The following is a 137473-nucleotide window of genomic DNA, read 5'->3' as shown; positions in this document are numbered from 1 at the left end:
GGAAAAATCAAGCAGCTGCTGTTTTTCTTCAGGGATATTAACCCAGATGGAGAGGGGCAATATGTCTGTGTGTGTATATGTGTGTGTGTGTGTGTGTGTGTGAGAGAGAGAGAGAGAGAGAGAGAGAGAGACAGAAGTGGCAGTAGTTTGCCAAAGTCCACAGAGGCAAAAGTGTTAGAGAAGCAGTATGGTCTAGTGGATAAAGCACGGGCTTTGGAGTTAGAAGATCTGGGTTCCAATGCCTACTCCGCCACTTGTCTGCTGTGTGACCATGGGCAACTTCTCTGTGCCTCAGTTACCTCGTCTCTAAGTCAGGATTAATACTAATAATGATAATAATGACGATGGTATTTGTTAAGTGCTTACTTTGTGCCAGGCACTATACTAAGTGCTGGAGTGCATACAAGCAAGTCGAGTTGGACACTGTCCACGGTCCCATATGGACTCATAGTCTCAATCCCCATTTTACAGATGAAGTAACTGAGGCCCAGAGAAGTGAAGTGACTTGCCCACGGTCACCCAGCAGACAAGTGGCGGAGCTGGGATTAGAACCCATGACCTTCTAACTCCCAGGCCCGAAATCTATCCATTGGCGCCATGCTGCTTCTTAAGACTGTGAGCCCTGTGTGGGACATGGACTGTGGTGCAACCTGATTATCTTGCATCTACCCCTGTGTCTAGTACAGTGCCTGGAATATAGTAAGCACTTAGCCATTAAGAAAAAAAAAGAGAGAGACAGATAATCAAAAGGACATTGATTCAGACTCAGCCCATGAGCAGCTTACAAAATAAAAGGGATCAAAGAATGTGTGGGCACACGGGAAGGGTCCACAATTAAAGGGAGTCAGAATAGGAGGAAATAATAGATTTAACTATTCAGTTATCTTGCTACAGTTGGCTTAGTGGAAAGAGCACAGGCTTGGGAGTCAGAGGATGTGGGTTCTAATCCTGCCTCTGCCGCTTGTCTGCTGTGTGACCTTGGGCAAGCCACCTAACTTCTCTGTGCCTCAGCTACCTCATCTGTAAAATGGGGAATTAAGACTTTGAACCCCACGTGGGACAACCTGATTACCTTGTACCTACCCAAGTGCTTAGAACAGCGCTTGGCACATAGTAAGCACTTAACAAATACCATTATTATGATTATTATTACTCTTTTTGCTCTTAAAATCATTTTTTACTGTACAATCCTCGGGCATCTCAAAGCTCCAGGTGACCAACCCTGTGTGAGGGAAAAGAACATTACAGCCTTCATCATGTTCCAAACATTGGGAAACTAAGCCTCTTCCCAAAGTAGCTCTGGGGTCCAAAGGAGGGATGGGAGTTGCCTTGGTCTTTGGGCAGAACCCCAGAACTCCAATTCTGGGGGAGCCATAGGCTTCATGGTACCCACTTCGGCTGGCCTTCCTCTCTAAATTCTGAATTTAAATTAGGAAATGAAAAAGGACAATTCAAACCTTGAGTCGTGACAAGGAATGAAGGAAAAGAAGATATGCAAATGAAATTATGATAAAAGTCATTTTATGATCTAAGGGAATTGGCTGCTCAAGTTAAGCATTTGGAATTCATTTTGAAACATCAAGGACAATTAGGGAAGACATCACAAGTCTCAGATGAATGAAGCTGAAGTAAGGATGACTGGTTAAAATGTTTGAATCTGGAAATCATTTTCTGCTAACTTAATATTTGCACTGCATATAGTGTAGCCAAACAGAGGAAATCCATAAACCCCTAGGTTCTGATCATGAGTAATAACTTGGCTTGAGTTACTTAAGAGTAAATTACATGTGACAGCCATTATGGCCTTTAGAAAGGACACTTACAAAAATCAAAGCCGGCAGCACCGTGTTGGGTTTTTTTTTGTTATTGTTGTACTTAGTAAAGTTGTTGGATAAACACCCACTGATGGGGTAGACCTGATGAGAGACCACAAATAATAAATATAAATATTAATTCAGCCAGCTGAAGTGACTAGGTGTTGGTAATCCACTCAGCTTTAGTTAGCAGTCTATGAGAGAGCGCGAGTTGCTCTTCAATAAAATTTCCCAAAGGCACGCAATTGGTTGGGGTGCCTCATGCTAGTGGGTAGAAGGAAAATAGAAAGTTAAAGGTGGTGGCAAAATTGGCCAGGGGGTGGGGGGGAATCCCAAATGAGCCTGAGCCTCTTCTGCTTATAACCCATAAAGTCTCATAAAAAGCTATCAAAGGAAACTGGAAGGAGAGACAAAGAGCCCTTGCACTTTAACTGCTACTTGCTCAATTTTCTTTGAACCGAATCCGGCTTCCTTTACTCTGTGTACAGAGGCCTAGCCTCAGCTCTCAATCCAACAATGGCATTTATTGAGCACTTCCTTTGTGCAGAGCACTGTACTTAATCATCAGTCGTATCGCTTACTATGTGCAGAGCACTGTACTAAGCGCTTGGGAAGTACAAATTGGCAACATATAGAGACAGTCCCTACCCAACAGTGGGCTCACAGTCTAAAAGATATCTGGGGGAGTACAGTAGAATAAGTAGGTATGATCCCTGCCCTCAAAGAGCTTACAATCCAGTGCTTAATAGTATAGTAAGTGCTTGATAGCTACTACTGATTAATTAGTTCCCATATACACAATACCCGTTCTATCTCCCCAACAATCTGTAGGTGATTGGATTCCCCCAAAGCTTTCGGAAGAAGTTGTTAACTTCATATTTCCCCTAGAAAGAGTTCTGTTCTTTCATCTATCTTACTCTGGATTTCAATGCTGATGTTTTGTTTCTGCTGTTATTGTGTGTGTGTGTGTGTATGTGTATATATGTGCACTCGCCTGTCTGTGTTTTCTTAGATATCTGGCCATTGTCCACCCACTGAAGCCTAGGATGAATTACCAGACAGCCAGTCTCCTGATTGCATCGGTCTGGTTGGTGTCCATCCTCATCGCCATCCCGTCAGCGTATTTTGCCACCGAGACGGTCCTCTTTATCGTCAAAAGTCAGGAGAAGATTTTCTGTGGCCAGATCTGGCCAGTGGACCAGCAGATGTACTACAGGTCATACTTCCTCTTCATCTTCGGGATCGAGTTTGTGGGCCCCGTCCTCGCCATGACCCTGTGTTATGCCCGGATCTCCCAAGAGCTCTGGTTCAAGGCGGTGCCCGGCTTCCAGACGGAGCAGATCCGGAAGCGGCTGCGGTGCCGCAGGAAGACCGTCCTGGTCCTCATGGGCATCCTCACGGCCTACGTGGTCTGCTGGGCCCCGTTCTACGGGTTCACCATCGTGCGGGACTTTTTCCCCACCGTGTTTGTGAAGGAGAAGCACTACCTCACGGCCTTCTACATCGTCGAGTGCATCGCCATGAGCAACAGTATGATCAACACCCTGTGCTTCGTGACTGTGAAAAACAACACCATGAAGTACTTCAAGAAGATCCTGCTGCTCCGGTGGAGATCCTCCTATAACGGGAGCAAAACCAGCGCCGACGTCGATCTCAAAACCAGCGGGGTGCCCGCCACCGAGGAGGTGGACTGCATCCGGTTAAAATAACCGATCTGATTTTTGGACAGCGCGCACAGCGTACATATGGCAGATGTTTCCGTGCTGTAATCCTCTAGACTGTAAGCTCCTTGTAGGCAGAGACCGAATCGACCAATTCTGTTCTTTTTTATGGTCTGTGTTAAGTGCTTACTATGTGTCAAGCACTGGGGTAAGATACAATTTAATCAGGTCAGGCCCAGTCCCTGTCCCACATGGGACTCACAGTCCAAGTAGGAGGGAGAACAGGGATTGAATCCCCATTTTACATGAGAGAAAATTGAGGCACAGAGTTGTCAAGTCACTTGCTCAAGGTCACATTGCAAGCAAGGGGCAGAGCTGGGACTAGAACCCAGGTCCTCTGACCTCCAAGCCCGTGTTTTTTCCCGCTGGACCGCTCTGCTTCCACTCTACCATACTTGCTGAAGAGCTTAGTACAATGCTCTGCACATAGTAAATGTTCAGTAAATGCCATTGTTTGATGGATTGATTGTGCATACAGCTTTAATTCTATTTGTTCTGACGATTTTGACACCTGTCTACATGTTTTGTTTTGTTGTCCGTCTCCCCCTTCTAGACTGTGAGCCCGTTGTTGGGTAGGGACCGTCCCTATATGTTGCCGACTTGTACTTCCCAAGCGCTTAGTAACAGTGATATATATATGATTGAATGAATGAATGAATATATATGAATGAATGAAACGATATATGATTGAATGAATGAATGGATTGATTGATCTACTTCACTAGCTCTCCAGTGGTACTTGCCAGACCTTAGTGTGGGAGCTGTTCTCAGTCCTGAGCCAGAAAATTCCCGACCCTCTCTCTTCCCAGAGAAATGGCTACAAGACTTTCCCCTTCACTTCTTTTCTGGCATTCCCTGAGTCAGGCAGTCAGAGCAGGAGGGGCGGCACCATTCCCAGCTTCCCCTATTGACCCCAGGCTTTCCGGTGGGCTCTAGACCAGATCCTCCCCATCCTCAAGAATGGTCCGTTAATCCCTCCCGGCTTCTTATAAAGAGGAAAATCCCTCCACTTTGGCTTACAGAATTCAGGATTCCCTCTCTGTTTTTCTATGTGCTGAAGATAACTCTCCTTCACTTGCTTATCCCCCAGTGTTGTGGATGTGAAGCGCTAGTCTCCATTGCAATCAGGAACAGAAAGTTGTACCTCTTGGGTTGCAGTTTGCCCAGATAATTGATTCAAACCTGCAGAACTCTAATGCCTCATTCAATCGGTTCCTAAAATGCTTATTGTGTTGGTCTCCAATGCTGTTTTTCTTATTTCCCATTTGTGTAGCTCCAAGGAAATATGTGGCTTTCACTTTGTTCATGAGTAACAGTGAAGTGCAGTTCACCTTAGCCACACAAGTTGCAGCGCGTGATTCTTCTTTTTTCTTTTTCACAATTCCAAGTCAAGGCTTTTATCTCCTGCTACAATTCCCTTCCATCCCTTGCAACCTGAAATGTGCAGCCTTGCCAATTCTGACAGGTAAAGTGTTTCTAAATACTCTGGCTCTTTGTGATTTTGGTGTTCCTTTGTAAAATAATAAATTTGATGGTTTGACCTCTGTATTCATCGGTGGTGCGGTTGCGTTATTTTTTCTTACATGTTTTAGTCTAAATTATTCTTCTAGAATCTGCTTCATTTGAAAAGGTGGTAGAGAAAACAGTGTTGACAACCTCATTCACTCCTGCACGTTAACATTCATCTTTCAATTAGAATCCAACCAGAAATTTATCGAAATAATAATTTGCTTATTTATACATTTTTCTTACAAAGTCGAATATTTCAAAGGCTTATTTAGCTTTAAGTGCATCTCATCATTTGACAGTGCATTTGAGAAGCAGTGTGGCCTAGTGGAAAGAGTTAAAAACTGGGAGCTAGGAGACTTGGATTCAAATCCTGACTCTGCCACCTGCTTGCTGGGTGACCTTGGCAACTCACTTAACTTTTCTGTATCTCCGGTTTACTAATTTTTAAAATGGCGATGAAATACCTGCTCACCCTCCCTCTTAGGCTGTAAGCCCCATGTGTGACAGGGAATGCATCCCAACTGATTATCTCATATCTACCCCAATGCCTAGTACAGTGTTCAGCATAAATGGTCTAACAAATGTGATTATTTGTACTCTTATCACCTTATCTGCATTCTACAGCATTGGCGTATTGGAGGAACAATCCTGATTTTACAAGGCAGATAGTGAAAATTCACTAGCCAACACAAAGCCAGAAGACTAGTTTTGTGATCAGATTGTTCAAAAAACTCTCACTGCTGTTTACAGATTTGAAAAGGGTTTTAAAATTGAAGAAGCTGCTAATGCAACTACCTCAGCAACCTCATCTGTGTGGAGGGAAATGCTGCCTATCCTGGGATTGTTAGAAAACTGTGGCAATGTCTTCTACTTCTGGTAGGAAAATTTGAGCTGTTTTAAAACGTAAACAGAATATGAAGAACGTACTGTTTAGTTTTCTCTAGTAAGTAGTTATTTTTCCCCAGTGTATTTTTTACTGTAGATATGTAATGAATATAATTACTACTACTCCAGGAAGAAAAGGAGATGGTCAAGGGGCTCAATTAATTCTTTAGTATGGATTTTACTGAGGAAAATGAGTGATTTCTGTAGCAAACGGGAATGAGGACTAACATTTCCAAATGCTTTCTAAGCACTGGGGTCAGTACAACGAGTTAATCAGGTTGGACACAGTACCTGTCCCACATGGGGTTCACAGCTTAAGTAGGAGGGAGAACAGATATTGAATCCCCATTTTACAATTGAGGAAACTGAGGCACAGAGAAGTGAAGCGACTTGCCACCCAGCAGGGAAGTGGTGGAGCTGGGATTAGAACTAAGGTTCTCTAACTCCCAGGGGCTCTTTCCACTAGGCCACACTGCTAAGGTGAGTTTTGTTCAGCTCAACAACACTCAGTTGTTGCTGCTGCAGCTTTATCCTTCAGAGGAAATGAAGAAGAATGATGACTGATCCCAAACCTTACTCTTTGTGTTGTCATTGTCAAGAGGGGCACTGCTTTTTTTCTCTAAAGCCCTTCACTTCTTTTCTGATTTTGTCTCCTGATATGGAGAGGTAACCAAGTGTGCTTCTCTTCTCTTGCTCAGATGTAAAGCCCAAACACAGAATCAAACCTATGAATGGAATTACTTAGAGATTTTAAAAAAAACCACAAAGCAACTAGCTTTGTCGGTTTCCTTATATAGGTGTGTTAGGGAATGATGGAAAAAGCAACTAAGATCTCACAGAGCCAGTTCTCTAAAGAGTAGTTATTATGGACATAATACCATAGCAGTTTTATCAACAGTCAGAAAAATCTAGAGCAATTTTTGGTTTTAGGAATGACATATATGTGGATTTTTTTTTTTAAAAAAAGAAGCAGTAAATCCTAACGTAAAGAGCAAGGCATGGGAGTCAATCAGTCAATCAATCAGTGGTATTTATTGAGCTCTTACGTTGTGCAGAGAAATGTCCCAGGCACTTGGGATTAATCCTGGCTCTGTCACCTGCCTGCTGGGTGATCTTGGACAGATCACTTAAGTTCTCTGTGTCTCAGTTTGTTCACCTGTAAATAAGGGTAAAATGCTTGTTCCCCCTTCTTTTTAGTCTTTGAATCCCCTATAGGGCAGGGTCTGCCTCTGACCTTATTGTCTTGTATCTTGTATCTTTTAGACTGTGAGCCCACTGTTGGGTAGGGACTGTCTCTATATGTTGCCAACTTGTACTTCCCAAGCGCTTAGTACAGTGTTCTGCACACAGTAAGCGCTCAATAAATACGACTGATTGATTGATTGTATCAACCCCAGGGCTGAACTCAATGTTTGGCCTATAGTAAATGCTTAACAAACACCACAGTTATTATTGCTACTACTCTTTTTTAAGAGACCAACCCTAGGGATCAGGCATGACCGCAGATACTCATTTAATGCTTTTTCAGAATTCGTGTCAGTTATTTTGTTAGTATGTTTGGTTTTGTTCTCTGTCTCCCCCTTTTAGACTGTGAGCCCAATTTTGGGTAGGGACTGTCTCTATATGTTGCCAATTTGTACTTCCCAAGCGCTTAGTACTGTGCTCTGCACATAGTCAGCGCTCAATAAATACGATTGATGATGATGATGATGATTTAGAGAGAAGAGACTAACTTTTGGAAAAGAGCACACACCAAAACTGTCCTTTTAAAACTTCCATTAAAGAGTGAAATCGAAAGGAGGTGAGCAAACATCTGTTATTACTGATACTACTCCCTGGAGTGAATAACTTTTTCTTACTCCCATCACTTCTTATCTTTATTGGCCTTTTAATTTCCCATCATCAGATTTATTCTTCAATAGGGACAAACTCCTCAATCAGATAACTATGAGTGGTAATGGGATAAGTCATCGGCCCAGAACGCCTCACTGACATCCCAGCATCCCAAAACATCCCGGAATGAAGCAGTTCTTCCCAAGAAGCAGCTGACTCACAGCACCTTGCCATCAGCTGAGGCCTCGGTGCAATATATAACATGTTTCTTTTTTCAATTTCCCTCACAGCTGCTATCCAAGATACCTGATCTGTGTTTTAGAAGCTGCTCCATGCCCCTCAGGGACCACAAGAACCAATAAAAAAAGTTGCAGAGCACAGATCTGGGTGTCAGGAGAGCTGTGTTCCAGTCCCAACTCTGCCACTGTTCTGCTCTGTGATCTCAGGCAATTCACTCAACCTCTCTGGGCCTGTTTCCTCCTAGGAAAATGGGGATAATGGTCCTTTCCTCTCAGGACCCATGTGGAGACAAAAGAGATAAATGACTTTAAAGCACTTGGGAAAAAAAGAAAAGAGAATTGTACAAATTCCAGATTTTATATCAAGGAGTCATCTGGGGGTAATCCCATCTGTAATTTAATGTCTGTCTCTCCTGTTAAATTGTAAGTTATTATTAATAATAATAATGGCATTTATTAAGCACTTACTAGGTGCAAAGCACTGTTCTAAGCTCTGGGGAGGTTACAAGGTGATCAGGTTGTCCCTCGTGGGGCTCACAGTCTTAATCCCCATTTTACAGATGAGGTGACTGAGGCACAGAGAAGTTAAGTGACTTGCCCAAAGTCACACAGCTGACAAGTGGCGGGGCCGGGATTCAAACCCATGACCTCTGACTCCAAAGCCCATGCTCTTTCCACTGAGCCACGCTGCTTCTTTGGATAAGGATAATGTCTATCTGTTGCACTTTCCCGAGCGCTTAGTACAGTGCTCTGCACATAGTAAGAGGTCAATAAATACTAGTGATTGATTCACACCCATGTCTCTCTAATCTGCCATGGGATAGGACAAAGACCTTTAGGCAGAAATCCAGCTCCAAGAAGAGCCACACAATGTTTCTGGTCATAAATGGAGCCAAATCCTTTCTGAGCCACAGACCAGTCAGTAGGTTTAAAAAAGGGCAGTAAGGTTAATGATCTCATGATTGCCCTCTCCCTCTTTCTTCTCCACCTCCCAAACGGGCAGCTGCCTCGACTCTGAGCCTCTCCATCTCTGCTGTCAATAACAATAATAATCGTGGTATTTGTTAAATGCTTACTATGTGCCAGGCACTGTACTAAGCGCTGGGGTAGATACAAGCAAATTGGGTTGGACATAGTCCCAGTCCCATGTGGGGCTCAGAGTCTCAATCCCCGTTTTGCAGATGAGGTGACTGAGGCACAGAGAAATGAAGTGACTTACCCAAGGCCACACGGCAGGGAAGTGGCCGAGTCGGGATTAGAACCCACAACCTTTTGACTACTGGGCCCGTGCTCTATCCACTAAGCCATAGCCTCATATAACTAGGAGAAAAGAGTAGGTCAGTAATACAGGCCGGATGGTCTCCTTCAAACCCAAATGTGGCTTTTTTTTCCTTTCCGGGACCATCTAGCACCCACTGCAGCGGAGAATGAAGGCCATCAAAGGAAGGGTTGAAAACAGCAAGTTTGTGGCTCTGCACGAAGATCTTGGGGACTGCCATAAACAAGATAAAAAGCAATCTTCCTCCTGCAAGTAAGCATATTTTAAAATAAATCAGGTGGGTCTTAGAAAATATGGCAGAGCCCATCTCTAGTCTTTTCAATTAGCTTCCTGGCTTCCTTTTTACTTTTCTTTGACTTCTGGCCAGCCCTTGACCCTCAATCAATCAATCAATCAATCGTATTTATTGAGCGCTTACTGTGTACAGAGCACTGACATAAGCGCTTGGGAAGTACAAGTCGGCAACACATAGCATAACTCTTTATTTATTTATTTATTTTACTTGTACATATCTATTCTATTTATTTTATTTTGTTAGTATGTTTGGTCTTGTTCTCTGTCTCCCCCTTTTAGACTGTGAGCCCGCTGTTGGGTAGGGACTATCTCTCTATGTTGCCAACTTGTACTTCCCAAGTGCTTAGTACAGTGCTCTGCACACAGTAAGCGCTCAATAAATACGATTGATTGATTGATTGATTGATTAGAGACAGTCCCTACCCAACAGCGGGCTCACAGTCTAGAAGGGGGAGACAGAGAATAAAACCAAACATACTAACAAAATAAAATAAATAGAATAGATATGTACAAGTAAGATAAATAGAGTAATAAATATATACCAACATATATACAGGTGCTGTGGGGAAGGGAAGGAGGTAAGATGGGGGGGATGGAGAAGGGGACGAGGGGGAGAGGAAGGAAGGGGATCAGCCTGGGAAGGCCTCCTGGAGGAGGTGAGCTCTCAGTAAGGCCTTGAAGGGACCCACCTTATCTTTCTCTTCATGCCCCTTATTCCTCCACTCCTTAACTACACCACTTAATAAGCCTCAGTAACTATTCCACAGTCTCTTTTTTCCCAACTCTTTTCTGTTCACTTTTTGGTAATCCAAACCCGGTGGGGTATCAAGATTTTCCCATTTTGACCCACCAGGCCTAGCTTCTGCTCTGAGAAATTGATGATCGGGGCAATCACTATGCACTGATTCCAACGGGCAGGACTAGGAGGTTCTTCGTATTGGTTAAGGTTTTCTCTACAATCGGCATGTTTTTCGCAAACATCTCAACATCCCAGGCCAATTTCCCAGGACGAAGGGTCCCAGGGTGAATTACCTTTGCAGTAACACCCTTATGCCAGCAGATGGCGCGAGGTGCTTCGGAGTTAAGAACCAATTCATTCATTCATTCAATCATCATCATCAGCAATCGTATTTATTGAGCGCTTACTATGTGCAGAGCACTGTACTAAGCGCTTGGGAAGTACAAATTGGCAACATATAGAGACAGTCCCTACCCAACATTGGGCTCACAGTCTAAAAGGGGGAGACAGAGAACAAAACCAAACATACTAACAAAATAAAATAAATAGAATAAATATGTACAAGTAAAATAAATAAATAAATAAATAAATAGAGTAGTAAATATGTACAAACATATATACAGGTGCTGTGGGGAAGGGAAGGAGGTAAGATGCAATCGTATTTATTGAGCGCTTACTGTGTGCAGAACACTATACTAAGCGCTTAGAAAGTACAATTTCTCAACAGAGACAATCCCTACTGCACAACGGGCTCATAGTCCAGAACCGATCTCACTTGGGACAAAATCAGGGCCGTCTTGTGACCTAACATCATTTGGGTCACTTCTCAACTATTTTTTTCCTCATTGTCTTGGTTTTTCAGCTGCCCAACTTCTCATCCCGTGGATAATTAGCTCTCTACTACTTATTTAATTCCTAGCACCCAACGGGTTAGTAGGCTTGAGTTTGTAGCTTGAACATTACCAATGCTCAGGGAGGGGGGATCAATGGAACCATTCGTTCAATCGTATTTATTGAGCACTTACTGTGATCAGAACACTATACTAAACGCCTGGAAAGTACAATTTAGCAACAGATAGAGACAATCCCTACCCCACAACGGGCTCATAGTCTAGAACCGATCTCACTTGGGACAAAATCAGGGCCGTCTTGTGACCTAACATCATTTGGGTCACTTCTCAACTATTTTTTTCCTCATCGTCTTGGTTTTTCAGCTGCCCAACTTCCCATCCCGTGGATAATTAGCTCTCTACCACTTTTTTAATTCCTAGCACCCGACGGGTTAATAGGCTTGAGTTTGTAGCTTGAACATTACCAATGCTCAGGGAGGGGAGATCAATGCAACCATTCATTCAATCGTATTTATTGAGCACTTACTGTGTGCAGAGCACTATACTAAGCGCTTGAAAAGTACAATTTAGCAACAAATAGAGAAAATCCCTACCCCACAACGGGCTCATAGTCTAGAACCGATCTCACTTGGGACAAAATCAGGGCCGTCTGTGACCTAACATCATTTGGGTCACTTCTCAACTATTATTTTCCTCATCGTCTTGGTTTTTCAGCTGCCCAACTTCTCATCCCGTGGATAATTAGCTCTCTACTACTTATTTAATTCCTAGCACCCAACGGGTTAATAGGCTTGAGTTTGTAGCTTGAACACTACCAATGCTCAGGGAGGGGAAATCAATGGAACCATTCACTCAATCCTGTTTATAGAGCGCTTACTACGAGCAGGGCACTGTACTAAGCGCTTGGGAAAGTACCACACAACAATAAACAGTGACATTCCCTGCCCACAATGATTTATTGAGTGCCTACTATGTGCAGAGTACTCTACTGGGAGTTTGGGAGAGCACAATATAGCAGAGTTGGTAGACATGGGATTCCGTATTTTAACCACAAGACATTTCCAAGCCTGCAAAATTAGTCTGACCCAATAGCGACTTTTCCATCCTCATTGGCTTGTGGAAATTTGTGGCATTTAAAAAGCTTGGCAGAAGCTAGGCTAGTGCCAGAAATTAGTGCTTGTGTATAGTACGCAGTGTGGATTTTGTTTATTTGCAAGGACACAACAAAAGATTTGGGGAGTTGCCGGCTGGTAACAATGGGTGATGCTCTGCACATAGTAAGCGCTCAATAAATACGATTGATGATGATTTGTGCTCAGTTGCCTGTGTAAGGTTTCACCTCACACTAAAAACACGCCTTTGAGTCTGGAACAGCTCATGTTGCCAGGAGAAAAGTTAAGGGAGGATCTTGAGATGAGGATATTTGGGATTTTAAATGTCAGAATCAAAAAAAAATTCATCATCCTCATCACCAGCAGGATTTATGAAACTCCTACTGTGTGCAAGGCACTATATTTAAGGGCTCGAAAATGAACTAGGAAAGAGCTCAGGCCTGGGAATCAGGAAGTCAGAGTTCCAATTCCAGCTCTGCCACTTGTCTGCTGCGTGGCCTTGGGTAAGTCATTTCACTTCTCTGTGCCTCAGTTACCACATCTGCAAATTGGGGATTGAGTCTGTGAGGTCCAAATGGAACCGGGGCTCTGTCCAACTCGATTTGCTTGTATTCGCCCCAGCAGTTAGTACAGTGCCTGGCACATAGTAAGCGCTTACCAAATACTATTATCAAAATACATTAAAAATTTACATGATGGTTGAAACAGCATGACCTAGTGGAAAGAGCAAGGGCCAGGGAAGTAGAGGTCCTGGGTTCCAATCCCAACTCCACCACTTGCCTCCTGGATGACCTTGGGTAAGTCACTTAACTTCCCTCTGACTCAGTTTCCTCATCTGTAAAATGGGGATTCAATACCTGTTCTCTCTCCAGTGTAGACTGTGAGCACCCAGGAGGAGAGAGACTGTGTCCAACCTGATTATCTTGTATCTGCTCTAGCATATAGTATAGTGTTTGGCACATAGTAAACATTTAATAAATACCAAAACTATTATGATTAACTGATTACATTTTCCTCCACCCTGTCAACTGCTGAACTGGTCCCTCTGTCACCCCAACCTCTGACCTCTACCTCTCAGTTTCCTAGCAGAAAGAGCAAGGGACTGGGAGTCGGAGAACCTGGATTCTAATCCCTGCTCTGCCATATGTCTGCTGTGTGACCTTGGGCAAGTCACTTCACGTCTCTGGGCCTTAGTTACCTCCTCTGTAAAATGGGTATTAAGACTACAAGACCCCTGTGGGTTAGGGACTGTGTTCAACCCGATTTGCTTGGAACCACCCCGGCACTTAGTAAGCGCTTAATAATAACAATAATAATAATAATGGTATTTGTTAAGTGCTTACTATGTGCAAAGCACTGTTCTAAGTGCTGAGGAGGTTACAAGGTGATCAGGTTGTCCCATGGGGGGCTCACAGTTTTAATCCCCATTTTACAGATGAGGGAGCTGAGGCCCAGAGAAGTTAAGTGACTTGCCCAAAGTCACACAGCTGTCGGTTGGCGGAGCAGGGATTTGAACCCATAACCTCTGACTCCAAAGCCCGGACTCTTTCCACTGAGCAACGCTGCTTAATAATGATAATAATAATAATAATAATGATGGCATTTATTAAGTGCTTACTATGTGCAGAGCACTGTTCTAAGCACTGGGGAGGTTACAAGGAGATCAGATTGTTCCAAAGGGGGCTCACAGTTTTAATCCCCATTTTACAGATGAGGTAACTGGGGCACAGAGAAGTTAAGTGATTTGCCCAAAGTCACACAGCTGACAATTGGAGGAGACAGGATTTGAACCCTTGACCTCTGACTCCAAAGCCCATGCTTAACAGATACCACAGTCATTATCCTAACCAAGAGAAAGCTGAACCTACAGGGCCTCTGACTACTGACAGAGTAAGCAACACCCACAATTAGCATTTGATAATTGTTCTTGCAGCCTGCTTCCTGCTCCTCCATGACCCACATGGTGTCCTGTTAAGGAAAGAAGTTCAGATTCAGCCTCTGTGCCACCACCATTCTGGTGAGGTAACTTTTCATTTTCAATCTTTGGACTTCACACACAGTCATCGCTTAAGTTCTCTGAGTTATTAGGACAGCATTCTGAGTCATTCGGAGGAACAGATCTAGAAAAATATGAAGCTCTCATTCACTTTAGCAGTTGATCTGTTTTGAGGCTCAGCTTATAGAATCTTCAAGGTTTAATAGACTGGAGCCACCTAGTTCAAACTTTCAGAGATCAAGTCTTCAAGCTTAATTTCTCCAAGTCCTCACACCATTTGTTCATTCAATCGTATTTATTGGGCACTTACTGTGTGCAGAGCACTGTACTAAGCGCTTGGGAAGTACAAGCCGGCAACATATAGAGACGGTCCCTACCCAACAACGGGCTCCCAGTCTAGAAGGGGGGAGACAGACAGCAAAACAAAACATGTAGACGGGTATCAACATCGTCAGAACAAATAGAATTAAAGCCATATCCAGTGACAAAATTCCCTCCCCTGGTTAGTCTATGGCACACAGACAAAGGTTCAAAGGAAGAAAAATCACAAGATCAAATACAAAGACCAGTGTGTTAATACTTTCATTAGGGCAGCATCTGGTCTTCCAAAGGTAATTCCCTGAAACTTCCTGATGGGAGAGTAGAGGGAAAAACCTGTGGAAAACTCAATTTTGCCATTATTGCTCTCCATGAGACTGTTTCCTTTCCCTTGCAGGAAGGAGTGTTTGCAAACTGATGAGTTTCAGGTGTTCAGAGAATACATGCTCTTTCCCTCGCTCTCTGGCGGTCCTGCTGCTCTGCCTTGTTTTTATCTGGGTTGAAGCTTGCACCTTAGCACTCTTTACAAAATCCACTTAAAGGATTAATTCCACACTGCAGCAGCAATCAATTTGGATTATCAGGAAATTAAAATCATGGTTGTACTGGATTTTTTTTAATTTATAGGAGTTTAGGAGATCAGTGGTTTAGTCCCTTGGCTCTAAATTTCAAGAGGTAGACTTTGAGTGGCTCCAGCCCAGCTTCCAGGACTTTGGGAAACTTTGCCAATGCACTGCAATAAAGTATCCCAAGCAGACATCAGGTTTCCAGAATTCAGAAGTCAGCTCAGCTGTCAGCAATATTTATTGAACCTGCATGAGGTGCAGGGCCCTTTACTGGGTTAGTGAGGCCAGACCCTGGAAGAACAAGACATTCCTATTCCCAAGTGGGCTTCTATCTAGGAAAGGCAGCAAACTGAGTCAGTGGCAGGTGTCTCCTTAGGCTTAGGCTTGGTGAAGAATTTGTGGGGAGTGGCAACTTCAAACGTAAATCAAAGAAGATGGAGGGGGAGGGCAGAAGCTGAGAGTTAAGCTATAAATCTCAGGATTCTCTCCTGCTCTTTGGGTGGGCCTGGCAGAGCACTGTACTAAGTGCTTGGGAAGTACAAGGCACTTCTCCCTGACCCACTAATACTGGATGGAAGAACTTCTGAAGCAGGCTGGGAGGAAGCCTGCATTACCTACACTTCTGCCTTGGGAAGATGATGACTGTTGAAGTTCTTGGAGTCCTGCCCGGAACCTGGGAAAGCCCGCGGACCGGATCCCCCAGCAGTCAGGTATGACATTTCTGGATACTTTCAATGTGGGATGAACATTTTTACAGTAAATGACAATGGCCTATTTCATGTAAAATTTGTGAATTAAAACACCAAGGTGCAGTGATGAGCTCAGGGTTGAGAAGCAGCAAAATGACCACCAACTTTAGCAGAGCCCTACATGGTCTTCTGATCAGTGCCCAGGCTGGAGTTAAGGACTAGGTATAGGGTTTGGGGAAGGCTAAGAGGCAGGGAGAGGAAAGCTCTCAGTGTTTGGGCACCAGATGGTAAGCTCAGTGTGGGCAGGGAATGTGTCTGTTATATCGTACTCTCCCAAGTGCTTAGTACAATGCTCTGCACACCTTAAGCCCTCAATAAATACAATTGACTGGCTACCATTCCAGTCCCCTGAACTTAAGGGCAAGCTTCAAATCCCCTCACCTTCCCCCTCCTCCCCCCAACAATGTTTTCAAACCCAGAAACACTTTCAACACCTTGGTGCTTATAAACACTTGAGTGACCAGTGCTGTATCAGGATAATTGTTTCAGAAGCTTGATGAATCACAAATGAAATCAAACCCATTAATGTAAAGGTCAGAAGTTGCTTTCCTAATTAGCAAGATTCAAGCATCTCAAATCCCAATGCCTGAGGAGGGGGAGCCACTACATACACCGCAGCTCATTCTTCAGGCTCCCCTCGCCCTTCCTTCTACCAGTAAAAGTGGTACTCATTAAGCACTGGCTATGTACCAAGTACTGTGCTAAGACCTGTCCTTAAGTAGAAGAAGTAGTAGAATGGGCCCCATAGGCCTGGAAGCATTCAACAACCCAAAGCACGTTGGCCCAGGAGTTTTGGATGGAAAAGGCATGGCCTAAGAGGAAAAAGTACGGCATATCTAGTCCTGATTCCGCCACTTTCCTGCTTTGTGACCTAGGACAAATCACTTTACTTCTCTGTGCCTCACTTTCCTCATCTACAAAATGGGGATTTTAAAAAGCCTGTTCTCCCTCCCTCTTATGCTATGAGCCCCATGTGGGAAAGGGACTGTGCCTGATCTGAATATCTTCTACCTACTCCAGTGGTTGGTACATAGAAAATGCTTAATAAATACCACCATTAGGAAGCGTGATCCCTGGCTGGAAGCAGCAAATCCATCTCAGTATTCTCAGGATTATTTTTTAAGGCATTCGTTGAGCATTTACTTTGTGCCAGTCACTGTATTAAGCGCTGGGTTAGGTATAGGCTAATCATATTGGAGACGGTACTTGTCCCACATGGGACTTACATTCTTAATCCCCATTTTACAGATGCAGTAACTCAGGCACAGAGAAATCAAGTGACTTGCCTAAAGTCACACTGCATACAAGTGGAGGAGGAGCTGGGATTAGAAAGCAGTTCCTCTGGCTCCCAGCTCTGTAGGTTTTGTGTGTTTTTTTTTTCTTTATGGTATTTGTTAAGCACTTAGTACCAGGCACTGTAATAAGCGCTGGGTTAGGTAAAAACTAATCATAAACTCTACAGAGCCTTTCCCCATGAGAGATGAAAAAGATGACTGTATTGCATTAAGGTGCATTATACTTGTAAATGGCCAGAAACAAGACAGGTACTAGAGGAGCTTGAACTGCTTTAGAGAAAAGGCTTTGAAGAAATAAGTATTATTATCACCCAAGTGCTTAGTACAGTGCTCTACAAGTATTAAGTGCTCAATAAATAGCACTAATTGATTTTAAAACAGTGGGGTCTTAGCAACACTGAAGAGTCAATAAGTGGTGGAAAAGAGAGCTAAAAATGGAGCCTTGATAGAAGAATGCAGATTCCTATTGTGACTCCTTCAAAGCTTCATTCTTTTCACGCCTTCCAAGATGAATTGAGCAAAAATCATCAACTTTAGCTAGCTGAGGCATCGTTAATGCCAAATGAACTTGTGAGATTTTTTTTCAATTTGCCTTGAGATGTAGTCCAAGTCCGTGCAAGATGTGAGAACATTTGAAATTGGAACTGGGGTCCTACAGATACGTATGGACCTGGGGGGTCCACAGTAGCTTCCAGGGGAATGGCGGTCTTCAGTAGTGAGTGACAGAAGGTGGAACCCCATTCCCAAGATAAAAGCAGATTTCTCAGATAGAAACAGGGGTAATTGCTCCCTACTATGTTTCCTTCCCTCCAACGTTATTCCATCCAAGGAAGCCCAGAGCTGAGCCCGGGATGCTCAATCGGTGGTATCTATTGGCAAGGTCCAAAGATACTTTGACTTCTAGGCTCAAGGCTTGGAGCAGGTTCGTTGGTAGCTGCCTCTTACACAAGATTCAAATGCACATGTTCCAACCCCCAAACTTCAAGTCCCAAGTGGCTCTGGGACTTAAACCTCCACCCCCATGTCTTTCACCCTAATCATGATCATGATACTGTGGTGAGAGGAGCCCTGATCCAGGACTTGGCTCCAAAGCCTTAGATGGGCTGTCCTCCTGCTCTGGAAAGTTTATCCCTCATCTCATCACTATTTAGTGACCATTTTCCCTCTGTGAAACAGAATTATTGGTGAGTGGGAGGATGGTTTCAAGGAAGCTATTGAAAATACTAAAACATTATTTTCTGTCTCATGAGTCATGTTGGGTCAAACTACAGTTCTCCGAATTCTCTGATGGACGTCTAAGTACATGAGTTCTGTTGCTCATGGGCTGGAGTAATTGGAGCAGTGAGTGGAGTAATGAATGATCCCATTTGCAGTATCAGGCTAATGAGTGGTATGCTTGGGAGATGAATCCATTAAGAACTGTCTATATCTGAAATCCATAAGCTTCTGGGAAGCCGCACAAACCATGAAGTCAGAGCCGCAGGCAGAGAGACGTTCTTTATTTTGATATGGTTGGATTGGTGGAGGTTTTTTTTTCCGTCTAAGCGCATTCAACAAGAAAATGAACTAAGCTACAGAGAGGGCTGTGGGCCCTCGAGTTTCCATTTGATGCAGAGTTGCAGCACTGATCTTTTGTCTGCCCCTCAAAGCTCATCTCATAAGAGATAGAATGAAAACACCTGTGTCTGTATTGTGCAGTTGCGCTTGTGAATGAAAATGTGCAAATGATATTCAAATTTTTGCTCTGTGGCCTGGATGAGAACTACCGTCATTACCATGAACACAATTTTCTCACCCTGTTATTTGCTTGAAAAGCAGAGAGTAAGGAAACTAGGATAATTGGAACTAATGCAGCAAAGAAGCCCCCGACTTTATCAGCTTCTAGAGAACGAAACTTTCTTAAAAATCAATCAATCAATCGTATTTATTGAGCTCTTACTGTGTGCAGAGCACTGTATTAAGCACTTGGGAAGTACAAGTTGGCAACATGTAGAGACAGTCCCTACCCAACAGTGGGCTCACAGTCTAAAAGGGGGAGACAGAGAACAAAACCAAACATACTAACAAAATAAAATGAATAGATATGTACAAGTAAAATAAATAGAGTAATAAATATGTACAAACATATATACATATATACAGGTGCTGTGGGGAAGGGAAGGAGGTAAGATGGGGGGATGGAGAGGGGGACGAGGGCGAGAGAAAGGAAGGGGCTCAGTCTGGGAAGGCCTCCTGGAGGAGGTGAGCTCTCAGTAGGGCCTTGAAGGGAGGAAGAGAGCTAGCTTGGCGGATGGGCAGAGGGAGGGTATTCCAGGCCCGGGGGATGACGTGGGCCGGGGGTCGATGGCGGGACAGGTGAGAACGAGGTACGGTGAGGAGATTAGCGGCAGAGGAGCGGAGGGTGCAGGGTGGGCTGTAGAAGGAGAGAAGGGAGGTGAGGTAGGAGGGGGCCAGGGGATGGACAGCCTTGAAGCCCAGGGTGAGGAGTTTCTGCCTGATGCGCAGATTGATTGGTAGCCACTGGAGATTTTTGAGGAGGGGAGTAACATGCCCAGAGCGTTTCTGGACAAAGACAATCCGGGCAGTGGCGTGAAGTATGGATTGAAGTGGGGAGAGACACGAGGATGGGAGATCAGAGAGAAGGCTGATGCAGTAGTCCAGACGGGATCAGATGAGAGCTTGAACGAGCAGGGTAGCGGTTTGGATGGAGAGGAAAGGGCGGATCTTGGCAATGTTGCGGAGCTGAGACTGGCAGGTTTTGGTGACGGCTTGGATGTGAGGGGTGAATGAGAGAGCGGAGTCGAGGATGACACCAAGGTTGCGGGCTTGTGAGACGGGAAGGATGGTAGTGCCGTCAACAGAGATGGGAAAGTCAGGGAGAGGGCAGGGTTTGGGAGGTAAGACAAGGAGGTCAGTCTTGGACATAAAAGACCTTCCAGGCCTAAGATGACAGATCTAGAAGGGGAGAAACAGTTTATAGGGATAGAGAGACAAAGACATTTCTTCCATTTTTTTTCCAGCACAGAGATAAAGAAATACAGAGACAGGAGAGACAGATAGAGACAAAGAGAGTTCTTCCACTTTTTTTCCAGCACAGAGATAGATGAAGAAATACAGGGAGACAGAAGAACGGATATGTACACTTTCTTGCCTTATTTGTAGTCTTGACTTTTTTTCCTCAAGGTAATCTTAGAGGAATCCATCTGATAATTTATCTCCCCAAATTGAGCAGTCAATATTCAACAGAAAAAATACCAAGGTTTCTGTTTATGATTGAATTTTCATCCTTAAATAATGATTGTAATTTATTTCCTTTTAGCACTGTTCATCCAAGAACCCCAAGACCCCACTAGGTCACGCTGCTTCCCCTAAGTGCTAAGCATAGAGCTCTATAGTAGGTGCTCAATAAATACAATTGATCGATTTGTTTGATAGATGGAGGAAGAAGCACAGAGAGGTGAAATTACTTGCTCAGATTCACATAGAAAGTTGGTGGCAGAGGGTTTTCTCCAGCAATGCCAAATCCTGGTCAAAGATTCTTATCAATGATTATCTTCTGGATCTTGGGTGAAGTGTTTTTTGTCATGGTATATATCATTCTGCTATCTTTGAGGTTGATGGCAACTGTGTAAATATGACATCAGCGTTTTAAAATATTGCTAGTTAATTTGGATTTTGTGATCGTTATTGATGAAATGGATTTATTATTGTAGAAGATAAATCTTTTAGACATTCATCTTATATTTCTGATTAAATTTCAATCAACACACTTCCAGTCCTCTAATGCAAAACAGTCACTCCCAACTGCCAAATTAAAGCTACGATTTAGTCATCCAATTAGGGAGAACCAAAACTCCAAATCATTTTCCTTTGCCCCTTTGCAGAACACAGAATGGTTTGAAGGTAAAGCAAGATTATTTAAATAATTTCAAAGAACCCTTGGCCAAAACACTAAACCATTTTGGCTTAATTGCGTGGCTCAGTGGAAAGAGCACGGGCTTTGGAGTCCGAGGTCTTGGGTTCAAATCCCGGCTCCACCACTTGTCAGCTGTGTGATTTTGGGCAAGTCGCTTAACTTCTCTGTGCCTCAGTTACCTCATCTGTAAAATGGGAATTAAGACTGTGAGCCCCCCGTGGGACAACCTGATCACCTTGTAAACTCCCCAGCACTTAGAACAGGGCTTTGCACAGAGTATGCGCTTAATAAATGCCATTATTATTATTAATTGGAATTTAATTAAAGCTGATGTATTAATCCCACGGGTGACTGCTTCATTACAGGGCACGAGGCATACTTTGGGGATTTTCTAAAACAAAGTAGTCTTTAGAATCTCCCTGATTTGTTCTTCCAGAGTCTCCGGGGCTCCTGTATTCTTACCCTGGGCAATTTTCACTAGGCCTCGCTGCTTCTCAATGCAGGAAGGAGTACTGATAGGTCATCTCATCCATTACCCTGCCCTCAAGCAGGTGAATGACAAAACCCTACCGGACAGATAATTGTTAATTCAGGCCTGGGAATATGGGTGCTTTTTTAATATTGCTATTGAGACTCTGATGTGTAAAAGCCTGTGAGATCAGATGCTTAGTAATGAAGTTGGTAGATTTGTCTGTTTCGTGCCCCCCACCCCCCGAACATTTCTATTGATTCCGCATGTGGGCTTCTGGGAAGGAGCAGGCTGACACCCACTGAGGCTGATGCCCTGGTGACGAGTTCAGTGAGCGGGATTATCATTCGGGTCAGCCTTTGCCAAATGCAGAGGGAAAATGTGCTGCTGCGGGCCTTCACTCAGATGCACTGGTGGAAAAATCTGCTTCTCGGCCCGGCATCTGAGTAGATTATGGGCCTTTTGTGCGCACACAGGGGGTTGGTGGGATAAGCTTTTACCCACTGTGTGACCCATTACCGGGGATCTTAAAATGCAGGACCAAGTTGGTTCGCCCGTGTCAGAGCCAAGGCCAGATGTGTCGGGGAAGGCATTAGCCTCCTACTGGGGGCCTCGTTACAACTCCATCAGGAAGAATAGAAGCACATATTTCTGGCCAGAGATGGAAATCAGCCTGGGCTCTGGAGAGCGCAACCGATAATCCTAGTAATCTTAGCCTCATCAATGTCAATTCCCCCAAATTTCTTTGTTCTTCCCAAATGACAAAGTGTGCGGTATGGAACCTAAAGTGTTCATGACCTAATGACCAAACAAAAATACCCCAGCACAAATTGGTTGTGAAATTCATTGGAAACAGAGAACTCTCTCTTCTGATTTGACCAGAATCTTGAGATGTACTTAGGTATCCCTGGATCTGTATCTGGACTGTATTTACTAGTTCTTCCTCATGGTTTCACCCTTTCTCCCATTCTAACCTACCCAACACTAATCTTTCTTAAGCCTCCCCCAGACAACTAGTCCACAGACAGCCCTGCCACCAGCCTAACCCCTAGTCCCCTCTTCCCCTGCTCCAATAATAGTAATGTTGGTATTTGTTAATAATAATTAATAATAATAATGATGATGATGGTATTTAAATGCTTACTATGTGCCAAGCACTGTTTAAAGCGTGGAGTACGTACAAGGTTGGATGGAGTCCCTGTCCCACACAGGGCTCACAGTCTTAATCCCCATTTTACAGATGAGGGAACCGAGTCATAGAGAAGTGAAATGACTTGCCCAAGGTCACACAGCAGACAAGTGGCAGAGAGGGGATTAGAACCCACGCCCTTCTGGTTCTCAGGCCCGTGCTCTGTCCACTACATCACACTGCTTCTTGCTCTCTGAGTGGCGGCAAAGTGGATTCAGGCCCTGAGGTAGTGTAAGACAGACCCATGGGCTGTCAGAATTCACTTAAGGCAGAAAACTCAAATCTAGATTAGCTTCAGTCCAACTGAAACTCACTCCCTACCGAGAGCTGATGTAAGTACATGAGATTTAACCCAAGTGGTTCAAATTCCTCAGAAAGATGAGACTCAAGTGAGGAGAGTTTTTTACCTGAAGCAAATTTTAAACGGAGTCATCGATTGACCAGACCATCACAGTCATGGTCCACGGCTTCTGGCCTCGGCTTCTCACTTGCTGGATAGCCTCTTGGCAACATCTCTGTTCCTCTGCTTCGTTTGTTAAGCCTGATGAAAATAGCCTCACAGCTCTGAGATGGGAATGAATGAAAAGCACTGTAAAGCCCTTTCTAAACTGCACATTGCATTAAGCAGCTGCAAGCAGGTGGAGTTTCAGGAGGCAAGGAATGTGTCACTTCATTATTTTGATTTCTCAAATGCCTAGTACAGTGCACCACACCAAGTGGGTGCTCGATAAAGCAACTGCTGCAACAATGTGAATTAAGGTGAGAGGAACTATTATGTTCCAGCCAAATTCACTACCACCTTGAGATACTGGTTCTGTAGCAATAATTACCAAACAGAAACATTTCCTAAGGTAAATGTCTCCCAGGAGAGTTAATGGCCTCCAGAAGAGCTGAGGGCTATAATAATAATAATAATGGTATTTGTTAAGCACTTACTATGTACCAAGCACTGTTCTAAGTGCTGGGAGGGTACAAGGTGATCAGGCTGTCCCACATGGGGCTCACAGTCTTAATCCCCATTTTACAGATGAGGTAACTGGGGCACAGAGAAGTTAAGCGACTTGCCCAAAGTCGCACAGCTGACAAGTGGTGGAGCCGGGATTAGAACCCATGACCTCTGACTCCAAAGCCGGGGCTCTTTCCACTGAGCCACGCTGCTTATCCAAACTGGTCATCCATCCTAGAAAAATGTCCTCCTACAAGGACTCAGACATAATCTTATGTATCAGGTCTCTTGATTTCTTTTATTGAGGGCAGTGCCAGATTTAATGGGTTAGCTATAGAGAATGAAAGATCTACATGTCAAATTATTGATACCTGAGTCATTTCTCAAAATTGATTTTAGAAAGCTAAATTAACTTAAGACAAAGAATTGCCTTGGGAAAAAAAAACACAAAGGCAAGAGGAAATGTTATTTTGGACTTGAAGGACTCTTTTTTTCCTCTGTACACAGGCACAATACAGCAATGTGTATATATGTAAAAATAGCAAATGTAGAAAATGAGATCACACTGACAGAGGTCCCAAAGTTTTTAATGGTAATTCTCTAATAATTTGCAATCCAGTGGACCCAAACCTGTTACACTAAAAAGCAATATATATATAACCAGGTAGTGATTCATGGTTTAATAATAACAATTACATGATTTGTTAAAGCGTCATTTAAGAAATTCCTGAAATGCAACATCAACTGAAAATTAGATTGTTTCCTGAACTATTTTAAATACGTATGTATCATCCTTAAAAATGAATATGTGCCCCAAAAGTTGAGGCTCTGCATTCAAATACATAATTATATTAATAAAGCTGTGGTCTTTGGACACTCATGTTTTGTTTGAAAGCACTACACTGGGCAATCTAACTAGCAAGAAGTGCCTGTATTCAAAGATTTGACTTTTGAATTTTGAAACCACGTACAAAATCTAGTAAAAGCAACACTTGGTTTTTTTCCCCAAAGAAAAGAGCAGCAGCAAGCATCCACCAAATTGGAAAACGGATGAGGGCACCAGCTCAGATGAAGGAAGCTCAGAATGCTAGTGCGTAAAATATTAATATGTGGTGACATTTAGTCAGTAGCTGCAGGGTTAGCTGAGCAAAGTAGAATTCTGGACCATACTGAAGGATGAGAAATGCTATTTCAATTGATTTTGGCTGGCATTGAATTAACTTTAATGTAGAACATAGGGTATATACCGTGGAATTACAAATGACAAAGTCTTAGAAAATTCAACCAGGGCACCTGTAACAGACCCTGAAAATTTAAGCACTGTGCTCCCTTTTTATTTTTAATGGTATTTGTTAAGCACTTTCTGTGTGTTAGGCACTGTACTAAGCACTGGGGTAGATACAATCTAATCGTGGTGGACACAGTCCACATCCCTCATAGGGCCTCACCGTCTTCATCCCCATTTTACACATGAAGTAACTGAGGCACTGAGAAGTTAAGGAATAATAATTTCGGTATCTGTTAAGCGCTTACTATGTGCAAAGCACTGTTCTAAGCACTGGGGAGGATACAGGGTGATCTGGTTGTCCCATGTGGGGCTCACGATCTTAATCCCCATTTTGCAGATGAGGTAACTGAGGCAGAGAAGTGAAGTGACTTGCCCAAAGTCACACAGCTAACAAGTGGCGGAGTCGGGATTAGAACCCATGACCTGACTCCCAAGCCCGGGCTCTTTCCATTGAGCCACGCTGCTTCTCTACAAGTACCTTGCCTAAGGTCACGCAGCAAAGTGGCGGAACTGGAATTAGAACCCAGGTCCTTCCGACTCCCAGCCCCATTCTCTACCCACTAGGCCATGCTGTCTCACTACCAAACCCATCTGCTCCCTTCTCTCCCCGCCAAGAGGCCAGCTAATATATTATATATTAATAGCATTTATTAAGCACTTACTATGTGCACAGCACTGTTCTAAGCGCTGGGGAGGTTACAAGGTGATGAGGTTGTCCCATTGGGGGCTCACAGTCTTAATCTCCATTTTACAGATGAGGTAACTGAGGCACAGAGAAGTTAAGTGACTTGCCCAAAGTCACACAGCTGACAAGTGGTGGAGTCGGGATTTGAACCCATGACCTCTGACTCCAAAGCCCGGGCTCTTTCCACTGAGCCATGCTGCTTCTCTAATAGCTAATAGATCAGTATGAGCCCAACCAGGGTCACCACTTTAGCAGAAGTGGGGTGCTTGAGAAAGACCCCAGAGTCTGGATTTGTCAGACTCAAGGAGAAGTAAAACTGGCAGGGTTAAGGTCACTGCCACAGAGATACCTTCCCATTTTTAAAACTCTGCTTAAGGAAAGGCTACAGAACCAGCCCAAGAAGTTTTCTCTTTCTTTTTCCGATTTCACAGCTAGCTCAAATTATCATCATCATCAATCGTATTTATTGAGCGCTTACTATGTGCAGAGCACATAGTCAATTATCCAGAACATACAGGCCCATCCAAGGCCGGATAGAAATCAGGGCAGGTCTAAAGGAAATCAGGCAGCTGGCCAAATGTACTTACCTCTTTTTCAAACCCCTTTCTATTGAGTTTGCTTGGGAATCTCCGCTTGCGAAAGAATCATTGAGTGGCATGTCTTCATGTTTTCTTAGGCTGACATTGGGGGAGCAGAAGAGGGGATGGGGGTGATTTAAGAGAAGGCGGCACCATTTCTTCAGTGTGGGCAGAACCAATGCAAAATTTTCAAAGGCAATGGAATTCCTGCTAATCTAGGCACTTTTTAAAAACTACTTGTAAAACCTTTCAAAAATTTGGTAGGTTAGCATTTACCTTCTCTAGGTAAAACAGGCCAAAGGCCAAGTCCAATTGCAGACCCAACACAGACTGAGGTAGTCGGGGAAAGAGAGAATTATAAGGACATTCTTCAGAATTACTTTGTCCACAACCACTATTTGTCTTTATTGCCATTGTTTTTGCCCTCAGGTCCATCAGTTTATCTTCTACTTTCAATTACGTACACTCAGTTCTTCCACAGTACATTTTCCCTGCACCTTTTGGGAGGTTTTGTTTTGTTGTCTGTCTCCCCCTTCTAGACTGCGAGCCCGTTGTTGGGTAGGAACCGTCTCTATATGTTGCCGACTTGTACTTCCCAAGCGCTTAGTACAGTGCTCTGCACACAGTAAGTGCTCAATAAATACGGCTGAATGAATGAAAGCTACTAGGAAATTAGGGAACAATTTTTGAACACTATGCGTGTCTTGCTGGATAGAACGCTAAGTGAGGTTGGAAGAATCAGTTGCGAGCATGTTATATAATGTGCATTTCCCATAAAACAAGGTTTGTCAGGGACGTAGGTTTGTCAAGGTTTGTTTTTGGGAGAATTGAGTATAGTCAGACACCGGTAGCACCGCCTCCCTGACAAGACTCAGACACACTGGACACCAAAATCTGATAGAATAACAACCGTCTGTCAGGCCTCCAGAGTAGATTAGTTTTCCATTACACTCTAGGGTTGGACAAAGACCCTGTCCCATACAGTGCTCAATCTCAATCCCCATTTTACAGATGAGATTACTGTGCCACAGAGAAGGGAAGTGATTTGTCCGGGGTCACCCAGCTGACAAGTGGAGGAGTTGGGACTAGAATCAGATCCTCTGATTCCCAGGCCTGTGCTCTTTCCACTAAACCACACTGCAGTTTGTTAGGCTCAGAGTTCGTGGGATGAGAAGCACTTAGTACAGTGCTCTGCACACAGTAAGTGCTCAATAAATATGATTGAATGAATGACAAGCAGCATAGTGTAATGGATAGAGCACAGGCTTAAGAGTCAGAGGTCGTGGGTTCTAATCCTAACTCCACCACTTGACTGCTGTGTGACCTTGGGTAAGTCACTTCACTTCTCTGGGCCTCAGTTCCCTCATCTGTAAAATGGGGATTAAGATTGTGAACCCCCTGTGGGACAACCTGATCACCTTGTATCCCCCCTCAGTTCTTAGAACAGTGCTTGGCACATAGAAAGCGCTTAACAAAGGCCATCATTATTGTTATTATTATAAATGGCTTGTAAACACACTCAAGGAGGCGGGAAACAAAGGCAGCACAGGCCTGGGTTCCTACTCTCCCCCTGCCACCCTCCCCTCCACCATTCTGCAATTTAAACCATCCTTTCAGCCCTTTAGACGGACACTCCTGCCATCATTATTATTATTATTATTTCCCCACACCTCCTCCTATGATCCTGGAATACTACTTAACTACCCAACTTAACCCTTCTCAGGGTCACACCTGGGGAGTTTCCAGTTGCCCAGTCATTCAATCGTATTTATTGAGCGCTGTGTGCAGATCACTGTACTAAGTGCTTATCAGTCACGACTACAGGAGGGAGAGTCAAGCAGAGGCTTACCCATTCCATTCCTAGCTTGGGCAGTGGCTAGTGAGTGGAAGGCAATCTGCTACAAGTCAAAACTCTGCTGTGCTGGGCAGCGGCGGCACGGGAGAGAGTTCATTCATTCATTCAGTCGTACTTATTGAGCGCTGTGTGCAGAGCACTGTACTAAGCGCTTATGAGGGCAGAGACTCGTTTATTGTGCGGAAGGCAGCAATGGTAAACCACTTCTGTATTTTTACCAAGAAAACTCTGTGGATACGCTACCAAAACGACTGCAGATGGAAGTGGGGTGTTCCCGGAGAGTTGTGTCACTATGAGTTGGACACGACTTGACGGCATAAGACGACAACAACAACCCTACTTAAGCCCCAGCAAAAACACCTGTGTCCTAATAACTAACTTAAGCAATTCTACTGATATAAACTTACGTTTCCTATTACTTCAAGCACTCGGCTACACATTTACTTTTCCTTTTTCTTCTTATTTGTTTTATTGTCTGTCTCACCAGCTACACTGTGCACTTTTTTAGGGTTGGTATCGAGTCTCTTGTTCTCTCCCAAGAACTCCAAGAAAGACTCAGGATGTCAAGCTGATCGATCCAACCGGGCCTTTCATCTCTTTTCTTCTTCTCTCCTTCCTAGCTGAATTAGTTCATTCATTCAATCGTATTTATTGAGCACTTACTGTGTGCAGAGCGCTGTACTAAGCACTTAGTTCTAATGCAACAAATGTTTTGACTAAAACTACTGATCACCTACTCCTTTCTGAAAAACAACTTTAGGCAAAAAAGGACAAGGCTGAAGATCAGCACTTCATGAACCTCTATTGGCAGTTCTAATCAATCGATCATTTACTGAGCACCTACTGAGTGCATAGTACCGTATTAAAACACTCGTCTGCTGTGTGACCTTAGGCAAGTCACGTAACATCCCTGGGGCTCAGTTCCCTCACCTGTAAAGTGGGGATTCCATACCTGTTCTCCCTCTTTCTTAGACTGGGAGCTCCAGGTGGGACCTGGTTATCTTGTATCTATTCCAACGCTTAATACAGTGCTTACTACATAGTGCTTAACAAATACTGCAATTATTATAAGTGTAAAACTTCCTTGGAAACTAAGGGGACCTATACATTTTGCTGCTGGGCTCCAACCAGGAAAAGGGTGCTGTACATTTATAGCACATGGTTCTAGTAGCTATTTTCTGTCTTAATCATTAATGCTCATTGTGTGCAGAACACTGTAATGAGTGACTTTCAGCTCCTTGTGAGCAAGGAATCTGTCTACCCTAAGTTCTTGGGGAGTGCTAATTGACATTGTTTTGGGGGGCTGCAGCAGACCAGAAGCTGAAAAAGAGTTCAATGCAGGGAAAGCAGAGAAGTACCATTATTTTATTTTATATAAAAACCACCAACAAACCTCAATCCTTGCATTATATGAGAACTCGGGGACTCGGGGTAATACCAAGCCAATTACCCCCCAGGTCTCCTATAATATGAGGCTGCATTCTTGTAAAACTCCCAAAGGTAAACTTGCATCGTGATACTCACTCTAATGCCAGAAAAACACAAACCATTTATTCCAACACTGCAGCCTTCTGCACTCAAGCAGGCTTGTCTTCTCTGATACTCTTTCCCTAATTCTCTAATAGCGATCTGACCAAAACACATGTTATGGCCAAATTGAGTGCTCACTATTTCACTTAGGAGCAGGGAAATATTGGACAGTGAGTTTAGCCATAATGTGCATTTTATCTGAGTACTTCCTGTATACTGAGAGCTAAAAATGTTTTTTGAAGCTTCAGTGGCCTGCACACAGTAAGTGCTCTAAGGAAGCTATCCTTGACATTGCTTGAGTCTTTCTACACTGAAATGCAAAATATACGGTAGCTGTAGAGTATAAAATGGCATTCCCTGCTTGGTGAACATTTCTATACCGATTCAATTCCTTTCAGTAACATGTTTTGGACTGATTTCTGTCCAGGTTCCAGGAGTTGAAGTTCCTTATGTAATCACACTGTTCGCATTGAACCTACTGAAAAAATATGCCAGGGATTTTATGAAGGTACTCATTTTTACAAATCCCGACTGTTTTAAAAATTATCTGTGGACGCCATTGAAGAAACACAGTTACAATTCCTTATTAAAGACATAATCCAGACAGGACACAAATTGCACAATATATTTATTCTTTTTAAATACAAAGTCTATTTTTCATTAAGCAGAAATCTGCATAAAATCAAGTGTTTTGTTGATTTTGTTCCCTAACTTGCACTTTTTATAAACACAGAGAAAGAATGGGGAAGAAGAGTCACTTGCTTCTCTTCAGCTCCTCAGTAGAAAGGATAGAAAAATATCCCAGTGCAACTACATTATGTGTAATATTAAACTATGTAAACAATAACTAAGTGACAGTTCCCCCACTTTGAAGGCCACCCATAAAGATATCAGCTACGGAAATGCGCGGTTAAAGATCAAGCCTATCAAGAAGTTGGAAAGAAAGAATTATGCCACTGTAATCCCTGGATGCGTTTCTACAAGAAAGCCTGTACTTCATACTGAATATTTTCAGGCAAAGTTATTTTTTTCTTTTCATAAACTTCTTTGCTTCCTTCAAGAGCCCTTCAACATCTTCGCTCTCTTTGACTGGTGTTTCTGGTTCCCAATCAGAATCTTCATCTGTAGGTTCATACTCATCTTCTTCCTCATCATCATCTAGAAAGCTGTCATTTAGGTCGTACTCATTGGGTTCACTGCCGTTGTCACTGTCATCATCAAGTACACTTTTGCCTGCATCAACATCAGATTAAGAATTCCCGAGGCTTCAATTACTACAGAGACCTTGAATTGGTATAGTTCTTTTAATCTTCCAAAATGCTTTCATAGCAGTGATCTCATTTTAGGATATTTGGCTGTCCAGGAAATGAACTGCCATGGTACGCTTTCAGGAGAAGGTTATGATTAGGAAAGCTGACTATTATCGGGGCAGCCCTGAAGGTGGGGAGAGCTGTAGTCTAATGGATTTGGTGGGGAAAGGAGTTCTACACAGGGTTCTGTGGCCAGAGCAAGGAGTGGGAGGCGGGAGGCACGAGAGCACAGTACAGATCGAAGGTGAGAAGATGTGATCTGGAGAGAAATGGGTGAAGAGTAACAACAGGAAAGATGGAGGAAAGCTAATGCGGACTGAAAACAGGGAGATAAGGAAAGTTGTTTAGCCTTGACAGTAAAACTCACGTTCGCTGACATTAACAGTACAGGGGAAATTCTTGGCCAAAAAAACCCCAAACCAATTTTGTTTGTTTTGATTACTGCTAATGTACTTCCTTATAGATGCTCATCCGTTAATATTTTTTAGTCCATGCCCAAGCTTATCAAAACCCACCATTTAAAATCGTGGGCTTCTATGCTACAATCCTACAAACGGTTATAAGATTTCTCTCGTTCTGGGTTTACAACTTGCAAACTCTGACAAGTAGCATTAAATGTCACGCAATCCAAATGTCACTCTCTTTGCTGCTCTTTTAAGAAGGCTAATCCTATACAAATAGCATCTGTTGGGGCAACAAACATGGGATTTGTGAGATGTTTGAATCCCTTTCTTTCGGAGACATATTTCCTTTGCCAAATTATTCTTGGGATTCCTGCGATTTTCTTTTTACAGAAGACCGTGCCGCTAACAAAAGCACAACCAAACTGCATATAATTCAGTCTGCTTTCAGAGAGAGCTTCAAATGAATCGGAAATGAATGTCTCAAAATGGCAGCTTGGTTAGAGGACAAAGTGATAGGCTGTGAGAAGAACAAAGCCAAGAATTCCATCCCCAGGTGTTTTGCTAGTGATGTCTCAGAGAAAGCCCCAAACACTTACCTCCAAACGGATCTTTCAGGCATTACATTAATGCTTTTAATAATTAAATATGTCAAACGGCATCAGTGGAAGTTAGTTGTTGGCTGAGTAGAGATATGTTTTTAGGGAAATGTCAGCTGGGCTCTTGGCCGCCGTTGTGCCCAGCAGCTTGAGAAAAAGGTTAATGGAGCTCTCTCTGCCCAAACGATATATTACATGGAGCTCAGTCAACTGCTTCAAATAGGAACTTGCTGAACCTTTCACCAGCTTTCCTGAACTTTGGCAATAGCCGCAGGAAGCAGTATTTTTCATTATTCTGTTTGGAGGGGCAAGGGGCTCATTCATTCAATTGTATTTATTGAGCGCTTACTGTATGCAGAGCACTGTACTAAGCCCTTGGGAAGTACAAGTTGGCAACATTCATTGAGGAGCAGCGTGGCTCAGTGGAAAGAGCACGGGCTTTGGAATCAGAGGTCATGGGTTCAAATCCCAGCTCCGCCAATTGTCAGCTGTGTGACTTTGGGCAAGTCACTTAACTTCTCTGTGTCTGTTATCTCATCTGTAAAATGGGGATTAAGACTGTGAGCTCCCTGTGGGACAACTTGATCACCTTGTAACCTCCCCAGCGCTTAGAACAGTGCTTTGCACATACTAAGTGTTAATAAATGCCATTATTATTATTATTCGTATTTCTGTCATTATAATTTTTAAAGTAGTTAAGAAATGAGCCGCCATGCTCGCACATGAGGAAACACATTCCCATTGGAATAGAAGTCTCCCCTTACCTATTTGTAGCATCTTCTGGACAGGGACCATCCCTAGTCTTTGCATTCACTTTTATGCCTTTCGCGGTGTCGTACACACGAAAGTATTAATGGGTGATATTTAAAAATCCAGCAGCAAGAAGAGACTGGCGAAAAGAAGGCTGGTTTTCTACCCCTAATCAAAATGCCCTTCTACTGTTAAGGCTTTGCTAATGGAAGGTTTTGCCTTGCCTACAGGTCAGGAAAAGCTTCCTTTTAAAGCCTTTAGGCTTCCAGCACTGGAGTTCCAAAACAATTAACTGGCTCCTAAGAGATGCCAACTCCACTGAGGAAATGGGGACAGAGACTTGCTCAGTCCAGGACTCCAGCAAAACCTAAAGAGATTTATAAATGGTGTTGAAATCAGATGAGTTTCTGAGCAGGGAGAGGGTGGCCATCCAAACCCCTTTAGTCCCACTGTCCCCTCCTGAAATCACTGGCCCCTTTGCCCTCCCCACTCCCCACCCTCACTCGATCAGACTGTAAATGCCAATAGAAAGAAGACAACTCAAAGTGGAAAGAGATAGTCATGATGTCGTAACCAGTCAACTCGCTTTAAACTTCTGCCTTTTCCACCTTTCTCTATGGAACGTGCAGATCATCATCATCATCATCATCAATCGTATTTATTGAGCGCTTACTAGGTGCAGAGCACTGTACTAAGCGCTTGGGAAGTACAAATTGGCAACATATAGAGACAGTCCCTACCCAACAGTGGGCCCACAGTCTAAAAGGGGGAGACAGAGAACAAAACCAAACATACCAACAAAATAAAATAAATAGAATAGATATGTACAAATAAAATAAATAAATAAATAGAGTAATAAATATGTACAAACATATATACATATATACAGGTGCTGTGGGGAAGGGAAGGAGGTAAGATGGGGGGATGGAGAGGGGGACGAGGGGGAGAGGAAGGAAGGGGCTCAGTCTGGGAAGGCCTCCTGGAGGAGGTGAGCTCTCAGCAGGGCCCTGAAGGGAGGAAGAGAGCTAGCTTGGCGGATGGGCAGAGGGATTGGGGGCATTCCAGGCCCGGGGGATGACGTGGGCCGGGGGTCGATGGCGGGACAGGCGAGAGCGAGGTACGGTGAGGAGATTAGCGGCAGAGGAGCGGAGGGTGCAGGCTGGGCTGTAGAAGGAGAGAAGGGAGGTGAGGTAGGAGGGGGCGAGGTGATGGAGAGCCTTGAAGCCCAGGGGGAGGAGTTTCTGCCTGATGCACAGATTGATTGGTAGCCACTGGAGATTTTTGAGGAGGGGAGTAACATGCCCAGAGCGTTTCTGGACAAAGATAATCCGGGCAGCAGCATGAAGTATGGATTGAAGTGGAGAGAGACACGAGGATGGGAGATCAGAGAGAAGGCTGATGCAGTAGTCCAGACGGGATAGGATGAGAGCTTGAATGAGCAGGGTAGCGGTTGGGATGGAGAGGAAAGGGCGGATCTTGGCAATGTTGTGGAGCTGAGACCGGCAGGTTTTGGTCACGGCTTGGATGTGAGGGGTGAATGAGAGAGTGGAGTCGAGGATTGGGGCAGACAACTTGGTTGTCTGAAAATGACATGAAAGGGGTGCTGTCAGCTGAAAAATAAAATGAACAGACGTCACAGAACAAGTATGGCAGTGTCCTGGGACAAAGGATGACATTGATAACAAGGATTTAACATAGAATAACGGAAATTTTAAGATAGTGGTGTACATCAAAGTTTCTCAACACATGGACATTCTCGCTGTTCTTGTTCACACATTCTGCAAAGCCAAAATTAAGGCACTTTCAAATCTGCTTCAGGGTTTCTTTAGAATTTATTCTAAATTTAGAAATTATTCTGGTGAATATATTTCTACGGCTACTGGAGAACAGTTTGGGTAGAATGCACTAGTGAACAGACACTTTTAGACATTGCTCATTTGAGCAATCTTCTCCAACTGGTTTGCAACCTAGGTTTTCAATTGAGGTTTAAGTTCAGCAAATGGTATAAAGCAGGGGATCAATTTATTGTAGTTAATATTTCCATTTTTTAAATGCAAGCAGCCTCTCCAAAAAGTTAGTCCAATTTGCATGCATGAAGTTTGGTGAGAAGAAACAGAATATTGTATTGGCTCAAATGCAAAATGTGCTGCAACAGGGCATAATTTGAACTCCTCTTGTCACTGATGAATACTCAATAATACCTGGTATGGCTCATTATTTTTTTTGGGGGGGTAACTTTTGGTACTTTATAAAAACTCAGTTCTCTTCTATTCTCCTAATTTCATTTGTTCTTCTGATTTAGAAAATACTCAGAGCAAGTAATGATCACCTAATCATTACTAATTATTAATTACTAATCACCTAATGATTTCTTCACTAATTCTGTAGGTGACATTATGTACGGGACTACGACAGTTTTTCTTTCTTGTGTAACCTAGTTATGAGCCAGGAATGTGTCTGCTAATTAATGATGGTATTTGTTAAGCGCTTACTATGTGCCAAGCACTGTCTATTGTATAGTATTCTCCCAAGCAATTAGTACAGTGCTCGGCACATAGTAAGTGCCCATTAAATATGGCTGATTATTTTCTCATGATGCAGTAATCCATCTTTGGATTTCATTCAAAAAGTATTATTTACCAACCTGCCTTAGTAGCTGCCCTTCGAGATCTCTTGACTTTAGTCTCTGTAGAAAGAAAAAAATGTATATTTACATATTTATGTATCTATATATAGAGACTGAAATATGATTCAGCACAAATCTTTAAATCTTTTTTAATATCATAGAAAATACTTTCAATTATTAGTCATAATTACTGTGAATATAAAATAGAATCCAAATTTATTCACAATGGGAAATTCACATCAGTCTATCTGGCCCTTCCTTCCAACCCCCACCAGCCACACAAACCAAGGAGCAGACAGGCATGCAGAATAAGAACTCTGTGACGGGGCACAAAAATACTAAACAATTCAACTGTGAAACATGGAAGAAAAAAACACTAAGAGACCAGGTCATAAATACAATGGAAAGTAGGAAAAGTCATGTTTTAGGAGGAATAAAATAGTTTACCTGGGGATTCAGGATGCTTGTATTCTAACTTGTGCTGGGGATTTTTTCTGGGAAAACAGAGAAGCTCAAGTTTACAGCAACTACTCAAAAGTATATACTGTATAGATAAAATTGGACCCAAATTTCATTTTGTTGTAAAGGAATTATTTTCATCTTAAACTACACTTATATCTGGGGTCCTTACTGCATATGAGAGACCAAAATCATATGTCAATATTACCTATAATATGTACCTATATACCTAATAAGTACCTATTATATTACCTATAATATAATATACCTATGTCTCTATTACCTAGAGAAGGAGTGTGGCTCAGTGGAAAAGAGCACGGGCTTTGGAGTCAGAGGTCATGGGTTCAAATCCCGGCTCTGCCAATTGTCGGCTGTGTGACTTTGGGCAAGTTACTTAACTTCTCTGTGCCTCAGTTACCTCATCTGGAAAATGGGGATGAAGACTGTGAGCCCCCCGTGGGACAACCTGATCACCTTGTAGCCTCCCCAGCGCTTAGAACAGTGCTTTGCACATAGTAAGCGCTTAATAAATGCCATCATTATAAGATTCAGACTTAGTCTTTCACTCAGCCATCAATCTTATTTATTGAGCCCTCACTATGTTCAGAGCACTGTACAAGTGATACAAAATCCATACTTCTAATACTTTTCGAATGCTACTAAACATTTAACCTTGGGCACAGTCCCTGACCTCTCACAGTACCCTTGATGGCTCTTATTCCCATTTTACAGATGAGGACACTGAGGCCTAGAAAGGTTAATGAGCTTAATGAAGGCCACACATCAGGCTAGTGGCAGATGGGACTAGAACCCAAGTCTGCTGACTCCTGTGCCTAAGCTCTTTCCACTTCTGTGCAGTATTAACTTTGGAAGAAAAGTGGGAGGAGGAGGGAAGGGAGAGGGAATAACTCTGATAAGGCTCTTTGCAGGAGCTCCAATAAATCATTCAAATCAATCAAAGGAATTTGAGTGCTTACCACGTGCAGGGTACTGTACTAAGCGCTTGGGAAAGTATAATAAAACAGAGTTGGTAGACCTGTTCCCTGACTGCAAAGAGCTTATACTCCTGGCTCTTGTTCGAGTCAGAGGCATGTGTAACTAACTGCCCGGCTCCTTTTGAGCCTTGTCTTTCCAGACTCCAGTCTTATTTGGTCACTTTAGCCTCAAACGATCAGGGTCTCATTCCCCGTCGTTGAACATTTACCATAAGCACAGCTTCAACAGCTCCTCTCTAAACTGTAAGTTCCTTGCGGGCAGGGATCGTGTCTATCACATCGGTTACACTGTACTCTCCCAAGCACTGAATACAGTGCTCTGCTCAACGTAAGTGCTCAATAAATTCCACTGATGACCTGAGTGATTCAGAAGTGCCAAGGAAGAGGCAAAGAGACGGGCGGTCTTATTTGCCATTAACAGCCTCCAGTGGAAATTGAATATACCTTCATCTGGAGCCTTAGCATGCTTCTGAAGCAGCTTGGCTTAGTGGATAGAGCACGGGCCCGGGAGCCGGACGGACCTGGGATTTTAAGCCCCTCTCCGCCAATGTCTGCTATGTGACCTTGGGCAAGTCACTTAACTCCCCTGGGCCTCAGTTACTTCATCTGTAAAAAGGAGATTAAGAGTGAGCCCCATTTGGGATGGACTGTGTCCAACCTGATTAACTGTATCTACCCCAGCGATTAGAACAGTGCTTGGCACTTTGAAAGCACTTTACAAGCACTATAATTATTATTATCATTATTATTACTCTGCTGACTTGGCACTCATGCTCATTTATATTCTTGTCAACATATATTCTGGAAAAACAGAGGGGTATAGTAAGCTTTGCCCTGGTGTTCTAATTCAGAGAAAGGATTGTTACCCAAACAAATGAATCAATTCTGGGAACCTCTAAATGTCAGAAGAAGCGAACTAACTATATCTGAGTGGCTTATTTTTACTTTCAATAAGTAAATACAGTTCTGAAATCGTCTACACACTCTTCAGTCTATCAAACATTAGACCCCTTGATTCGGCTTGCCACGGTCGTATCAAACTCTGCCTTGGGGAGATGTTTTAAAAGTAGACTATTTTGAAACATCTTTTAGAATCAGAAATATTCAAGTCAGTATCTAATGTTTTCATGATATGGCAGGGTCTAATTTTTATGTTATCTTGTTCCAAATCAAGCAGCAATTCTCTGAAGACATCATAGACTTTTTACTGCTGAGAACTTCCAACCTCTTGAGTCTTTTCTGATAAAAGCAATTATTTCTAGGCATTTTCAACATTTTCTCTGTCCATAACTGCAACTTCCTAAAGCTGGTGCAGAGGGAATTTGGGTCAGGAATATTCAAAAACTGTACATGTAATTTAGAAGGCCCACCTATACTTCTGTTCTTATTAATGGAAGCTTTATCACCCTCATAAATTGTTCTTGCTCTGCAGCGTGTCTTGACAATTCAATGTTCCATTTAGTCCGCATCTGTATAGGACACACGCACTCCCACTATGTGGGTTGTTTTTAAATAAACTTACTCTAGTAATTTTTCAAAACATCTTGAAATTTAGAAAAAACATAGTCATCTTTGGAAACAAACTAGAGAGGTTTAATCTTTTCCAAAGATGGTTTTCACATGCAATTTTCCTTATTTGTAATGTCTGAAATGAAAGGGCACTTGAACCTATTTCAACACACACTCTCTCTCTCACACACACACACACACACACACACACACACACACACACACACACACACACACCCCCCACACACACAAAAATTTTTAAAAGGAAGGTTCTGTTGGAATACTCCCTTTATAAGCCAAATCCTCGCAGGGTCAATTTAAATCCCAAGATGGCTTTGGCATGGACTGTCCTGGACACCAGATTCCCATTTATGGGGCCACTAGTCTACTACTTTCACCCAGGCCCTCCCCCAGGAACCCTGACAACTTCCCATCCAATTCTGTCCCTCCTCCCAACCCACTGCAATCCTGGTGTGGGTTATGGGATTCCCCACAATCCAGCAAGCTTGGGAGGAGGGTGACAAGGCCAGCAAGAGTCACAAGGGACCTGGGGCAACAACTGTCAGTTGGGCAAATCCAGGAAAAATCAGGAGCCACTAAGGAAGACATATCCTTCTGTGGAGAAAAAAAAAAAAGCCCTCTCGTCCTAAAATTCCCTAGTGCTTTTCAGTTCTTTCAGCTAATCAGCTTTCTATCAATTAAAGGCTAATGAGGCAGGTTCAGCAAACTAATTTCAACCTGTTTGTTTTGCTCCCTGAGATAACCTATGACATAACAAGTCATCATAACCTAGCTGGGACCATTTGAAAAATGATTTAAAGCACAATGTGTATTTAGTTCTGGAACATGAGCAAGGACACCATGACTCACAATGGAACCAGTTCCTAATTGAAGATGTGTTTGATTACTGAAATCCAAATGTTGACGGTTTGAATTTTCCATTCAAAGCGTAGGGCTAGCCAGGATTCTTGTACTAATATGAATACATGATCCTTGAACACTTTCTGAGACTGACGTCCCTACCCACATACTGGCTGTCCTCAAATAAACCTAGGTTTGATCCAATGTAGCTTGTGCTTTGTATGGCTTCAAGATGATTTTTAAAACATATTACTTCAAGCCATAACACTTTAACATTTTATAAGATTATGTCCGTTTTTGTAAATTGAGGGTAGAAAAATGACCCAAATAATCCAAGATCGAACATCCCTATTAACCTTTAGAACATGTCATAATTTGCAACTCAAAATTCTTAAAAATGATGGTTGTGAATACTATAACTGGTTTTTTTGCGGGGGGCGGCAGGGGGGAGATTACTTTAAATGCAAAGAAATACATTCAACCTTACAAGCTACTACTCACTTGGTTAAAGTTTTCAACACCTTAAAAAAAAGTTTTATTATTGAATTCCTTCTAGTAATCATGAAGTCCCTCTGAGAATGCGGAGAGATTTTTTTGTTTACACATTTAAAAAATCTTTTCCTTAGAGTGCAGTCCCATTGATCTCATGCAGATACTTCTCTTCCACCTCTTGTCTGTCTCTCTGCTAGTAGTCAAGCATGCAGTCATTGAACAAGAGGAGGTGGATGTTTTTTCTTTTACCTTTAAACTGCTCCAATCTATGAACTATTCTAGGTTACGTTCAACCCAAGCCCTACAACAGAGTTACTAGGCCAGCTGGAGTAGTGAAATGGCAGCATCCACTTAATGAAAAGTATCATTATCTCGGCTACAACTACAATATCAGAGAGGGAGTTCGGGAAGAATTAAGGTGTTTTGTTTGAGAAACAGCTCTTTCATACTGAGCTTATCCTTCTCCCAGTGATCGTCATAAAGACTCTCGTTACTATAACTTTCTAGCGAAATGTCATTTATCAGAGTGAATTTCACCAAAAAAAAAAAAAAAAAACCTGCGGTAACTTAAAATTTCTCTACTGTAGTGGAAAGGATCTCTTAAATCCCCCTCCCTACTACGATCATAAGTTATGTCCACCCAGTTGTTAAGGTGATAAGATTTCCTGAATTGGATGGAGGGCTTCATTCTGCCTCCATAAGGGCCTAAAGCGGGATCCATTAGAGTTCCCAGCTGACAACAGGGTGTCAGGTTGGGATATAATGTGGTGGCCAGGGCACAGCAATGGAGTGGGAGAAGAGGAGGAGGAGAAAGAGAAGAGAAGGGGGTTCCTACTTGGGAACAGTTCCTGTTCCCAAAATGACCCATATTCAGCCTTTTCTTGGAGTCTCAGGTGTAGGACAGGGACACCGCACCCAGCCACACCAGAAAACCCAGCTTTGGTGGGGTTGGGAGGTGGTGGAACTATTGGCAACCGTGAAAGAGGAGGTTAATGGCAGCAGCAATGATGAACCAGGGTCTTTCTCCTTAACTCTTCTAGTAGTATTAGCAGTAATAGCATTTACTAAGTGGTGGGAAATAATACATAGGTTGGAATTAGGTACGATCCCTATCACTCAGAGCACTCCCTACCTAAGAATCTCCTCTCCCCCTTTCTTTCCCTCTCTACCGTTCTCGCTCTTTCCCTATGCTTTCTCCTTTTAGCCATCCCCTCCTTCTCTGCCTGTCCAACTTTTGTGTGTGTCTCTCTCTTTCTCTTTTCTTCCATTCCTTTTCAGCCCTATCCCATCTTGAACCCTGGAGAATCTGGACACTTTATTTTATATCTCATTTGGGATGATCCTTCAATAGTCGTCTTTGGCAGCAAATAAAATGACTAAGGACCACATTTCCAGAACTCAATTTCCTCTATTGCAGTTTGCTTCCTGAGGGAAAGAAGTGAGAAAGTGGTAGCAAGAAGGAGAACAGGAATATTTATCCATTTCTATTGGACAAGTGGGTAAATGGTCCCTATAAGGGTGTAGAACACGAGTTGCAAACTGCATTGGCTAATTGTCCTTTATTCAGTAGCTGCAGGGGTCTACTTAGTGTTTAAAGGGGGCTTCTTGAAAAATCAGCCCCTTTGTAAAAAAAAAAAAATACCATCTGTATCCAACAGTCAAATTAATATCTGTCTTCCTTTTAATTTTCATGCAAAATAACTTTCATGCAAATGAAATCAGAACTGAAACAAACATTTCATCATTTTAATTCATTAAGTTCTCATGAAGGCATATAGAAATAAACCTAATTAACTCCTGCAAATCAAATTCAGATGCAAAGGAGTGAACCGCTTGTAAATCCCTAAAACAAATTTCAGTTTTGCCTAGAAAGCAGTACAAAATATGAATCAATCAGTAACACATTTTTTGTTTGATAACATTAAAAAAGGATAATAATGGGGCTAAGAGTATTTCCCCTTATTTTCTTCCTTCCTCCTCAATCATGCCTTTCCAATTTTCTTTTCTTGCTGCCCTTCCTCTACATCCTCTTTATTTATGGGTATTCAAATCAGGCTCAGTTCTGGGTCCTACGCTCTTCTTGCTCTACATATATTTGCTTGGGAGGTTCATTAGGTAACTTGCCTTCAGCAGTCACCGCTATGCAACAGAATCCCAAATGTGTATCTCTAACCTGACCTCTCGTGCCCTTTACAACCTCCTCTCTCCTCCTCCTCTGGGACATCTTCACCTACAGCATCATTATCACTGTCAACAATATTTACTGAGCACCTATGGGGCCCAGGATACTGTACTAATTAATTAATGATGGCATTTATTAAAGCGCTTACTATGTGCGAAGCACTGTTCTAAGTGCTGGGGAGGTTACAAGGTGATCAGGTCATCCCACATAGGGCTCACAGTCTTAATCCCCATTTTACGGATGAAGTAACTGAGGCACAGAGAAGTGAAGTGACTTGCCTGAAGTCACACGGCTGACAAGTGGCGGAGCCGGAATTTGAACCCATGACCTCTGACTCCCAAGCCCGAGCTCTTTCCACTGAGCCACGCTGCTTCTCTAGGCAGTTAGAGCATACAAAAAAAGTAGAAGACATGATTTCTGCCTTTTAAGGAGCTGGTATATAACCTGCTGTCACCTTCGACTCAGAACTCAATCTGCTTTCTGGGCGGGTCCAAACAGAAGAAGAAAACCACTGAATATTTACGGTAATCAGGGGTCATTTCCCTCACCTATAACAGGAAGCTCCATAAGGACATTCTGGTCTATCATCACCACCATCTTGACTTGCCTCGTCTGCATCTTCATAATCGCTATCTCCAGGATGGCTGAACTGACGGAAATGGACAGGATTTTTTCTGTGAAGTAAGCAGGAGCACAGGAAATATTTTAGAGGATCTTTAGAGCCGCTAAAACGCGGCTTCCAGCAAAATGTCCCGATCTACCGTACTAGATGTTTGTGTCGTTCTGTTGAACTAGTAATTTTATTAACAACTCGTCAGTTCACAACTCTTTGGTTTAGATTGGCACAGGATAGCTTTAGGATGGGTAAAGGACTTCAGGGATCTCTTTGCAAACACCATTTTATAGGCTGTTAAATGCTGAACAAGCATACGAGGCTTTGTAAAGCTAAAAACTTGAAACTACGGCTAATATGCCTGAGTTTCTGGAAACTAATAAGAAGTACTTCAGCATCCACCCAGTTTCTAGGAATATTTGACCACGATACACTCATTTGCGGTAATACAAAATGACAGTTTTTCCAAAAACAACTGAAGATAAGCACTGCGATGGACTAAAATTTAATCCTAAGTTGGAAATTCTGACTAGCCCAGAGACTTTAGGATAATCAACAATTATGCCCGCCCTGATCAAAACAATGAATCAAGAGACCACCAAGAATATATGCAGTTCTATTTTACCTGTAGCAAGTCTTCCCATACATGCAAGGTATTCTGCAATGCTTCTTTTCCTGAGCACTTTGAGTAACAGTTGTGTTTGGAGCTGAACTAGAAGCAACAGGGTCTGGACTTAATAACTCAGGATCGAGGTCTTGGGTCTCAATCTGAGAAGCTTGTGACTGGGATGACTTGTTTTCATGACACTCAGGATTTCCAGAATGTCCCCTTGGGTCTTTACGGTCACTTCTGTCCACCTTACTTGCTTCTGTGCAGGGCTTGCCTCTAGAAGCTCGTCTGTGTTTGGCATCATCACCGTTGGGCTCCCAGTCAAGTCTTGCCAAAGGACTTTCACTTCTTGGTGATTCAGCCTCAGCAGTATTCACCTTGGCTTTATTTACTGTCCCTGCAACTGGTCTAATTACTTCCTTTGTGGGGGGGGAAAAAATGCAAGGCCAATCCTCATCAAGTGCATTTATTAAATTATATTTAACCAGTAATTAATGTGCACACTGAACTGTATGAGATGCTTGGGGAACCTGCAGATGAAGAATAAAATGCAATCCCTGTCCTTGAGAAGCTTGGAGTCTAGCGGAAAAGAGATAAATCGACCAAACCACAATTAAAAGAGGGTGAGACTAGATGATATAAAAGCAAATGAATAAATAAATAACACAAGACCTAATAAATAATTGAGGTCCAACTGGAGATTTTCTTCAAGGAGGGATACGCACTCTTAATGGTGTTTTAGAAAAATGCTATGAACAGCTGTATGTACAGTAGACTAAAGAGGGAAGAGGATGGGAGTGGGCAGGACAGTAAGCCATCATATCATATCCTGTCTGGATTACTGCATCAGCCTCCTTGCTGATCTCCCAGAAATCTGTCTCTCCCCAGTCCATACTTCACTCTGCTGCCCAGATCATTTTTCTACAAAAACAGGGCATGTTTCCCCACTCCTCAAGAAACTCCAGTGGTTGTCCACCTGCCTCCGCATCAAACAAAAACTCCTCACCATTGGCTTTAATCACCTTGTCCCCTCTACCTCATTCACCACTCTCCTACTACAATCCAATCCATACACTTCACTCCTCTAATGCTAGCCTTCTCAATGTGCCTCTATCTCATCCATCTCACCGCTGACCCGTCACCTATGTCCTGACTTTGGCCAGGAACACCCTCCCTCCTCAAATCCAACAAGACAATTACTCTCCTCCCCTTCAAAGCCTTATTGAAGGCCACATTTCCAAGAGGCCTTCCCTGACTAAGCCCCCCTTTCCTCTTCTCCCACTCCCTTCTACATTGCCCTGACTTGCTCCCTCTGTTCATCCTCCCTCTTGGCCCCACAACACTTATGTAAATATCTGTGATATAGTTATATTAATGTCTGTCTCTCCTGCACTAGACTTTAAGCTCGTTGTGGGCAGGGAATGTGTCTGTTTATTGTTGTGTAGTACTATCCCAAGCGCTTAGTACAGTGCTCTGCACACAGTAAGCACTAAATACGAATGAATGAAGGTTGAAGTGAAATTAATGCAGAGATGCATGGAGTGAAGCAAGAAAACTGAGCACAGAAAAAAAAAAAAAGGACATGCAATATGATTTCAAACACCCAAATGGGCCAAAATTCAGCAGTTGTCAAGAGTTCTTTTTGCTTTGTGGTTAAGTATGCTTGGCTATAATTTCCAATGTTCGTTTCAATTTTATCACATTTATAGTGTATACATTCAATTATGCCCCAATTAACCGAACTCCTGGCCAATTGTAATTATCCCCAAGAGGATACCTGAGAAAGGAAAAAAAAAATTACCTCTGTTGAACTGAGACTTCCTTCGAGTTCCTGTTCAACCACTCTTAATTTCTTCCCCTGATCGCTTTCATTTTCTTGAGCATCTTCTAAATCTGATAAAGGCAATCGCTTTCTCCCCTGCAGTTGAGAGACTGGAACATTTCTTCCTTTTCCTTTCTCTTTAGTTACTCCAGTACCTTCCAAAAATAGAAAAAGAGAAATAATCATGAAATGGAGTAATATATATTGTATTAGTTCCTCATTTTTGTTATCTCTACATTATTTATAAAGCTTGTCAAATATTACTGCAGTTTTTAATAGCAAGAGGAAAGAATTTAAAGTTCAGATTGGTCTAAAAATAGATCTACAGTGTGATCACTTTACAATTGAAAAGATCTTAATCCAATAACTAAAATGCACTTCATAATCATTAAGATCCCCATCCCTTAGGCATTAAGATACAATATTTTGTCTGTAGATTAAGACCTAAATGGGACAAGTAACTTCCATATATCGCATCAGTTAAGGAATTCAGTAAGACACGTGACGTGGCTCAGTGGAAAGAGCACGGGCTTTGGAGTCCGAGGTCATGGGTTCAAATCCCTACTCTGCCACTAGTCAGCTGTGAGACTTTGGGAAAGTTACTTAACTTCTCTGGGCCTCAGTTACTTCATCTGTAAAATGGGGATGAAGACTGTGAGCCCCCCCGTGGTCCAACCTGATCGCCTTGTAACCTCCGCAGTGCTCAGAACAGTGCTTTGCACATAGTAAGCGCTTCATAAATCTCATTATTATTATTATTATCATTATTACTATTGTATCATACAATCAGCTCAGACACAATCCCTGTCCTACATAGGGATTGAGGTCTAAGCAGGAGGGAGAACGGTATTTAATCCCCATTTTACAGACGAGGAAACTGAGAAGCTAAGTGCAACTGGTGAAACTGGGATTAGAACCCAGGTCTCCTGAGTGCCAGTCCTATTTTTCTTCCATCAGGCCACATTAATTAACAAGCACACAGAAGGTAATACTAGTAGTAGTAATAGTAGTATTTATTAAGTGCTTACTGCAAGAGTCCTAGCCAGTTTACACATCTCCCAAAGGGTTTAATTTAAACTAAAGTAATAGCTTGCTCAGGATCTTGTCCTGAGCAAATATAATTCAAATATAATTCAAAGCAACACTAAATGTTAACTGTTCTAATAAATCAACATTAATAGTAGGCACTGTTCCTGTCCACCCATCTGAGCTCAGATAGGGGGGCTGTGGAGGACAGTCATGGCACTGGAGAGAAACTTGTAGAGAGGATGAGGAAGCAGTTCTGCACGCTGATCTCCATTTAGCCTTTGCTGTTTGGCTTCCATGGCAGTGCTATTAAGGAAGAGCCAGGGCCACAGAAAATGAGGGAGAGATGGCAGAGAAGAACAGGTGTGAGGTAAGGCAGAGGGGACCTGGAGAACTAGACCACAAATGTACTCTTTCCAATAGACTAATACAGGCCTCTGTCTTTACTTATCTTAAAAAATAAGGCACTTTCTATAGAAAAAGGGAAAGGGGCATAGAAAAGGCTACAAAAAAGGGGGTAAAGGAAGCTAAATGAATAAAGCAAAATGGGGTGCTGATTCCAAATTTCTCCAGAGCTAACTTGACTCTGATCTTAAGATTCAATTGTATTTACTGAGCGCTTACTGTGTGCACAGCACTGTACTATGCGCTTGGGAAGTACAAGATGAGTACCTAAACCTTATGTCAGAATGGAAAAAAAAAAAGAATTATACCACTCTTCCTTTCTAACAGAGTGTGTGTGTGTATATGTGCGTCCGTCCGTCCTTCCATCTGTCCCTTTTGGCCTGTTCTCTCTAGTGAGATTATTTCTGGTCCTCCTTACCCACATCTTAAAGAAAAGTCAAGTGTAGAAACGGAAAGAATGATTTTTCTATATGCCTATTTCTCATGCACCTCCAGGAGGTTTATTTTCTTTTTATTTTGTTTGCCTGGCGGTGCAGAAAGGAGGAGGAGGAATGTCTGGGAAGGCACAGTAATTCTAAAGGCCCCTGGGGATGTCTCGGTGATGAATGGATATTGATTTTTAATACTGTTAGGACAATAAAGATCAGTCCCCGGGAACAGTTAAGAAACTCCATAGGATTTATGATTACATGGTGATGTGCGGTATTCTCCCTTGAAAACTATTAAGAATTTCAGCAAAGGCACCTCAATTCACAAGGAGGAAGGGTAATACATTTTTTGCCATGTAGGTGAGACAGTGTAACTCAACTATGGCTTAACTTCTCCCGGCTGGCTAATTCTGTTTTAAAGAAAAGCGGGTGGTAACCCTCAATTTAAAAAATATTAGAACCTCAGTGTATATTAAGCACTCGCATGCACACATATACACGAAGCTCAACATATTCCAGTCAGTGATTGAGAAAGCAACCTCCCTCTGCCTTCCCCTAGTATCCTCTAGAAGCAGGTTTATGTTTGCTTCAGACAGAAAAATGATTCGGTCCAACCTGCTTTGTGCTGCCATCCTCTCCCCAGCTCCGTCCTTGAGTGCCCCTCAGCAGTGAGCTATGGAGAAATCGGAGCGGGAGCAAAGGGAGTCTCCCCTAGGTGTATCCCGGCTACACCACTTGTCAGCTGTGTGACTTTGGGCAAGTCACTTAACTTCTCTGTGCCTCAGTTACCTCATCTGTAAAATAGGGATGAAGACTGTGAGGCCCCCGTGGGACAACCTGATCACCCTGTAACCTCCCCAGCACTTAGAACAGTGCTTTGCACATACTAAGCACTTAACAAATACCATTATTATTATTATTATTATTATTATTATTATTATGTGGGCCGGGACCAGCTCTGTTCTACCAACCCGGGAAGCAGAGTTGGGCTCACTACAGAGATCAAGCGCTTAGGTCAGACAGGATTAAATACTCTTTTGGGAGAGAGGGAGGAGAAGCCCGTTGTCTTTCGTGAATTATGTTTCTAAGCTGGTAATGCTCCTTAATGAGATTTAATTATGCACACAAGCTGGTGGGTAAAGTTAAAAACTTAATTACCTTGGGCTAAAAGTGGCCCACTTCATTTAAAATGCTCTTACTAGACATATGGTAAAACTTCTGACAAAAAACAACCTAGTACCTAATGTTCAAAATTAAGGGCAAATATTAGCTGAAAATCAAATTAGCTCTTATCCTATCGGCAGCTCTTTATTTTTGTCTTTTCTGAGTGGTAGTTTGCTCTGAAAGGTTTATTAATTTTGGTTCTACATCATTACATTGAACATATGACAGTTTGAATACATTTTCTTCCTCGTGACAACCAGCTATCACCCAGTAGCTATCACCGTCTACTTGTCAGAAGTGCTGATGGAAAATGGCACTTTTTCTTGCGGGGGGTTGTGGGACAGAAATTCGATAATGATCTGGACAGAGATAGTAATGTAAAGCAAGTCATCCTTAAATGCAGCGTGGCATAGTTCCACTGAACTAACTGCAAGCCCATCACCAAATCTCTCTCTAGTCCTAAATCTCCTCTGATCTCCACTCCTGCATCTTCTCTTGCCTCCGAGACATCTCCAATTCGATGGCCTACCAGCATCTCAAATTCAGTATTTCTAAGCCAGAAAGCAACTTTTCCACCTCCGTCAAAAACACCACAGTTCCTCCTATCCCGGAAGCCCATAACCTCTGTGCCATCCTAGACTTTTTGATATCTTTCCACTCTCACATTGTCTACTGTCAAATCCTGTCAGTTTTTCTTACTCACCATCTCCCAGTTCCACCCCTTCCTCTTCACCCAAACTTGTACCATCTTGGTACAAGTTCATAAGAAGTCGTATCAATCAGTCAATGGCATTTATTGAGGTTTACTGTGTGAAGCCCTGTACTAAATGAATGGGAATGTATAACACAACAGAGTTGGTAGGATGCGATTCCCTGCTTACAAGGAGCTTACAGTCAACATGGCTAGAGTATTCACAGCCTCCTCGCTGGTCTCCCAGTTGCCAAGGTTTCTGTGCCTCCACTCTACACTTCTTGTTGCTTCACAGATTATTTTCCTGAAGCGTTGCTCATTCCACATCTCTCCTGCCTTCAAAACCCTCCACTGGCTTTCTGTGTCCCTCTGCATAAAGCAAAATTCCTCACAAAATGCTTCAAACTTCTTCTCTAACTCATCCTATGCCCAGGTGCTCTGAGTAAGTGCACTGGAAAGATCAATAACATACCTGCTCCAGTTAGAGGTATTTACATTTACAGACTACACATTAAAACTCACATATCTATAAGAGAAAGCATGAGATATTGCCTCAAAATTGTAAATAGAAAGATATGATAAAAGGTGGAAACTAATGGATTCCTTTCAACTACTCTAGAGAAGCAGCATGGCTCAATGGAAAGAGCCCAGGCTTTGGAGTCAGAGGTCATGGGTTCAAATCCCGCTCTGCCAGTTGTCAGCTGTATGACTTTGGGCAAGTCACTTGACTTCTCTGTGCCTCAATCAATCAATCAATCGTATTTATTGAGCGCTTACTGTGTGCACAGCACTTTACTAAGTGCTTGGGAAGTACAAGTTGGCAACGTATAGAGACAGTCCCTACCCAACAGTGGGCCTCTGTTACCTCATCTGTAAAATGGGGATTAGACTGTGAGCCCCTCATGGGACAACCTGATGATCTTGTAACCTCCCCAGCACTTAGAACAGTACATAGTAAGCACCTAATAAATGCCATCATTATTATTATTACTCTACAAATTTCTTGGCAGTGGATAAAAACTGCAGTTCACACTTGCACTGTACACTTTGTACTAGCAGAACGGGGGTTGTTTTTGTTCGTTTTTTCAGAAAATGACAAAGCAAGTATTTATTTAAAGATGAGGGAGGGCACAAACTCACCTGTGTTGGTTGGTGTAGTTGAGGGGTTTGGGGTGTTTAGATCTTCCTGCAGCATCCAAGCCGGAAGGATCCGTTTCCTCTGGACAGGGTTTGGCTTAACATTGCTGATTCCCACAAGAGACTGAAGAAGCATCCTTGATTAATACCACAATATCAGTAATGTATCCTTCCCCTTTCCCCTCAAATTCAAACCCATATATTTTAAAAAGCATTATTAGAAAAAAAATCTATCCTCAGCTGATCGGCATTTGCTAAATGTATGCCTGTAGCATCAAGGAATTTCAAAATAACTGTATCTAATGGTACTGGACTCTCTGACTCTTGTCCTTGGAACTTTTAAAAAGACTCATATAAAGCAAGCAGAAGCAGTTCAGTGATAGCAAACACTACTCCTGCAGGGATTTAAGGAGTTAATGGGGGGCAACTGGGATAACCAGGCTTGATATGCGGGTTCCAGATGATGGGGGTGGGGGGGGGGGGGGAAACGGAGCGAACACAGGCTGATCAGCAGAAAGCCCACATAGGCCTAGCTGGGTTACTAATATTTCTACTACTAATAATTGCGTATTAATGAAGCACTTACTAACTGCCAAGCACTATACTAAGCGCTGGAGTAAATACAAGACAATCAGGGTGGACGCAACCCTGTTCCAAATGGGGCTCAGATTCTAAGAGGGAGAACAGGAATTTAGTCCCCATTTTACAGATGAGGAGATTGAGGCACAGCGAAGCTAAGCTGACTTGCCCAAGGTCACACAGCAGGCAAGGTGCAGAGCCAAGATTAGAAGCCAAGTCTCCTGTGCTCTATTATACCACACTGCTTTTCCAGATCTCAATCTACCCATCAATCACTAGTATTTACTGAGAGCAGTTCACACTTGCGTTATGCAGTCTGTACAGTGAAGAACGCTGTTCTAAGCACTTGGAAGAGAGTACAAGAGAAATTTACAGTCACGTTCCCTGCCCATAATGAGCTTACCTCATTTGGTGTTTTTTTTTTATGGAGCCCTGATACTCCAAACAGGATCTGAGCTGAGGATAAACTGGAAGCAGCTTAGGCCTCGCTTCCAGAAGGCACAGTATGTATTTGCAGTAGATGGTGGTGGTTTGCTTATGGTCTGGTTTGGCAACAGGACACTGTGGTCCAGAGCCAGACCTAGCCCTGGACTTCTGACCTGTGTGAAGGCAAGTTACTGTGGCCAGATGGGCACCCCCTATTCAGGAGATAAATCCAGCTAATTGTCTAAAATAAAGGTAATTCCCAAAGTCAGTAGTCTGACCCTCTCCTGCTTGCAACCTAAGTAGTTATGTTCATTAAAAAGGTGGATGTCTGTTACCTATTAGGAAATCAGATATACATTGGTCAAGGAAAAGATATAAATGTTGTTCTGTAGGTTGATGTAATCGCTAAGAATTGGCCAAACCTAGGCAAAGACACAGGGATAAAAGTTAACAGGTCTGCATCCCCAGACACCCTCCTTGGATGCCTTGTGTATAATTCTGCTAGTCACTTCTGACTCCAAGTCAGAAGGTAAGTTAAGTCTCTTATGGGTTTCCTCCAAGAAGACTACCAGGGACATGTAGAAACAGGTTCAAGAACTACACACTCCCCTAATGTAGAGACAGCTTAATGGATAAGGCCAGCTACAGAAGTATACCCACCTCACTGACAAGGTTGGTTCGTTCTTTGCTAAGCACTGGGGTGGACACAAGATAATCAGATCAGATACAGTCTCACATGGTGCTCAAAATCCAAGTGGCAGCTAGCATAGGTATTAGAATAATAATAATAATAATGATGGCATTTATTGATGGCGCTTACTGTGTGCAAAGCACTGTTCTAGGGTATCATATTACCATTTTATCAGTGAGGAAACTGAGGCACAGAGAGGTGTAGTGACTTGCCCAAAGCCATACAGCAGATTAGTAAAGGAGCTGTGAACAGAACCCAGATCTCTTCACTCCCAGGTCCTTGCTCTTTCCACTAGGCACACTGCTCCCAAGATGAATTCCTTATTCCCAAGCTTAGCAGTCCCTTTCTCATCACCAGGGGAGAACAGCCAGTACAAGACAATGGACAAAACCCAACAAGACAATCTTGGACCACATTCACTTAACACGGTTACTCTGAAATCAGGTCCACTTTGGATCTGACCCCACTTTTCTTGTCAGCTCCCAAATCCCGGTTCCCATACCATGGTAGAATTGCGATCAAATGTCAAATGCTCTCACCAAACTATTAGAGGCCGTTTCTTCTGTCCCCTGGAGCCCTGAAGGTGCTTTCTTAGCAGAACTTTTACCGCAAGACAAGGATGACTCCACCCGAGAAGGACCAGATGACAGGCTAATAGGCAAGTTATTTAAGGGGGATCCAGGCGCATCATTCAGTAGGTCATCTTCATCAAGGATCGGACTGTTTCTGTTAAATGAAAATGCATTTATAAACATCGATTTCAGAAGCATATACCGAAATGTATGTTATTGTAGCCAAACTTTACTCTTCATCCTCCCTCCCAAACCTCCTCTATTCCTAACTTTCCACCGCGGTAGACCACATCATCACTCACACTGGCTTACAAATTCACAATCTTGACCTGCCAAAGGCTCTTCCTTGATAATATTCCTCCTTCCCCTCCTCCCTTATAATCACCACCTGGTCCTGATCGATTAATTAATCAATCATATTTGAGTGTTTACTGTGTGCAGAGCGCTCTACTAAGTGCCTGAGAGAGTACAACCCAACAGTAAGGAGTCCTCCTCCAAGAGGCCTTCCCCAAATAAGCCCTCTTTTCCCCGTTTCACTCTCCCTTCCCTGATATCTATGCACTTCAATCTGTGACCTTGGGACATTTGATATCTGCGCCATTCACAACCCCACAGCACCTATACACGTATCTTTAAATTACAGATTATAAATTACTTATTTATGCATATTAATCTCTGTCTCTCCCTTTAGACTGTAAGCTTGTTATGGGAAGGGAACGTGTCTGCTAATTCTGGTGTATCGTACTCTCCTGAGCAGTTAATACAGTGCTCTGCACATAGTAAGTGCTCAATAAATACGATTGATTGATTGAACAATATAATAGACACATTCTCTGCCCACATCTCACCTCCCAGGTGGACCTTTCTAATAGCCTCTTTTAATGCAAAACATCTATTAAAAATGCCAGAGGATACCATTCCCCTCCTCAAAAGTCTCTATTGGTTCCCCATTGCTTTTCTCATAAAACAAAAATTCCTGAGCATCAATCAATGAATTAAGAGTCTTTAAGTGCCTCCAAGGGATTAAACCTCTGTTAAGTGCATGAGAAAGTACAACAGTACAAGACACAAATTAGAAAGGTATAGAATTCAGAGACCAGAGCTTGTTTCAACAAATTTCCTCTTGCTTTACCTGCACGAGTCCCAACCTCCATTCCCAAATCTGAACACCTATTTGCTAAAATAGGGCAACCTAAATTAAATCCAAACTGCTTCAGATTTCTGTAGCACAAAGTTGTGAGGATGTTCAGAACCTAGATAATGGCAGCATGAATTGACTGTGTTGAATCTTAAAATATACTCCCAAAATGTGCTGCTTTATTTTTAGATCTGCTATAGCCTGTGCTAAAAAGCAGTCTCTGCATACACGGGTAATTTCTCCAAAATAAGAGAAACCTCATAAAACACACATTAAAGTGTTTTAAAATTGCTCCAAAGAGCTTACAGTTCATATTCCTTATCTTACTCAGAGAGCTCTTCTTTAGTAGAGGTAGAATTATTGAAATCTTGCCTTAAAGAGAAACTGCATCATTGTCTCTATCTTGAACAATGCCAAATGTATATGCCCTACCTTTCCTCCAACACCACACCATTTTACCCTCCTACCCCGATAGGTGTGTGTTGTCAGAAGAATGTTTCTTAATTCCTCAACAGCATTCTAGCTCCAACGCACAATGAAAACACAAGCTATCTCAGAATGGCTTAAATCTAGAAATATCGTGGTGCCTCACTGAAATTTCTAATCCGATCAAATGATTTTTCCTTTGTTTCAAGAGATGGATTACTAGTCATATTAAAGGATAACTTATACTTAAAAAATGATCAGTAACAGAAGGTTTCATCCCCAAGGCTCAAATACCAATGGTTTTTGCTCCACATCCAATGCCTTAGATTTTTTTTAAAAAAATAAAATAATAATCAATTATTACAGCCAGCTTCAAAGCTAAAATGCCACCTGTATCTCTCATACGTTAACTATCACGTAGGTTAGCGTTCCCCCAAACCACCTTCCTAAATACACGGTAGCGAAAGTCTAAATCAAATTTTTGGTAAGCTTTAATGGAACCCTTGATGTTATTCTGTTCTTTTTTACTGTGATTCAAAAGAGAGTTGGTTTCTTAAGGCTTCTTGTAAATTGCTTAATGAAACAGGGTAATTGTATTTTACAACAATTTGATTTCAACTGAATTCAGCTACTGATGGTTGACTCAGTTTTCTCTATTGTATCGAATAGAATGTTTCCTAACCAGCAGGGAATCTCAACAGGCCCTAAGTTTATGTAAGAAAGCTAGCAATCAGCACACACAAATTGCTTAAACATCTACTGGCATTAAGGTTTCAATGTAAGGAGTATACTCCTAAATTTAAGAAAAAAATATGAAATTTCTGAACCTTTCTGCAAGGATATAAAACTAAAAGGAAATAAAAACTGGGCAATTCATCTGAATGTCTGTTCTCAAATGAAACTTGTCCAGGATTGCATGTGTTTTGTAATAAGCCCTCAACCAAAATCTTTTTTTAAGTTGTTTTTGACCCAGTAAGCTAACTTTTTAAATGACAAAATATAAAATATTTTCACCTTACAAAGTCAGAGGTGGCTATTATTTAAACTACCTAATTTGGTGAGAGCACCACACAAGATCAAGAGAGAAAGAGGAGGACCTACAATGAAGAGTCCTAGACAAACTGCCCACAGACCCACAGTTCTCTGGCCCATCTCACAAGAAGTCCTTCTGTAACATGCTAGAGAAGGAAATGGGCACGATGAAGGCTTTTGTTGTTTCTGGGAGAGGTTTCTGTAGATGTTCTAAGTTTCAGCAGCCAACAGTAGGGGAATTAACAAAGGTGCCTGGAAAAGATAAGTGCAAGGGGGAAATATTACCTTTTTTTTTTTTAAAGTGTATTTGTTAAGTGCTTAGTATGTGCCAGGCACTGGCACTAAGCTCTGGGGTAGAGACAAGATGATCAGGTTGAACACAGTTCCCGTCCCAAATAGGGCTCACAGTTTTAATCCCCATTTTACAGATGAGGTAACAGAGAAGCTCAGTGACTTGCCAAAGGTCACAGAGCAGACAAATGGCAAAGCTAGGGACCCCCAGGCCCCTGCTCTTTCCACTAGGTTCATGCTGCTTCTCTTTCTAACTTCTTCCCTCCCTCATCCCTCCATTTCCTGCAGCCCCTCAAATTTTGGGAATAATAAGGTCAGGGAGACAAAAGGAAAAAAAAAAAAAAGGAGAAAGGGAAGGGTTAAACTCCAGGTCTGAAGATAAGGGTTTGAAGTTACAATGGATGTGTTATGGATTAATGTATAATTTCCTAGATTTACCTATTCCTTATTCTATGAATTCTTTTTGTCCTGAAAAGAAGAGCTAGAAAATCATCCTAAGGAATGAGGTTGTCACGCATTTAATACCAAAAGATACAGAGGTTCCAGGATGCCTAAGGAAAGGTTGTTCACTACAATCACCATTTTACTTTTCCCTCCTTGGCTTCACTAGATTAACTTCTTAAAATTGCCTTTTTCATTAATATATTACAAAACTTTAATTTCTAAATTCAGAAGTCTAGCACACCAAGATAAAAAAAAAAAAAGTCACCGAGCTAAATTCCACTTAAAGGCAGAAGTAACTTCAGGAGTATTTATGAACCAATCAGCTTAGTTGAGCAACTGCAAAACTAACAGTATTATTTATTGCCCTCACTTCCGAATATTCTTACCTTAAAGTGCATTCCGTTTGCGAGTGTGTAGAGAGAACCCGGAAAATATATTTATCTATTAACAGGGAAAAACGATCTCCATGATTCAACCAATGCCACTCATTTGCTTCCAACGGCAATAGCTGGCTCTCTTCAGAAGCCTGACGAAAACAAGGATTACTGTGGGTCTGCCAAACAAAAAGAAAAAATAAAGGATACGCTACAGTATCTTGTCAAAGGATGGATGTGGCTTAGAAGTACAACAAATTACAAATAACAGCTGACCCAGAAAGTTGTGAGAGTCCAATACCCAAAAGAAAATGTACTTCAGTCAGAACACAAGACTGAGCCCACTGTTGCGTAGGGACTGTCTCTATATGTTGCCAACTTGTACTTCCCAAGTGCTTAGTACAGTGCTCTGCACACAGTAAGCGCTCAATAAATACGATTGATGATGATGTTCAGCACCATCTGCGTATCAGTAAGTCCAGGGCTGGGTTAAGGGAGGGGCCCATGGGGCTGGAGCCCAGGGGTCTCCAGCTAAGGTGTGGGGAGGGGGAGATAGGACCCCAAGCACCCCACACTATGGTTTCCAGCCAAGTAACCTGCCTTCATCGCTCCAGCCCCCAGTTAAGCCTCTCTTCTCAATCCCGATGGCACCCTTTCCCTCCAATCGCTCACCATCTTGAGGAGGCCTCTCCGGCCCCTTCTCCCTGTAGCAATGACCAGTTGGCAGGGACAGCATGTGAGGGGCTAGCAGGGGTCATTGTTGCTGCCACGCAGGGAGTCACAATTCCCACCAAACCACCAGCACAACCAAGGGAGAGGCTCTGTGGATGCTATTCAGTTGGACCTGGGACGAGATGCCAATGCCATCGTTCACATTGTGACCTAATCATGTCGCCTGTTACAAGGGCCCCTACAAAATCCATTAATCCCAGGCCCATGTGAGGGTTAACAGGCCCTGACTAAACCGTTACAATTTAGAGAAAAAATATCTATACAGTTCAACAGGGTATTATTCCATATGCCATAACCTTTTTCTGAGCATGGTCTCTGGTCCTACTCGCAAGGCCCTTTGGACCTGGGCCATTTTCATTTGCATAATCTACAACAGACCGTGTCTAAGATTTTTTGTCCTTCTGCATCATCGTCATCATCCCTAACCTGATGACCCCTTGAACAGGTTCATAACAAGCGCAGGCTCCCTTAAATGAACCTCGGCAGGTAGGCGTTACCTCCCACAGCACACCTGCTGATCAGGTGTGCCCAGATCAGATGGTTTCTTAAAGGATGGGAATGAAAAATCACATTCGAGTTTGACTGTAAATTCCTTGAGCACAGGGAGCATATCTAACAACTCTTTTTCTTCTCCCAAGTGCTTAGTTTGACATATGGTAAGCACTCAATAAATATCAACCACTGATCCATTCTACCTACCCCAGTGCTTGGCATAGTACTTGGCACTTAGTAAGAGCTTAACAAAAACCACAATTACCATTATTATTATTATTATTGTATTTGTTTAAGCATTTACTATGTGTCAAGCACTGTTCTAAGCGCTGGGGTAGATACCAATTAATTAGGTTGGGCGTCGTCCCTGTCCCACTTGGGATTCACAGTTTAAGAGGGCAAACAAGGGAGACAGACATTTTATTATTATTGTTATTATTATTACTACCCTACGGACAGTGTGCCCTCAAAAAAGATGTTAGGAGAAGCCTAATTGTGGGTTTAAGTAAGGCAAATTATCTCTGGGGTGAATGAGTACCAAACCAGAAAAAGGAAGTCCTTCTTGGATTAGTTTGTGATTGCTGAACAACTACTGGCTGCAATGAAAACCTTAGTAAAAACCAGTAATTTGTTTGAAAGCAAAGGAGTCTGTGTAATGTAGAATGTGGAATCTACCAATTCAGAGACTTGCTATCATGCGGAGAGTGGAATTATGACATCCTTTCAAACCTCAGCAGGCAGCCCTTAGGAAACGGGGCTGGCTAGCTCAATGCCAGATGCTTCCTGTGCCTATCGGAGGATCCCAAACCGGGGGTAACCTCAGGGTACACTAGTGTGCCCTAATGTAGTTCCTGGCTTTTAGATGGCCACTCTGGGGTTACCTTTAGCGGCTGATCTTAAAAATGACTGGAAAGCTCTAGGGAAATGGGCATTAACGATGAAATGGATACCTTACTAGATTTTGTATAAATCGAGGTTGAAACCAACATTGCCTGGTGGAAAGAGCATGGGACTCAGAGTCAGGAAATCTGGGTTTTGGTCCCGACTTCACCACTTGCCTGCTGTGTGGCCTCAGGGTATCACAACTTCTCTGTGCCTCAATTTTGTCATCTGTAAAATGGGGATAAAATACCTTTCCTCCTTCCCTCATAAAATGTGAGCCCCCAAGTGGGACAGGAATTGGGTCTAATCTGATTATCTTCTATCTACGTCGGTGCTTGTACGTATTTACTATTCCATTTATTTTGTTAATGATGCGCATATAACTTTAATTCTGTTTGTTTTGACGATTTTGACACCCGTCTACATGTTTTGTTTTGTTGTCTGTCGCCCCCTTCTAGACTGGGAGCCCGTTGTTGGGTAGGGACCGTCTCTATATGTTGCCAACTTGGACTTCCCAAGTGCTTAGTACAGTGCTCTGCACACAGTAAGCGCTCAATAAATACAACTGATTGATTGATTGCTTAGTACAGTACTTAGAACACAGTAGGTGCTTAATAAATTCCATCATTAACTGAGACCGATAAAACAACCCAGGCATTCAGAAGTGACTGATGGGTGACTGACAGCAGCTAGGGGCATGGCATGATAGGGAAGCAGATGTGAAGGTTTTCTGGAACCAGTTGTCTTTGGTTAAAATGGTCCTCAGCTAAAAACACTCCTTCAACCTCTCCTAAGAATTCATCCCCAATGCAAAGCAAGACACACACTTACAACTTTGATCATTCAGCTCTACAATACTTTGCACACATTTCCTCTCAAGAGAGAAAAGGAGAGAGTCATTAGATAGTTTAGTATTATAGAAACTGCTCCCTGAATGACATTACAATAGGAATACAGAATTTGAATCTATTTTTATTTGAACGGCACGTCTTTCCAAACACTTGCGTCAAAAAAAAACACCTTCCTGATACCAAAAGAAAAATGCATTTGAGGTGAACTGTAAATATTAAAAGAACATGTATGGAACTACTGCAGATGGGCAGAGCAAGAGTAACAAGGCCAGACTGAAAGGAAGTTTTCACTGCCAGGAAGAATCCTTTCCTGGCATATGATCACGCTTTCTAGGAAGAATAAACATTGGCCAAGACCACAGGGGACAAAACCAACAACCACTGGAAAAAATACTGGAGGATCCAAGTGTGTATTTACTTATTCATTTATTTTGTACAAAACAACTTCTTTTCCATGAAGCAAAAAGAAGAACTGCAGCTAATTTTTGTCATAGCTAAGCAGATCGGCTAACGCTAGACTTAGGCTGTAGAGAGGGTCTGTTTTTCTGGGAAATTGGGTTGTGGGGGCATTCTCCTGATTAGCTTGGGCATCCACTCTTACTTGCAAGTTGCACACAGGTTTTTTTTTCCCCAAAAGGATTTACAATTTAGAGTTGATCTCCGTGGAGTAGCCAGGACCTATAAGGAGAAGGTCTTTGAAGGGGAAGTTAGGTTTAAGTAAGCAGATAAACTCTCACTGGAATCCTGCCTTTTCCTACTAAAAGACAAAGCAGATTACATAGGTGCAATAGTTCTCCTCAAGTCAGGGTCGATCTCTCCCATCCCAGAGGACTGGTTCTCGGCTTAACCCAACTCTCCCTCCTCTGCCAGCTTCTCTGACTGATGGCAGGGAACAGCATGTAGACACTCAGAATACCACGAGACAAAAGACGCATTTTTTTTCCCATAAAAAAGCCATTTCCTTTCCTTGAACACAAAGCTTTAGGGAAATGAACGTTAACCATGAAATGGATACCATACTAAATTCTGTATAAATCGAGGTTGAAACCAACACGAAACGGAAACTGCACAAGAATAAAAACACTCAGTGAATTAGAAAAAAAAAATATTCATTCTTTCATTCAATCGTATTTATTGAGAGCTTAATGTGTGCCGAGCGCTGTACTAAGCACTTGGGAAGTACAAGTTGGCAACATACAGAGGCGGTCCCTACCCAACAACGGGCTCACAGTCTAGAAGGGGGAGACAGACAACAGAACAAAACATGTGAACAGGTGTCAAGTCACCGGAATAAATAAAAATAAAGCTAGATGCACATCATTAACAAAATAAATAGAATAGTAAATATGTACAAGTAAAATAGAGTAATAAATCTGTACGAACATATATACAGGTGCTGTGGGGAGGGGATGGAGGCAGGGCAGGGGGGATGGAGAGGAGGAGAGGAAAAAGGGGGCTCAGTCTAGGAAGGCCTCCTGGAGGAGGTGAGCTCTCAGTAGGACTTTGAAGGGGGGAAGAGAGCTAGCTTGGCGGATGTGCGGAGGTGCAAAATTAGCCCCATTTCAACTACTGGAGCTATTTGGACACTTGCTTAGCCCTAATGTTGAGGACCCTGTTAGACTGTCCCTTTGTCATCTGTTCAATCTGTTTAAATGCCAAAAGCAACAAAATCGGTGGGTTTGGAAATCTACTATCTCCTCCAACAGTGGTAGAAATCAGTGGAGAAGGCGAGTGAAGAAAGGGGAGAAGCAGAGTCCAGCTTCTCACGGTTTGTCCTTGACAAACATCACCCATTTTCCCCCTCTTTGCGCTCCACCCCGCCAAGTCAGTCTGTTTTCCCTCACCTCTCTCTGTCCCAATTTTGGCAACTGGCCAAGGGAGACATTCTGTAGGTGGGCAATCCCTAGGCTATCATCAATCACAGAATTATAAGACCTCCTAAGGCAGTAAACACACTGAAATCTTGTCTTCAAAGAAACAAAAGGTGGCCATTCTTTTTTTTTTTTTAATGGTATTTATTAAGCACATATTATGTGCCAGGCACTGTACTAAATGCTGTAGTAGATATAAGCTAATCAGGCTGGACTCGATCCATGTTAGTCTTAATCGCCACTTTTCAGATGAGGAAACTGAGGCACAGAGAAGTGACTTGCCCAAGGTCATACAGCAGGTACGTGGAGGAGCTAGGACTAAAACCAGGTTCTAGGAATCCCAGATCCATGCTCTTTTCACTAGGCCACACTGCTTAAAAAAAAAAAATTCCCAAATTTTTCTCAAATTGAAAAAAATCAATACCCTAACTTGTAAAGAAGAAAAAAGGGGGAAAAAAAACCACAAAATCAACAATCAAGTTACCGGTTTGATTCGAAGCTGATCACCCACCACCTCCAGTATGGCATGTCGTCTTGACACTTTTTTGTCTGCTATCTGGAGAGACAAAATAACGTTATTAGACATGCGCTTCATAAAAAAAAAACCCACCTGAAAATAAAAACAAACATAGAACCGGAATAGAGAGACAGAGAGGGGGAAAGCAGAGTAATTCAATAACTCCTAAATCAGTTGGATTCCACATTTCTAGGGTCTGGAAGAAACAAAACTGGTTTGAAAGTGCTTTCTTCCTGAGACAAGTTAAATCTACAACCCGGTACTGCACTAACTCATCAACTGTATCGATCCTATCTTTCACCTCCGTTGGGCACTGGATTTCCACAATATCTGTCGGCCCCAAACCAGATAGATAATGTTATTGAATGACCATGCAGGAAACTAGAATGAGTCCCCCTCATCCCCCTCATCCTCACCAGGTGCTACAGTCATTAGAGGCTGAGAAACAGCAGTGGAACGACTGAGAATGCTAGTCACTCTGATATATATGTTTATATGTATATATATATATATATATCAGTGTGAATAGCACTGTCATAGCATATATATATATATATATATATATATATATATATATATATATATATATATATATATATAGCACCTGTAGTCATCACCTGCTGATGGTTTTAGACTTCATCATCACTGGAATATCAATCAATGGGATATAATGTACGCTAAGGATTTGGCATTGAGGCAAGACAAAGTTTGGCTAGATATACAGAAAATCATCCTTATAGTGCAAGGTGGTTGAGCACAGCAAGGAGAATGGGGACTCTCTAGCTTGGCTTGTTTTAAGAAAATTTTTTAATTTTTTTTTAATTAAAAAAAAAACTTTTTAAAAAATTAGCCACCATCTATCCTGAGTGATTTAAATTTAAATTCCGAGGACAGATATTTTGCAAGGGTCAGAATGACTCCAGGTCACTTCAGTGTCAGAATAACTCCTTTTTCCCTATTAAGTAAATGACTGCCTGATCGATCAATCAATGCTAGTTTTTGAGCCCTTACTGTGTGCAGAGCATTGTAATATGTGCCTGGGAGAGAACAATAAGAGTTGGTAGACGTGATACCTGTCTTTAAGGAGCTTACAGCCTAGTGGGTGCTGACAATAATAATAATGATGATGGCATCTGTTAAGCGCTTACTATGTGCAGAGCACTGTTCTAAGCGCTGGGGGGGATACAAGGTGATCAAGTTGTCCCACGTGGGGCTCAAAATACATTACATATAGGGGAAGTAGCAGAATGTAAGGCTATCTACATAAGTGCCGTGAGGCTGAGGGTGGGGTGAGTATCAAAGTGCTTAAGGAATACTGCCCCAAGTTCATCTCCCAAACCCATCCCTTCCCACTCCAACCAAATTGTTCCCTCCCTGGTATAAGCTCTGGCCTCCTCATCACTAGACTATCTCCTCTCCTTAAATCCTCCAGTGACTCCCTCTGTTTCCACATCGAACAGGAACTCTTCAGAATCTATACCATCTCCCTCCATTTTTTTCACTCATCAATCACTCATATTTATTCATCACCATCCATAATGGCACTTTTTACGGTATCTGTTAAGCGCTTCCTATGTTCCCCCTCTCCATCCCCCCATCTTACCTCCTTCCCTTCCCCACAGCACCTGTATATATGTATATATGGTTGTACATATTTATTACTCTATTTATTTTACTTGTACTTTTCTATCCTATTTATTTTATTTTGTTGGTATGTTTGGTTTTGTTCTCTGTCTCCCCCTTTTAGACTGTGAGCCCACTGTTGGGTAGGGACTGTCTCTATGCATTGCCAATTTGTACTTCCCAAGCGCTTAGTACAGTACTCTGCACATAGTAAGCGCTCAATAAATACAATTGATTGATTGATTGATTCCAGGCAGATATTATACGAAGTACAAGTAGACAGGGTTGTGGGGGAATCCAGCCCAGATGGGGAGGTGGAGACGGGGTTGTGGAGGATCCTGCCCAGATGGGGCTGGTACAGCCAAGGCTGGAGTGGTGGGGGAGAGGATGAGCCCCGATGGAGAGGTGTAAGCAGCGTGACTCAGTGGAAAGAGCCCGGGCTTTGGAGTCAGAGGTCACGGGTTCAAATCCCAGCTCCGCCACTTGTCGGCTGTGTGACTTTGGGCAAGTCACTTCACTTCTCTGGGCCTCAGGTAGCTCATCTGTAAAATGGGGATGAAGCCTGTGAGCCCCCAGTGGGACAACCTAATCACCTTGTAACCTCCCTGCTTTGCACATAGTAAGCGCTTAACAAATGCCATTATTATTACTATTATTCTCTGGGCCTCAGGTAGCTCATCTGTAAAATGGGGATGAAGCCTGTGAGCCCCCAGTGGGACAACCTGATCACCTTGTAACCTCCCTGCTTTGCACATAGTAAGCGCTTAACAAATGCCATTATTATTATTATTATTCTCTGGGCCTCAGCTACCTCATCTGCAAAATGGGGATGAAGCCTGTGAGCCCCCACTGGGACAACCTCCATCACCTTGTAATCTCCCCAGTGCTTAGAACAGTGCTTTGCACTTAGTAAGCGCTTAATAAATGCCATCATTATTATTATCTACCCCAGCGCTTAGGACAGTGCTTGGCACATAGTAAGTGCTTAATAAATGCCATCATTATTATTATTATCTACCCCAGCGTTTAGAACAGTGCTTGGCACATAGTGTAAAGAGCCCGGGCTTTGGAGTCAGAGGTCAGGGGTTCAAATCCCGGCTCCGCCAACTGTCAGCTATGTGACTTTGGGCAAGTCACTTCACTTCTCTGGGCCTCAGTTGCCTCCTCTGTCAAATGGGGATGAAGACTGTGAGCCCCCCGTGGGCCAACCTGATCACCTTGTAACCTCCCCAGCGCTTAGAACAGCGCTTGGCACATAGTAAGCGCTTAATAAATGCCATCATTATTATTATTCTATTAGTACACAGTAAGCGCTCAATAAATGATTAATTGATTGATTGATTAGAACAGTGCTTGGCACATAGTAAGCGCTTACTAAATGCCATCATTATTATTATTCTATTAGTACACAGTAAGCGCTCAATAAATGATTGATTTGATTGATTAGAACAGTGCTTGGAACATAGTAAGCGCTTAATAAATGCCATCATTATTATTATTCTATTAGTACACAGTAAGCGCTCAATAAATGATTGATTGATTGATTAGAACAGTGCTTGGCACACAGTAAGCGCTTAATAAATGCCATCATTATTATTATATTAGTACACAGTAAGCGCTCAATAAATGATTGATTGATTAGAACAGTGCTTTGCACATAGTAAGCGCTTAATAAATGCCATCATTATTATTATTATATTAGTACACAGTAAGCGCTCAATAAATGATTGATTAGAACAGTGCTTGGCACATAGTAAGCGCTTACTAAATGCCATCATTATTATTATTCTATTAGTACACAGTAAGCGCTCAATAAATGATTGACTGATTGATTAGAACAGTGCTTGGCACATAGTAAGCGCTTAATAAATGCCATCATTATTATTATTCTATTAGTACACAGTAAGCGCTCAATAAATGATTGATTGATTGATTAGAACAGTGCTTGGCACATAGTAAGTGCTTAATGAATGCCATCATTATTATTATTACATTAGTACACAGTAAGCGCTCAATAAATGATTGATTGATTAGAACAGTGCTTGGCACATAGTAAGCGCTTAATAAATGCCATCATTATTATTCTATTAGTACACAGTAAGCGCTCAATAGAGAAGCAGCGTGGCTCAGTGGAAAGAGCCCGGGCTTTGGAGTCAGAGGTCATGGGTTCAAATCCCAGCTCCGCCAACTGTCAGCTGTGTGACTTTGGGCGAGTCACTTCACTTCTCTGGGCCTCAGTTCCCTCCTCTGTAAAATGGGGATGAAGACTGTGAGCCTCCTGTGGGACAACCTGATCACCTTGTAACCTCCCCAGCGCTTAGAACAGTGCTTTGCACATAGTAAGCGCTTACTAAATGCCATCATTATTATTATTATATTAGTACACAGTAAGCGCTCAATAAACGATTGATTGATTGATTGATTAGAACAGTGCTTGGCACATAGTAAGCACTTAATAAATGCCATCACTATTATTATTATATTAGAACACAGTAAGCGCTCAATAGAGAAGCAGCGTGGCTCAGTGGAAAGAGCCCGGGCTTTGGAGTCAGAGGTCATGGGTTCAAATCCCAGCTCCGCCAACTGTCAGCTGTGTGACTTTGGGCGAGTCCCTTCACTTCTCCGGGCCTCAGTTCCCTCCTCTGTAAAATGGGGATGAAGACCGTGAGCCCCCCGCGGGACAACCTGGTCACCTTGTAACCTCCCCAGCGCTTAGAACAGTGCTTGGCACATAGTAAGCGCTTAATAAATGCCATTAAAAAAAATAAATGATTGATTGATTAGAACAGTGGTTGGCACATAGTAAGCGCTTACTAAATGCCATCATTATTATTATTATTTATTATTATGAGAAGGGGTTGCGGGGGAGGAGGCAGGACCCCCCCCCCCTCACTTACTCCCAGCAGCGGGCCGCGGCCGATGACCGTCTCCCCCGTCGCCAAGGCAACGCGCGCGCCGCCGTCCGCCGGGGCCAGCTCGAAGCCCCCGGCCATGGCGCCGCGCGCCCCACTGCGCGGCACGCGCACGCGCCCCGGGCCTCTCGGGACTTGTAGTCCGCCGGCCCCTCCGGCGCCTCCCTTCCGCCCGCCCAGCCGGGCCGCGGGAAACTACAACTCCCGGCATGCCCCGCCCCCGCGCAGGCGCAGAGGCCGGGCCGGGGGCCGGAGTGCCGAGCGTCGAAAGGGCCGGAAGAGGAGGGGGCGCGAGCGCCGACCCCCCGCCAGGTACCGCGTCGCCATGACGACGGGACAGCCCCCGTCCCCTCAGCCCGCCGTCCCTTCGTGGGGGCCGTTGGCGCGGGGCCCCTCACATTTATTAATACAGATTTATTCATAATGATAACGGGATTTGCTCAGCGCTTACTATGTGCAGAGCGCTGTTCTAAGCGCTGGGGAGGTTGCAGGGTGATCAGGTTGTCCCACGGGGGGGCTCACAGTCTTCATCCCCATTTTACAGATGAGGGAACTGAGGCCCGGAGAAGGGAAGTGACTGGCCCAAAGTCACACAACTGACTTTTTATTTTGTTGGTATGTTTGGTTTTGTTCTCTGTCTCCCCCTTTTAGACTGTGAGCCCACCGTTGGGTAGGGACTGTCTCTATGTGTTGCCAATTTGTACTTCCCAAGTGCTTAGTCCAGTGCTCTGCACATACTAAGCGCTCAATAAATACGATTGCTGATGATGATGATGATGATGACAGTTGGCGGAGCCGGGATTTGAACCCATGACCTCGGACTCCAAAGCCCGGGCTCTTTCCACTGAGCCATGCTGCTTATTACTCTATTTTACTATCCTATTTATTTTGTTTATAGTAATACTAATGATAGCATTTATTAAGCGCTTACTATTTGCCAAGCACTGTTCTGATAATAATAATAATGACATTTATTAAGCGCTTACTATGTGCAGAGCGCTGTTCGAAGTGCTGGGGAGGTTGCAGGGTGATGAGGTTGTCCCACGGGGGGGCTCACAGTCTTCATCCCCATTTTACAGATGAGGGAACTGAGGCCTGGAGAAGTGAAGCGACTTGCCCAAAGTCACACAGCTGACACTTGGCGGAGCCGGGATTTGAACCCATGACCTCTGACTCCAAAGCCCGGGCTCTTTCCAATGAGCCACAGTGCTTATTACCCTATTTTACTCCTACGTAATTAGTATCCTATTCATTTTGTTAATAGTAATTATAATGATAGCATTTATTAAGCGCTTACTATGTGTCAAGCAATGTTCTAATAATGATAATGATGGCATTTATTAAGTGCTTGCTGTGTGCAGAGCGCTATTCTAAGCGCTGGGGAGGTTGCAAGGTGATCAGGTTGTCCCACGGGGGGGGTGGGGGCTCACAGTCTTCATCCCCATTTTACAGATGAGGGAACTGAGGCCCGGAGAAGTGAAGTGACTGGCCCAAAGTCACACAGCTGACAGTTGGCGGAGCCGGGATTTGAACCCATGACCTCTGACTCCGAAGCCCGGGCTCTTTCCACTGAGCCACGCTGCTTATTACTCTATTTTACTATCCTATTTGTTTTGTTTATAGTAATAATAATGATGGCATTTATTAAGCGCTTACTATGTGCCAAGCACTGTTCTAATAATAATGATGGCATTTATTAAGCGCTTACTATGTGCCAAGCGCTGTTCTAAGCACTGGGGAGGTTGCAAGGTGATGAGGTTGTCCCACGGGGGGCTCACAGGCTTCATCCCCATTTTACGGATGAGGGAACTGAGGCCCGGAGAAGTGAAGTGACTTTCCCAAAGTCACACAGCTGACAGTTGGCGGAGCCGGGGTTTGAACCCATGACCTCTGACTCCAAAGCCCGGGCTCTTTCCACTGAGCCACGCTGCTTATTACTCTATTTTACTATCCTATTTATTTTGTTTATAGTAATAATAATGATGGCATTTATTAAGCGCTTACTGTTTGCCAAGCACTGTTCTGATAATAATAATAATGACATTTATTAATCACTTACTATGTGCAGAGCGCTGTTCTGAGTGCTGGGGAGGTTACAAGGTGATGAGGTTGTCCCACGGGGGGCTCAGACTCTTCATCCCCATTTTACAGATAAGGTAACTGAGGCCCCGAGAAGTGAAGTGACTTGCCCAAAGTCACACAGCTGACAGTTGGCGGAGTTGAGATTTGAACCCATGACCTCTGACTCCAAAGCCCGGGCTCTTTCCACTGAGCCACGCTGCTTATTACTCTATTTTACTCTCCTATTTATTTTGTTTATAGTAATAATGATAACATTTATTAAGCGCTTACTATGTGCCAAGCACTGTTCTAATAATAATGATGGCATTTATTAAGTGTGTACTATATGCCAAGCGCTGTTCTAAGCACTGGGGAGGTTACAAGGTGATCAGGTTGTCCCATGGATGGGCTCACAGTCTTCATCCCCATTTTACAGATGAGGTAACTGAGGCCCAGAGAAGTGAAGTGACTAGCCCAAAGTCACACAGCTGACAGTTGGCGGAGCCGGGATTTGAACCCCTGACCTCTGACTCCAAAGCCCGGGCTCTTTACACTATGTGCCAAGCACTGTTCTAAACGCTGGGGTAGATAATAATAATAATGATGGCATTTATTAAGCACTTACTATGTGCCAAGCACTGTCCTAAGCGCTGGGGTAGATAATAATAATAATGATGGCATTTATTAAGCACTTACTATGTGCAAAGCACTGTTCTAAGCGCTGGGGAGGTTACAATAATAATGCAGGCCTTCCCAGACTGAGCCCCCTCTTTCCTCTCCCTCTCCCCACAGCACCTGTATATATGTTTGTACAGATTTATTACTCTATTTATTTTACTTTTATATATTTACTATTCTGTTTATTTTGTTAATGATGTGCATCTGGCTTTACTTCTATTTATTCTGATGACTTGACACCTGTCCACAGGTTTTGTTTTGTTGTCTGTCTCCCCCTTCTAGACTGGAAGCCCGTTGTTGGGTAGGGACCATCTCTATATGTTGCCAACTTGTACTTCCCAAGCGCTTAGTACAGTGCTCTGCACACAGTAAGCGCTCAATAAATACGATTGAATGAGTGAATGGCATTTATTAAGCAGTTCCGGACTCCGGAAAATTAGGCGTAAAACGTGGTAAAGTTATTTGCGAGAGGTCCATGATTGATAGTTTTAAGTGACTAAGTGCCCCTTATCTACATAACCAGAGTAGCAAGGTTGGGTGGTAATTTCCCAGGCATTCACGAAATTAATTTATCTCCTGCCCAGCAAAAGTGGGCCAAAAACAGCGAAAAGAAAGCAGTTTGCAAACATTGCAGAAAATCGGGTACAGAATCGCTGAGTTGATGGGGTCAATTAAAAAACACAAACTCTTGTTTAATCTTTGCGGTGGTAATATATTCCCTTTGTGTCACTCAGTGGTATTAAGTGCTTACTGTGCAGAGCACTGTACTGAGTGCTTGGGAGAGTCAATACAACAGTTGGTAGACACAATTGCTGCCCTCAAGGAGCTTAAAATTGCTTAATCTGTAGTACTCTTTGAACACCTTTTGTGTACAGAACACTAAATGTTGGGAGAGTTCAATAGAATTAGAAGACTTTACAATCTAAGCAGGAGGAGGCAGCTGCTAAAAAAAAAAAAAATTACACTATAAATTCCAGTAAGGGCAAGAATCATGTGTACCAACTGTAATGTTCTCCCAAGCTCTTAGTACAGTGCTTTGCACACAGCAGCTGCTCAAAAAGTACCATTGTTGGATTAGAATTGGGGTTTTTGCTACTTATTTGAATTTCTGTGAAAAGGAGGACAGTTGGGAAGTGAGTAGTTCAGAAACTACATTTAGAAACAGCTTTATATGCCTTTTGATTGTTTCAAATGGTATCAGTGCCTATAGCTTTCCTCAAACCAAACAATTTCACATGGTTCATTTAGGGCTCATAAGTGCCCCGTCATCCCTAAATCCAATTCAAAAATTGAAGGGTAATCCCAAACAATTTCCCTAGAAAGCACATAACCAAATTTTTCAGTAACTTAACAGAACTAAATTTCACAGATTTACTGTGAAATCTGTGACTTTCTTGTCAAACTATGTAGTTACTGAAAATTGAATGGAACATTCTTCACTGTTAAAAATAAGGATTTTAATAAGAATTGGAAGATCATTTTTTGTCAAACTGGACTCTTTCATTTCAATTCAAAAATTGAAATTTAAAAGGAAAACCCATAAATATAGTCTGAAATGTGATGGAAAAAAAATTGACATTTTTCAACCCTGTGTTTTAGGTCCCAGATATAATTTTTCATCAGCCAAGACATTAAACTATGCAGAAAAACTCCAAAAGGAATAGTCATCCAGTGGAGAAAGAATCAAATACTGATAAGAAGAAAGAAAGTAAAGAAGACTTTGTTGAAGTGCTACCTCCAGAAGTCACGTTTCAAATTTTTAGTAAACTTGACATCCAGAGTTTATGCAAGGCCGCGATGACTTGCAAAAGGTGGAACCAAGCCATTGAAAAGAGCGACTACTTATGGAAGCACCACTGTTTGACTGTCCGAGCCATCTGCCAGAAAGAAATTGATGGTGATCGAGGAAATGGGTATTCGTGGAGGGTAAGTTGAAATTTTATTGGCGTGTTGTAGACGGTGCTTGAGGAAAAGGAACTGGCATTTATCAACACCATCAACATCTTCGTAAGTATCAAGTATCCATAATGTGTAGAGCGCTGTATTAATTGTTGGGGAAGCTGCACAGAACTGTTTACCTATCGGTTCTTCAGGAAAGGCCAAAATGGTTAAGGTCTTTCTCTGTGACACCAACTTTCTTTTCCTGCTACATCGTCTGCCTCTGTCGTACCATCTGCCTATGTCTCTTTCATTCTACCTCCATCATTAATTCATTCAATCGTATTTATTGAGCGCTTACTGTGTGCAGAGCCCTGTACTAAGCGCTTGGGAGAATACATTACAACCATAAACAGATACATCCTTGCCCACAACGAGTTTACGGTTTAGAGGCTGGGTTGAGGGGGGAGACAGATTAATGCAAATAGATGATAGGGACATAAGTGCTGAGGGGCTGGGAGGGGGAAGTCCTCTTCGACCTTCCAAGTCCCTCTCTTTGCCTCCCACCCCCCAGTTCACCTGCTGTAACGTGATATATGTTGCCAACTTGTACTTCCCAAGCGCTTAGTACAGTGCTCTGCACACATTAAGCGCTCAATAAATGCGATTGATGATGATGATGATCAGACCTTTCCCCTCTCTTCTGTGGGATGGGCTCACATTTGGAGGTGCCGTGCCACCGTGGCCCCCATTCCTGCCTGCCTTAGGTCGGAGAACCAAGAGGATACCCATCCTCCATGAGGGGCCTGATGATTGTTATCTGCAGTAGACAGTAGATGCCTCTAAACTGTAAGCTCACTGTGGGCAGGGAGTTTGCCAACTCTGCTATATGGTACTCACCCCTCTGCCCATAGTAAGTGCTCAGTAAATTCTACTGGTGGTAAGGATGATAGTATTAGAGAAGCCAAGTGGAAAAAAGGATTCCTAGCTTACGCCGCTCTGCAACTTTGTCATCGGTCCTTCCTAAAATGTGCGTATTAGAAGAGCACTCTGTATTTCCAAGTGCAGGTGTCTCATGGTTATATTTAATAGCTCAGAAGTATCAATGCCTAGTGGGTAGAGCGCGGCCCTAGGAGTCTGAAGGACCCACATTCTAATCCCAGCTCCACCACTTGTCTGCTGCGTGACCTTGGACAAGTCACTTCACTTCTCTGTGCCTCCAATTCCTCATCTGGGGATCAAATGGGGATTAAGACTGTGAGCCACAGACTGTGTCCAACCTGATCAGCTTGTATCACCCCCATTGCTTAGTACGGTGCCAGGCACATAGTAAGCACTTCACAAATACCATAAAAGAATAGCAAAGCCCTGCCCTTTGATTTGCTCGCTGATGCCGTTCTGTGTTTAGTAGGCCCATTGCCTGCTTGCCTTGAAGTTTATCTAGCCTTTTACAGCTCTCTCAGCATTCTTAAGTGACCTGGAAGTTAATGACCATCTGTGTGGCATTTCCCCACTTAGAAGACTTCTGGGCCTTCTGCAGGTGTGGAGATTTCACTGCCACTCCCCGTTCCAGATCATTTCATTCATTCAGTCGTATCCCGTGAGCCTTTAGTGTGTGCGAAGCATTTATAAAGATGTTAAACAAACCTAATCTGAGCATTGATTTCCGGGAGGCCCCAACTGGACACACTTCTCTTCCATCCTGAAAATGCCCAGTGTGGGCAGGGATTGTCTCTCTTTATTGTGTACTTTCCAAGCGCTTAGTACAGTGCTCCACACACAGTAGGCTCGATCAATACGATTGAATGAATGAAATGGATCTTTATCCTCTTGTTTCCTATCTCTTTCCTAGTTTTCTACCAAAAATTTCTGATAATACAGTATTAACTGAGTGTCTGCTCTGGGCAGAGCTCTGTACTTAGCACGTGGGATTGTAGAACCACGTTCTTAGACACAACCCTTGCCCTCCAGAAGCTTACAATCAAGCTTACAATCAATCTTACAATAGATTGATCTACTGTAAACCTACTTTAAATGTCTGGAAGCTCAATAGTAATAATAATAATAATAATGGCATTTATTAAGCGCTTACTACGTGCAAAGCACTATTCTAAGCGCTGGATCCAACATTTTCTAATAATGCAGGATCCAACGTTTGTATATCCTCATTTTCTCTTTTCAATAAACGGATTTTTTTTCGTTGTTTCATTTTCATCCATTCGTTTTCTTTGGCTTTTGTTTCCTCTTTCAGGTCACACTTCTGAGGAATTATTGGAAGAGCAAAGTGAAGCACGAATGGCTGAGTGGCAGATACAGTAACGTTTCTTCTCCCATTAGCCTTCCCGAAAAAAACATGTGTCCTATGGACGCAGATACGTGGGGAGAAATTCTAGAAGCAGAACTTGAAAGATAAACCTAACTGACTCTTAGGGAACAACATTTTATTTATTTATCCATTATCTGTAAATAGAAGAAAGCTTGTGGGAACATTTTATGAAATTTTAAGCTTAATTTATTTTTATCTTGCACTTTATCAGAAAAAAGCTCTTATGTGGCAGGTTTTTATTGTACAGCTTAAAACTCAACACATTTTATTTTTTAAATACCTTTCTAGTCAAATGATTTAAATAATCTCATGGATCTATTTTAAAAATTCCGCTTGTAATAATGGGAAGCCATCTGAGTTTAGTTTGTGTTTGCTACTTAGAAGCCAAATCTGCACAAGCCAAGTGCATTTTAGCAGATTTTTTTTCTTCCTCAAGGTGTCCAACAAGTGGGGGTGGAAGAGGTCCAGGCAGATCCTGTGACCCCACTCTTTCCACTAGGCCACAGCTGCTTCTAAGCTAATTTATCGGGGTGAGTTTCCAATCCGAGGCAGACATAGGCCCCGAGGGAAGTAAAACAGGCAGCTAATGGGCAGCGGATGCTTCTGCGCCCTACTGCAGATAGGGCATGCTCCTGGTCGAACGATGGACCCGCGTAGGACTGAGTCACAAGACTGAAACCAATGACCCCCACGATGCCAAGGAAGAAAAGAGTCAGTCAGAAATTCGACTTCCACCTACTCGAAACAAGGCTGTTGAACCATTTGGAAATACGGTTTGGTGTGTTTTTTGTTGAGGCTGTTCCTTCTAATTCGATACGATGCGTCACCTCGTGCGGACGCACCAGTGACCACTGAGGAAGCAGGAAGCTTTTGTGAGCCGTTCACTGGAGAGAAGAGCCAAATGACAAGAACCGGCTCCAAGGGAAGAACATCAGCAAGGGGACTGGATGGTGAGCCTCAGCAGATTCCCGTTCATAAGAGCCCGTGATTTTCGACACTCAAAGTGTCGGTGTAAGTGGTATTAAACGCAAATAGTTTGGTGCTATTTATTAAATCATACCTGGAAAAACAACTCATTTTCAGAAAGGTGGTCATCGTATGAGATTCAAAATTCGTCGTTAGAGGGATTTGAGCAATCAGTGGTATTTATTGAGCACTTATTGTGGGCACAGTGCTATACAAACCACTTGGGAAAGTACGGTGCAGTTGAGTGGGTAGATACAATCCCCACCTATCATCAAGCTCCTTGTGGGCAGAAAATGTGTCCATTTATTGTTGCATTGTACTCTCCCAAGTGCTTAATACAGTACTCTGCACACAATAAGCGCTCATAAGTACAATTGAATGAATGAATGAATGAATGAATCATTCGTGGTATTTATTTTACGCTTACATGGAGCTTATGGCCTATGAGGGAGCTAGACATTAAAACAATTGACACAGGAAATAGAGTATAAGAATATACTCAAGTACATCCTTGAGTGTCATGCCGTGGGGTCGGGGGGGGGGGGAGAGGAGCATCAGTATGCTTAAGGGGTTACAAGCTGTAATGTGATGCAGAGGAGAAGATGTGTAGGGGAAATGAGGGATTAAACAGGAAGCAAGAAAAGCAGTGTGGCCTAGTGGATGGACCTCGGGTCCAAGTTCCGATCCCGGCTCCACCACCTGTCTGCTGAATGACCTTGGACAAGTCACCTGACTTCCCTGTGCCTCAGTTACCTCATCTGTAAAATGGAGATTAAGACTATGAGCACCATATGGGACATGGACTGTGTTGTACTGTTGTATTGTACTCTCCCCGTGTGCTCTGCACACTGCAAGTGCTCAATAAATCCGATAGAATCAAGGTATCTAGCCCGGTGCTTTGTACAGTGCGTGGCGCTTAACAAATACCGCAAAAAAATCCAAAATCTAATTACTCCGAGTCTGTTTGTCAAAATTAGATTTCGATTACTGGAGCTTTATCTGTAGGCACTTAGCTACCTCCCTAAAGTGCTTTGGGAAGATCAGAGAAATCACAATTGCAATAATTATTTTCCTGTAACTTTCTCTAAGCCAGGCTCCTAGCGCCACTTAGTGGGAATCCTTAATATCACAAAACAAGGACCACTGTCAAACATTCTCTCCTTCAGGTAGGAACAACTAGCTGTTGGGAATCCTTAAAACAACAAAACAAGGACCACTGTCAAACATTCTCTCCTTCAGGTAGGAACAACTAGCTGTTGGGAATCCTTAAAATAACAAACAAGGACCACTGTCAAACATTCTCTCCTTCAGGTAGGAACAACTAGCTGTTGGGAATCCTTAAAATAACAAACAAGGACCACTGTCAAACATTCTCTCCTTCAGGTAGGAACAACTAGCTGTTGGGAATCCTTAAAATAACAAAACAAAGACTCCTGTCAAACACTGTCTCCTTCATGTAGGAACAACTAGCTGTTTTACCAAGATCTTTAAAATTCATTCATTCAGTCGTATTTGTTGAGCGCTTACTGTGTACTAAGTGAATGTCTTCGAAGCTACATTTCCTCCCAATCCGATTCTACTTTTCCTTTATTTCCAAGTTTACACTGAATCTGTCTAGAGCTTTATTCCATCACTCACCCACCCACCGAGGCCCCATATGCACATGCCTACCCTGTCTGTTGTCAGCAATGCCATGTAGATCATTCATTCAATCATATTTATTGAGCGTTTACTGGGTGCAGAGCACTGTACTAAGCGCTTCGAAAGTACAAGTTGGCAACATATAGAGACGGTCCCTTCCCAACAACGGCTCACAGTCTAGAAGGGGGAGACAGACAACAAAACAAAACATGTGGACAGGTGTCAAGTCATCAGAACAAATAGAGTATCTTTCAGCGAGTATGGAGAGAGACTTTCTTGTGGTCTGTAAAATGCAAATATTGAGACAACATATTTAAAGAAGAGCTGAATAATTAAAAGTGTCCTCTCATCATAGGAAATTCTCCAACATCAATACAGGTTTTTGTATTTCATCATTGTGTAAAAATAATCTTTGCTCAAAGATGGGACATAGGCAACAGCAGAAGAAAATCTCAGAGCTTGAAAAGTTAATTTGCATGGTATGGGCAGCATAATCAAATTAAATGTATTGGTTAAGCGTTTACTGAGTGCACAACACTGTACTAAGTGCTTGGGAGAGTACAATATCACACAGTTGGTAGACATGTTTCTGGCCCACAAGGAACTTACAGTCTAGAGGAGGAGACAGATATTAATAAATATACATTATGGATAAGTGCATAGCGCTATGAGGATGAGGGTGAAGAATGAAGGTTACAAATCCAAGTGCAAGGGTGACACAGAGAGGGAGAAGTAATAGAGGAAATTAGGGCTTAGTTGGGGAAGGCCTCTTTCTCATGGTATTTAAGCACTTACTAGGTGTCAAGCATTATTCTCAGTGCTGGGGTTGGTACAATTAATCACATTGGACACAGCCTCTGTCCCGCAAGTAGGAGGGAGAACAGGTTTTGGATCACCATTTTACAGTTGAGGAAACAGGCATAGAGAAGTTTTAAGTGACTTTTCCAAACTCACAGAACAAGCAGTTGGCAAAGCTGGGATTGCTTTGGCCCATGCTCGTTCCATTTGGCCACATCACCTCTCCTCCATTGGAGGAGATGTGAATTCAATAAGACTTTAAAGGTGGAGAGAGTGGTAGTCTCTACTCTTAACTGAGTATTCCAAAGTTTAGCATTGATCCATTTTACCTGAAGGCAATATCTTACTTTCTCTAACAGAACCCTATCATTTTCATTGGCTACAAAGGTTCTTATCCTTTTATCTCAAAGCATGCTGTTCCAGCAGCCTGAAACCTGATTTATTCCATCACTATACAGACCACAACTCTCCCAATGCTAGTACTCCCTGTTGAATGGTTGTTTGACTATCAATCAATCAATATTATTTATTGAGTAGCCCCTATGTGCAGAGCATTGTACTAAACAATTGGGAAAGTACAATGAAAGAGAGTCTGTAGACATGATCCCTGCCCCTGAGGAGCTTACACTCTAGTGTGGGAGGCTGACATTAAAATTAATTACAGATTACAAATATTTAGCATTTGGTCTGCACCTCACACCTCGTTTAATTTCCGATCCTAATTATACAGCTCTTTTTTTTTACATGTTTTCTCACTTCCTTTGTTCTTTCATTTATCTATTTTTGTTATACCAAACTAGTCTTCACAAGGAAATGTACTCTATGCCCTACTTGGCTAACTACATTAGGTTGAACTGCAAATTGCAGCACATCATTTCCTGAACTTTAAGCTATCAGAGGAGCAGCGTGGCTCAGTGGAAAGAGCACGGGCTTTGGAGTCAGAGGTCATGGGTTCAAATCCCAGCTCCACCACTTGTCAGCTGGGTGACTTTGGGCAAGTCACTTAGCTTCTCTGTGCCTCAGTTACCTCAACTGTAAAATGGGGATTAAGACTGTGAGCCCCCCGTGGGACAACCTGATCCCCTTGTAATCTCCCCAGTGCTTAGAACAGTGCTTTGCACATAGTAAGCGCTTAATAAATGTCATTATTATTATTATTATTATTATTAGGAGACATGGAATATTAAATACTGGAGTGGTCATTCTGGTCATCTCAGGCTCTGTAAAAGGGGAAACTACCTAGTTTTTTTTTTAATGTCTCTGAATATAATGAGATGATGGTATACTAGGGCTATAAAAGGATGGGGATAACTTAAGAAAATCAATTTTTAAATGAACTTGTACTTCCCAACTGCTTAGTACAGTGCCCTGCATACAGTAAGCGCTCAATAAATACGATTGAATGAATGAAATAAGCAGCATGATGACTATAACTTACATCTACAATTGCTGCATCACAGTGCAAGTTATTGGGTGTGTAGTTTGAGGTGTTCAGAAGACTGAATTGAAAAAACGCCTTTGCATATCATGTGTCAATAATATCATCTGAGTACTTTGAAGATTTGAACCCCGGGTTGTTAACCTACAGGCACTGAGCATGTGTGCCCTCCCTTATTCCCCATTGACATTAGTTTGCCCATACACCCAGGAGCCCAAGCGCATAGTATAGTGCTTTGCACACATTAGGCGCTCAATAAATATGATTGAATGAATAAATGAATGAGTGAGCCCTGCACTTCCTCAGGCAGTGACTTCACAAATGTCTACTAGGAGGCAGCAATTCAGGCAGCCAGGACAAAGATGAGAGAGTGTAGCAGTGGCACTTCACAAACCACTAGAATCATCATTTCCTTCAAGCAATCAATCAATCGTATCAAGCGCTTACTAGCTCTTTACTAAGCTCTTGAGAGAGCTCAATAAGGCGGTTGGCAAAGACATTCCCTCCCAACAAAGAGCTCACACGCAGGCTCTCAGTCTGCAGCTTTGGTGACTGGGCTGAGACTCGTCGCTCATTTACAACAGGAACGTCCACCAAACAATCAATCAATCGTATTTATTGAGCATTTGCTTTGTGCAGAACACTGTAGTAAGTGCTTGAGAGAGCACAATATAACAGAGTTGGTAGACACATTCCCTGCTGTCCACAGTCATTACTGTCCTTTCCCATTTGTCTCATTTCTTTTTATTTGATTCCAACTGTTCTGTTCACTGGGCTAGCTCAAGACTCTTGGAAATCAATAAATCAATCAATGGTAGTTATTGAGTACTTACCTTGGGCAGAATGCTGTACTGAGCACTTGGAAGAGTACAATGGAGTATGTAGACATGATTCCTGTCTTCACAGAGCTTTCAATCGAGACGGGGAGACTGATATTAAATACAGGTAGGGTAAGCCACTGAGTATATAGATACATACTTTAATGCTCTAGAGGTTGGGGGTGGGAATGAGAAACATGCTTAAAGGGGTATGGACTCAAGTGCTTAGGTGATGCAGCATGGAGGGAAAATGAGAAAATATTAATATGAATTGATGATGTTGATTAATTGGGATTAAGGCTTCCTGAAGGAGACTAAACTGTAAGCTCATTTTGGGCAGGGAATGTGTCAGTTTATTGTATTGTACTCTCCCAAGTGCTTAGTACAGTTCTCTGCGGACAGTAAGTGCTCAATAAATAATATTGAATGAATGAAATGTGAATTATAGTTGGGCTTTAGAAGTTGAGAGAGAGATGAAGACATCATTACAAAACCCCCTAAGTAGCTTCAGTGAATCAATCAATCAGTGGTATTTATTGAGCACTTACTATGTGAAGAGCACTGTACTAAAACCTTGGGAGAGTGCACTACAACAGAGTTAACAGACATGTTCCCTGTTTACAACGAGCTTATCATCTAGAGGGGGAGACAGATTAATATAAATAAGTAATTTATAATATATATTTTAAAGATATGTACGTTGGTGCTGTGGGGTTTAGGGTGGGGTGAATAGCAGATGCCCAAAAGTAACAAGTCCAAGTGCATAGATGACGCAGAAGGGAACTAGACAGCCCTTAGGCCAAGATGTGACCCAAGAGTCTACAGAGTATTTCAATTCAGTCCATCCACCTGCCCTTCCGGACGGCTTCCAAGGGACACAGTTCTTTCACTTTGCGCCAGAGGCAGTACGGCCTGGGGGAAAGAGCGTTAGTCTGGACGTCAGGAGACCTGGGTTCCAATCCCTCCTCTTCCACTTGCTGCCCTGTGACCTGGCAAGTCACTTAACTCCTCCGGGCCTCAGTTGCCTCACGTGTCAAATGGGGATTGCGAACCCGTACTCCCTTCGTCTTAGAACTGTGAGCCCCACTCAGGACTGCGACTGCTTTGATTCTATCTACCCAAGTGCTTGGTGTGTAGTAAGTGCATAGCAAGAACCAGGATTGTTATCACTGAGAGCCTTCCATAAACTTGGGGGTTAAAGATCTTTGCTTTGATTCTACTGCCCAGTGATGCTTTAGTTCCAGAGGAGCAGACTGCAAGCCAGCGTGAACAGGATGTTGGGGCTGAGGTCATAAGTTTCAAGAGGCGAGAAGCATTTAACCCCCTTCATCATAAGATCCTTCTCCCTGTGAGCAGCAAAGCCGTGACTAATCAGAAGAAAAATCTAGTCATTCTTACCACAGGGTGTTCAAAGCACCCCACCCTGCCAGATCAAACAGTTTTTAGTTGCAGTCTCATTCCTTACCTCACTGTGGGCTGCCCTGGAAAAGCTGATGATGAAATTCACTCTCATCCTCTCCCAAGCATGTAGTACAGTGCTCTGCACACAGTCAGCGCTCAACAAATTCCACTGATTGAACGTCAGAAGAGACACTTACGTGCTTCGTGCCGGGCACAGAGCAGGGAATTTAACCCCCTTGTTCTAAGAGATCTGAGGAGCAGGGAACGTGAATTCTTATTAATGTCTGCCCCTCCGCTCTAGGCTGTAGCTCATTATGGACAGAGACCGTGTCTGCTAATTCTGTTGTATCGTACTCTCCCCAGCGCTTAGTACAGTGCTCTGCATATAGTAAGCGCTCAATAAGATTGGTTGATTGATTGATACCAACTCTCCAGTAGTATACTGTCCCAGGCATTTAGTACAACACTCTCTCCGCACATGGTAAGTGCCCAGTAAATACATTTGATTGACATTGATTGAGATAATAATAATAATGGTATTTGTTAAGCGCTTACTATGTGCAAAGCAGCTTTACTTCTATTTATTCTGATGACTTGACACCTGTCCACATGTTTTGTTGTCTGTCTCCCCCTTCAAGACTGTGAGCCCATTGTTGGGTAGGGACCGTCTCTATATGTTGCCAACTTGTACTTACCAAACGCTTAGTACAGTGCTCTGCACACAGTAAGCGCTCAGTAAATATGATTGAATGAATGAATAGAATAGTTCTATTCTACTGGACGCTTCCCTTCTCTGGTCACAGTGAGGGTGATAATGAATCTTGAGTGGCAACATTTTGGTGCCTCCTATAGCTTTCCTTGCAGGCAATGTTAGTAAAGCAACAGAATCCAAATCCGGGTCCTAATAAGCCAAAATGATATTATCCACTTGGGACACATTCCTCTTCCCTTTGGAAGTGGGATACTCAGCTAAAGGAAGTAACATGGGAAGGAGCGTAGCTTATTGGATAAGTCGTGGGCCTGGAAGTTGGAAGACCTGGATTCTAATCCTCGCTTCACCATTTGCCTGCTGTGTGATCTTGGGCACGTCGCATAACTTCTCTGTGCCTCAGTTTCCTCATCTGTAAAATGGAGATTCAATACCTGTTCATTCATTCAATCATATTTATTGAGTGCTTACTGTGTGCAAAGCACTGTACTAAGTGCTTGGGAAGTACAAGTTGGCAACAGATAGAGACGGTCCCTACCCAACAATGGGCTCATAGTCTAGAAGGGAGAGACAGACAACAAAACATACTAAGAAAATAAAATAAATAGAATAGTAAATATGTACAAGTAAAATAAATAGAGTAATACATCTATACAAACATGTATACAGGTGCTGTGGGGAGGGGAAGGAGGTAGGGTGGGGGGGACGGAGAGGGGGAGAGGAAGGAGGGGGCTCTGTTCTGCCTCCTACTTATATTGTGAGCTCCATATGGGGCATGGACTGGATCCAACCTGATTATCTTGTATCTACTCCAGTGCTTAGTACAGTGCTTGGCACATAGTAAGTTGCTTAACAAATACAGTTATTATTACTACATTATTAATGATAATAATAATAAAAAATAAATTCCTAACGATGTTTAATCCAAACTGTGAAGAGGAAATGCATGTTATGGAAATGCTAAGTGTACATGCACAATCGAATGTACACTGCCTTCCTTTGTCCACCAGAGAGCCGTTAGCCTGAGGCTAGGGTGATCAAGTAGCATTTTTATGGCTATAAAAAACACAGTAAGCACTTTTAACAAGTGCTTAACAAGTACCATTATTATTTTTTATTAATATAATAATAAAAAAAATGTCTGGCTACTTGGGAAAGCTAAAATCCCTGCTTTTAAAGAGAAAGCTGGCCTCAGGGCTGGGATTCGGAACCTAGGTCCTAGGACCCCCAGGCCCTGCTCTTTCCATTAGGTCACGCTGATTTTGTCTGTATCATAGACTATGCCTTTACCATATATACAGTAGTAGCTATATGTAGGGCACAGAGAACGAAAGAGAGAGAGGGGAAAACCTATTTATTTCATATGCAAATGCATAGATATGCATAACTTCAAATATATGGGTATATTTGTATATCCTGTATATATGTATATCCTGTATATATGTATATATGTTTGTACATATTTATTACATATTTGTTACTCTATTTTACTTGTACATATCTATTCTATTTATTTTATTTTGTTAGTATGTTTGTTTTTGTTCTCTGTCTCCCCCTTTTAGACTGTGAGCCAACTGTTGGGTAGGGACTGTCTCTATATGTTGCCAACTTGTACTTCCCAAGTACTCTGCACACAGTAAGTCATCATCATCATCACCAATCGTATTTATTGAGTGCTTACTGTGTGCAGAGCACTGTACTAAGCGCTTGGGAAGTACAAGTTGGCAACATATAGAGACAGTCCTACCCAACAGTGGGCTCACAGTCTAAAAGAGATGGGAAAGGAGGAGGGAAGGAGATGGGGAAGGAGGAGGGGAAGGAGGAGGAAAGGAGAAGGGAAGGAGATAGGAAAGGAGGAGGAAAGGAGATGGGAAAAGAGGAGGGAAGGAGATGGGGAAGGAGGAGGGGAAGGAGGAGGAAAGGAGAAGGGAAGGAGATAGGAAAGGAGGAGGAAAGGAGATGGGAAAAGAGGAGGGAAGGAGATGGGGAAGGAGGGGGGAAGGAGGAGGGAAGGAGAAGGGAAAGGAGGAAGGAAGGAGAAAGGAAAGGAGGAGGGAAGCTCAATAAATAAGTGCTCAATAAATACGATTGATTGATTGATTCAAATAGGTACTCAATTCTTGTGGTCCCCGAAGAAAGTGATCTCATTGACAGGTGATCTTCAAATACAGGTTTTGCTGTATCTATCTGCACTTGGGAAGCAACGAGGCTTAGTGAATTGAGCAAAGAACTGGGAATGAGGAGACATGGTTATAATTCTGGCTCTGCCATTTGCCTGTTACGTAGCCTTAGGCAAGTCACTTAACTTTTCTCTGCCTCAGTGACCTCCTATGTAAAATGGGGATGAAATGCCTGTTCTCACTCCCTCTCAAATTGGGAGCCCCATGTAGGACAGAGACTAGGTCTGACTGAATTGTATTTACCCCAGTACTTGACATAGTAAGTGCTTAACCAATCCCACAATTGCTATTGTTATAGTAAGCTACCAATTAATACCACTGGTGTGTATGCCGCATGCTGTGTTATTGCAACAAGAGTGTTGGTCGATTATTGGTAATTCCCCATGTGTGTGCGTTAGGAATTTTTGGCCAAGAAACAGCCCAAGGACTAGAAGAGAGCTGGCTTGGGAGAGGGGCATGGAAAGGGGCACAGACATGGAGTTGGGCATTGCCTGAGGGGCAGCATGGCCTAATGGCTACAGCACAGACCCAGGAATCAGAAGGACCTGGTTTCTAGTCCCGGCTGTGCCACTTGTCTGCTGTGTGACCTTGGGCAAGTCATTTAATTTTTTCATAATGGCATTTATTAAGCACTTACTATGTGCAAAGCACTGTTCTAAGCGCTGGGGGGATACAAGGTGATCAGGTTGTCCCACGTGGGGCTCACAGTCTTAATCTCATTTTACAGATGAGGTAACTGAGGCACAGAGAAGTTAAGTGGCTTGCCCAAGGTCTCACAGCTGACAAGTGGCGGAGCAGGGATTCGAACACATGACCCATAAGCGCTTAGTACAGTGCTCTGCACACAGTAAGCGCTCAATAAATACGATTGATGATGATGACCTCTGACTCCAAAGCCCGTGCTCTTTCCACTGAGCCACGCTGCTTCTCCAATTTCTATTTCATTAATTTATTAATTAATTAATAATTAATTTTATTAAAAAAATTAATTTCTCTGTGCCTCAGTTACCTCATCTGTAAAATGGGGATTAAGACCGAGTCCTTTGTAGGCAGGGACCGTGTCCAACCGGATTAGCTTGTATCTAACCCAGAATTTAGGATGGCCAGGAAGAGTGGGGATTTGCTGTGGGGTCTTGGGGACAAATCATTCATTAATGTTTTCATTCACAAAGCATATTTTATGTCTTTCATTATACGGAAACTTTCAATAGCAGCCACTCTATCTGGTACCACCACTAGCAGAAGACTATTTGTGGTTAGGAGCATTTTTACTATGCTTTTAAAGTTAAATAATCTGGAACATCAAGAGGGTTTTCCCCTACCTCCCAGCACTGGAAATTTTTCACTTTGTGTAACCAGAAATTCAGAAAGAGACCTCTTAACAGCCCTGCAGTGAATGCATCACTGAGAAGCAGCATGGCTTAGTGAAAAGAGCCCGGGCTTGGGAGTCATACGATGTGGGTTCTAATCTTGGCTCTGCCACTTCTCTGCTGTGTGGCCTTGGGCAAGCCATTTAACTTCTCTGTGCCTCAGTTACCTCATCTGTAAAATGGGGATTAAGACTGTGAGCCCCATGCGGGACAACCTGACTATCTGGTATCTACCACAGCGCTTAGAACAATGCTTGGCACATAGTAAGCACTTAACAAATACCAAAGTTATTATTATTATTATGATCAAACACTGGATTTGGGGGCCATTGGATCTTACACAGCACAGTGTATTCCCTAACCACCGTAGAGAATCCTAGCTGGCATTCTTTGCAGGCAACAAAGTAGAATAATAATAATAATTATGATATTTGTTAAGTGCTTACTATATGCCAGGCACTGTACTAAGCGCTGGGGTGGATACAAGCAAATCCCTCTTAGACTGTGTACGCTTTGTAGAACAGGGATTGTTCTCAATCTGATGATCTTTGATCTACCTCTGTGCTAGCACAGAGTAAGGGCTTAACAAATATGACAAAAATGATGGTAATAATAATTATTATTATTGGACTGTAAGCTTCTTCGGGGCAGGGAACACATCCACCAACTCTGTTATAGTTCTACTCTCCCATGCGCCTAGTCCAGTGCACTACACACTAAGCTCTCAGTAAATACTACTGATTGATTGATATTAATATTTGGCATGCAGTAAATACCATTAAAGAGATACCGCTTGCAAAGGGCACAAATACTGAAATCCCTACTGGATCCACTAAGGCCAAGGTACTCAGTAAAAGTAAATGTAAAGGTGGCAACGTCTCTTCAGAGGAGTTGTAGCACCTGACCTTCAAACCTCAGAAAAATAAAATTTAAATGAGATTTAACTGCACAAGTCATTTTCACAAGCTTCAAGCCTCTTGGAGAAATGCTGTGTAAAGTAATTTGTCAAGTTGTCAATTTATTCTTGCTTTTGTGCCCCTACCATCAGGCCCATTTCAGTGAGTAGCCCTTGATACTCTTAGGTTTGGGATAGCAATTCATGTGCTGCTTAAGAAGGTGTTTAAGATGGGAAGTTTATTTGGTTTCTTTTAAGATATTTCTCCAAGAGCATGATGTCCAGTGCCATATTGAAAGTTATCAAATTTATAGGCACAATCAATTCAAAGATTCCATTGAAAAAAGAAATTAAAACAGTGGTGTCCAAGAAAATTGTGTTGTAGCCACAGATGCAGTCACCTATCAGTTGTCCTCTGTAGTCTAAGTAGACCTCACTGGCCACATTACTTTTCATAGTCTGGGACGCGCCGAGTATGTACTTAACAAACATCATAAATGTTTACATTACAGATAAATGGAGACCTGGACTGCATTTGGATGAGCACTACTGTGGTTTGGGCTGCAGAGAGGAAAGCAAATGTTACAAAGAAGAGTCTGAGGGAAATGGAAAAAAAGATTATTGTATCTACAGTACACACTTCAACTGCATATTTCACAGTGATAGTTCACAAGCTGGCATTATATATTCAAATATATTGCAGCCTCATTGGGTTGATGCGTCTGTATTCGGTGCATGACACGTGAAGAATTTTTCAGGGGTTTTTGAGGGGGTTTTTAATGGTGTTTGTTATGTGCTTACTATGTGCCAGGCGCTGTTATAAGCGCTGGGGTAGATACAAGGTAATCACATTGGACACAGTCCATGTCGAACAAGACGCTCACAGTCTTAACCCCCATTTTACAGATGAAGTAACTGAGACCCAGGGAAGTGAAGCAACTTACCTAAGTTCACACAGATGACAAGGGGGTGGAGCCAACATTAAAGCCTAGTTTTGTAGTAGCTTAACCAGTCGTCAAAAAATGTGAACTGCAAGGGGAGGCTGGGGTATTCATTTCCTGGCTGCTGCGGTTTCCATTTGTTGCTCTAATATTTCTTTCTCGCAAACTTCCTGGGTCTGAAGGCAAGTCGTGAAAATAAGCAGTTGCCTTTGTGCTCAGGGCCTGGGAGCACCCAATGGCTAGAATTGACCCTGTCCCTCCTTCCTGTCACTCTTGGATTAATTTTTCAAAAGAATCTGAGTTGGAGGGAGAAGTAGAGTGTTTCTGCAGCAGGCAGACTCTTGTGTTCTCTCTCGGTAGAAGAAAAATCAACTGGAGTGGGGAGCTACGTTGTTGGCAGATGTGGAGGGGTCTTGCAGATTGAGGCCAAATGAAAGCCTTGTGGGCATAAGATTTTGAAAGGTACTTGCAAGTCTGCTGCAAACCCTTCAGCTCAAGTACACTTCCTCTAGCCACACAATTCCTGCGACATTTAGCCAAGTCTCGTTCCGAGCAAAAACGCATACCAGGCAGTTACTAATAATGATGGTCTTTATTAAGTGCTTGCCATGTGCCAAGCACTGGGGAATATAAAAAATAATCAGATTGGACGCGGTCCCGGCCATCAGAGTCTAAGAGGGAGGGAGAAGAGGAATTTAATCCCTATTTTACAGAAGTAGAAAGGGAGGCATAGAGAAGTTTGTGGTTTTTGTTGTTGTTGGTTTTAATGGTATTTGTTAAGCGCTGACTGGGCACTATACTAAGCGCTGGAGAAGATACAAGCTAATCAGACTGGATATGGTCCCCCTTCTAGACTGTGAGCCCGTTGTTGGGTAGGGACCGCCTCTGTATGTTGCCAATTTGTACTTCCCAAGCACTTAATACAGTACTCTGCACACAGTAAGCGCTCAATAAATATGATTGAATGAATGAATGAATATGGTCCATGTCCCATATGGGGCTCAGAGTATCCAATCGCATTTTACAGATGAGGCACAGAAAAGTGAAATGATTTGCCCAGGATAACACAGTCGGAAAGTGGTAGAGCAGGAATTAGAATTTAGGTCTTCTGACTACCAAGCCTGAGCTCTTTCTGCTATGCCATTCAGCGTCCTATGCTTCTTGAAAGTTTGTGACCATTGGGACTCGTTATTTCACCTATTTTTTCAGGCAGTTTGTACTCTGACAACGACCTGGGACAAATAGAGGATTCCCTTGGTCTATGAAAACCATTTACTTCTCCAGCACCTTTGCAAAACCTCATAATTTGGGAGCCTGTGGTCTCTGGAGAGAGGAAGAGAAAGCAAAAATAATACCTGACTCAGAAAGCCACTATTGTTCATGGCTAATCAGGTTGGTCACAGTCCATGATCCACACGGGGCTCATGGTCTTAATCCCCATTTTACAGATGAGGGACCTGAGAAGAGAAGTTAAGCGACTTGTCCAGGGTCACCCAGCAGACAAGTGGCAGAGTCAGAATTAGAACCCAGGTCCTTCTGACCCTCAGGCCTATACTCTGTCCACTAGGCCACGCTGGTTTGGACAGCCCAGCTTTCGAACAGATGACACGCTGTTCAGACCCCCATCCATGAGCAAACGTTTTACAACCTCATTAAGGCATTACACTAGAGGTTTGCAAGAGGTAGAGAGAACCATATGATGAATAGATTCTAAATCCCTTTCCACGTCCAAAGAAACCTAGCTCATCATGGGCAGGGAATGTGTCTGCTAATTCTGTTGCATTGCACTCTCCCAAGCACTTAGTACAGTGCTCTGCACATGATGAGCTCTCAATAAATACCATTGATTCATTGATTGCTACATGAGGATGAGCACAGGTTTTCATTTGTACTCTGTCCATACCTCCATTTTTCAGCTGTTCAGTAACAAATGCACAACTGATTTGGGGTTGCCCTCTTCAGCATTTTATTCCTAGTCCATTTTACAAGACTTTGATCCAAGGTTCACACCTACCCAGCAACATGGGCTGAAAGAAGAGTATCTGACAATTGTCAGCTGTGTGACTTTGGGCAAGTCACTTAACTTCTCTGAGCCTCAGTTATCTCATCTGTAAAATGGGGATTAAGACTGTGAGCCCCTCCGTGGGACAACCTGATCACCTTGTATCTACCCCAGTGCTTAGAACAGTGTTTTGCACATAGTAAGTGCTTATTAAATACCATTATTATTATTATTATTAAGAGTTGCCCAACTGTGAGAAAGCTCTTCCATCTTGGACTGGTCATCTTTGGCTCTATCAGCAATAGGAGCAATAATGCCATTTTTATCAGATTTTTAAATGCTCTTTTTTTAACAAAAAAATGGAAGCTATTGTCCAAAATTCCCTCTCTTCAGTTGCCACTCTTACTGTCTCATCAGAGAACGTCTTTGCACAGAAAGCGCTCAACAAATACCACAATTATTGCTATTAGAAGGAGGTGAGGTTCAGTGGAGTAAGGTGATCGAGTGATTTTAAAGCCTAACGAAGGACTTTCTGTTTGATACAGAGGTGGATAGGCGGTCTCTGGAAGTTCTTGAAGAGTGGGGAAACATGGACTGAATGTTTTTATAGAAAAATGATCCGGGCAGCGGAGTGAAGTGTGAAGTGGAGAGAGACAGGAGGCAGGGAGGTCAGCAAGGAGGCTGATGCAGTAATCAAGGTAGGATAGGTTAAGTGCTTGGATTAACATGGTAGCAGTTTGGATGGAAAGGAAAGGGCAGACTTTAGTAATGTTGTGAAGGTTGAACTGGGAAGGAATGAGCAACCAAAAAGTAAGCAGAGGCTTATAAAGGCTGGTTTTATTTTTATCCATTTCCAGACTAGGCTTGCTGCATTGTGAAGCCATCTTAGAGTCATATCTGATTTGCTCAGTCATTAAATCGATCATATTCATTGAGCATTAACTAAGTTTGCAGAGCACTGTACTAAGTGCTTAGGAGATTAGAACAGTGCTTTGCACATAGTATGCTCTTAATGAATGCCATTATTATTATTATGATTACAGTATAAGAGAATAGATGTGTTCCCTGGCCACAATGAGCTTTCAGCCTAGAGTAGGAGGTAGACATTAATAGAAATAAATAAGTGTTGTGGGGCTGAGGGAGGGGGTGACTAAAAGGTACGGGCAACATAGGAGAAAGTAGGATAAGCAGAAATGAGGGCTTAATTTGGGAAGGCCTCTAGCAAGAGATGTGCTTTCAGTAAGACTTTGAAGATGGGGAGAGTGATCGTCTGTCAGATACGAAGAGGGAGGTTATTCCAGGCCAGGGGCAGGATGTGGGCAAGGGCTCAACATCGAGATAGATTAGACTGAGGTGCAGTGAGTAGGTTGTCATTACAGGAGCAAAGTGGGCGGGACAGGGAGTGTGGTGGTCCTTTCTACAGTGATGGGAAAACCAGGGGGAGGGGAAGGTTTGAGTGAGAATATGAGGAGTTCTGTTTTGGACTTGTTAAGCCTTGGTCTTGACCTCTCTTCCCTCTCCCTCTCCATTCACTTCCTTTTGACTAAAATGTAGTGTGGTTTGAGGGGTTTTTTCCCCCTTCCATACTGATACACTGAAGAACACATCCATGGATGTCTGAAGTTTGTAGATAAACTAAATCGACCACGTCTGTGCAAAATTTGATTAAAAAAAAAAACAAAAAAGAAAAAACCCCAGAGCAACGCTCTATCAAATCCTTCAGGCTTGACGCTGTCAGCTCTGAGGTTTCAGGAAGTGTTGTTGCAAACTGATTTGCCAGAAGCGGGCATGGAGGGAAATGAAAACGAATCCACTCGTCTGTTTCTGTATTCTAGTCCAGAGAAAACGTGGAAGGGGCAGACCACAGCTAGATGGATAGAGACCCTAACGATGATAATGGAAGAACCGTTAGAAAGATTGCGGGTTATGGTAGAGGACAGGATGTTCTGGAGAAAGTATATCCATTGAGTCAATATGAATCAAGAATGACTCGACAGCACATAATAAAAATAATAATCATGGAGTGGGGGTAAGGGCTGGAAAGACTAGCCAACCCTTCTCTGGAGAAACAGTCTTCTGTGCAAAGGCGATAGGCAGCAGATGTATCAGTCAGAGTTATCTAAGTCCTAATTCAAGCTAAAGTGCGAAGGTGTGAATAAACCCAGTGCACTTCATCTTGATTTTCTTTGATGCAGAAGGCCAGTGAAATGACAGGGGTAAGAGTTGTAATTTCCCATGTGCTGTAAATTAGCCCTGATTATTTGCACCCCCAACAGAAATATCATGGGTTCCTCAAGAGGTGAAGTTTCTGGTGATGAATAGAAAGTTTTACGCAACAGATATTCCCAAATAGATTAAGAAATACAGGGGAGACTGGTCCCCAAATAATAATAAAGCTGCCTAAAACTGCCCTTCCTCTTTGTCTTGAAATTGAGCCAAACCAATATCAAACTTCTGGTTGATTTCTGAGGTTAGTTAATATTTAAATAAAATGGGTTCATTTTCTCATCATTTCCCTCCTTCCTCTTTCTTCCCGCCTGTCTTGCCTCATTCCAGATAGTTTTGAACTTCCGGATTTGGGTCAGATGCCAGGCTGCAGCAGAAATACCAAAATAATGAAAGCTACAGTTTTCAGAGGTTAGCATCCTAAACGCCTAGGGCTGGAGAGGAGGACGCCTTTCAGGTGGATTAGATTTGTAATTCAGACCAACATGGAAGCACCTGAGTCTGTCTTTATTAACAATAATAACAGTAATTGTGGGGGTTTTACGGTGTTTGTTAAGCACTTACTATGTGTCAGGCATTATGCTAAGCACTGGGATAAACAACTAGATAATCAGGTCCTATATGAGGCTCAGGGTCTAAGTAAGAGGGAAGAACAGGAATTTAATCCCCATTTTGCAGATGAGGAATCTGAGGTGAAGTGACTTGCCCGAGGTCACACAGCAGATGACAGGCGGCGTCAGGATTAGAACCCAAGTCCATGCTTTTTCCACTAGGCCACACTACGTTATATGGGACAAGTAGGGCAGTTGTCTAGAAATGTAGTACTCACCCCTCAGAACACACATACACACAAACACACACACACAACTGTGACGCTTGCACCATCGTGGCCAGACAGAGGGGTGGTCAGCACTGGGGATGGGGGGAAGATAATTACCGTAATCATCAACTCAACAGAGAAGAAATAAGAAGCAAAAATTGAACACCAGAGTAATCATATCAACAGGAACCCATGTTTATTTCCTTTGTTCAATACACTTATGTTAATAAATACTAAATTTTCAAGAGAGAGAAAGAGGCACTGTGGATCGTACTTGTTTTAGAAGAAGAAAACACACAGAGGACTAATTGGAGCACCATCTGGGGACCATTGATTTGCCTGGAGTCAATTTAGGAAGAGATTTAAGAAACGCAGGGCCCCGAAGAGAGGGAAAGGGCAGGGTGCCGTGGTGTGGATTCATCATAGGTGGGGTTTGCTAAGTTACAATGATCTTTGGGGAAATTTGCCAAAAGGAGGATCACTACTCCTAAAGCCATATTAGCTTCTGGAATGCCTAGAGCTGCGACTGGCCTGAGCTGCTGTGACCCTGGAAGCAAGAGGTGAGCGGGTCACAGGGATCTGGAGCGCTCCTTCAAGGAATAGGTGACCTGGGACAAATCAGTTCTCTGGGCCTCAGTTACCTCAGCTGTAAAATGGGGATTGAGGCTATGAACCCCATGTGGGACAAGGGCTGTGTCCAACCTATAAATTATCTATTATAAACTATGTGTTCATTTTAATGTCTGTCTCCCCCTCTAGACTGTAGCTCTTGGTGGACAGGGAATGTCCCTACCAACTCTGTTATACTGTACTTCTCCAAGCTCTTAGTATAGTCCTGCACTTGGTGAGCATTCAATAAATACCAATGATGATGATTATGAACCTGATTATCTTGTATGTACCCCAGTGGTTAATGCATAATGAGTGTAGAGGTGTATTTGTACATATTTATTCTATTTATTTTATTTTGTTAATATGTTTTGTTCTCTGTCTCCCCCTTCTAGACTATGAACCCACTGTTAGGTCGGGACCATCTCTATATGTTGCCAACTTGTACTTCCCAAGCGCTTAGTACAGTACTCTGCACACAGTAAGTGCTCAATAAATACGATTGAATGAATGAATGAGTGCTTAACAAATACTATTTAAAAAAATCCCAGAGCTGTAGGTGGACACAGATGGATCATCTTACAGTGGTATTTATTGAGTGATTACTGTGTGCTGTACTAAACACTTGGGAAAGTAAAGTAGGCATGACCTCTGCCCTCCAGGAGCCACTGCCTGTGTTGTCTGAATGTAAAGCTGTTTAAGTGCTTGTCAGAGGGAAAACAACTTGTGAACTCCACGCATCACTGGCACATGGAACAGTGAGCAGCTCTTTCTGGCCCCCTTATTGTTTGCACATGGTAAATGCTTAACAAATACTGATTATTATTATTATTATTGTGGTATTTGTTAAGCATTTGCCATGTGCCAAGCGCTGTACTCAAGCTGGGGTGTATACCAGATAATCAGATTGGATATGGTCCCTGTAGGAGGGAGAACAGGTCTTAAATCACATTTTACCCATGAGAAAACTGAAGCACAGAGAAGTTAAGTGACTTGCCCAAGGTCACACAGCAGGCAAGTGGTAGAACTGGGAATAAAACCCAGGTCCTCTGACTCTCAGGTCTGTATTCTTTCAACTACACTGTGCTCCAGAGATGTCCAAGAAGGGGGAAGAGGATGAGAATGCCACTTTATTTACCGTCGGGGGCTGCCAGGTAGATCTCACCTACCTGAGGCTTTGGAGGGAAAGGGAGAAGGTAGGAAAAGCCCTCTGAAAAAGCATAGCGAGAAGGAGATCTCACGACTAACATATTTTTAAATAAAAAGGACGCTTTACAGGAGGGAGAAAAGATAATCTGGCTTGTTCAAAGGTGCAGAATCTAATCCAAAAAAGCCTAGAGCCACTGGACTAAGAAAGGCAGTCCTTTAGCAGAGCCTTGCCAATAACCACTTTCCCAACCAAATACATTGTTTCTTCTAGTAAGCAGGGTGGGGGTCTCATGAATGTAATTGTAATCTACTGTGATGCTGCTTTAATGAGAAATATCCTCATTGAGTCTAGCACAGTTAAAGGCAATTGAGTGTTGTGGCCTAGCACAGATAGGATATTTAAAAAATTTACAATGGAAAAGAACCTGAAATATTGACTTTACTCAGATATCTTTACAAGATATGCTAGTGAAGATAAAGACAAATAAACGGAAGCAATGCTGAAGATCAGTAAACTCTTGCTAGGACATTCAAATCATCCCTAATATTAGTAATTATGGTATTTGTTAAGAGCTTACTGTGTGGCAAGCACTGTTTTAAGCGCCGTTAGAAGTTAAATAGGTTGGACACAGTCCCTTTCCCATGTAGGGCTCACTGTCTAAGTAGGAAGGGTGACAGATACTGAGCAGTAAATAGTCTTCTCCATTCACTTCTGAGAATACGTTGCTTACATTCAGAATTGCCATGGAAATTCTGCCCCCACTTTCATGGCTGCTCTTGAGAGAGGGCTTGTTTGGGGGATACGATAGAATTTCCTTGGGGCAAATGGCTAAAAAGTTCATTTCCCTGTCCGAGACACGGCCTGGATGGCTTTAATCCACTCTGTGCGCTCCTTGGGGGTGGCCGCTTGTAGGAAATAGTGAACCTCACTGGCTGTGATGATCTCGAAGAGGTTGCTGTCCTCATTCTTCTTGGCTAGAGGAGGGAAAATGAGAGGTTCAGAAAATTATAAAACTGAAGGAGTTCTTGAGTGGTCATCTGGTCCACCCCCTGTCCTCAGAGATCTAAACAATCCCAAGCAAGTGAGAATCTGCCCTCTTTTTACAGCTCGCCAGAGTTCACAATCCAATTTTTAAAGGGAGTCACTGCCGGGGTCTCTGCTGCTATACGGTTTTGGGGGATTTCTTTTTCCTTGGATTCTGTCCTCCTTGGGGTTGGAAACCAACTGGCTAGTAGCTCTTAACCTCAGCATAATCAATCAATCAATGGTATTTAGTAATAATAAAAGCCATTCATGTTAGTTATCCTATTAGCCTCTTAGTGTTACTCCCACCCTCATTCTTCTCCAGTATGAAAAATCCCTTATTCTCTGTATTGTATTTCCAGCCCTTCAATCAGTCAAGGAAGAAAGGAAGAAGGAGAAGAAGAACAATGGTATTTGATAAGTGCTTACTATGTGAAAAACACTGTTCTAAAAACTGGGGTAGAGAATAACAATGATGGTATTTGTTAAGCACTTACTATGTGCCAAGCTCTGTTCTAAGTGCTGGGGTAGATACAGGATGATCAGCTTGTCCCACATTTTACAGATGAGGTAACAGAGGCACAGAGAAGGTAAGTGGCTTGCCCAAAGTCACAAAGCAGACAAGTGGCAGAACCGGCATTAGAACCCAGTCCTGCAATCTTTCCACCAGACCATGCTGCTTCTCTAAAGGTCATTCACCCTGACATCCATCCTTGGTACTTAGGTAATAATAATAATGATAGTATTTATTAAGCACATTCCTGCAGAAATCAACATGGAAGGAGTCAAGCAAATGGTTGAAAAGAAAAAGACACTTTTGGTCCATAAAGGTAAGACCTTGCTATTCTAATGGTTTGTCCCATTCAGGATATGTCCCTGTTTTTGAGCTTCCTTCTTAGTATGACATCTTGGGTCCAGGACAGCTGTCACTTCCATCCCTCTCCTGATTGCTCCCATCTTCCCCAGCTCTGCTGCATTGTTTGAGATTGTGCTTCACTGCGGTAATAATGCTGGTATTTGTTCAAAACTTACTATGTACCAAACATTGTAGTAAATGTAACATATGTCAGTAATTTGCCCAAGGTCACACAGCAGGCAGGTGGCAGAGCTGGGATTAGAACCCAGGTCCTCTGACCCCTAGGCTCGTGCTCTTTCTGCTAAGCCATGCTGCTCCTACTTATAATAATGATGGCATTTTTTAAGTGCTTACTATGTGCCAGGCACTATTCTAAGCGTGGGGGTAGATACAGGGCAATCAAGTTGTCCCACGTGGGGCTCATAGTCTTAATCCCCATTTTACAGATGAGGTCACTGAGGTACAAAGAAGTTAAATGACTTGCCCAAAGTCACACAGCTGACAAGTGACAGAGCCAGGATTAGAACCCACAACCTCTGGCTGCCAAGCCCAGGCTCTTTCCACTAAACCGCACTGCTTCCTACTTATGTCTAAAGTCAGTCATATTTCTTGAGTGCTTACTGTGTGCAGAGCACTGTACTAAGTGCTTTGGAGAGTAGCATACAATAAACAGACACCTTCCCTGCCCACAACATGCTTATTTTCTATATACAGCCACTCTTATCCCTTAGATAATTGAACCGTAAACTCTACTCAGTCATGACCTTATTCCTTTCCTTTTCCATCTTTCTTTACTTTTGCTATTAAAATATCAGTGTCCTTCCTCCTGCATCCACTAATTATGAATAATTTGTTTCTGCCTACTTTCCCATCAGATAGCAAGCTCCCTGAGGGCAGAGACTAAGAGCTCAGTACACTGTTCACCCCAGAGAATACAATGTTTACTACAATGCTCAACACTCAGTAAAAGTTATTTCTTCCTCGCTGTTATTTTGGGCCTGGTGCAAGAGAGCGCACTGATCACTGATCCACAGAAAATCCACTATTATTATTATTATGGTATTTGTTAAGTGCTTACTATGTGCCAAGCACTGTTCTAAGCACAGGGGTAGATACAAGGTAATCAGGTTGTCCCAAGTGGGGCTCACTGTCTTAATCCCCATTTTACAGATGAGGTAAGTGAGGCACCAAGAAGTTAATTGGCCTGCCCAAGGTCACACAGCGGACAAATGGCAGAGCTGGGATTAGAACCCACATCCTCTGACTCCCAAACTCGTGCTCGTTCCACTAAGCCAAGCTGCTTCCCCATTTCTTATAAGGGATGACCTTAACCCCAAAGTGCTCTTTCCTCCGCAGCCCTACTAATTATTGACTAAAGCTTGTTATGTGGGCAGCAGAGAGGAAGGATTGGGGTGGGGGACGTGGGGGAAGTAAGGAGAAGAGAAACCAGCCTCATTTTGAGCCCCACAGCTGTGAGGTTGCGATTGTTTGCATTTAGGCCCCAAAATGCCAAAAGAAAAGCCAGGGTTTGCCCAGGGGAGCTTTCTGTACTCTCTGTTAAGTGAAATCAGATCAGAGTGTCTTAGATGAGAATGTCTGCTCTTTGCCTGTGACTACTTCCCCCTGTCTTCCCCCTCCTTCACACCCGTCCCCCACCAACCACCCCACGACTCATTGACTAAGATGGGAGATTTTCCGAGATACGTAATGACTCCCCACTTTGCAGCAGAGGGAACTGAGGCGCAGAGCAGTTAAATGATTTGCCCAAAGTCACCCAGCAGGTACATGGCGGAGCTGGAATTAATAATGACTCACACATTGAACCCACAGGGTCTGCCCTTTAATGAAACTGAGACCTAGATAAGATGAAGGCAAAGAGAGGCCAACTTTAGCAACAAGAGGAGCTGAGCCGCCACTAGCCTCAGACTTTCCTCTTAGGTGACTCGTGGGTTTGCGATCCCCACAAAATCCCCAGAGCTGCAATCTATTTAAGAAGCCGTGAAAGGAAAGTCAAAGTAGTGGGTAAGAAAGAGTGGCTCCGGTCTTCTCCAAGACTTCCCCCAGGCAAACGGATCTGGGCATATGCGGTGTGGTGGGTTTGCTGATATGTTAATAGCAGGAGTAAAGCAAGATGGATAAGGAAAGGAATAAGGTCATGATTGCTCACGAAAAGCTGCTCTTACCATCTGGAGAATCTTCCACCGCAGTTACCACACATCCTCTCAGGTGAATTGCTCCAAGGGGATCTTCTCCCTGTCGGAGAGGGACCAGAAAAGTTCAAGTCATTTTGGTTTAATGTCTGTTGTAACTAGTCTCTGGGAAGGATGGGATCGACATAATAATCATAACTGTAGAATTGTTAAGCATTTACTATGTGCCAAGCATTGCGATAGAAACAATGTAATCAAAGCAGACATAGTCCCTGCACCACATGGGGCTCACAGATAGAAGGAGGATGGGTACCTAATCCCTATTTTACAGATAATCAATCAATCATATTTATTGAGAACTATGTGCAGAGCACTGTACTAAGTGCTTGGGAGAGTACACTCTAACATGGTCAGAAGACAAGTTCCCTGCCCTCCACAAGCTTACGTCTCGAGGGTGGAAGGAAAATGAGGTATAAAGAAAGCAAGTGACTTGGCCAAGGTCTCACAGCAAGCAAATGGCAGTGCTGGGAGTAGAAGAACTCATGTCTCCTGTCTTCCAGGACTGTGCTCTGTTCAATCAGTTAATCAATTGCATTTAGTGAGTGCTTACTGTGTGCAGAGCACCGGAACTAAGCACGGAGAAGCAGCGTGGCTTAGTGGAAAGAGTCTGGGCTTGCGAGTCAGAGGTCATGGGTTCTAATCCCACTTCTGCCACTTGTCAGCTGTGAGACTTTGGACGACCCACTTGACTTCTCAGGGCCCCAGTTCCCTCATCTGTAAAATGGGGATGAAGCCTGTGAGCCCTACGTGGGACACCCTGATTACCTTATATCTACCCCAGCACTTAGAACAGTGCTTTGCACATAGTAAGCACTTAACAAATGCCATTATTATTATTATTACTTGGGGGAGTACACTACAACAGAGTTGATTGACATGTACCCTGCCCACAAGGAGTTATACTGTACTCTCCTAAGTGCTTAGTGCAGCGCTCTGCACACAGTAAGTGCTCAATAAATACAACTGACTGACTGAAGGAGTTCACAGTCTAGATAGGTCTGGAGGCCAAGCATAAAAAGATCAGGGAGACACTGACTATAGATCCAGTCCCGATAGATGGACGCAATCAGATTTTTGGCTCTTTGGGGGACGGAGAGACAGAAGGCGGAAACAACGGGCCAACCCTGAGGGAGCGTGGGAGGTTTGAGCCCTCACTTCACAGTGAGCGAGAAGCTCTCCCCTCAGGCTGGGAAACCCCACGTGTCTGCTCTGACCACAAGCAGATCACACATTCAATCGTGATGGGGAACACCAAGGTGTAGTCATTTAAGATTCCTCATCCAATTAACTCCTGGTGGAGAGAGATCGCTTTTTTGAGTCACTGAACCTGAAGAGGAGTGCAAGATGGACTGGTGACTTTTCCGAAAACATCGCTGCCGTGAATCAAATTTAAACCTGCGGAGAACTGTTGGGATGGCTAATGGAATTATGATGAGATAAAATGAAGCTCCTCAGATGACGGAGGGTTTTAAGTAGAAACTAGACTTTGAGCCCACTGTTGGGTAGGGACCGTCTCTATATGTTGCCAACTTGTACTTCCCAAGTGCTTAGTACAGTGCTCTGCACACAGTAAGCGCTCAATAAATACGATTGAATGAAAGTAGAAGCATCGTCGGCTCCAGGGCCCGTCTCCTCTCCTCCCAAATCCCAGATTATAGCCAGCCCAGCCAGGCCAGGTGACCGAGAGGCAGAGGTGGGTCTCGGCTAACAGGCTGGCTTGCGGCCTTTCTGCTTCTGAAGACATTCTTGGAGAAGCCCTGTGGGCCAAGGCTCTCACCCCTGCTGGATCGTAGTAGTGCAGATACGCAGGATCCTCCCTCAGGACAAACTTTCTCACTTTCCAGTTTTTCCGCCGATGTCCCTGCAAACGAGGCCAAAAGAAGAAAAAGGACAATTGGATACTAACCAGAAGTCAGAGAGTGTTATCCTGTGATGCTTTGGGGGATGCATTGTTTGGCATTCTTTGTGTTGTGCTCTCCCAAGAGCTAAGTACAGTGCTCTCCACACAGTAAGTACTCAATAAATCTGATTAATTTATGGATTGGACAAACACCCAATGTACACACAAAATTGCCCACTTTTTTGAAAATTTTTTTGCAACCTAGCTACTATCCTGGTTTATATAAGCATTAAATCAAGCAGTAAGGGGAGGAGGAGGAAAAAAAATCCCACTTATGTGGGTTTTGTGCATCCTGACTCTTCTGGCACTGTTATCACTGCTTACAAAAATAATCTTTCCTCTCCTCCTCAGAATGTGGTGGGTTGGGGATGCCGTGGTAGAGGCAATTATGCGAGTAAATATGGCTGTATCAGAAAGTATCATTTCTTTCCTCGAAACAAATTGAACGAAAGTCACAAGACTGGCACCATTCAGAAATTCCTGCCCCTTGCTTGACTCGGCGAATGTCAGCAAAATGGTTGTACGCCAGGGTGTTGGCAGCAGTTGTCATTTCCTTCCGGGATTACCAAACTTGGATTGCTAGTTTCTGTGTGACCACTGGGCATCCTGAATTACCATTCAAGGCTAAAATGGCAGTGAGGAAATGAAAATATGGTCAAGGACCACGCCTCAGTACAAACTTTTTACGCTTCACCCAGGCAGGGTCGGATTATCCTTCCTGGAATGGGATCTCCAAGAAAAGAGGATGAGAGGCCGCAGATGCTAGGTGCTACTGGGGCTCCTTCTCTGTTCTGAAGAATTTGTGGTTAGTTATCAGGATGCTCAGCATTAACAGTTCCTGAATTCCTCACCCAGATGCCTCACCCTGTCCTGGCACCTGTGAAAGTCTGCCAAGGCTTGGGATCAATTTGCAAGATCTCCAGTCCCCAAGTTCATCGGGCCTGGTTTGGGGATGCCAGATCCAAACCCAGCTGGGCTCCTGTGGTCAGACCTTCCTCTTCCCACCCCTGTGCCCTCTCCCCTACTTCTCTCTCCACCCTCCCTAACCCTGCCCCACTGAGGAACTGAACAGTGGGAGGAGGGGGCAGAAGAAAGCTAAATGCATGCCTAAATGCTCTTTTTTGTTGGGTTTAATTCCCAGCTGAGTTTTTAGTGGGAACAAAAAATACAGAAAAAAACTAGAAAATTGAAATCGGATTAATTCATCAGTCAATCGATAGTACTCATTGAGCTCCTACTCTGTGTAGAAGTCTCTCTACGCACTTGGGAGAGAACAATAGAGTTAGTAGACAAGATGGCTGTCCTCAAGAAGCTTAAAGTCTAGTGGAGGAGACAGCCGTTAAAATATACCTCAGGTCGGGTGAAGCAATGAAATGTAAAGTTACGTGCATAAGCTCTGAACAAGGGGGAGTGGAGTTAGTACCTAAATGCTTAGGGAGTGAGGACTCATTTGCGTGGGTGTTGTATCAGGGAAGAAATAGGAGGAAGAGATGAGAGATTAGTTAGTAAGTCCCATGGTAGATGATGTGATTTCAGAAGGGCTTTGAAGATGGGGTGACCAGTCCATGTGAAACAAGGGGGAGTTTCGGGAGGAGGGAAAGGGAGAACAAGAGAGTTGAGAGCAAGGAAGAAGGAGGACATGGGTTTGGGAGAAGGGAAGAGGAGAGAAATGTGTGGGCTGGGCTGTAATGAGAAAGGAGCTGGGATAGGAAGGGGGAGCGATTAGGTGGTCTGGGCCCTTTTGTAACATTCCCATCAGTGCTTCAGCTGCCAGTGCAGTTGTTCATTTAATAGGAAATCAAACATGATGGGCATTTTTAGACTCCTGAAAGAAGGAAGCCCGTGAGAGTTAGTGGGAGGGAGAAAGGAAAAAGTATCAAACATTAACCTGCTTCAGTAAACATCCCTGCTTGATGATAGCTCCTCTGAATTCTTCTCTCAGAACCACATCATCATCACTTGAATTATCTTCACAGAAGAACCCGCTATCAGTCTGTTTGGACAAAAGCCACGTCATGTCATTGTAATGTTGGATTTTTCCTTTCCCACTGTCCACCCCCTTCAATGCTAACTAAAATCCAGGCCACACCTCAGTTTCTGATATGTAATCAAGAAACTTGATTACTTTTTCCTCCCATTTTTCTTTTCTTCTTACCTTCGAGACTTCTTTCTAACACACCATACCGGTCCTCTTCTACCTCTCCCTACCCCCCTGATCCCATTCCTTCAATCTACGTCCTCGGGCAGGAGCAACATTTCTTATCAACTAACCTCTCTTTCTAAATTAGAAGAACTATGTGTGACAGGGACTGTGTCCAACCCGATTTGCTTGTATTCACCCTAGCACTTAGTACAGTGCCTTGTTCAAGGTAAGCGCTTAAACCCAATCCCTGATTGGAGTCACCTACGCAGCTGTCCCTGAGGTACCAGGGAAAGGAGAACACAGTCCAAAGAGCAAACTTGGAGAAGGGAAGTTAGCAGCTTCTCTTCCACCTCAAGCCATGGGAAAATAGAGCAACCACGAGGCTAAAATCTATAGAAAAGTGAGTAAAGGCAGTGAATGCTCTACCGTCCTCCTGAACCTCAGATTTAGACAATCACTAAGGGAGGTGGATTATCTGATCAACAAGATAGCCCATCTGGGGCTAGTCCAAATAATCAGAAAAAGATCAAACAAATCTGGGGAGACACTTGCCCAATTGAGTCAAAATCAATTATGACTGGCTATTTGATACATCAATTATTGGAATTAGTCATCTTCCTCATTTGCTAAACTTACTACAATAGGCCATGCTCAGTGTGCTGTGCAGATCTATGCCTTGGTATAATCAGAATTCTAAGATAAGGTTTAAAGAAGCTCAGAGAAAATAAAGGAGTCATCAAATTTTCCCCAAAAGTGAAGTGAAACTTCCAGCCATAGGGAAGTGTGTTTCAGTCTTGTAAAGAGTTGTTTCTGTTTTCTGGCCTCCAAATTTCTGAGCCCCATCTCGAATAAACAGTAGAAGGGCCAAAACAAACCCTAGAAAACCCTCTTTTACTGCATTTCTAGCAGCCCAAGATGAAGTTTCTCCTGTGCAACAGTAGGCAGCCAGATCTGTAGGACTTTCCCCAAAGTCTATCAACCATTCGCAATCACCCCTGGAACTGAATATTCAAGCAAGGCCCTCTGGCCAGCCCCCCATTATAAGAAGAAGCTGTGTTGCCTAGTGGATAGAGCCTGGACTTGGGAGTCAGAAGGCCCTGGGTTCTAATCCTGGCTCTGCCATCTGTCTGTTGTGTGACCTTGGACAAGTCACTTTATTTCTCTGTGCCTCAGTTACCTCATCTGGAAAATGGGGATTAAGACTCTGAGTCCCAAATGCAACGTGGACTGTATCCAACGTAATTAGCTTGTATTTACCCCAGGATTTAATACAGTGCCTGTCCCATAGTAAGCACTTAACAAATATCATGAGAAAAAGAAGGTGTCTTTACACTTACAAAGTAGTACAAGGCATCCGGGTTATCCAGGAAAGGGGTTTCCGCAATCCCTTCAGCTGCATTCTTGGATAGATCCCCAGCAGGCTGCAGGAAGCCTTCACTGAGCAGGGAGGATGCTATCATGAGGCCCTCCTGGCGATTCCGGACTGAATTGTTGGATAGCAGCCAATCGATCACACAGTTACCTAGTCGCCAGGTAAAAATTAGAGATGAAGTTGACATCACTACACAAGCCCCAATCAGATTCCATCTCAAGAACCCTACAAGACTCAACTGTCTGCTGCCTCTCAGCGGCCTCTGCCTTCAGGCTTATTAAATAAAAAAATAGTCCGGGATGGAAATTAAATAAAAGAAGATAAAAAAAGGTAGAATCCCTGGCATTTGAAAAATAGAACTAGATTAAAGCCAAAATCTGCTGCAATGAGAGTTTGTGAGTTAACCAGAAGTTTTCTGTTCAGATTGAATCTTAAGAATCTTAGCCTCCTAATGGGTCTTTATAGAATTATTCGTTTGGAAAAGACTGAAGGATAAATCTAATACCAGAGAAATAGCTGACTGCCCTCTCCGGCAAACAACTCCAAAGCCTCCCTAGTAGCTTCTCCCAGTGACTGAAAAAGAATTTTATGATACGTCTTGTCTGCTGAAGATGGAGGGGAAAAGGATGAAGTTAATTTCAACTAAATTTTGAAAATAGGACCGTGTTTTCTTGTCCTAAAACTAGAGAAATGAAGGGCACCTTGAAACAATTGCTCCATCCAAAGTGCAGTAGTGGATACAAAGCCTTTCATCCATATGTTTGTGAATGTCAGGAATAAAATGTCATGTGCCATCACCCCTACCCCATCCCTCAATTGACTTTTCTAGATCAGAGGTATCATTAAGGACAACCCAGGATACTGCGTGAGTAGATGGGCATGGGGTGGTACTGTTATGGTTAAACTATTCAAAGTCTGGAAACAGGGCAAAGCAGTCCAAGGTTGTGGGGAAAAAAGCAGGGGTAAGTCATCCCAAGGAAGGGGAACCCCAAGGATACCAACAAGCATGACTTTGTGGCAGCAACCAGACAGTGACCTTGGGCAAAACACGATGGTGGCACCCTGTGATTCCAAGAGCACCTAAGCACCCACCAATGAGTAAATAGGGGCAGCGATACTATAGACACTCCTCACCTTGGGTGGCATTTATTCTAGAGCTGTCTCTATTCTTGATCACGTTTTGGGGAAACGTGAACCACAAACTGACTTCAAGATGGAATTTCCGAAACTTTTTCAGATTTCATCAGCTGCTCTCTTGAGCAACAAAATTGTTTTCTACCCTCTCTCTTTCCACATACTGGTAGCTCTCTGGCCTCTGCCCCACTTCCAATGGTCTCCACTGGTGGTACTACAAAACTCTCATTCTTTCCTTCCCTATGGTAGCGGAGCTTTCTGTTCAAATCCATTGGTGACTGGGGGAGGGAGCGAGAGAGTCCTTACTCCTCAAAGTGCCCCACTTTTCCTCCCTGTTAGGTGCTGGGTTAATCAGGGAATGCCTCCTGGAGGAGAGAGGTGGGGGGGGGGGAGAGAGAGAGACTTTACCTGTAAAGCAGTGATTGAACACCTTCTTTTCCTTCTCCAGTTTCATTTCTTTCACTCCTTTATCAGCATCCTTCATGGACAAATACAGGGCACTGGGGAGAAGAAAGGAGAGTGACATGTTGGAGACCGGAAGCTCTCTGATTTCCTCTCCTTTCGTTTTCTCAGCAGAGGAAGCATCTTCACGCATTGGGTAATCACGGGTTAAGATTCCATTGCCCCAGGACCCTCTCTTAAAGTTATTTTATGAGTCAAATTCTGGAATTCTTAATGGCAATCCCTCCCTGTTAGGTAACAGTTAAACTGCATTAAGGTCTTATCTCCTTCAAGAGGCCTCCCCTAATTAAGCCCTCTTTTTCCCACCAGCTTCCTCTCCCTTCTGCATCATCTATGCACTTGGATCTGCATACCCTTTGGACATTTGGTATCTGCTCCATTCTCAGCCCCACAGCACTTTAGTAAATAAACAAAAATTATATATTACAAATACAAATGCCTCTCTACCCCTCTAACTGTAAGCTCACTGGACCGGGGACTGTGTCTACCAACTCTACCATATTGTACTCTCCCAAGCACTATGTACAGTGCTCTGCACACGGTAAGTCCTCCATAAATATGTTGATTGATTCATTTTTATCAGTGATGCTCTTCTTCCCACTCACCTCCACCCTCTGGGAGCTTAAAACATACTTTTCTGACTGACATGTGTAATGCCCTCCACATTCTGGAAGCGGAGTGGAGAGGGGTGTTTTCTTGCCTCAGACTCTAGGATACATCTGGCTTTTTCCCTGTGAAGATGATGGTATTTATTGCTGTGCATACAGTAAGTGCTTAATAGTACATACAATTACTACTACTTCCTATATGCCAAGCACCTTGCTAAGAGCTAGAGTAGATACAAGATCATCAGGCCAGACACAGTCTCTGGCCCACACAATGCAGGGCAAGTATCATCTTGTCACAATTTGCTCTACAGATATACCACTGAAAAAAGAATGGAGGTTTTCCAGTGTATTCACAGCCTCCCATTCTGAGCTTTTTTGAGGCCCATCAAACTCCAGATTACCTTTATCAAACTTGGTAGGAATAAAAAGCAACATGGCCTAGTGGGAAAAGCACTGGCCCTGGGGTCAGAGAACGTGGGTTCAAATCCCGGCTCACCACTTGCCTGCTGTGTGAACTTGGACAAGTCACTTAACTTCTCTGTGCCTCAGTTACCTCATCTGTAAAATGGGGATCAAGATTGTGAACCCCAAGTGGGACATGGACTGCATCCACCTGATTAGCTTGTTTCAACTCCAGTGCTTAGCACAGTGCTTACGGCACATCGTAAGCGCTTAACAACTACAATTAAATAAAAAAAAATTAATTAAGATGGAGAACTGTAGGCTGTCAAAGACCTAAGAAGAATTTAGAAGTCAGCTTGCCATGAATAATAGTAGCCTGAATTTGTATAGGCTTTTTCGCTTTTCCAAAGTACTTTCAAACCCTGTGGGGATTATGTTATTGTTATATACCCGTTTCTTAATTCCCAAATTTTCATTTCTAGGGCTGTTGGTGAGACTGATAATTCAGTGATTTTTTTTTAATGTTGATTCTAAGTGGACAGAGTCAAATAATTGATCTTTCCACTCTCAAACGAGGAGCAGTTGTAAGAGAACTACTTAAGATGTGTCCTGGGGCCCTTGCCCAATAAAAGAGCCATTAGACCACTCGAACTTCAGTGGGCATCAGATGACGTGGAGCTACTGTCCTAGAAGGGAGAATGGCCAACTCCCCAGTCTGGTGCTAGTGGAGGAAGGAGGCTGGTTTGCCAGCTCACTCTGATGCATTCCAATGGGCAGGATATCCTGTCGTCAAAATATTTCAACATCCCCTCATTTAGTTACTTCTGTTCACACTGGTGTGTGCTATTCCCTGTCCACACGGTTTCTGGGAGATGGACTTTTTAAAATGGCAAATGTGGTATTGGGATGTATTCAATCACGTACTCGATCTATCGGTTGCATTTATTGAGCACTTGTATGCGGAGCTCTGTACTAAGCACTTGGGAGACTGCAATGCAACACAGTTGGTAGACATGTTCCTTGCCCACAAGGAGCTTATAGTCTAGAGGGGGAGACAGACATAAAATAAATTACGGATATGTGTGCAAGTGGTGTGGGGCTGAGGGTGGGGTGAATAAAGGGTACAAATCCAAGTCCAAGGACATGGAAGAAAAGGAAAAAAGCACACCCACTGCTCTTTGCTCTGGACTTCTGGATCCAGTGTTGGCAATGGCACTTTAACAATGATCTGGAGAACTGTAGGCCTAGAGCTTAGTCTGAAGCTTTAGTTGGGGTTGGGGAAGGGAAAGAGACACTGCACTTTGTAACAATCCAGTCCATGTTGCTTCATCTGCCTTTTTATTTTTGGCTGGGCACCGTAAAGTGCTGAGGTAGGTACAAATTCATTAAGTTGGACCCAGTCCCTGTCCCACGTGGGCTCACAGTCTTAATCCTCATTTTACAGATGAGGTAACTGAGGTACAGAGAAGTGAAGTGACTTGCCCAAGTCGACACAGCATTCATTCAGTCATTCATTCCATCGTATTTATTGAGCGCTTACTGTGTGCAACACGCTGTACTAAGCACTTGGGAGAGTACAACAGACGAGTGACAGAGCCGGGATTAGAACCCAGGTCCTTCTGATTCCCAGGCCCTTTCTCTATTCACTAGGCTGTGCTGCTTCTACTAGGCCACACCAGCTCCCAGGGGCTGCACTTATTGGCTCAGCTTCCAAGGTGGGCAGGGAGGAAGGGGAAAACTGAAGGGAAAGAAAAAGGAGGGGAAGAATTGCCCTGACGCAGAAGGAGTTTTGGTAGGGGTGAGGTGGTGGGGGGAAGAGTTAGCAAGCACATAAGTGGCAGAAAGAAACAATCCAGTTTCAGTGGGGTTTAAACTGAATTTTAAAATGAATTAGGAATGGGGAAAGAAAGTGGGTGCAGTGTGGCCTATCAATCAATCAATCCAATGTATTTATTGAGCATTTACTGTGTGCAGAGCACTGTACTAAGTGCTTGGGAGAGTGAAATATAACAAGTAACAAATAGTTAACAAATATAATAATAATAATGATAATAATAATAATAATAATCCAGTAAAACCACCCCAAATCCATTCTCTTTCCTAGACCTTGAGCCCCATGGGACAGGGGCAGGGACTGTGCCTGATTTTAGCCACCCCAGCCTTTGGCACAAAGAAAGCACTTAACCACCAAAACAAGGAAGGAAAGATCCAAAAAATCAACACACCTCAAGTCAACTGTTTCTGGCAGCCGGATGGATCGTCTCGTGGATTTTCTGGCAAACTTCTGGCCTCCTTCAATGCATTTAATTGCCTTCTTAATGTCTCTCACCCAACCATCTCTCTCCTCCAGGTATGCGGCTTGGAAGAAGTGGTCCTGCTGCTTGGGCATGGAGATCTTAAACACGAACTAAGATGAAAATAAAGGTTGCGTTGAATTCCCCATGCTAAGATATTGCTAGGGAGTAGGGCTCTGAGCCTAGTATTGAAACAGAAGTGCTCTTCAAGGAGAGACTTGCAGGCAAGAGATGTTTCTAAACCTAGAGTAGTAACGAGAATGGAGCCTTGCATTTCTGTCTTCACCTCTCAGGCAAGCAAGCATGGGTCAGTTCCCAGGAGTTCAACAGGTCAGCCACATACCAGAGAGATGAAGCAGATAGAGAAGAGTCTGTCAGGGTCAGAATGCCCAAGGTAAGAAATCTTTCAACTAAAGTGGAGCATAAAGACGGTCAGGGTTGAGTGGTTAAAAATAGGCCAGAATTTATAGGGGAGAAGGGCTAAAAGGTGGGTCAGGGATAAAGTCCCTCTTATCCTGGACAGAATCAAAATGATGTCCAGAGGTTAACCCTAATGAAGCTGAATTGTGAGGGCCTATCAATCCATCCATCCATCCCTCCATCTGTACATTTATCTGTCCATCTGTCCAACCAACCACCCATCTGTCCATCCAATTATCCATTCATCTGTCCATCCATCTAGACATTTATCCATCTATTCCTCCATTCATCTCTCCATCCATTTATCCATGCATCTATCTGTCCATCTATCCATTCAGACAGTCATCCATCCATTAAAACCACATGTAGCAAATCCATACCCATCCCTAAAAAATTTCTAAACCCATGGTTTTTTATATACCAAAAGGGGATTGGCAAGAAGGAATCTTCATCACAAAATTCCAGGATAGGGTGAGCTCACTAGTTTCATCCACGCATTCAGGACTAAGGACTGCTTCCATTCAGTTGGTCCAGGAGTTCACCAACTAATGGCAAGCCAGTATAATATTGTGGCATTGTACTCTCCCAAGAGTTTAGTACAGTGCTCTGCACACAGTAAGCACTCATTAAATAAATATAAATGAAAGAATGCTCCCTCCCCCTGAAGGCTGTCTGCCTGGATTCTGGAAGCTATTTAATCCTCTAGAGATGAAACAGCATGGAAAGAGGGCATGGCTGGAATCTGAATACCAAACTGCTCTCCTGAGGTCAGGATCCCTGGACAGGACTCTCGAGCATTGGCTTTAGTTTTTATTAATTGCAGTTCATTGTTCTCATTGACTTTATCTACGGCCATCCAGACTATGAGCCTCATGTACGGCCGCGAGCTGTGTCTGACTTGTTATGTTTGTAGCTGCCCCAACTTATAGCACAGTGCTTGGCACATGTTAAGTTTAATAAATACCATAACTAAGGACTCTGGGGTGGAACTCATGGCATGTGATTCCGAAAACAGAACCGTCCCCAAATTAACTAGTTTGGAGACAAAAGTTATGGTTTTTTTCTATGCAATTTAGGGTTCCAGAGGAAGTCTCAAGTAGAAAAGTGTTTTACAAAAAAACCTCCTTGCAGCTCTGACCATCCATTCTTTAATTCATTCATCCATTCATTAACTCTTCATTCATTCATTCATTCATTTGTTCATTCAGCATCTCAGTTTTCTTAGGATAACAGGTGCTGTGCTACCTGCTAGGGGGTAGGGTACAAAACCTGGAGATATGGTTCTTATCATCAAGATGCTTCCAATTTGGCCAGAGGAAACACCCACTGTCCAATGGATGAAATAAACCCATTTTTAAGTCACTGAACTGTGGCAAATCCTTACCATTCTTTTACCAAACTCCTGGCAGGGGCTGTGCAGACTGCTCCCTTTTAAAGGAATCATTCCTTTAGGACTATTGTCACTTTTCTTCTTGTAGAATTCAATCCCATCTTCGAGTAGCACGACCCACATGGCCTTCCAGGTATTAAACATACTTCCCTGAAATGACACCAAAGAGTTAGAACAAACGGCACCCCCATCCAGAAAGTCTTTTCATCTTCAGCCATTTCATGACCTGGAACCTCTTGCTGTTTGTTCTTGTCACAGTTATCAGTACCTCCTCTTTTGGATCTTGCTATTTCCTTTCTACATAATCGGCTAATGAACTTCTCCCATATTTATGCTCTCTCAGCTCACACTGTATTTTTACAGCTGAGGAAAATGGTGAACCAGCTCTGGGGTCTTTAGCATCCAGGTCCCGGGCTCTGTGTGAGAGGAGACATCTCCTGCATATGAACACTGCAGTTTCCTTTTAGGTTTACGTCTTCCCTGTGTGCCCTCATAGTCGCCAAAACCCCAAGGGTAAGGTGACCAACCAGTCAGTCGACAAAGGATGATAGGTAGAGGAGCCTGCTTGGTACAGTCCAGAAGTTGGAGCACCCAGGTTGGAGTCTGAGATGTGCCACCAGTCTGCCATGGGATCTTGGGAAAGTCATTTAACCTCTCTGTATAGTCTTCCCTGAATAGGCCCTCATTTCTCCTATTTGCCCACACTTCTGTGATGCTTAGGCCCTTTGATCTGTAATAATAATATAATAATTGTGGCATTTGTTAAACACTTACTATGTAGCAGACACTGTACTAAGTGAGGGATAGTATGAGGTAATTGGGTTAGACACAGTCCCTGTCCTACACAGCATTCACTGTCTTAATCCTCATTTCCCAGATGAGGTAACTGAGGCACAGAAAAGTTAAGTGACTTGACCAGGGTCAAAAAGCAGACAAGTGGCAGAGCTGGGATTAGAACCCAGACCCATACTCTAGCCGCTAGACCACTTAGGCCCTTAACATTTACTTGACCTCCAGCCCCACAGAACTTTTGTTCATATCCTCATACTCTCCCATTCCCCTATCTGTATTGTCTGTCTCCCCCTCTAGACTCTAAGCTCCCTGTGGGCAGGGAATGTTTCTATCAACTGTGCTGCATTGGTCTCCCCCAAGTGCTTAATAAAGTGCTTGGTTCACAATAAGTCAATAAATGCCATTGATCAATCAATCTGTCCACCATATCTACTGAGCGCTTACCATGATTGGCTTCCTCATCTGCAAAATGAGGATAATAATATCTACCTCACCGGGTTTTTGCAAAGATAAAAATAAGTAATGTGATAAGGCTTTGGAAATGAAAGCGCTATTCAAGATCAAAGGGTGCTATTATTCTATTTATTGTTTGCAGCACACTAAAAAGTCAAAAGGCTCTTGAAACTAGAAAAAGTCTTACAGCCTTCACACTCATCCGAGGAGAATGTGCGCACAGTCAGTGCTCAATAAATACCATTGATTGATTGATTGTGTCTATTGGCAGTTTTGTAGACATTGGAAGCACCTTGAGGAAAGGACAGGGTAAAATCCAGAATGTGTAATCTAAGGTCATCCAGGTAATAAGAACCTTGTCTCTATAATGGACCTCATCACCTCCTGTGAGGCAGGAAGGAAAAATTTAACTTCATCACCACATAAAAGAGGAAGAGAGGTTGAGAGGTAATTTGAATTTACTCAAGGCTTGGCTGATTATCTTGCTTTGCCCCAGTGCTTGGCACAGAGCATGGGCGCAGTAGATGCATTGCAAATAATGGTAATAGCTGTTGTTATAATCATTATTATTACACTGTCAGGGAATTACTGGATCTGAGTTGGAAAGGAATTAAATTCTTTGTCTGTAACCACTTGTTTCCACTTGGCCCTGGCCAAGATTCCATATTTGCCATCTCAACCAAAATGGGGTTATCGTTCTGTTTCCGATGGATCCTGTTACTTATCTGAGAGCAGCAGAGGGTTTCTATGAAAAGCTACGAGCAGTACAGATAGATGATTGGCCAATCCTTCCCATGCTAACACAAGTCTTCACATTGTCTCAATAAGCTCTTTCAGGGCAGAAACCTTTTGTCTCATACTTTTATTATATTCTCCCAAGGACAGTGCTCTCCAAACTGGAGGCCCTCAGTAAAAACTGGATTATTGATTCATTGTTTCCAGATATTAAAATCGGTCAGATGTGTTTTTGAGTGCTGTGTGCAGAGAACTGTACTAAGGGCTTGGGAGAGTACTACTGAATTGGTAATAATCCATAAACCAATCAATCGTATTTATTGAGTGCTTACTGTTTGCAGAGTGCTTGGGAGAGTACAGTATAATAGAGTTGATCAACATTCCCTACCCAAAAAAGCTTATAATCTAGAGGACAAGATGAGGATGGCAATAATAAAAATAATAATGGCATTTATTAAGCACTTACTACAGGGAACAGTGTATTCATTCATTCAATTGTATTTATTGAGAGCTTACTGTGTGCAGAGCACTGTACTAAGCACTTGGGAAGTACAAGTCAGCAACATATAGAGACAGTCCCTACCCAACAACGGGCTCACAGTCTTGAAGCAGTGTGGCTCCATGGAAAGAGCACGGGCTTGGGAGTCAGAGGTCATGGGTTCAAATCCTGGCTCTGCCAGTTGTCAGCTGTATGAGCTTGGGCAAGTCACTTCACTTCTCCGGGCCTCAGTTACCTCAGCTGTAAAATGGGGAGTAAGACTGTGAGCCCCACATGGGACAACCTGATCACCTTGTATCCTCCCCAGAGCTTAGAACAGTGCTCTGCACATAGTAAGCACTTAACAAATGTCATTATTATTATTATTATTATTATTATCAGAAGGGGGAGGCAGACAACAAAACAAAAGATGTAGACAGGTGTCAAGACCATCAGAATAAATAGGTTGGACACAGTCCCCAACCCCTCCTCCAAGCAGGTGGCCTTTCGCAAACAATCTCTGGAGATAGAGATGAGAGAATTTGGAATGAGGTGTAGTTAGAAAGTTACCTTGGGAGGAGTGAAGAGAGAAGTAGGGGAATAGTGGATGAAGGGAGGAGATATGTAATGAGGAGCGACTTGGTGGAGAACCTTGAAACAGATTGTGAGAATTTTTTGCCTGACTTAGAAAGACAGAAGAAGTCTGTGGAGGATATCGAGGAGCCAAGCCATACTTCAAGAAAATAATCTGTAGCATAAATTAGAGGGGGAGAGACTGGAGGGATGGAGATCGGCAAGAAGGCCGATGCAATTTTCATGCCTCAATATGACCAGAGCTTTTACCAGGATGGTAGCTGTTTGGTTAGAGGTGGAAGGGTGGATGCAGGAGCTACCGTTTAGGAAGAACTGACAGGATTCGGCAGTAGAATAAATGTGAGAGTTGAAGGAGAACAAGGAGGAAAAGATAGTACTGAGGTGGCGGGCTTCTGGGGCAGTGAGGAAGGTGATGTTTTTGACTACAATGGAAGCAGTTGGAAGCAGGAGTGGATTTAGGAGGAAAAATGAAGAGTTCAGTTTCAGACGTGTTGTTTGAGTTTCCAGTGGGATATCCAAGGGGAGAATTCCTGGAGCCAAGAGAAGATGAGGGATTGCAGGCTAAATGAGAGGTCAGGCCTAAAAAGGGTTGTAGCCCTCATGGAGGTGGTATTATCAGAGAAGTTTAGGCAGAGGGAGAATCTGCCTCCTAAAATTACTTCCCATTCCTCTTAATCAATCAGTGGTATTTATTGAGCGCTTACTGTGTGCAGAGCACTGTATTAAGTGCTTAGGAGAATACGATACAATAGAGTTGGTAGACATGACTCCTGCTTGTGAGAAGCTTACAGTCTCCTTATTTGAGTCCCATCCCATCGAGCTCCTACAACTTTGCCGCCAACCCCCGAGGTGAGGGAGGGACTGAATAAGCTCTATTCCCTGATGATCACTACAGGTCCTTCAGTGAAACCTTCATATTTTCCCCCTTCAGATTGGACAAATTCTATCAGGGACTGTCGAGAGGAAGATTTCAGACAGTCTGAGTCAGGCTGATGTTCCACCATGGGAGGAATCCTCAGTATCATGGGACCAGTGGCTTTTTCAGGCCAGATAAACACTTGTCACGTAATCAGGAACCAGGACAATCAAATCTGACAGCCATTATTCAAGTTCTCCTTTGGCCTGAATTCTACCTTCATTCTTCACCCTTTCTCTTCCTCTTCCCTGCTCCAACCACCACAGACAGAAAGAAATGAGAAGCACAGTTGATACTGGCTTTCATTTTGAAGACATTCTGTTTGAATTCAGAGCTTTGAAATACCAGGTTAGGGTCCTTCCTGGTAGTTTTGTTGAATTTAACTCTCCCAGCTTTACCTCTGTTGGAAGAGTCTCCAAAATTACCCCTACAGTCAACCTCCGCCCGCCCTCTGCCAGCCTCCTCTGAATCCAAGAGTGAGGCCTGTCTCCATCGGTACCAAAGTTCTCCAGGAAGCCAAGCCACGGTGGACATTCAGTCTGCTTCAAAGGGTAGGAGTTTGGATTTTACTTTAAAAACCTCTGATATATACCTCACTGTAACCTCAGTTCTCCTCTACTTCCCCTTTTCTTTAGCTTCCCTTTCCACACTCTGGCTGCTTGAACAGAACAACACTCACCATTAAAATGAGACTCGAAACAAAGGCAGAGTATCTATAAGTCACCTAATAAGGTTATTTAAGTCTACCCTGAAACTAGACAATCCAATCCCGCCAATATGGCCCCTTGTTTGCTTCACTGTCTTTTTTTAAAGTTAGATGATCTTCTTCAACTGCCTGCTTCATCATGCTATTTAAAATACCTTCGGAAAGTATTGCTCTCCCCCAGATGACTTCTGAAGGGTATCCTTTTCCCAGGAAGAAATATAGAGAGAGTGCAGATAATGAGAGGAAAAGAGAACAAGCCCCTGATAAGTCTTCAGGATCCTACTGGTTTCTTTAGATAGTTTCCACACCCATCATCACGGAAATGTGCTCCACATTAGGGATGTAGATATGAATACAATGAAACATATCGTAAAGAAAATATCTGCTATTTCAGCTACTAGTGGTTTTGATCAGTGTGGTTCCTCTTCCTAGACACAAGAACTGCCCAAAAGAATTCTGATCTGACTAATCCATCCACCCTAACGTGGTTGTTTGAGTGACGGGGTTGGGTGGGGGCAGGAGGGTAGAGAATGTGAGAATAAACACTCCCTTCCTTCCCCTAAACACACACACACTCTTTCTCTTTCTTTCTCTCTCTCTCTCTCTCTCTCTCTCACGCACACACACAAACAGACATACACGCACACCCCTCCACACACACACTTTTAGTTCTGTCTCTATTTCTCCCTGTCTTTCACTTTTTCTCTTTCTCTAGCTCTTGCTCTCTCATTCTGTCTGTGTTCTCTCCCAACTGCTAATGTGTTTTGATTCCCTTGGGTCTGTATACAGCTCGCAGGCTGCAGTCTGCACACCAAAGGTTGACTGCCCAATGTCTTTAGTAAGTTGATACCCTTGTCAAGAGAGGTTTGAGGATATCACTTCCTGGTTTGCAGTTATTTATTGCATTGGGTTACTCTTTTAATCTCCTACAGGTGTCGGCCTTCTCAGGAGCACAGTTTGTGTTTTGATTCTAGGTTCCCTCTACATAATGAATTATCTGGGTAATGCAGTTCATTCTCTCTAGACTGTAAACTCCTCTGGGTGGGAAATGAGTCTACTAACTCAGTTATATTGTATTCTCCCCAAGTGCTTAGCACAGTACTCTTGAACACAGCAAACTCTCAATTAATACGACTGAATGATTTCGGGCCCCAAAATGCACTTTGGGGATCTGCAATACAAATTTTCCCAATTTTGCATGCCACAAGTAAAAACTTTTTGTTACTTGAAACAGCTGGATAATTAGGAGCCAAGGGAATGGTCTGGATAATATGAACCAATGTTTATCAAGCCAATAGACTCTATTTTGAACCCATTCCGTGGCTCCACCACAACGGTGACTCTCCACTTGTGCATGACAAGATAACTCTATCAGATGATAGAGAAATATATCTGAATTTCTGACACATCTGGGAACATTTCAGTAAAACAGAAAACCTGAAATGTCATTGCTCAAAGCTAAATGAATGTGCCACAACCCACTTACCCCCAACACTTATTTGCAGGAGGTACGAAGAGGAGACTCCATCAATTTCTCATCTCTTCAGTCGGTCAGTCAGTCAGTCGTATTTATTGAGCAGTTACCGTGTCCAGATCAGTGTACTAAGCGTTTGGGAGAGTACGATACAACAATATAACAGGCACATTCCCTGCCCACAGCAAACTTATAGTTGAAAGGGGAGATAGACATTAATATAAATGAATAGAGCCCTCAGCCTTGTCATTGCAAAGATGAGGTGAGCATAATTTTAATCCAAAGAGAATGAAGAGGATATTTTTCGTGCTATGTTATACAACTCTATTGATCCCAAATATTAAAAATTAGGAAATAGCCAGACCAAATAGATTTTTCACCTAGCGCTGAGCAGATGAGTGAATATACCACTAATAATGAATTATGTATGATGAAAGTATGTAGTGCTTTGTTTCCATTGAGGCAAAAATGGTCCTGAACAGGATCTGATTCATGCCCACGTACCCCCGTGAGATTTCCATTTAACAAATCAGGAAACTGAAGAACCGAGAGGTTAAGTGATTTGTCCAAGATCACACAGCAAAGCAAGGGCTTAGCCGGCACTAAAACCTGGTTTGAATCACACCCTTTTATTACCACTATTACCTAATCAGTGTGCTATCGTTCATTCATCAATTATAATAGTAATGGTATTTGTTAAGCCCATACTTGGTGCCAAACACCGTGCTAAGTGCTGGAGCAGATACAAGATAATCAGATTGGGCAAAGTTCCTGTTCCATACTAGTTTCAAAGCCTAAGGGGGAGGGGAAACAGGTATTTAATCCCCAATTTACAGGTGAGGGAACTGAGGCACAGAGAAGGTAAGTGATTTGTGCAAGGTCATACAGCAGACAAATGGCAGAGTGGGGAAGAGAACCCAGGTCTTCTGATGCCCAGTCATTGTGCTCGATTACACTAGGCCACCTGCCAGCTTTCATTATTTTCTGGGACTTTTTGTTGTCTGATTGAAAATTTACTTTACAAATCAAAGTGCATTAATCTGTGAAAAAAAATCCTTCAATATGTGAGAGATTATTTTAAGCATAAAATTCACTGGCTACCAAGGCAAAATAAACAAGAGCCCTTCTTCCTTCCAAAGTTACCCAGGAGGAAAAGAAATAAAATCAACAAGTGTTTTGTCTAGCCCACCACAAATCGTTATTGACTTTACGTATGTAGTCCTCGACAATCCTCAAGGCTTCAAGACAATCTTCAATCTTTGAGGAGTCAGAAGGACCTGGGTTCTAATTCTGATTCTGCCACTTGTCTACTGTGTGACCTTGGGTAAGTCACTTAGCTTCAGGTCCCTCATCTGTAAAATGGGGATGTGATACTGTGAGCCCCATGTGGGAAGTGGACTGTGTCCAACCTGATTAGCTTGTATCTACTCCAGTGCTTAGTGCAGTGTTTGGCTTATAGAAGGCACTTAACAAATATCGCAAAAAAGGCTGTTCTAAAATACTCTTATTTTCAGGATCCATTAGCCTAGTCTGACCCCAGCCAAACCCTCATTCATCTAAACAAAAAATCCCAAGCCGGTTTTAAAATTGTAACACAAGTGGCTTTGCTTTCATCCCAATCACAGGACAATTTGCCACTTGTCTGCCCTTTCCTCTCCATCCAAACTGCTACCACATTAATCCAAGCATTTATCCTATCCCGCCTTGATAAATGTAACAGCTTCCTAGCTGACCCCCTGTCTCTCCACACTCCAGTCCATATTTCACTTTGCTGATCAGATCATTTTTCTACAAAAACATTCAGACCATATTTCCCTACTCCTCAAGAACCTCTGGGGTTGCCCATCTACCTCTGCAGAAACAGAGACTCCTCACCATCAGTTTTAAAGCCCTCAATCATCTTCCTCACCTCACTACTCTCCTACTACAAGGCAGCCCGCACACTTCACTCCCCTGATGCTAATCTTCTCACTGTACCTCGACTTCATCTATCTTGCTGCCAGCCACTCACCTACAACCTGCCTGTGGCCTGGAATGCCCTCCCTATTCATATCTGACAATTATTCTCCCTCCCAACCCTCTTCAAAGCCTTACTGAAGGCACATCTCCTCCAAGCGGCCTTTTCTGACTATTCCTCTTTTCCTTTTCTTCCACTCCTTTCTGCATCATTCTGACTTGCTCCCTTTATTCATCCCCACTCCCAGCCCCACAGCACTTATGTACATATCTGTAATTTTATTTATCTATATTAATGTCTACCTCCCCCCTTAAACTGTGAACTCATTGTGGACAGGGTATCTGCCATACTGTTATATTGTACTCTCCCAAGCACTTAGTACAGTGCTCTGCATGCAATAAGTGCTCAATAAATATGATTGACAAATATCTGCCTGGTCCCTAGGACATGTGCTAGGAAGAAAGAGATATATCCAGCCATTTTCCCTTTATTAATTATCATTCCCTCCTAATCAGGCTCAACTAGGACCAAAATTCTATCATGTCTATAGTATTGTTATTATTATTACCATTATTATTATTATTATTATTATTGTTTTATTTGCTAAGTGCTTACTATGTGCCAAGCACCGCTCTAAGAGCTGGGATAGATACAGTTCATCAGAAACGAATCCTCACTGAATCCCCATTTTAAAGTTGAGGACACTGAGGCACAGAGAAGGTAAGCGACTCGTTCAAAGTCACACATCAGGCAAGTGGCAGAGCCAGAATTAGAACTCAGGGCCTCTGACTCTTAGGCCCATGCTTTTCTCACTAGGTCACACTGCTCTTCTTTATTCTGTTTCTACTTCTGTAACACTAACTGCCAATAAAATTGCCATTGTGGAGATTATGGGGATTTGTGACACATGGACCTTGCGTGTTTTGGGAAAGGATTATTTTCCTTTAAAATGCCTGTCCTCTCCCAATTCTGCATTTGTCACATCCAATCCTCAGCACCAAACAAACCCTTAAATAGAGAGTGTGGGTGGGCAAAGCAGCATTTATGAAACCAGGACTCTGACCGGTGCCCTACTTAGAAACCTGAATCATCAAAACCCCCAGGAAAACGGAAATCCCAGAGGCCTTTCCTCTGCTGCCACTCTAGCAAATCTGAGATCTGTCCCTCACCCAGGCAGAGAGCAACAAGATGAAAGGCCTGCTGGCTCCTAGACAGCAGCTGTTAATTCCGGGAAACTTCCCAGCCGATCAGGAGGTGCCCACAAGGACACGTGAGAACAGATTGAAAAGCCTGCTTTCCTTTCACCAAAACAAGGCTAGACATAGCCATGAGCCGGCGGGGAGGACGCTGAATAAATGGTAGCGGGACTCGATCAGCACAGCTACAATGGTTGGAACCCTGGAGGAGCATGAAAAACAGCAAGAAACGAAGGCAGCCTCTGTACAGTAAACTGGAATTAGGAAACAGAAAGCAAGGAGGACAGAGGAAATTGTTGAGCGGTGCAGTGCAACGAAACCTCGGGCAATGCTGCGTCCCAGAAGAAAACTGAGAGTGAATTGTCACAGGCAAGCCGGCGTGACTTACTGCAATCGAGAAAGGAGAGGCTCTTTTGGAGCAGAAGCATCACAAGAACATCTAAACTGAGTGTGCCTAATGCAGTTTATACTGTGCATTTCCAAATGGACCTTTTCAGTCACACACGTCCATGGGTGGCCTTTATTGTCAGTGGCATCTTCTTCAAGAGCAAAGGATAGGTATATACATACATATACACACACACACAAGCATATACTCGGTCTCCACATTGGTTTTGCTGGGTGTCACTCAGCAAACCAGCATGTAGCAAACCTAGTGGATAGGGCATGGGCCTGGGAATAATAATAATAATAATAATAATGGCATTTATTAAGTGCTTACAATGTGCAAATCACTGTTCTAAGAACTGGGGAGGTTACAAGGTGATCAGGTTGTCCCACGGGGGGCTCACAGTCTTAATCCCCATTTTACAGATGAGGTACTGAGGCACAGAGAAGTGAAGTGACTTGCGCAAAGTCATGCAGCTGACAATTGGCGGAGCCGGGGTTTGAACCCATGACCTCTGACTCCAAAGCCACTGAGCCACGCTGCTCCGGGTTCTAATCTTGGCTCTACCACTTGTCAGCTGTATGATCCTGGGCAAGCCTCGGTTACCTCATCTGTAAACTGGGGATATGGGCTGTGTCCAACCTGATTACCTTGCATCTACCCCAGAGCTTAGGACAGTGACTGGCACATAGTAATACGATTTTAAAAACCCAAATATTTCAACCCCTCGCTTTTATTTACTAATCTCTATAATAGGACTCTAGCTACCTCAAAGGAGTCCAAGAGGAAATGTCAGTCAAGAATTTTTTAGCTTCTTAGAGGAAAGCAGCTAGATGAAAAGAATCTAAGCAATCTGACGTACCATACGTCTTTCTTTAAAGTCCCCTTAAAAATCCCACCTCCTCCATCATGCCTTCCCTGATTAATCCCAACACCCCAGGCCATAGTAACCCAACGGCCACTTATTTGGCCCCTAGCAAGAAGCCCATCTGACCCGCAGATCCCTGGGCTACTTGTTCACTGTGGGGAGGCTCGGGGGCAGAGGGAACCTCGTGAGGACACAATGGAATGGAGGATGCAGTGGGAAAACACACACACACACACAAACACACAAACACACACTCATGCCTAATGGGGGAAGACAGGCCACACTTATGATGTTCCGGGCATGGTGGGAGAAGGCCCCTTTCCTGCCCTGAAGGAGCTGCCAATCTGAGTCAGTTGTATTTAGCGCTTACTGTGTGCAGAGCACTGTACTAAGCACTTGGGAAAGCACAATACAGAAGCAGTGAAGCAGCGTGGCTCAGTGGAAAGAGCAAGGGCTTTGGAGTCAGAGGTCATGGGTTCAAATCCTGGCTCCACCAATTGTCAGCTGTGTGACTTTGGGCAAGTCACTTAACTTCTCTGGACCTCAGTTCCCTCATCTGTAAAATGGGGATGAAGTCTGTGAGCCCCACGTGGGACAACTTGATTACCTTGTATCCTCCCCAGTGCTTAGAACAGTGTTTTGCACATAGTAAGTGCTTAACAAGTGCCATTATTATTATTATTATTCTAGCACTTACAAATTCATTGATACCCATTCTTAGTAAATTCAACTGTATATTTATGTATTTACTCTGATTACTGGACTTCCAGTCCATTACTGTACTTCCCAAGTGCTTAGTACAGTGCTCTGCACACAGTAAGTGCTCAATAAATACGATCGAATGAATTACTGGACAAGCAGTGTGGCCTAATGAATGCAGCATGAATCTGGGAGTCAGAAGGACCTGAGTTCTAATCCCAGCTCCACCATTTGTTTGCCATTTGACTACAGACAAGTCACTTAGCTTCTCTGTGCCTCATTTACCTCTTCTGTAAAATGGAGATTAAGACTATGAGCCCCATGTGGAACAAGAACTGTATCCAACCTGGTTATCTTGTATCTACCCCTCCATTTAGTACAGTGCTTGGCACATAGTAAGCGCTTAACAAATACCATTACTCTATTTGTAAATCTTTCTACAAATAGAGCCTCCCATTAGCATGTAAGATCATCTTGCCTAGGGAATATGCTTTTATTTCTTTTGTAGTTTCCCAAGTGTTTACTACAGGGCATTACACTCATTGGGCATTCAATAAATACCATTACTACTACTACTACTACTACTACTACTACTACTACTACTACTACTACTACTACTACTACTACTACTACTACTACTACTACTACTACTACTACTAGAGAAGCAGCATGGCTCAGTGGAAAGAGCATGGGCTTGGGAGTCAGAGGTCATGGGTTCAAATCCCTCCTCCACCACTTGTCAACTGTGTGACTTTGGGCAAGTCACTTAACTTCTCTGTGCCTCAGTAACCTTATCTGTAAAATGGGGATTAAGATTGTGGGCCCCACGTGGCACGAACTGATCACCTTATATCCTCCCCAGCGCTTAGTACAGTGCTTTGCACATAGTAAGCGCTTAACAAATGCCATCATTATTATTATTACTACTACTAATTTAAGACCCCATAAAGAAAACAGAGAATCAAAAAATCATTAAAATGGGGAAAGGACCTCTTAGAGCTCCCCTGGTCCTGTCTCCAATCCATCCAGGACCAACTTTTAGTTCTTCAGTCAATCAACCATTATTGAGCACTTACTTTGTGCAGAGCACTGCACTAAGTGCTCAGGAGAGTATAATATAACAGAATTGGTAGACACGTTCCTTACCCACAGTGAGCTTACAGTCTAGATGGGGAGACAGACATTAATAAAAATAAATAAAATTACGGATATGTACGTAAGTGCTGTGGGGCTGAGGGAGGGGAAAATAAAGGGAGCAAATCCAAGCACAAAGGTGATGCAGAAAGATCTCCAGGAATCCAGACAGCCTGACTTCTCTTTAAAGCCATATCCAGGGCTTTATCACCCTAGCCAAGTAAGTTTTTCTAATGCTTAACCTAAAGGATTCAAAAGGAGTCAAGTCCTTTTCCTCTTGTTGTATTCTCAGTTGGCAAGGAGAATTCTCTCTCCATAAAAAACCAACCGTATGCTTAAGGACAATTATAAATTCCTCTTCTTGCTGCCCTACTTCCCTTAGCCATTTCTTTTCCAAATTAAACAACCTCAATTCTGTCAGTCTTTCCTCATAGGACTCTTCTCCATCACTTTAACCACTTTGGTCACTCTTCCCTGTCTCCTCTCCAGTTGCTCCAAATCCTTTTAAAGATGGTGTCCCAAACTGGACTTAAAACTCTTTATATGGGGCAGATGAAGACAGACGCTACCTCCCATCTCACTTGTCTCTCCCTACTGAGAGTTTGAGGCTAAGAGACTCAATTTCCCTGTTTTTATTGACTGAACAGTTCCTTTCCTGTAAAAAAAAGATTCTAATCCTAGCTGTGCCAATTCTCTGCTGGGTGACTTTGGGCAAGTTTCTTAACTTCTCTGGGCCTTGGTTTCTTCAACTGTAGAATGGTGATTCAACACCAATCCTCCCTTCTGCTTAGACAGTGAGTCCCATATGGGACAGGGACCGTGCCCAACCTGATTAACTTGTATTTTACCCCAGCACTTATTATTAAGAGGGGAAAAAAATGACCATCCTCCTCTCGGAGGAATTTTCTTGGAACAATAATATCATTCCTTTGATATGGGATTCTCTTATTCATTCATTCAATCGTATTTATTGAGCGCTGAATGTGTGCAAACGTGTACCAAAATATTATGAAACAATGATAGTATGAAACAAGCAAAAAGAAAATGTGTCCCAAATCTGCCCTTATCTGGCCCCAGATTTCCTGCTGGCTGGGAACTGTACAAAATTGGTCCTCACCTTTTTCACGAGGTAGCCTTCTCTGATGCGCTTCGGCTCCATGTCTGCCCAATCCTCTCTGCACTCTGGTCGCCAAGGAAGCCCGAACACATCTGGCAGACCAGGCAGTGGGAGGCGGGGGACTCTTTCTACAATAGTGTCACTTTGAAATTTCCGCCCTGCCCACCAGTCACATGGGGGAGAGTCTGCTTCCCCTTACTGAGTTGGAAGCCGCGAATAAGGAAGCGAGGAGCAAGATGCCTATTCACTGCGCTCATTTTTGGGGAACAAGTCTCATAAAAAAGGACAGCCGAGTTAAAAAAAAATTTCCCAGATGTCATATGAGAGGAATAATATTTCCAAAGGAAAAGCAGACGGGACAGAAGGGGAAATGAGAAAAGGGAATCTCCAGGTTGCTCAGATGGTCTAGAATTGAAGAGACCCCTCGAGCCCTCTCTCTCTGAAATAAGAAAATAAATGGGGCCACTCGCCTTGTTAGGGTTTAGAGTCGTGGACGTGTATAGCTTGCAGTGGATGATTTTGATCTGCGCAGCATATCTAATTAGAATGGATAGAAACTCTATCATCCTCATCTACTCCAATAACCAAGCACCCTCTTCTGATAACAGAAATGTGATGAGGGATGTACATTTTTACTTTCCATTCAAAGCCTGGCCATCAGTGTATTGATTATTGAGATCTCCATTCCCCAGCCTGCCCAGGCGACTGGCAGCCACTGGCCTTCTGACCCGCCCACCTGCCTCCTGAATTTTCTTCTTTGGGCCAGCTGCTCAGCCCCCTGGCCACCTTGGCCACCTTGGCCATTGACGGAGGATCACAATTATGCTGCTTCCAAAGCTTCCAGGGAATGCAGCACTGTACTAAGCACTTGGGAGGATAACAATATAACAGAATTCATAGGCACGTTCCCTGCCCACAAAGTGTTTTCAGTCTAGAGGTGAGGACAAACACTAAAATAAATTAGGATAGGCACATAAGTGAATAAAGGGAGAAAATTCATGTGCAAGGGTGGATGCAGGGGGGAGAGGGAGAAGGGGATATGAGGGCTTAGTCTCCTCTGGGAAGAGATGTGCTTTTAATAAGATGTTGAAGGCGGGGAAAGTGATTGTCCGATACGAAGGGGGAGGGAGAATTGTAGGAGAGGACGTAAATCGACCAGAACAGGGCTAATGTATAAAAATCAGCACTTAGAACAGTGCTTTGCACATAGTAAGTGCTTAATAAATGCCATTATTATTATTATTATTAATCAGGGGCTTTGTTACAGCTTCTTGGTTAAATCCATTCAGCGTGGTCCTTGAAAGACTGATGCAGGAGGAAGCTGCTTACCTGTGATGTGTTTACAAATGGCCTGACTTCACCTTCCTCTTTCTCCTTTGCTGCCAGGAACCTGTTTGAATTACGGAAGGTTCGGAGGGGAGAGTTTCATATCCCCACGTTTTAGTTGGGGAGGCGAGGTGGTGAGGGAGAGAGAAGAGGAAGAGAGAAAGGAGAGGGGAGAGAAAGGTAGATATATGGATGTGTGCATGTATGGGTATATATATGCTTGAGTAATTTGCACCTTGCTGTTGCAGAAAAGGAATGGAACTGGGAGAGGCACCGAATTTGAGGATGGGGTGGAAAGAGACATTAATGCAGTCCTCATTATTTTATTCAAAGGCGATTTTCACCGATTTTGGGCCGTGAAGGAGCTGAACAGGAGCAGTGGACAAAACTGAGAATGAGCTGCTACAGAGATAGAGGGCTAAGACCCCTAAAAGGAAGCAGAGAAGCACCGTGGATCAGTGGAAAGAGCACGGGCTTGGGAGTCAGAGGTCATGGGTTCAAATCCCGGCTCCGCCACTTGTCAGCTGTGTGACTTTGGGCAAGTCACTAAACTTCTCTGTGCTTCAGTTACCTCATCTGTAAACTGGGAATTTCTATTGTGAGCCCCACAGGGGACAACCTGATCACCTTGTATCCTCCCCAGCGCTTAGAACGGTGCTTTGCACATAGCAAGCGCTTAACAAATACCAAACTTATTTAAAAACCAGTATTCTATTTCCCGCCTTAAACTCCAGGGTCAAGTCCCTTGCATTCCCAAGAAATGTTACTTCTCGGAACCACATTCACAGCTCTCTGGCCTAATCATTATGCCGTGTTGTTGCTGGAGGGCTGGTCACTGCTGATCTCCTGTTGGGAGCTTGTGAAATCAGATAATCCAGTTGCTGTTGGGAAAATGTAGGGAATAAATGCTTAGAGGAAAATCAAGAGTCCTTTGCCAAACATCCTCACTCTCTGCCAAGCCGGCTGGAAGGAACCGGGAGTCTAATCCAAATCGGCAAATCCACTCAAAAGCCCATATTCCAGGCCAGTGCCAGATGTGTTTTTGAAGTCTAGCAATTTTAGATTGCTAGCAACCTAGCAAGTGTGTTTTTAAAATAAACACACCCAGAAGGCAAGAGGTGGGACTGTTAGCTAATGTTCTATCCAGCACAAAACCCTCGCTGCCTCCTGAACTTCGCACGGGGTTATTTTTAGAGGACAAGATTTCACACATCGAAAAAAGTCACATGATCCTTCTAAAGTCAACCTAGATTTCTAAAAGCAAACCCCGGGGGTGGGAGGGGGGCGAAGGCGAACTTCCCCAGCAAAGAAGAATGGGAAGGCTGAGGAGGGAGTGTTTGAGGGGCCAAATGAGAAGAAATTGGGGGGCCAGTTGGCAGCAGAAGTAGCACCCAAGGTTATCAGGGCCTACCAAGAGTATCACCTCGATGGTGGTGATATCTGGGTTATCATCACCAGAGAGGCTGTGCTCCTTAAAGTTCATCCATTGTTTTCAGTTTCGTGTCAGAGCTGATAACTGTAAAGTGCTTGCTCACCATAGCTAAATTCTAAAGCTGAGGAGCTTGGCCCTAGGATTTCTAATTTCAGTTTTCTCGCCAGCTCATTGGGTAGTTTGGGTTTATACCTCCTCGTCTGAACGAAGAGAAGACAATTTTTTCTATTGTGACCTTTCAAGGCTGTTGTGATAATGATAATAATGATGGTATGTATTAAACGCTCACTATGTGCCAAGCACTGTTCATTCACTTATTCATTCAATCATATTTACTGAGCACTTACTGTGTGCAGACCATTGTACTAAGAGCTTGGGAAGTACAAGTTGGCAACATATCGAGATCAATCAATCAATCAATAAATAAATCATATTTATTGAGCGCTTACTGTGTGCAGAGCACTGTACTAAGCACTTGGGAAGCACAAGTTGGCAACATATAGAGACAGCCCCTACCCAACAGTGGGCTCACAGTCTAGAAGGGGGAGACAGAGAACAAAACCAAACATATTAACAAAATAAAATAAATAGAATAGATATGTACAAGTAAAATAAATAAATAGAGTAATAAATATGTACAAACATATATACATATATACAGGTGCTGTGGGGAAGGGAAGGAGGTAAGACGGGGGGATGGAGAGGGGGGAAAGGAAGGAGGGGGCTCAGTCCTTCAGAGACGGTCCTTCTAAGCACTGGGGAGGTTACAAGGTGATGAGGTTGTCCCACGGTGGGGCTCACAGTCTTAATCCCCATTTTACAGATGAGGTAAATGAGGCCCAGAGAAGTGAAGTGACTTGCCCAAAGTCACACAGCTGGCAACTGGCGGAGGCAGAATTTGAACCCATGACCTCTGACTTCAAAGCCCGGGCTCTTTCCACGGAGCCACGCTGCACTGTGAACGTTTTTCCAGGGTAATTAAAATTCGGGTAAAAAAAATAATTTGGAGTAAGTACTTGATAAATAATATTACTACTGCTTAATTGCTTCCTTCTATTTACACAAGATTTTCTCAATTCATGGTCTCTGGTCTTGGGCAATTGCACCCTCTAGAGTTTCAAACCTGCTCGATATTTTAGGGATCTTGGCGGGAGATCATTTGAAAAGCAAAACATTTCCCATCTTCCGCATTTTACCGATATCCATCTTGAATAGAGAACGCTTAATTTGTATGCCTTTCAACCACACCCTCACGCGGGTGAAGTTCAAGTGAAATTCAAGTAAAGTCCATGCCTAGGGAATAGAGCACAGGCTTGTATTAGGATATAATAATAATAATAATAATAATAATAATAATAATGGCATTTGTTAAGCGCTTACTATGTGCAAAGCACTGTTCTAAGCACTGGGGAGGATACAAGGAGGATACAAGCAACTGGGTTATCTGATTTCACAAGCTCCCAACAGGAGATCAGCAGTGCCCAGCCCTCCAGCAACAACACGGCATAATGGTTAGGCCAGAGAGCTGTGAATGTGGTTCTGAGGAGTAACATTTCTTGGGAATGCAAGGGACTTGACCCTGGAGTTTAAGGCGGGAAATAGAATACTGGTTTTTAAATAAATTTGGTATTTGTTAAGCGCTTACTACGTGCAAAGCACTGTTCTAAGCGCTGGGGAGGATGCAAGGAGATCAGGTTGCCCCACGCGGGGCTCACAGTCTTCATCCCCATTTTCCAGATGAGGTAACTGAAGCACAGAGAAGTTTAGTGACTTGTCCAAAGTCACACAGCTGATGAGCAGTGGAGCCAGGATTAGAACTCATGATCTCTGACTCCCAAGCCCGGGCTCTTTCCATTGACAGTGCTGTGCCCACAGTAAGCGTTCAATAAATACAACTGAATGAATGAATGAATGCGGTGGAGCCAGGATTAGAACCCATGACCTCTGACTCCCAAGCCCGGGCTCTTTCCATTGACAGTGCTGTGCCCACAGTAAGCGCTCAATAAATGCGACTGAATGAATGAATGAATGACACCAGGCCCGGAGCTCCAGTCCTCTTCTTCAGAAGGACCTGAGTTCTACAATCCTAGCTCCACCATTTGTCTGCTGTGTGACCTCGGGCAAGTCACTTAACTTCTCCGTGCCTGTTAGTTTATCTGTAAAATGGGATTAAGACTGTCAACCCCATATGGGATCCGTGTCCAATCTGATTAGTTTTTATCTATCCCAGCACTTAGAACAGTGCCTGGCGCGTAGTAAGCACTTAAGAAATACCTTTACAAAATCAAAATAAAAAAGTGAGCACTCTTGTCAATGTTAAGTGCCTAGTCAAGGTTAAGGAGGGCATTATTCTATGTGTAGTTAGCAAATACAATAGTGGGAGACGGAGAAGAACTGAGTTGGTCAAGCAATCTATTATATATATTAATTTCTGTGTGCAAGGCACTGTACTAAGAACTTGGGAGAAACAGCATGGCTCAGTGGAAAGAACATGGGTTCAAATCCCAACTCCGCCAACTGTCAGCTGTGTGACTTTGGGCGGGTCACTTAACTTCCCTGTGCCTCAGTTACCTCATCTGGAAAATGGGGGTTAAAACTGTGAACCCCCCGCGGGACAACCTCATCACCTTGTAACCTCCCCAGCGCTTAGAACAGTGCTTTGCACATAGTAAGCATTTAAAAAGAACCATAATTATTATTATTATTACATTATAACAGCGTTGGTAGACATGTTCCCTACCCACAACAAACTTACAGTCTAGAGGGGACATCAAACATTCTAAACAGTCAAGCAAAGGCCCAGGGCACTTGGGAGAGTGGGAGTTTGGTTTGATTAGTGGAGTAAGTCAGTATTTGTTAGTCCTGCGAAGATACTTGCCTACCATTACATGTAACCATTCAGGAAAATACGGTAAAATTGGGAGGCACAATAATTACACTATTTCAGTGCTTACTGTGTGCCAGGCACTGTACTAAGTGCTTAGGTGGATACAGGCAAATTGGGTTGGATAGTCGCTGTCCCACGTGGGGCTCAGTAATAATAATGATGGCATTTATTAAGCGCTTTCTATGTGCAAAGCACTGTTCTAAGTGCTGGAGAGGTTACAAGGTGATCAGGTTGTCCCACGGGGGGCTCACAGTCATAATTGTACATATTTACTATTTTTTTTTATTTTGTTAATGATGTGCATTTAGCTTTAATTCTATTTGTTCTGACGACTTGACTCCTGTCCACATGTTTTGTTTTGTTGTCTGTCTCCCCCTTCTAGACTGTGAGCCCGTTGTTGGGTAGGGACCATCTCTATATGTTGCCGACTTGCTGAGCCGGATGATTAAAATTAGCCTGTCTGCTCTTCAGCTGCGTGGGAAGGCAAACAGAGCTCTCTGAGAGCGGGGAGGAAGAAGCAGCCAAAGGTTAGAGTTTAGGTTGCCGGTCACAGGCAGGACCAGGCACCCATCTAAATTTGGGGTCCGCTTTCAAGGTACTAGAGTTGTGGGCTACCCAGTGAAACACTCAGTAGATTGGGTTTATTCAAAAGAAGAATAATTGTGTACTTGGATGTGTTCATCGCTAGAGCATTATGGTGTTCAAAAATCTATGACCTGGTGCTGAATGGTAACTATATCTAAGAGAATCCGTGCTGTTTTCCAACGGATTTCACTGGAGCAGGAAGATTCGGGCTCAAGCTGTGTAACGAAGGGACCTTCAGCTACAAGGTATTAATTACTCTCCCCTCCTTCAAAGCCTTCCTGAAGGCCCATCTCCTCCCAGATGCCTTCCCTGACAAAGCCCTCCTTTCCTCTTCTCCCACTCTCTTCTGCATCACCCTGACTTGCTCCCTTTATTCATCTCCCCTCCCATACCCACAGCACTTATATACTACTAATAATAGTAATAATAATGGTATTCGTTACGAGCTTACTATGTGCCAGGCACTATACTAAGTGCTGGGGTGGCTACAAACAAATCGGGTTGGACACAATCCCCGTCCCACATGGGGCTCACAGTCTGAATCCCCACTTGACAGATGAGGTAACTGAGGCACAAAGAAGTGAAGTGACTTGCCCAAGGTCACACAGCAGACAAGGGGTGGAGCTGGAATTAGAAACCATGACCTTCTAACTTCCAGGCCCGTGCTCTATCCATTATGCCATGCTGCAGATAAGTACAGATATATACACATCTATAATTTTATTTATTTATATTAATGTCTATTTCCCCCTCTACACTGCAAGCTCGTTGTGGGCAGGGAATGTGTCTGTTAAATGGTCATAGTATACTGTCCCAAGGGCTTAGTATAGTGCTCTGCACATAATAAGTGCTCAGTAAATATGATTACCTGACTGGCATGCTTTTCACCACTCAGATACAGGACTGTCCAAAACAATAATAATAATAATAATAATGGCATTTATTAAGCACTTACTATGTGCCAAGCACTGTTCTAAGCACTGTGGAGGATACAAGGTGATCAGATTGTCCCACGTGGGGCTCACAGTCTTAATCCCCAATGACAGAGCTTGCAATTTGGCCATGCTTAGTACATGTGCTTAATACGGTGCTCTGCACACAGTAAGTGCTCAGTGAATATGACTGATTGATTTGCTTCTCTATGCCTCAGTTACCGCTCTGTAAAATGGGGATTGTGACTGTGAATACCACCCGGGACATGGACTGTGTCCAACCTGATTAACTTTTCAATCATTTCATTCATTCAATCGTATTTATTGAGCGCTTACTGTGTGCAGAGCACTGGACTAAGCGCTTGGGAAGTCCAAGTTGGCAACATATAGAGACGGTCCCTACCCAACAGCAGGCTCACAGTCTAGAAGGGGGAGACAGACAACAAAACAAAACATATTAACAAAATAAAACAAATAGAATAAATATGTACCAAAAAAATAAACTAATAAAATAAAATTAATTAATTTTAAAAATAATAAAAAATAAATTTATTTGTTAATAAAATTAATTAACTTGTTTCTACCCCAGCACTTAGTAGAGTGCCTGGCACCTAGTAAGTGCTTAACCAACACCATTAAAAAAATTACCATGGCATATTATTCCTAAACTCAGGCCAAGTTCTAATTGTCTCCTGGAACCCTGAAACCATGCACTTTCAGTCCCACGGTTCTTGGTTTCAATATCTCACTCCACAGAATGCTATATACTAAATACATTCACTTTGCAGAAATTCTCGACCCAAGAAAAATTGGCAGTGGCCTCTGGAATGCCTGCAGCTCACATAGGAAATGCTGAAGGAGGGAGGAAAGCCCTGTGTATTATTTTTCTTAAAATCTTAGATTTTTCTGAAGCTGTGGAATAAACTATCAGCTTTCTTGAAGAAAATAAGTTTCTGTTCCTCCTCACAGCATTCTTAGAATCTTTTTCCCCTTCAATTTTCCCTCTAGACTCTAAGCTCATTGTGTGCTGGGAATGTGTCTGTTTATTGTACTTCTCCAAGCACTTAGTACAGTGCTCTGCACAAAGTGCTCAAAAGGTACAATTGACTGACTGATTTACTTTTGTGAAAGCACTTTAGCTCAAGTGAGAACTTCTTTTAGTGTCTCTCATGTTGCCATTTGATGTTTCCATTGTGAGGAGCCGCTCAATCCAATGTTTAGCCACTGCCCTGTATTCAACTCTCTCACTGGCCAGAAATACAAAGTCCTGACAGCCCTAAAACGACCATAGGTTGCCATGCTAATGACCCTATCAATTAATCACTGATAGCCACTGAGTACCTACTGCAAAAAATAACCCCCACCATACTAAGTGCTCAGGTGAATAAGGCAAGACACCTGTTCCCTGCCTTCCAGGAGCTTGCAGTTCGATTTAAAAAATCCTGTCACTTTAGATCAGGATTGGGGAAATTTTTAATCTTAAATATAAGATTTTCCTCTGGTAAACGAAAACAACATCCTCAACCATGTCTGCTGAGTACCTATTGTGTGCACAGCATTGTCCCAGGAACGTAGGGATTAGGTAGAAGTACTCTACAAAACAATCTCTGCCCTCCAGAAGTGTACAATCTGTTGGGAACGATAATTGTGTTAATCAATCATCCTCATTTTAAGCTATCTTTCCAACCTGTCAGATCAATCAATGGCTTTTATTAACAACAGAGAGCAGAATACTGGACTAAAGGCTCGGTAGACTATAACGGAAGCTCAACATATATTCCTTACCCTCAATATAATGGGCTATGCCTTCTATATCCACTTTCCCTGATAAAGGAGAAGGATGGACTCACCTTAAAGTTAAACCCACATAATTAATATGTGAGAAATTCTTTGAGATCACCCTGCAATGAAATGTGCTGTGTAAAGGGGTGTGGCCTAGAGGATAGGGCTTGGGCCTGGAAGTAAGACCTTGGGCAAGAACTGGTGTGACCTTGGGCAAGTCAATTAACTTCTCTGTGCCTCAGTTACCTCATCTGTAAAATGGGGATTAAGATTGTGAGCCCATGTGAGACAGGGACTGTGTCTAACCTGATTTGCTTGTATCCACCCTAGCACTTAGAACAGTCTCTGGCACATAGTAAGGATTGAACAAATACCATAGTTTTTATTATTACTAGGCCAATAATACAGGCAGGATTCTTATTTTCTTTGAAGTAAATTTATAGCATTTCATTTCTAAGGAGTGCAAAAGGGATCTGAAGATTGCAGTAAAACTAGGGTGATTTCATAAAAGAAAATGTCCCAAAGCAACTGTATCTAATCGATGCTCTGTCCAGTCTGCAAAACAATGTGACGTGAACAGGTACACTCAGTTCTTTCATAACGTGTGTTTTCACTGTTAGAACACTATTCGAGAATTAAGGACCGTCTACTTATGTGAAGTCAGAGGAAGCGGTTGTCTGCATGCAGTATCAATTCAGGTAACTCAATTTCTCTTAATATTCTAGGCGAACTGAATGTTTTGCAACAACCAGTTAATCCCTGGTGTTGGAGAAGAGATATTTTGTCTTGAAATAAAAGTACAAACTATCCAAACTGAAGGAGCGACCAAATGCCAAGCTCCTGGTGCAACGTTCTGCAGAAGGGTTGCATCCAATACATAAATTTGATGACCGTGATGGTGGTTTTACAAAAATTGAGAATTGACTTTAAAGTGATTTAAAGAAAAACTACACGAGTTCACGGGCCCCAGAAGACTAATGTGATAAATCGGAGCCATTATATACAGGCAGTCAGATCTAAATAGTGATCAGAAAAAAAAGAAAAGGTAAATGACATCTCCGGTGAGTCAGGTGAGGTTGAGTTCTCGTAACTGTCCGCTTTCATGGTGCTGAAGCAGGTGTTGGTTTTTCGGTATCCTGGAGTCATGGCAAAAAAAAATGATCCAGCATGGTATTTTTAGAATTAGATAATGAGCGACCCTTAGTCTTTATCTTAGTCCCTACAAACTATAACCTATTCTGAAACCAAGCCCCAAACGTTCTTACTTCTGGGATTTAAACTGCAACTGAGCCAGGATGGTTTTTGTTTTCCGTCTATCAGGGCCAAGACATGTCAGATAATCTTCTGTCAGGAACTGCTTACTTTTGTCATGCAAGGTGGAGATAATAATAATAATAATAATGATGGTATTTATTAAGCACTGCAAAGCACTTCCCTAAGTGTTGGGGAGGTTACAAGGTGATCAGGTTGTCCCCTGTGGGGCTCACGGTCTTAATCCCCATTATACAGATGAGGTAACTGAGGCACAGAGAAGTTGTGTGACTTGCTCAAAGTCACACAGCCGACAGTTGGCCGGTTTTTGAACCCATGACGTCTGACTCCAAAGCCCGGGCTCTTTCCACTGAGCCACGCTTGTGTGTGTCCATCCTATAATCATCTGGAAAGCAGCTTGGCCCAGTGGGAAGAACACAGACCTGGGAGCCGGAAGACCTGGGTTCTAAACCTGCATCCCCAATTTACCTGCTGTGTGACTTGAGGCAAGTCACTTAACTTCTTTGCGCCTCGGTTTCCTCATCCGTAAAATGGGGATTCAATAACTGTTCTCCTTCCTACTTAGACTTTGAGCCCCATGTGGGACAGGGACCGTGTCTAACCTGTTTGACTTGCATCGGCCACGGTGCTTAGAACAGCGCTTGACACATAGCAGGTGCTTAGCCAATGCCATGATCATCATCATCATTCTGTAGCAAGTTTAACCACAAAGGAGAAATAAACACATAAACTATGCCCAGCCCTGCTCTCTCTCTCTCTCCCACTCGTCCCTCCCCCAACCTACCCCCACACTCACACATACACAGTGTTTTCGGTAACAGTTTTTATTGACCACCTTCTATGTGCAGAGCACTGTTTTAGATACTTGGGTGACATACAAAAGACCTTCGTAATGTGATCCCTGACCACAGTGACTTTAGATTCAAACCTAAATGGATCATAAGTTGTTAAGCGCTTACTATGTGCCAAGCATTGTTCTCAGCGCTGATGACTATACAATACAGATAAAAAAAAAGGAGTAGCGCCTAATAGCACAAGTGAACGCATCAGTAACAGTTAAATGGATAGATACACCAACACTGGTTAATGGGATGATGATCAGAGAGATTGGGGATTTTTGTACGATCCTAAATCATCATCATCATCATCAATCATATTTATTGAGCTCTTACTGTGTGCAGAGCACTGTACTAAGCGCTTGGGAAGTACAAGTTGGCAACATATAGAGACAGTCCCTACCCAACAGTGGGCTCACAGTCTGGTGCAGATTGGTAGAAATAACACAGTACCCTTTGCACCAAATAGTCCTATTAGTCTTCATTTATCGTTTATTTATTTATCATTAGGACTTGAACCTTTATCATTACTGTAATCAATACTTTCTGCCGTGATTTTTAAGATTCTGCCAGGAGCTAACCAGAAGCACTCGGCCCAGATGCGGCGAGCCCGGTTGGCCTGTTCCCGGGGAATTTACCATCCTTATCAGAGATTCAGCCATCTTCCCTGCGCTCTAGTGACCTTCGTGTTGTAAGCTTAAAAAACAGCGGCTGGGTTTCCTTCCTGCTTCCTGTTTCGCTTCTCGTTTCCCTTCCTCTGACACACACACGCCCGCAGGGGTAACATGTAGATGGTGACACGGAGACGAGCCATCTCCCTTGGGTTTGGGCCACAAGGCCCCGAAGATGGCCCTCGAGCAGAGCAAAACCCATCAGGGGGGTTGAGAGGGGCAAGTCCCCCTCCCAGACTAAGCCCCCCTTTTCCTCTGCTCCCTCCATCGACTCTATCCCCCTGCCCCACCACAGAACTTGTTTATGTGTGTTCATATTTATAATTCTATTCATTTATAATAATGATGTATATATAATTCTGTTTGTTGCTATTGATGACTGTTTACTTGTTTTGATGCCCCCCGCTTCTAGACGGTGAGCCCGCTGTGGGCCTGGACTGTCTCTTTTTATTGCTGAATGGTACCTTCCAAGCGCTTAGTACAGTGCTGTGCCCACAGTAAGCGCTCAATAAATATGATCGAATGAATGAATGGAGGAGCTGGTTTGCAGTTTTCCCTCTCTGCGCCCTCCTCTCCCTCCCTTTCCAACCGGATTCCAGCACCATCCCTCCTCCCTCCCTCCATCCCTGGGCACTGCCCATCTTCTCTTCCCTTCTCTTCTCTTCTCCTCAGCCCTTGCCCGCACCAGTGCCCACTTGCCCACCCGCCCTTCCCCCTAGCCGTCTGGTCGGGGCGGAGTCCCGAGGAAGGGGATTAGGGGGCTCGGAAACCAAAGGGGATTAACCCCGTCCTTCCCGGCTGCCGTTTGCCCCCCTCTCCCAGGCCTCAGGATTCATTCACTCCTTCAATCCATCGCATTTATTCATTCATTCAATCGTCTTTATTGAGCGCTTACTGTGCGCAGAGCACTGGACTAAACCCTTGGGAAGTACGGGCTGGCAACATCTAGAGAGGGTCCCTACCCAGCAACGGGCTCGCAGTCTAGAAGGAGGAGACAGACAACAAAACAAGTAGACAGGCGTCAACGCCATCAGAAGAAACAGAATTCTAGCCATATACACATCATTAATAAAATGAATAGAGTAATGAATATGTACAAATATACACAAGTGCTGCGGGGAGGGGAAGGGGGGAGGGCAAAGGGGGGGGAGGGGAGGAGGAGGGGGAGAGGGAAAAGGATGGGGTGCGGCCGGGCAAGGACTGGCCGCTTGGGCTAGGAAGCTGCGGTGCCTCCTCCCTTTCCTCCCCCTCCTCCTCCTCCTCCTCCTCATTCCCCTCCTCCTCCTCCTCCCCCTCATTCCCCTCTTCCTCCTCCCCTCCTCCTGGCCGCTTGGGCTAGGAAGCTTTGGTGCCTCCTCCCTTTCCTCCTCCTCCTCCTCCTCCTCCTCATTCCCCTCCTCCTCCTCCTCCTCCTCCTTCCCCTCTTCCTCCTCCCCTCCTCCTCCTCCTGCTCTTCCTCCTCCTCCTCCTTTCCCCCTCCTCTTTCCCCTTCTCCTCCTCCTCCCATTCCTCCTCCTCCTTTTCCTCCTCCTCCTCCTCCTTTTCCTCCCTCCTCCCTTTCCTCCTCCTCCTTCTTCTGCCCTCCCTCCCTCCTCCTCCTCCCTTGCCTCCTCCTCCTCCTTTTCCTCCTCCTCCTCCCTTTCCTCCTCCCCCTCCTCCTGCCCTTCCTCCCTCCTCTTCTCCTCCTCCTCCTCCTCCCTCTCCTCCTCCCTCCCCTCCTCCCCCTCCTCCCTCCCGCTCCTCCTCCTCCTCCTCCTCCTCCTCCTCCCCGTCGCCCTCGCCCTGCCCGCCCCCGGCTCTCCGGCGGGCCGGTTCCCCGGCGTTGCCCCCGGCGGGCTGGCCGCAGGATGGGCGACCTTCCGGGCCTGGTGCGGCTGTCCATCGCCCTGCGGCTGCAGCCCCACGAGGGGCCGGTCTTCTACAAGGTGGACGGGCAGCGGTTCGGCCAGAACCGCACCATCAAGCTGCTGACCGGCTCCTCCTACAAGGTGGAGGTGAGGCTGAAGCCCACCTCCCTGCAGGTCCGGTGAGTCGGGGGCTGCGCGGCGGCGGGGAGCCCGCAAGGGGCCTTGCCCCGACAAGGGACCGCAAGCCAAGGGACCCCCTCCCCACCCCCGCCCGGGGGGCGCGACCCGGGGGCCGACCCCGACCTCCGCCCCGCCAGCCCAGCCCGCAGCCCCTCTCCGTCCTCCTCCTCCTCCTCCACTCCCCCATCCTTCCTCCTCTGCTTCCCTTTCCTCCTCCTCCACTGCACCATCCTCACCCTCCTCCTTTTTCTCCTTCTCCTCCTCCTCCTCTCCCTATCCTTCCTCCTCTGCTTCCCTTTCCTCTTCCTCCACTCCCCCATCCTCTCCCTCCTCCTTTTCCTCCTTCTCCAATCCCCCATGCTCTCCCTCCTCCTTTTCCTCCTTGTCCTCCTTCTCCACTCCCCCATCCTCTCCCTACTCCTTTTCCTCCTTTTCCTCCTTCTCCACTCCCCATCACCTCCCTCCTCCTTTTCCTCCTTTTGCTCCTTTTCCTCCTCCTCCACTCCCTCTTCCTCCCCCTTTTCCTATCTTCCTCCTCTTCTTCCTTTTCTTCCTCCTCCACTCCCCCATCCTCTCCCTCCTCCTTTTCTTATTCCCCCTCCACTCCCCCAATCTCTCCCTCCTCCTCCTCCTTTTCCAATTCCTCCTCGTCTTCCTTTTCTTCCTCCTCCACTCCCCATCCTCTCCCTCCTCCTTTTCCTATTCCTCCTCCATTCCTCCAATCTCTCCCTCCTCCTCCTCCTTTTCCAATTCCTCCTCGTCTTCCTTTTCTTCCTCCTCCACTTCCCCTCCTCCTCCTCCTTTACTTCCTTCTCCTCCTCTTCCACTCCCCCATCCTCTTCCCCCCTTCTTCCTTTTCTTCCTCTTCCACTTCCCCATCCTCCTTCACTCCCTCTTCCTCCTTATTCAATCGTATTTATTGAGTGCTTACTGTGTGCAGAGCTTTGTACTAAGCACTTGGGAGAGTACCATATAACAATAAACACACACATTCCCTGACCATAATGTGCTTACAGTCTCTCTCTCTCTCTCTCTCCCTCTCTCTCTCTCTCTGTCCCTGTCTCTCTCTCTCTGTCTCTCTGTCTCTCTGTCTCTCTGTCTCTCTGTCTCTCTCTCTCTCTCTCTCTCTCTCTCTCTCTCTCTCTCCCTCTGTCTCTCTCTCTCTCTCTGACTCCTCATCCTCCTTGCCGCGGTCCAGTGTCCTTCCGGACTCGGCTGATGAGGTGGTCATTTTGGATCAGATTGTATTTCCTCCTGCTCTGGATTTCCGTGCGATTCCTCCCCCCAGCCTCTAGGCCGGGCAGCCCTGGGGAAGGGGAGACTAGGCCCTGATTTCTCTCATACCCGGTCCCAGACATGGAGCCTGCAGAATGAAGGGGGTGGGGGTGGAGGGTGGAGAATGGGGGGCAATTGGGGGAGGTGGGGTACGGATTGTCCCCAGAAGAGGAAGCATATGGCAGGTTTATTAATATGCAAACCTCATTCTTCGCCCCACTCCCCCCAGGG

At 43.5% G+C, this 137473-nt stretch overlaps 5 protein-coding genes across 7 annotated transcripts in view; 3 read left to right on the top strand and 2 right to left on the bottom strand.

The window, feature by feature from the left end:
• Positions 1 to 3620, top strand: part of LOC119932458 (prokineticin receptor 2) — a 16658-nt gene extending 13038 nt beyond the window's left edge. Inside the window, exon 3 of the mRNA XM_038751665.1 lies at positions 2827 to 3620. Within this exon, the coding sequence (XP_038607593.1) occupies positions 2827 to 3523 (697 nt within the window). The 3' untranslated portion in view covers positions 3524 to 3620. The remainder of the gene's footprint in view (positions 1 to 2826) is intronic.
• Positions 3621 to 15802: 12182 nt separating this feature from the next.
• FBXO48 (F-box protein 48) lies at positions 15803 to 73604 on the top strand. Of its 2 annotated transcripts, none has more exons than XM_038751446.1 (3): positions 15803 to 15866; positions 69928 to 70254; positions 72458 to 73604. In XM_038751446.1, the coding sequence occupies exons 2-3, from the start codon at positions 69967 to 69969 to the stop codon at positions 72617 to 72619; spliced, it is 450 nt and encodes a 149-aa protein (XP_038607374.1). In that variant the 5' UTR covers positions 15803 to 15866; positions 69928 to 69966; the 3' UTR covers positions 72620 to 73604. The 2 variants fall into 2 exon arrangements, with proteins under 2 accessions (XP_038607374.1, XP_038607373.1); XM_038751445.1 differs by lacking the exon at positions 15803 to 15866 and adding an exon at positions 65822 to 65901.
• APLF (aprataxin and PNKP like factor) lies at positions 30268 to 65670 on the bottom strand. Of its 2 annotated transcripts, XM_038751442.1 has the most exons (11): positions 65575 to 65670; positions 61022 to 61093; positions 55722 to 55888; positions 51972 to 52158; positions 49740 to 49860; positions 44865 to 45040; positions 43079 to 43482; positions 42389 to 42514; positions 35790 to 35836; positions 35361 to 35402; positions 30268 to 30889 (listed from the first exon to the last, which is right to left on the bottom strand). In XM_038751442.1, the coding sequence occupies exons 1-11, from the start codon at positions 65668 to 65670 to the stop codon at positions 30678 to 30680; spliced, it is 1650 nt and encodes a 549-aa protein (XP_038607370.1). In that variant the 3' UTR covers positions 30268 to 30677. The 2 variants fall into 2 exon arrangements, with proteins under 2 accessions (XP_038607370.1, XP_038607371.1); XM_038751443.1 differs by lacking the exons at positions 61022 to 61093; positions 65575 to 65670 and adding an exon at positions 56382 to 56472.
• An 18756-nt stretch (positions 73605 to 92360) lies between the features above and the next one.
• Positions 92361 to 122287, bottom strand: PLEK (pleckstrin). Its single transcript, XM_038751484.1, has 9 exons — positions 122218 to 122287; positions 108705 to 108860; positions 106832 to 107013; positions 103543 to 103634; positions 101966 to 102150; positions 100374 to 100478; positions 98363 to 98446; positions 96559 to 96628; positions 92361 to 93470 (listed from the first exon to the last, which is right to left on the bottom strand). The coding sequence occupies exons 1-9, from the start codon at positions 122257 to 122259 to the stop codon at positions 93334 to 93336; spliced, it is 1053 nt and encodes a 350-aa protein (XP_038607412.1). The 5' UTR covers positions 122260 to 122287; the 3' UTR covers positions 92361 to 93333.
• A 13429-nt stretch (positions 122288 to 135716) lies between these two features.
• CNRIP1 (cannabinoid receptor interacting protein 1) overlaps positions 135717 to 137473 on the top strand; it is an 11165-nt gene continuing 9408 nt past the window's right edge. Inside the window, exon 1 of the mRNA XM_038751908.1 lies at positions 135717 to 135966. Coding sequence (XP_038607836.1) covers positions 135788 to 135966 — 179 coding nt within the window. The 5' untranslated portion in view covers positions 135717 to 135787. The remainder of the gene's footprint in view (positions 135967 to 137473) is intronic.

This window comes from Tachyglossus aculeatus, chromosome 9 (genome assembly GCF_015852505.1).
Source record: "Tachyglossus aculeatus isolate mTacAcu1 chromosome 9, mTacAcu1.pri, whole genome shotgun sequence".
Lineage (NCBI taxonomy): Eukaryota > Metazoa > Chordata > Mammalia > Monotremata > Tachyglossidae > Tachyglossus > Tachyglossus aculeatus.
This window is presented reverse-complemented; position numbering and strand designations above follow the sequence as displayed.

Coding starts and splice junctions, on each gene's coding strand:
- PLEK (XM_038751484.1), bottom strand. CDS start 122,259: ATGGAGCCGAAGCGCATCAGAGAAGGCTACCTCGTGAAAAAG. Junction 103,635..106,831: donor CCAGAAACAGTTGACTTGAG/GTGTGTTGATTT, acceptor TCTTCTCCCCAG/TGCCCTGTATTTGTCCATGA. Junction 100,479..101,965: donor CGGATGCCTTGTACTACTTT/GTAAGTGTAAAG, acceptor TTGTCCAAACAG/ACTGATAGCGGGTTCTTCTG.
- APLF (XM_038751442.1), bottom strand. CDS start 65,670: ATGGCCGGGGGCTTCGAGCTGGCCCCGGCGGACGGCGGCGCGCGCGTT. Junction 43,483..44,864: donor GAAGTCTCAGTTCAACAGAG/GTAATTTTTTTT, acceptor CCCCCCACAAAG/GAAGTAATTAGACCAGTTGC. Junction 42,515..43,078: donor TATGGGAAGACTTGCTACAG/GTAAAATAGAAC, acceptor CTTACTTCACAG/AAAAAATCCTGTCCATTTCC.
- FBXO48 (XM_038751446.1), top strand. CDS start 69,967: ATGCAGAAAAACTCCAAAAGGAATAGTCATCCAGTGGAGAAAGAATCA. Junction 70,255..72,457: donor GAAATGGGTATTCGTGGAGG/GTAAGTTGAAAT, acceptor TTCCTCTTTCAG/GTCACACTTCTGAGGAATTA.